General features: G+C 49.7%; 1 long non-coding RNA gene across 2 annotated transcripts; it reads right to left on the reverse strand.

Moving 5' to 3' along the window:
• Positions 1-24,906: 24,906 nt before the first annotated feature.
• LOC140428821 (uncharacterized) lies at positions 24,907-102,516 on the reverse strand. 2 transcript variants are annotated; one of them, XR_011948905.1, is made up of 3 exons: positions 102,392-102,516; positions 48,248-48,329; positions 24,907-25,316 (listed from the first exon to the last, which is right to left on the reverse strand). It is a non-coding gene; the product is annotated as an uncharacterized lncRNA (long non-coding RNA). The 2 variants fall into 2 exon arrangements; XR_011948906.1 differs by lacking the exon at positions 24,907-25,316 and adding an exon at positions 32,698-33,212.
• Between the last annotated feature and the right edge of the window lie 41,663 nt (positions 102,517-144,179).

Consider the following 144,179-nt stretch of genomic DNA (forward strand, 5'->3'; position numbering starts at 1 on the left):
ATCCCAGACATTTCGGCGCCACTCCCGGTACTCAGGAAGCATAAACAACAGGGTCAATGACTGTTTAGGACACACCCAGCCATCAAGGCACCCGCCCCTTTATTGGCTCAAATCGAACACAGTGATCAAGAACTGCCCAATTAGTGGGGTGCAAACCGAAGAACCGCCCAAAAGACCGCGAAACTCCCCAAGGATAAAGAGAGACACTGCCATGTGTTTGAGCTCTCTTGGACCTGGCGCTCCGGCAACGTCCACCTCCAATTGCAGCACCACCAGAAGCAAGTTCAAGTTCAATGCCCGCTACCAGACGGATGAGCCCAGCTGAGCAGCAGTTACTTCTCCAGACCCAGTAGATCCAGATTCGAACAAAGGCCACTGTTCCTCTGAGCCCGGTGCCTGAAGTTAAGTGCAGGTTGTCATAGTTGTTAGGTGTAGTTTAACTAGTAGTGTTTATGTTGCATGATTAATCTTGTGTGTAAATAAAGTACCCTTGATCTTGAACTAACTAACTGGTGTTTGGCTCTTTGATCGATATCCGGTTGAACCTTGTGGTGGTATCATTTGATACCTGGCGACTCTGACCAATATAATATCGATATCTAAAGAAAAAAGGGCAACCTCATTGAATGCCATATTTATAGCAGGTAAAAAAGGCAACACAGCACACGCTGGCGCTCTCGCGCATGCGCCAACTCGAGCCGGCCGGCGGAGGCCCTTTGGTGCCGGATGGCGCGGTGCCAACCCCGCCGGCCTATCCCCTGAAGGTGTGGAGGATTCTGCACTTTCCGGTCGGCCCAACACCGGAGTGGTTCACGCCACTTTCCGGCGCCGGTACGGCCCGTCCCGACAGGTAGGGGAGAATCCCCATGTTCTTTTTGCACCACTGCTATATTTTTTGAAACTGCAAGACAAACACATACACAATTGTTTTCTATTTTAAAATGAAAGCAGTTGATAGAATCCATACAGTGTAGAAGGAGTCCATTCAACCCGTCGAGCCTGTACCGACCCTACACTGGCCCATCCCCCAACCTATCCCTGCAATCCCACCTTGGGGCAATTAAGCACAGGCAATCACCTAACCTGCACATCTTTGGACTGTGGGAGGAAACCGGAGAACCTGGAGGAAACCCACGCAGACACGGGAAGACTGTGCAAACTCCACACAGTCACCCGAGGTCGGAATAGAACCCGGGTCTCTAGCACTGTACCACCATGCCGCTATATTTTACACATTTTGTGCAACGTAGGTTCAAAGTAATTTAAAGTCCTTTCTTCCCAGCTACCTGGTTTCAGGGTTATAAGTGTAGATTGAAGTAGGACAGAGGCCCATAACTTCCTGCTTGCGGCGGGAAGCCAATGGTCGCTGATTTTGACAGAGAAATCTGCACACTTATCTGGGCTCCAATGATGGGTTCAACCTTCCTTTATTTTCAGTACCCTGCAGTGTTTGTTTTAAAACAAGAGATAGTTTTAAAAGTGACAAAAAAAGTCCATTACTGCAGAGCTATGAACATTTTTTTTTTAAAGTGCCTGCCGCAACATCCTTAAAGTGGTCTGTTCAAAAAGGCCCTGCAGGGGTAACAAAGTTAATCCCTCAGAAAAGCAATGCTCTTACCCTGAAACTTTTAAGAAGTTTCAAAGAAATAGACAGCTACCATTGCTGGAGAGCCAGACAAATTCAAATGCACAAGAAAAACACAGAAACCCAGCCGGCAACTGTAGAGACAGCCAAGTGAAAAGAAAATGGTGACTGCACTGACAGTTCCTAAAGTGGTAACCCCATTTAAACCGGTAAATGCACAAAAAAGAAAACAGCCACCACGACAGAAGTAAAAAGAAAAAAAAGACTTTCTGATCATGTCATTATTCGGGAGGATCGATACGTATGATGCAAATGCGGAGAATTGGGGTCAGCATGTCGAGAGACTCAGTTTCCATTTCATTGTGAATCAAATTACTGACAAAGGTTAGCCTGCTGAGCATGTGTGGAAGTAAACCATACAATCTTATCAGGAACATGACTGCCCCGGATGGCACCCAGTATTAAGTCATACAATGAGTTGGGTTGAGATGGACTTGAGCTTCCTGTGGTGGTCATGCAGGGGGAGGGGCCCAACCTTTTGGGTTGAGATTGGCTGTTAAAAGATAAAACTAGACGGGTCAGAAGTATCCCATTTGAAGTTTGATGGACTCTCCGAGCACTTCAGGAAATATGACATTGGTGACCAAGTTCTGACGCCGGCGTGAAAAGCGGCGCGAGCCACTCCGGCGTCAATGGGCCTCCACGTCCAGGTATTCACCCCTTCCTAGGGGGCTAGTAGGGCGCCGGAGTGGTGTCTGCAGCTCCGGTGCTCAAAAGCCGGCGCGCCACGGCCGGCGTAAGTTCGCGCATACGTGCCACGGTCGACGCGCGTTCGCGCATGCGCGCCACAGCTGGCGTGATTCCGCGCATGCGCGTGGGTTCCTGTCTCTGCGCCAGCCCCCGGGCAATATGGCAGAGCCTTACAGGGGCCCAGCATGGAGGAACATAGACCCCCACGGAACTAGCCCACCTTCAAGGAAAGGCTTGCACCTTAGTCACTCAGAGAAAAAGTGGAAGCAGAGTTGCGTATAGGAAAACCTGAGAATAATTCAGCCTGTCCAGTTTTCTGAGTAGGCTGCACTCATTATCCCAGTTGTCAAGCGAGAGCAGACCGTCTATGCAGTGACTACAAACTGACATTCAAAGGAGCAGCAAAGTTCGAGCTTGTGAAGCCAAAACTGTCTGTAATTATGCAGCACTTCAGGTTTAACATAAACGATCATGATCCAGGAGAATCTATTGCTATCTTTGTGGCAAACCTGAAACAGCTCGTTGAGTGCTCTGAGTTTGGTGATGCCTTGAATGGTGTGCTGTGTGGCAGGCTGGTATGCGGGGTGAATGGCTTAGAGTGCTTTTGCTTGCTGAACCGGATATTGATTTCAAACATCCTCTGGAACTCTCTCTCACTATGGAGTGTGCTGTAAGAGATTACCAGGATTTGCAGCATGTAAACAATGGAGCACTGCACCATATTAGGCAGAGGTCTGCTGCTAAGTATAATGCAAGGAGTAGCACAGCAGATTTTCAGTGCGATTCCCTGACCACCAAATGACGTGTCAGTAAACCTACTCAGATGACAAGGTACATGTTTTGCTATATATGTGGGGAACTCAAGGCACAGATGTATGTAGATTTAGAGAGGCAGAGTGCAACTATTGCCACAAGATAAACAAATAATAGAACAGAGAACAAATCTAATTGAATCAACTAATGCCACTTCTGCATACTCACTGTATTATCATGTGTTTGCTTTCAAATCTGGCAGTGACAGTGCAGGTGAATGGCAAGCAACTGCATATCGAGGCGGACACAGGTGCTTCAGCTCGTGTTGTTGGGCAACACAGGTTCAAGAACCTCAGTGAAGAGAGCCATTGACATTGGAATGTATATCCACCCAACTGAGAACCTACACTGGATAGTCCATTCATGTTAAAGGCATTTCTGCTGTTCCCATCTGCTACAAACAGCAGATAATCCAGCTTCCTGTTATGGTTTTACAGGGGTGGGCAACTAAGAAATATTCCATTTGAAGTTCGATGGAATTCCGGAGCTCTTGAAGAATTGACACTGCTTTTCGAGATGAATTGTAAAAGACTGAAGAGCAAGCAAGCTAAAATACATATTGCTTCCCAGGCGACTCCATGTTTCTTCAAGACCACACTGATGCCTTACTCCCTCAGAGAATAAGGAGAAGCAGAGTTGTGTAGGTTAAAAAAACTGGGAATAATTCAGCCTGCCTGGTTTACTGAGTGGACTGCACCCATCATCCCAATTGTCAAGCCAGACCAGATCATACATCTGTGCAGTGACTACAAACTGACGGTCAACAGAGCCGCAAAGTTAGATATGTAATCCATTCCCCAAATCGATGACTTGTACACCATGTTAGCAGGAGGAAAGTCACTCACCAAGCTAGATATGAGTCATGCCAATCAGCAGTTGAAGTTAGACAGCACGTCAAGCGAGTATGTGACAATCAATGCTCACAGAGGACTCAACCAGTACACTCGGTTGCCATTTTTCAATGAATTATGGAGAGTCTCCTGCAGTGGCTTCCATGTGTGGTCGTGTAATTAGCAGATGTCCTCGTCACTGCACTGACTGAACCTGAACATTTAGCCAACCATGAGGAAATGCTGAAAAGAATTATGGAAGCAGGTGTGCATTTGAAACGAGAAAAATGCACATTCCAGACATCCAAGAAAATCTACCTGGGTCACAGAGTGGACGCTATGGGATTGCATCCTGTTCAAGAGAAGGTTCAAGTCATCACAAATGCACCATCACCCTGAAAAAATGACAGAGCTGAAGTCATTCCTCGGGATGATAAATTACTACAGTCATTTCTTACCTCATCTCTCCACCATGCTTGCACCACGCCACCTGTTGCTGAGAAAGAATAACCACTGGTCATGGGGTTCACAACAAGAAGAAAAAGCTTTTACAGCAGTGAAGAACCTTCAGTCATCATGCTTGGTGGTACATTATGACCCAAGTAGAGAGATAGTGCTGACTTGTGATGCTTCTCCATATGGCATAGGAGCCGTACTGTCACATCAAATGGAGGACAGGTCAGCAAAGCCCATCAGCAATGTTCCAAGAATACTTTCCCAGGCTGAAAAGGACTACTGCCAAATGGAGAAAAAAGGGCTGCCGATTGTGTTTGGTGTCAAGACGTTTCACCAATACCTGCATGGGTGACATGTTGCAGTGTCCGACCATAAGACATAGGTGGATTTGTTCAGCGAAGACAAAGTTATTGCACCTGTAGCTTCAGCGAGAACCCAGTTTTGGGACTTGCCAGTATCAGCTTATCAGTAAACATTCATATACTTCCCTGCCTCGCAAATAGCCAATGCAGACGCACTTAGTCATCTTCTGTTACAGTGTAGTCCTACCTACACACCTGATCCAGAAGAGGTAGTATTGTTATTAAATTTCTTGGATTCATCCCCTGTATGCATTAAACAGTTCAAGAATTGGACAAGCAGAGACCCAGTACTGTCAAAAGTTAAATATATTGTTTTACAAGGTTGACCAGGTACCTTTGCGTCTGATGATCTGTGCCCCTTTTATTCCAGAAGCACTGAACTGAGTTGCAAGGACAGGATCTTGCTGTGGGTTCCAGAGTCATGGCTCCTTCCCAGGGCAAGGAGGCACTCCACTGTGCACACCCAGGCATGTCAAGGATGAACATGTTGGCACGTAGTTATGTCTGGTGGACATGTTTAGACAATGACATTGAGAACATGGTTAAACACTGTTCCTTTTGCGAGCAACACCAGAAGCTACTTGCTTCAACTTCTCTTCATCCATGGGAATAGCCTGGCCGACCTTGGGTCAGACTGCATATTGACTATGTGGGACCGTTTCTGGGCACAGTCCTAGTACACATTGTTGCACATTTGAAGTGGCTTGATGACTGCGAGGTAAAGACGCCAGCTTCAGCTGCAGCTATTGAGAAGCTGTGTCACTCCATTAGTATACATGTTTTGCCTGAGATTATTGTGTCTGACAGTGGGACATCTTTCACCAGCCCAGAATTTCAGAGGTTTGCAGACCTGAACAGCATCTGACACATAAGGACTCCTCCTTCGTCCAATGGTCTCGCTGAAAGAGCTGTCCAGACCTTTAAAACTGGTATGGAGAAGTTGTCTGGAAGTAGAGGGAAGTTGAAGACATGAGATATTACAAATGTTTTAATACTTCATGGGTGAAATTCTCCGGGCCGACTGGCGGCAAAAACGGCGCAAATCAGTACGGCATCGCGCCACCCCAAAGGTGTGGAATCCTCCGCATCTTGAGCGGCCGAGCCCTAACCTTGAGGGGCTAGGCCCGCGCCGGACTGATTTCCGCCCCGCCAGCTGGCGCGGAAATGACATTGCTGGGCGGCGCATGCGCGGGAGCGTCAGCAGCCGCTCATGGCATGCCCGCGCATGCGCAGTGGAGGGGGTCTCTTCCGCCTCCGCCATAGTGGAGACCATGGCGAAGGCGGAAGGAAAAGAGTGCCCCCAAGGCACAGGCCCACCCGCGGATCGGTGGACCCCGATCGCGGGCCAGGCCTCCGTGGGGGCACCCCCTGGGGCCAGATCGCCCCGCGCCTCCCCCCCAGGACCCCGGAGCCCACCTGCGCCGCCTTGTCCCGCCATTAAGAGAGGTGGTTTAATCCACGCCGGCAGGACAGGCATTCCAGCAGCGGGACTTCGGCCCATCGGAGAATTCAGCAACCGGCGGGGGCGGGATTCACGCCAGCCCCCGGCGATTCTCCGACCCGGCGGGGGGTCGGAGAATCCCGCCCCATGTAGTTGAAAGATGGTGATGAGGTGTAAGCATCGCGATAGGTGTTCTCAATAAAAGCTGTGTTTATCTACTGTTATGGGCGAGCCGTTTTCAGAACTCCAAAATGTATCATGGAGTTCAACCAACCTCTCCCTTTAATGGATTTGCTTCTTTTCCGAGCCCGTGGCTTTTTCCCTCGGTGTGGAATTACAATTATGGACACGTGGGTTTTTAAACACAAAACACTGTTTATTCCATGAACTCATCTTTAATAAACATTGGATCTCTTAACACCCCTTACTTCAAAGATAACTCAGAAAATATTGCAACAGTAAATAACTCCTTAAAATGTTCCTTCAAACTTCCAAGGGACTTAACACCTTTAAACAGTATCACATCAGGTTAAAGGATATATATATTTTCTGTAGAATGGCAGAGATATATTAGCTTGGGTGACTTCAGCTCCAGCGCCTTGCTTTCTTCATGCAGCTCTCTGTAAACCCACAGACACACCCACGCTGCTTTCTCAAACCTGGCTTTCTCCCTTCTAAGCAGATCACAGCAAACCAGAACTTCTCAAGCTGCTGTCTCAAACTGGCTTTCTACTTTTAAACTGCTCTCAGCAAAACCAGCCAGGCATTTTTTAAACTGCAAAACCAAACTGCAAAATGGCTGAACTGAGCTGAGCTCCACCCACTCTATGACATCACTGTTTTCTTAAAGGTACATTGCTTAAACATCCATGTCTTAAAGGTACCCTCACATGATACTACACTAAACCTGCCCCTGCCTCAAGTTATTACAAATCTAAAACGATTTTTGTAATTTTGTTGTTTGGCAAAGAAGTTCAGGGTCACTCCTCCAGTTATCAGAAGGAAAGATAGGCATCCACCATCTTCTTGCTCTCCCCCACCCCCACCAATACCCCACCTCCATCAACAACTCCACTCCCACCAATGCTCCATCCCTACCAACACCTTAACCCACACTCCCACCAATACCACCACTTGCATTCCCACCAAAACCCTCAGGCCACCATTTCTGTGCTGTGTAAATTTCCACTGCTTCCCAGGAACACTGATTTACAAGGGTTTGACTCAGGGACAATGCAGGACCAGTGATTAATGTCCAAATGAGAATGGTATGTGACCTGGAGCAAAGTTAGAGGTAATGGTCTTCCTGTGCATTTTTCCCCAATGTCCTTCTTAAGGGTAGACATCTTGGGTTTGGAAAGCCTGGGCTTTTTAAGCACCAATTTTGTTAAATTATGAGCCAAAACAAATAATAACTGAATATTATTAAAAGGGAATCCTCATTCGTGTCTCTAGAAGACATCCAATCACAGTGAAGAAGAAAAAGGGTCTAAAAACTGATATATAATTAATGAAAAAAGACTAATGGGATGTTGATCTTTATTGTCATAGGGTTCAAATTTAAAAGTGAGGAAGGTATACTTCGGTTTACTAAGATACTGCATTGGCTTGGTCACTGAACCTCAGGAAAAATATATTGACCTGGACACGGGTACAGTGCAGACTCACAAGAATAACTTCAGATCTTAAAGGGTTAAATCATGAGAACAGGTTCAATGAAGTTGGCTTCTAATCACTTGAGTTTAATTGGCTGTTTTAGTTCATCCATCAAAATTAACCTTTTCCTCGAATGGATAAATGCAGAACAAGATAAAATTAGGGCTAAGCCATTTAGGAGTGAAATCAGGGAACACACATACACATACACAAATCTAAAATTTATTCCCACTCTAGTCTGGATGCTGGGTCAGTTGATGGATATTTGAAGAATCAGGAGCAGCACAGAAGTGCTGGCCCAGGGGTTTTGGTGGGAGTGAAGATGGGGTTGTTGGGGGTTACATTGGAGTATTGGTGGAGGTGTTGGTAGGGGTGCGGGTATTGGTGAGGGTGGAGTTGTTGATGGGGTGGGGGTGTTGGTGGGGATGGGGGTGTTGGTTGGGGTGGGGGAGAGCAAAGGCAGGTAAATGAAGTTGAGGTAAAGATCAACCATGATCTATTAATGGTGGAACAAGCTTGAAATATGAATGCACTATTCCTGGCCCTAAATATTTGTGCCCATTAGCAGTCAGCTGTTGAACTAGGTACACAATAGGTCAAAAGGATGGATGGCTGAAGAATGTAGCAGAGATATTGAAGGGTAAAGTCAAGGAGGGATATAAGGGGATGGGGTAGAATTGAAGATTTGAGGAATAAAGGCTGGGATTCTCCAAAATCCCGGCCAAGTGTTGATGCTGGCGTCAAATCCGGCACGAGTAACGCCGGCGTCAACGGGCCTCCAGGCCCAGTCATTCTCCCCTTCCTCGAGGGCTAGAACGGCGCCGGAGTGCTGTGCGCTGCTCCGCGCCGAAAGCCAGCCCTGCACGGGTGGCGCAGGTCCGCACATGCTCGCCAGGGCCGTCTCCGCGCCGGCCTGTGGGCAACATGGCGGAGCCCTACAGGGGCCCGGCGTGGAGGAACATAGACCACCCCCGGAATTAGCGTGCCGTCCGATCGGTTGCCCCCGAACACGGGGCTAGCCACCGTGAAGGAGCCCCCCCCCCGGAGTCGGCACACCCCGTTCCCCCCACCAGGATGGCCCCTGCAGCCAGAACGCTGAAGTCTCGTCGGGTAGGAACATACACGAACGACGCCGGTGGGCATTCGGCCCGTCGAGCGCACAGAAATGCCGCGAGGGCCGCTTTCAACAGCCCCGACCGGTGCTGTATCGACCGCGCCAGCGCGATTGCCGCCGATTCCCCGGCGTCGGAGCGGCGTGGCGGGATTCATGTGCCCCCCGCCTCCGGCGATTTTCTAACCCGGCGTGGGCTTGGAGAAAACCACCCATAGGGACCCATGAGTCACAGTAGCATGAACAAGAGCGATGAGTAAACCTTGTCCAGAATATTTTATGGGTAGAGGTTTAAGTGATCTACAATTTATGTTGAGGAAACAGAGGCTATCATGGATAGAAGTGGAGTAATCATGTATAGAGGTGGAAAAGGCATTGTAGAGCTCCACAATTGCCGCACGTCATGACGTCACGGCGTTCGTTGCGCCACTGCGCATGCGCAGTGCGATCTTGCGGTGGGCGCGCCTGCGCAGTGCGTCCCTCGTTGTGGCCGTTATTTTTGGCGCGCACCTGCGCGGGAGACCGCGAAAAGCGCGGGAAGCGGCCGCTGTCGTCCGGGCCGTGGGTCGGGAAGTAATCGACGGCCTGGATGCGTTCGACGTCGTGGGCGGCCTGGCTTGCCGATTCGACGGCTGGGGACCCCCTCCGTGCCAACTCGGACGCCTGAAATCGGGCAAAACGGCAGGTAGCATTTTCGTGGAGGACAGACGCTAAGGTGAGGCTTTTCATTTTAAGAAGCTGCTGGCGTAGGCCACTAGAGGCAACGCCAAAAACAATCTGGTCCCTGATCATGGACTCTGTGGTGGTGCCGTAACCGCAGGACTGCGCTAGAATCCGGAGGTGCGTCAAAAAGGGTTGAAAAAGCTCCTCCTTACCTTGCAGGCGTTGCTGAAAGAGGTATCTTTCAAAACTTTCATTTACTTCAACTTGAAAGTGCTAGTCCAGTTTGAGGATGACCGTGTCATATTTGGCTTGGCTTTCGCCTTCTTCGAACACCAGTGAGTTGAAGACGTCGGTTGCGTGCGGACCTGCGTAGAAGAGGAGCATTGCAATCTTCGAGTCATCCGAGACATTCTGTTTTTCGGTGGCACGGATGTACAGGTCAAATCGCTGCCTGTAGAGCTTCCAGTTGGTACCTAGGTTCCCCGTGACTTGCATCGGCTGCGGTTTGCCGGTGTGGTCCATGTCCAGAATGGCAGGTTAGTAGGCAGGTATCGATCCACTCCTGTACCATGTGGTGTTGGGTGTTCTGACACACAGATGAGCCAACACAGTTGCATATGGTACAACGCTTCTTTATTTAAACTTACTATTTACAGTTTGGTCTTTGCACTCTGCACGTGGGGGGTTCCCTGCTTGTGGTGTTTTAACAGCTCTTTCTTGTTCCCTTCTCCCCAGACCTACTGACCACCAGGTGTCGTGCTCGTGCTTTTTATATGGTTGGTGTTCTTGTCTGTGATTGGTTGTGGTGTTGTGTACTCTGATTTGCCTGTTAGTGTGTCCATCATGATGTGTGTGTTTGAATATCATGACAGATGATGCCACAAAGTAGCAGCATGCAGATAGGGCCAAGATTGCATCTGAGGGGGTGGGAACATAGGAACATAGGAATTAGGAGCAGAAGAAGCAAATTCAGCCCTTCGAGCCTGCTCCGCCATTCAATCAGATCTTGCTGATCTCTTCCTGGTCTCAAATTCACCTCCTTGCCTGTTGCCCGTATTCCTTAACCCATTTTTAAAATCAGAAATATATCTATTCGCTTCTTGAAACCATTTAATGATTCAGAGGAGCCATTGCCCGAGATGCTGTCAGCAGTGGCTGTGATTGGATGGGCAAAGGTTGAACCAAACAAAGGCAGTCCCTTAAGTCCAGGAAAAAAGGCAAAATTAGTTATAATGTGATGTAGGGCAGAATCACTCAGAGGATGTGATCAGTTATCGCTGATTAAACTGATAGTTCATATTACTAGAAGTCTTTAGGATAGTGAGTCTTGATTAAAGCAAAGAGTATTTGATTTCCTCATTTGTTTGGTCACTTTATGAACCCCAATTATTTGCATTTTGATAACGTATGTGTACGCTCTTGAGTATTGCCGTTGTACGTTATCTGGATAACGGCTTCCTTTGCTGGCAAATTGTGTAAAATTTAGTTTAAAACAAAGTTGTGACAAGATGTTGTCTTCAGATTAGATTGATCAGATTTTAATCTTAACTGGCACAAATAGAAAGTCAGTTACATGAGTACCACACCAACAGATCCCCTGGTCCACTCATCCTATGCTATAGAATTGAGGTGCCTTGTGCCTAACAATAGACTCTGCACCCCAACGCTGTGACCTTCTGAGAGAGGTAAGTAAACAGATAAAATTCAGGTCACTTTGGGGATAAAACATCTGGGAAATTCCTCCCTCCAGTTGATCCGAGTTAGTCCAGAAAATTGTTCTGACCAGCGGACATTTTTCATTTGTAAAAAGGTCAATAGAATCCAACCCTTCTTTTGTCATCTCACGGCGAAGGTTGCAAAGGGTAGTCCTGTTGGTCTTGCCCAGACGAACTTTGCAAAGGTGTTTGATAAAGCAAAATCAAAGCCCGCCCAATGCTGCAAAATTGTCTAAGTGACAAAATGCAGAGAGCTATGTAGATTAAAGGTTTAACATCACAAGCATGCACAATGCTGATGTAATAATTGTAGTATAAAGGTTAAGTACATACATGGTTAATGTGGGACTGAGTATATACGGCCCACACAGTGATGTAAGAGAACAAATGACCTGCACGTAGAAGTCAGCCTAGTGTTGGACAGAGCCTTTTACGCAAGCAAGCATGGAGACAGCTCCTACTTGAACTCTTCACTGTATATATGTACAAAGCTCTTGTGGTTAATAAATACACAGTTAATTTATTTAAGACTGAAGGCTTCATTAAGACATACCGAACAAAATCCAAAACCCTATAACAGGGTGGCAGGTCTTGGAACATTCTAGAACCTCAGAGAAGCTGGAGCAGAAATTGGAAAGCTGGGAAGTGTTGCCAATCGGCACCGGAGTCGCCAATAATGCTGTCAATTAATAATGATGCTCTTTAGAGTCGCCAGGTGTCAAATGATACCACCACAAGGCTTTACCAGATATCGATCAAAGGACCACACAACCAGTTAAGTTAGTCAGTTCAAGTTCAAAGATAGTTTATTTACACACAAGGATTACTTCGACATGCAACACAAAACACGACAAGTTAAACTACACCTAACAACCACAATAACCTATACTTAACTTCACGGCAACCGGCTCTATGCAAATGGACAAGGCCTTTGTCGGGATCTTGTGTGACTGGGTGGAAGAAGTGGCTCTGTTTCTGCTGGGCTCATCCGCCTGGTAGCGATCGTTGGTCTTGAACTTGTCTGTCTGATCGTTGTGCTGCACTTGGGTTGGCATAGGCCGGATCCAAGAGAGACCGAGCACATGGCTGTGTCTCTTCTTATCCCTCTGGGATTTTGCGCTCTTTGGGGCGGTCCTTAACTTGGACCCAATAATTCGACAGGTTTCAGTCACTGCCTTCGATTTTGGCCAATAAAGGGTCGGGTGCCTTGATGGCTGGGCATGTCCTCAGCAGTCATTCACCTTGGCTGTTTGGGCTCCCTGAGTAAAGAGAGTGGCGCCAATTAGTCTGTATCTGTATCGGTTACCTGAGTACAGTTCTTTTGTTCTGGGGAAATGGGCAACGAGCGGGGGTTTCGATCGCGTCTAGCTATCTGGGTTGCAAATACACACACAAGCTCTGAGTCTGTCTGAGTCCTGGGTTGGCCATAATTCCCATGGTCCTTTGCAGGTGGCCATCTGAGATGGCTGCATCCCGTCCTCTTGATCCTGAACGCTAAGCGTGGTGGATCACACTGTTGATCCCTTATCCATCCCTGGTGTGCCGGTTACCCTTGGTCAAGGACAGGTTCTACGCTACTCTGTCCTATGTTTTTGGAGCATTTACCTAACATTTTTATTAACACATCATACATTCATAATTTCTAACTGGTCACTTTAAAACATTTCAATGTCCTGCATAATTGAATATCTAACTAGCACTATTTTTTTTAAAAAATAATTTTTATTAAGGTTTTCATAAAATAATAATAACAAAATGAAAAAGGAACCCAACAGGGTTAAGTACAAAACATGGTCTAAAAAACAACAACCCTCCCTTCCCCCCTCCCCCCCTGTACATAAATAATAAATTGACATTAACACCCCGACTTAACACAACTGGTATATACACCCCCCTGGACCCTCCAGTGTAAATAACAGAAACAGAAATAAAGTAACCCTCCCCCCCCCCCCCCGAGTTGCTGCTGCCATTGACCAATGTCTACCGTTCTGCCAGGAAGTCTAAGAACGGTTGCCACCGCCTAAAGAACCCTTGCACCGACCCACTCAAGGCGAATTTCACCCTCTCAATTTAATGAACCCCGCCATGTCGTTGATCCAGGATTCCATGCTTGGGGGCCTTGCATCCTTCCACTGAAGAAGAATCCTTCGCCGGGCTACCAGGGACGCAAAGGCCAGAATACCGGCCTCTTTCGCCTCCTGCACTCCCGGCTCCTCTGCCACCCCAAATATTGCGAGCCCCCAGCCCGGTTTGACCCTGGATCCTACCACCCTCGACACTGTCCTCGCTACGCCCTTCCAAAATTCCTCCAGCGCTGGGCATGCCCAGAACATATGGGTGTGATTTGCTGGGCTCTCTGAGCACCTAACACACCTGTCCTCACCCCCAAAAAACCGACTCACCCTTGTCCCGGTCATGTGTGCCCTGTGCACCTTAAACTGTATGAGGCTGAGCCTCACGCATGATGAGGAAGAGTTCACCCTCCCTAGGGCATCTGCCCACGTCCCTTCCTCAATCTCCTCTCCCAACTCCACCTCCCACTTACCTTTCACCTCCACACCTCCACCACTGAGGCCTCCTCTTCCTCCTGCATCACCTGGTAAGTTTCCGAGATCTTCCCCCCCCCCCCCCCCCCCCCTGTCCTGTACTGTGTGTGGCAGTAGCTGCGGGAATTCCACCACCTGCCGCCTGGCAAATGCCCTTACCTGTAAGTACCTGAAGGTGTTCCCCGGAGGGAGCCCGTACTTCTCCTCCAGCTCACCCAGGCTCGCGAACTTCCCGTCCACAAACAGGTCCCCCAACTTTCGTATCCCTGCCCTGTGCCACCCCGAAAACCCTCCACCTGCTCTCCCTGGGGCGAACCGGTGGTTCCCCCGTATTGGGGTCCACACCGAGGCCCCAACTTCCCCCCTATGCCGCCGCTACTGCCCCCAGATTTTGAGGGCAGCCGCCACCACCAGGCTCGTGGTATACCTCCTTGGAGGGAGCGGCAGCGGCGCCATTGCCAGCGCCCTTAGACTCGTACCCACACAAGATGCCGTCTCCAGCCTCTTCCATGCAGCCCCCTCCCCTCCATCACCCACTTGTGCAACATCGTCGCATTGGCGGCCCAGTAGTACTCACAGAGGTTGGGCAATGCCAGCCCCCCCCTATCTCTACTCTGCTCCAGGAACACCTGCGCCCACACAAACCCCATTATACTCCTGTTAACCCACCTAAAAAAAGCCTTTGGGATGAACACAGGGAGGCACTGGAACAGGAACAAAAACCTTGGGAGCACCGTCATTTTGATTGACTGCACCCTACCCGCCAAGGACAGTGGCAACGCGTCCCACCTCTTGAACTCCTCCTCCATTTGCTCCACCAGCCTTGTGAAATTAAGCCTATGCAGGGCCCCCCAGCTCCTGGCCACATGGACCCCCAAATACCTGAAGCTCCTCTCCGCCCTTTTTAGTGGGAGCTCGCCAATCCCCCTCTCCTGGTCCCCTGGGTGGACCACGAACAGCTCGCTCTTCCCCATGTTGAGCTTGTACCCCGAAAAGTCCCCGAATTCCCTGAGGATCCTCATTACCTCCGGCATTCCCCCCACCGGGTCCGCCACATATAGCAGCAGATCGTCCGCATAGAGCGACACCCTATGCTCCTCCCCACCCCGCACCAACCCCCTCCAGTTCCTTGACTCACTCAGTGCCATAGCCAGGGGTTCAATCGCCAGTGCGAAGAGCAGGGGGCACAGGGGGGGGCCCTGCCTCGTCCCTCGGTGCAACCGAAAGTACTCGGACCTCCCCCTGTTTGTGGCCACACTCGCCATCGGGACCTCATACAACAGCCTAATCCACCTAACAAACCCCTCCCCAAACCCGAACCTCTTCAGCACCTCCCACAGGTACCCCCACTCTACCCTATCGAAGACTTTCTCAGCATCCATCGCCACCACTATCTCCGCCTCCCCCTCCCTCGCCGGCATCATGATAACGTTCAAAAGCCTCCGCACATTCGCGTTCAACTGCCTCCCCTTCACAAACCCCGTCTGGTCTTCATGGATGATCTGCGGCACACAATCCTCAATCCTCGTGGCTAAGACCTTCGCCAGCACCTTGGCATCTACATTTAGCAGCGATATCGGCCTGTAAGACCCACACTGCAGGGGATCCTTGTCCCGCATCAGGATCAAGGAGATCAGTGCCCGGGACATCGTCGGGCGCAAAGCCCCCCCCCCCCCCCCTTTGCCTCATTGAAGGTCCTGACTAGCAACGGGCCCAACAGGTCCATATATTTTTTATAGAATTCGACCGGGTAACCATCCGGCCCCGGTGTCTTCCCCGCCTGCATGCTTCCTATCCCTTTGGTCAGCTCCTCCAGCCCAATTGGGGCCCCCAATCCCGCCACCAGTCCCTCTTCCACCATTGGAAACCTCAATTGGTCCAGGAAGCGGCCCATCCCTCCCTCCTCCTGTGGGGGCTCGGATCGGTACAATTCCTCGTAAAAGTCCCTGAAGACCCCATTGATGTCAACCCCACTCCGCACCACACTCCCTCCCCTGTCCTTAACTCCCTGATCTCCCTAGCTGCGTCCCGCTTCCGAAGCTGATGCGGCAGCATCCGGCTTGCCTTTTCCCCATACTCGTAAATCGCACCCTGGGCCTTCCTCCACTGCACCTCCGCCTTCCTGGTCACCAGGTCGAATTCGGCCTGGAGGCTGCACCTCTTCCTCAACAATCCTTCCTCGGGCACCTCCGCATACCTCCTGTCTATCCTCACCATCTCCCCCACCAGCCTCTCCCTCTCTCCCCGCTCCCTCCGCTCCTTATGGGCCCTAATGGAGATCAGTTCTCCCCTCACCACCGCCTTCGGCGTCTCCCATACCATCCCCACTCGGACGTCCCCATTATCGTTGGTCTCCAAGTACCTCTCTATACTTCCTCGGACCCGCTCGCTCACCTCCTCGTCCGCCAACAGCCCCACCTCCAAGCGCCACAACGGGTGCTGGTCCCTCTCCTCCCCATCTCCAAGTCCACCCAATGCGGGGCGTGGTCTGAAATGGGTATTGCCGAATACTCAGTATCCTCTACTCTCACTATCAGCGCCCTACTCAAAATGAAAAAGACGATTCGGGAATAAGCCTTTTGGACATGTGAGAAGAATGAAAATTCCCGAGCCCCCGGCCTTGCAAACCTCCAAGGGTCCACCCCTCCCATCTGGTCCATAAGCCCCCTCAGCACTCTAGCCGCCGCTGGCTTCCTACACGCCCTAGACCTGGAGCGATCCAGTGCCAGATCCAGTGCCGTGTTAAAGTCTCCCCCCATTATCAGGCCCCCCACTTCCAAGTCTGGGATCCGACCCAACATACGCCGCATAAAACCCGCATCGTCCCAATTCGGGGCATACACATTGACCAGTACCACCCTCTCTCCCTGCAACTTACCACTTACCATTACGTACCTACCGCCATTACCTGCCACAATGCTCGACGCCTCGAATGACCTTTCCCACCAAGATCGCCACCCCTCGATTTTTGGCATCCAGCCCCGAGTGAAACACCTGACCTACCCACCCTTTCCTCAGTCTTACCTGGTCTACCACCTTCAGGTGTGTCTCCTGGAGCATAACCACATCCGCCTTCAGCCCCTTCAGGTGCGCGAACACCCGGGCCCGCTTAACCGGGCCATTCAGTCCCCTTACATTCCAGGTTATCTGCCGGATCAGGGGGCTACACGCCCCCCTCCCCCGCCGCCGACTAGCCATAACCCCTCCTCAGCCAGCCACTCACCCGCACCCCAAGCCCGGCCCGTTCCCACGGCGGCAGACCCCCGTCTCAACACCCCCCTACTCGCTCCAGCTCTCCCTTGATCATAGCAGCAGCAACTCGATTCCGCCCCCCCCCCCCCACACACCCTCCCCCTCTCCCTGGCTAGGACCCATCCTAGCTGATTTACTCCCCCCATTGCACTTCCGCAAGTCAGCTGACTCCTGCTGACCCCGGCCACACCCGCCTCTCCTTCGACTCCTCCCATTGTGTGGCACACCCTCCTCTCCCGTTCCCCATCCATAGGCTCTCCCCCTCCCCCTTCCATTCTAAGCGTGGGAAACAACCCTCGCTTCCCCACCCTGGCCCCGTCCCCTCCAGTCTTCAGCGTGGGAAAAAGCCCGCGCTTTCCACCTACCCGGCCCCGCCACCTCTGACGCAGCTCCTTTTACAGGCCCAGTCCCTTCACCCCCGACTCGGGCCTCCCCCTCCCTCGCGGGGCCCCATCTCACCGCCGGCCACCACCCCTGTTCCGTTTACCTACCCCTCTCCAAGAGCCCCCCCGACCAACCCAACCAAAACAGTGCCCAAAGCGCCCCAACCACCCTCACCAACCCGAAAGAGAAAAACACAGAGAAAAAGAAACCAGGAGCAAAGCAAAGGCCCCCCCCTCAAACAAATTTTTTTAAACATATCAACCGCAGTCCCCAGACACCCATCCCGACCCTCAATCTGTATCCAACTTCTCGGCCTGAACAAAGGCCCACGCCTCCTCTGGAGACTCAAAATAATGGTACCGGTCCTTGTAGGTGACCCACGGTCGCGCCGGCTGCAGCTGCCAAACTTCACCCACTTCCTGTGCAGCACCACCTTCGCTCGATTGTACCCAGCCTTCCTCTTCGCCACCTCCGCACTCCAGTCCTGGTATAATCAAACCTCTGCGTTCTCCCACCTGCTGCTCCTCTCCTTCTTGGCCCATCTGAGCACACACTCCCGATCGACGAACCGATGGAACCTCACCAGCACTGCCCATGGAGGCTCGTTAGCCTTGGGCCTCCTCGCCAGCACTCTATGGGCTCCTTCCAGCTCCAGGGGCCCCTGGAAGGACACCGCTCCCATCAGCGAGTTCAACATGGTGACCACATAGGCCCCTATGTCCGGCCCCTCCAGCCCCTCCAGGAGGCCCAGAATCTGCAGATTCTTCCGCCTCGACCGATTCTCAATCTCCTCGAACCACTCCTGCCATTTCTTGTGGAGCGCCATGCGCCTCCACCTTTACCGCCAGGCCTAAGATCTCGTTCTCATTGTCGGAGATCTTTTGTCGAGCCTCGCGGATCGCCACCCCCCTGGGACGCCTGAGTCTCCAGCAGCTTATCAATAGAATCATAGAATTTACAGTGCAGAAGGAGGCCATTCGGCCCATCGAGTCTGCACCGGCTCTTGGAAAGAGCACCCTACCCAAGGTCCACACCTCCACCCTATCCCCATAACCCAGTAACCCCACCCAACACTAAGGGCAATTTTGGACACTATGGGCAATTTAGCATGGCCAATCCACCTAACCCGCACATCTTTGGACTGTGGGAGGAAACCGGAGCACCCGGAGGAAACCCACACACACACGGGGAGGATGTGCAGACTCCGCACAGACAGTGACCCAAGCCGGAATCGAACCTGGGACCCTGGAGCTGTGAAGCATTTGTGCTATCCACAATGCTACCGTGCTGCCCTAGAAGCCTTCATCGGCTCTAGCAGGTCCGCTTTCATCTCTCTGAAGCAGCACTGAATAACCTCCTGCTGCTCCTCCGCCCACTGCATCCACGCTGTCTGGTCTCCGCCCGCCGCCATTTTGTTTTTCTTCCCTCGCACCTTCTTCAGGTCCACCACCACCTTTTTAGTCGCCCCGCTCCTGGTAGAAGCCATATACTATCGGGGAGCTGTTATAATCTTCTTCCCACACCGGGAAACGTCGAAAAAGTGCCATTGGGGGCCCTGAAAAGAGCCCAAAAGTCCGTTTTTGCGGGAGCTGCCGAATGTGCGACTTAGCTCCGCATAGCCGCAACCGGAAGTCCTAACTAGCACTATCTAAGCTACTCTCATGCTGCTGGAAAATATCAAAAAGAACTTATGTACAATACAAGGGGAATTCTCCGTAATCGGTGCGATGTCCGCCGACCGGCACCAAAAACGGCGCAAATCAGTCCGGCATCGCACCGCCCCAAAGGTGCGGAATCCTCCGCATCTTGAGCGGCCAAGCCCTAACCTTGAGGGGCTAGGCCCGTGCCGGACTGATTTCCGCCCCGCCAGCTGGCGCGGAAATGACATTGTCGGGCGGCGCATGCGCGGGAGCGTCAGCGGCCGCTGACAGTTTCCCGCGCATGCGCAGTGGAGGGGTGTGGTAGTATGTATTGGGGGTCATGTGGGACTGGAAGCCCTAATGTCATTGGCTGACAGATCCCGGGTCCTGGTTGGCCGTTGACCTCAAGCTCCGCCCTGAAGGCGAAGTTTAAGAAGCTGGTGTCTTCCCCCGCAGGCCAGTTTACTGTCGAGCTGCTGGGGAACAGACACGCTTAATAAAGCCTCATCGACTTCACTCTATTCGTCTCACGGAGTCTTTGTGCGCTACAATTTATTAAGCGTGCCTAAAAAGGACTATGGAGCTCAGGATCATTCCAGAATGCCTGAGGATCAGCCCCCACGCAGTGAATGCGGCAGCAGCCTTCAAACACTGGCAGACTTGCTTCGAGGCCTACATCAGAACGACCACCGGCCGAGTCTCAGACGAACAAAAACTGCAGGTCCTGCACTCGAGGGTGAGCACGGAGATTTTCACCCTCATTGAAGACACCGATGATTTCCAGACGGTGTTCACAGCTCTCAGAAGTCTCTACGTTCGCCCAGTTAACCAAATCTACGCTCGCTACCAGCTCGCAACAAGACGGCAAGCTCCCGGAGAATCGATGGACGAGTTCTACGCCGCGCTGCTGATTTTGGGACGAGCCTGCAGCTGCCCGTCAGTGAATGCAAACGAACACACGGACATGTTAATGCGCGACGCTTTTGTGGCAGGTAAGCAATCCTCCCAAATCCGCCAAAGACTTCTAGAAAAAGAGTCGCTAGGACTCTCAGAGGCTCGGGCCCTAGCAGCCTCCCTAGACGTGGCCGCGCGTAATACCCGCGCCTACGGCCCCGACCGCGCGGCAGGCCATTGGGCCCCGTACGTACCCGTCGCGCCAAACCCCCTACCCCCCCCCCCCCCGGACACCCCACAGGCTTGCGCAGTCCAAACGCCGAGTCGCACCGGGGGCGCCCGCTGTTATTTCTGCGACCAGGCGAAACACCCCCGACAACGCTGTCCGGCCCGCGCAGCCATCTGCAAAAGCTGCGGGAAAAAGGGCCATTATGCGGTGGTGTGCCGATCCCGCGAGGTCGCCGCCGTCCCGGGGCCACAGGGAGCCCTACAAGCAGTCTATGCGTCCCAACCCCCCCAGCACGCCATGTGCGACCCGCAGGCGCAGCCGCTCTGGGTCCCGGCCACCGCGGTCCCGGGAGAACTGGGAGCCCTGCACGCCGCCTACGCTCCCCAACCCCCCTCCCCGCAGTCCATGTACGACCCGCCGCCGGCGCTACCGCTTTGGGTCCCGGCCAACACTCTCCACGGAGAGGAGGGAGTTTTTTGCGTCCCTAACGCCACCCTCACCCCCGTCCCGCGCCCCACACCTGACCCGCCGGCGCCACCTACTTGGACCCCGACCACCGCTGTCCCCGGTGAGGGAGCTCCTCGCGGTCCTAGCGCTCGCGGTCCTAGCGCTCGCGGTGAGGGAGCTCCGCACGGTCCTAGCGCTCCCCAGACCCCCCAGCACACCATGTGCGACCCGCAGACGCCGCCATTTTGGGTCCCGACCACCACGAGGGGAGGAGGGGCGCCGCCATCTTGGACCGCCCCCGACCTGTACGACGCATGGGGGCGGCCATTTTGTCCACCCCCGCCGCCATCTTGTGACCCCCCAGCCACGTGCAATGTATGGGGGCGGCCATTTTGTCCATCTCCGACGCCATCTTGGACGGCAACAACGGACCCCACCCCACTACTACAACCTCGGCTCGCTTCGGTTACGCTCGATCAGGCTCGGCCCCGGACACTCCAGACGACGACGACAACGGTCCTAATTAACGGCCACGAGACGCCATGCCTAGTCGACGCCGGGAGCACGGAAAGTTTTATACACCCCGACACGGTAAGACGCTGTTCCTTAACTACCTACCCCAGCGCACAAAAGATTTGCCTAGCTGTAGGATCCCACTCCGTCCAGATCCAGGGATTCTGCATAGTCACCCTAACGGTACAGGGGAGGGAATTCAAAAACTACAAACTTAACGTCCTTCCCCAACTCTGTGCCCCCACCTTGCTGGGCTTAGACTTCCAATGTAACCTACAGAGCCTTACGTTTAAATTCGGCGGCCCCATACCCCCACTCACTATCTGCGGCCTCGCTACCCTCAAGGTGCAACCCCCGTCCTTGTTTGCGAACCTCACCCCGGATTGCAAACCCGTCGCCACTAGGAGCAGACGGTATAGCGCCCAGGACCGGACCTTCATTCGGTCCGAAGTCCAGCGGCTACTAAAGGAGGGCATAATCCAGGCCAGCAATAGTCCCTGGAGAGCGCAGGTGGTAGTAGTGAAGACAGGGGAGAAACAAAGGATGGTCATTGACTATAGCCAGACCATCAACAGGTACACACAACTAGACGCGTACCCTCTCCCCCGCATATCCGACATGGTCAATCGGATTGCCCAGTATAAAGTCTTCTCCACCGTGGACCTCAAGTCCGCCTACCATCAGCTCCCCATCCGCCCAAGTGACCGCAAGTACACAGCCTTCGAGGCAGACGGGCGATTTCCTACGGGTCCCTTTTGGCGTCACAAACGGGGTCTCGGTCTTCCAACGGGAGATGGACCGGATGGTTGATCAACATGGGTTACGGGCCACGTTCCCGTATCTCGACAATGGAACCATCTGCGGCCACGATCAGCAGGACCACGACGCCAACGTCCAAAAATTCCTCCAGACCGCCAAAGCCTTGAACCTCACGTACAACGAGGACAAGTGCGTTTTTAGCACCGACCGGCTAGCCATTCTGGGCTACATAGTATGCAATGGGATAATAGGCCCCGACCCCGAACGTGTGCGCGCACTCATGGAATTTCCCCTCCCGCACTGCCCAAAAGCCCTGAAACGCTGCCTGGGGTTCTTTTCGTACTACGCCCAGTGGGTCCCCCAGTACGCAGACAAGGCCCGCCCCCTAATACAGACCACGACCTTCCCTCTGTCGACAGAGGCTTGCCAGGCCTTCAGCCGCATCAAAGCGGACATCGCAAAGGCCACGATGCGCGCCATCGACGAGTCCCTCCCCTTCCAGGTCGAGAGCGACGCCTCTGACGTAGCTCTAGCGACCACCCTTAACCAAGCGGGCAGACCCGTGGCCTTTTTCTCCCGAACCCTCCACGCCTCAGAAATCCGCCACTCCTCAGTGGAAAAGGAAGCCCAAGCCATAGTGGAAGCTGTGCGACATTGGAGGCATTACCTGGCCGGCAGGAGATTCACTCTCCTCACTGACCAACGGTCGGTAGCTTTCATGTTCGATAATGCACAGCGGGGCAAAATTAAAAATGACAAGATCTTAAGGTGGAGGATCGAGCTCTCCACCTTCAACTATGAGATCTTGTACCGGCCCGGAAAGCTGAACGAGCCGTCCGATGCCCTATCCCGCGGCACATGTGCCAACGCACAAATTGACCGCCTCCAAACCCTCCACGAGGACCTCTGCCACCCGGGGGTCACTCGGTTTTACCACTTCATCAAGTCCCGCAACCTCCCATACTCTTTAGAGGAGGTCTGTACAGTCACAAGGGACTGCCACATCTGCGCGGAATGCAAGCCGCATTTTTTCAGGCCAGATGGAGCGCACCTGATTAAGGCTTCCCGCCCCTTTGAACGCCTCAGTCTCGATTTCAAAGGGCCCCTCCCCTCCACCGACCGAAACGCATATTTTCTTAATGTAGTGGACGAATACTCCCGCTTCCCTTTTGCCATTCCCTGCTCCGACATGACCGCGGCCACAGTCATTAAAGCCCTGAACAGCATCTTCACACTGTTCGGTTACCCCGCATACGTCCACAGCGACAGGGGGTCCTCTTTCATGAGTGACGAGCTGCGCCAGTTCCTGCTCAGCAAGGGCATAGCCTCAAGCAGGACGACCAGCTACAACCCCCGGGGGAACGGGCAAGTAGAAAGGGAGAACGGCACGGTCTGGAAGACCGTCCTACTGGCCCTACGGTCCAGGGATCTCCCAGTTTCACGGTGGCAGGAGGTCCTCCCGGACGCTCTCCATTCCATACGGTCGTTATTATGTACAAGCACTAATCAAACGCCTCACGAGCGTCTCCTTGTCTTCCCTAGGAGCTCCTCCTCTGGAACGTCGCTGCCGACCTGGCTGGCGGCCCCAGGACCCATCCTGCTCCGAAAGCACGTGCGGGCACATAAGGCGGACCCGTTGGTCGAAAGGGTTCACCTCCTCCACGCAAACCCCCAGTACGCCTACATGGAGTACCCCGACGGCCGACAGGACACGGTCTCCCTGCGGGATCTGGCGCCTGCCGGCACCACGCACACCCCCCCGACACCATCAACCCAACCGCCCCCCTTCCTGCCACCACCGCACCCCGCGACCGCCCCCTTCCCAGGAGGATCAGTCCCCCTCCCCTTTGCACCGACAGCTGAAACCGTATGGCTCCTGGAGGCGACAACACTGGTACAAGCACCACTACCACCGCCGGGGCCGAGGCGATCGACACGGACGACCAGACCGCCCGACCGACTCGTGGCGTCGATGTAAAACAAAGATGGACTGTTCAAAGAACATTTTGTTTTTTCCTATACCCTCTGTAAATAGTTGCAACAGGACAAAACTGTCCAATACTGTACTACCATGTGAATGTTCTATCCTCCCAGGACCAGCCCTGTAAACCCTTACCACCATACGAAGCATCACCCCGCCGGGTTCATTTTTGACAAGGGGTGAATGTGGTAGTATGTATTGGGGGTCATGTGGGACTGGAAGCCCTAATGTCATTGGCTGACAGATCCCGGGTCCTGGTTGGCCGTTGACCTCAAGCTCCTCCCTGAAGGCGAAGTATAAGAAGCCGGTGTCTTCCCCCGCAGGCCAGTTTACTGTCGAGCTGCTGGGGAACAGACACGTTTAATAAAGCCTCATCGACTTCACTCTATTTGTCTCACGGAGTCTTTGTGCGCTACAAGGGGGTCCTCTTCCGCCTCCACCATTGGAAGGAAAAGAGTGCCCCCACGGCACAGGCCCGCCCGCGGATCGGTGGGCCCCGATCGCAGGCCAGGCCACCATGGGGGCACCCCCCCCGGGCCAGATCGCCCCGTGCCCCGCCCAGGACCCTGGAGCCCACCCGCGCCGCCTTGTCCCGCCGGTAAGAGAGGTGGTTTAATCCACGCCGGCGGGACAGGCATTCCAGCAGCGGGACTTCGGCCCATCCGGGCCGGAGAATCGCCGGGGGGGGGCCCGCCAACCGGCGCGCCGTGATTCCCGCCCCCGCCGAATCTCCGGTGGCGGAGAATTCGGCAACCGGTGGGGGCGGGATTCACGCCAGCCCCCGGCGATTCTCCGACCCGGCGGGTGGACGGAGAATCCCGCCCAAGATTTCAAAACAGCAGCATCACATTTCTACTTAATCTATCAAAGTTACAGAGGTATACGGTCTTTATTTTTATCAGCGATTACAGTGTTTGTTGAGTTGGGTGAATTCCAAAGAAGGGGGCTCGGAGTGTATATATCGGGGAGCGGGAGGCTCTTTTTCGCCATTTGCGGAGTCTAAGTGTCTGGATGACACTGCAGATTATTGCAATAAACAGAAGGGCCTGTACTGTGTATGAAAGGGGGTACCGTTTGGCAATGTTTTCGCACCAAGTGGGTGTTTCAGTATCTATCTCTATGTGCGGTGTCGTGTCCGGGCTAGGGGTGTCATGTTGTGTGCTGGTGTTCGGGGCTGGTGTAGTACAGAGGCTTACAACGCGCGCAGTTGTAGAGTCCAGCGATGATCACAATGTCGGTCATCAGTCCTCTCTTCATCTTGTCTTCTGTCTTCCATTTTCCATATATTCCTGGGGTGCAAGCATGATATCTGTTATTATCTTCAGTTAATATCTTGTTTATTTGTCTTTCTCTCCTTAACTTCAATTACCCATTAGAATCGTCACCATGTGTGACTCCCTCATTTCTTTTTGAAATAACATTTTGAGAGACAGGACATTGCCAAAAAAATTTCTTTTTAAGTGCAAAGATACTCGCACTGGTGGTCGATGCGGGGAGTGGGCGGACACTTTCTCCATCCAGTCTTTCCTTTACTGCACCCAATGATGGCTGAGGCTCATCTTAACTAGCCAAATTTTAGGGCAGCCAGTTTTATAGAGTTTCGTCGTCCCAGGGTCCAGAGGGAGTTTGCGTGTAGCAGCATATGTGGCAACCAAGTGTGTCAAACATGTAAATAGCAGGTGGGGAACGACCAGAGGGTCGCGGAAGGTAAAGGGATGAGTGTACAGGCTGTGGCAAAGGGCGTTCTTTAAACCACAATAAAGAGCAGAGAAGGGAAAACTAAGACCTGCCAAAGACAGTGAAAAGTGTAAAGAACCATTCCAGAGTACGCGAAGGGACGAGAACATGAGATGAGTGTGGGCCGGCAGGGCAAGAATGGGTGGAATCCGCGGGTAGGGCGGTGGTCAGTGCCGTTGCTCCACTACCCAATCTTAACTGACCGGATGCATTTGGGGTCCTCAGGCACAGCGGGGATTATTGCCGTTATTCCCTGGGTGACCTAAACGAGCGGAATGAATTTGTAACACATGTGAGATCCAACAATTGTTCCTTTAACAACCATTGGTCAGTAAAATGGCGTCGGAAGAGTAACTATGACTGTATCAAGAAATTGGGTGTCAGGCCGACATTAATTAAAACCATGTAACAAGAAGAAAGAAAGAAGGAAAATAAAAAGGCGGGCAGGCTCCATCAGAAAGTAGGACACCATAATTCTTATGCAGCGTTTTTTTCTCATCATCTGGACACCTCAGGGTTCTGTACCAAACAGCGTTGTAAAAGGATTACCATAACCAGAGTCAGAATCTGAATCATCACCATCTCCCAGTTGCCAGACTCGTGTCTGCCGTTTTTGTGCCGTGGCCGCGTGGGCCACCGTGGAATCCGAATCGTCATGTCGAGCCAGTCTACAAGAGTTGTCACGATGCCAAAAAGGGGTTTGTTTGTCATGAGACGTAGGGGCGGTTGCAGTGAAGGGCAAGTTACTGTTGTCGGGCGGTGGCAGTGGCTCTGGCTCTGGCTGTGGAAGGGGGTATAGGGGGCCAAACATGTCTTGATCGTGGTACCGGGGGTTTGAGTGACTGCGGCCAGGGAGGTTGTACCAGTGGTCAGTGATCGTGGTCAATTCGGGGAGGCTGGCGCTGGTGTCGGAGTCAAGCTCAAGGTGGAAGGTCGTACCTGTGGGCGGAGACAAGGTCAGGTCTGTGGATGTGGACATGCTGTCAGGGCTGGGGGAGGGTTGGACTAGGTTGTCGATGGGTGGGGCAGAATCATCTGCGATTGCTAAGGAGATGTGGTGGGACCGGCTACATTGGGTTCCATAAACTTTGAGCGAGTTGATTTGGAACCAACTAGTTTTACCATTGGGGTGCATTATCTTGTACACAGAGGGGCTTACTTTGTCCAAAATGGAGTAGGGTCCTGCAAATTTGGGGGGGTGGAAAGAACTGGGATTGTAAAGGGAAATCATTACTTGCTGACCGACTGTGTACTCTATGGGGTGGATGGTTTTGTCAAAGCAGGCTTTACTCTGCTTCCTTCTAGCGCCTAGTCAGACAGCTGCAGCGAGCTGTGCTGCTTTAATATTGTCTGTGACTTGTTGGACTGCTTTTTCGTGGGTGAGGGTGGGGCTTGCCAAATCGAGACCTAATAAATATTCAATTCCTTTCAAGGGCCGTCCGGTCATGAGAGTGTGGGGGGTGAAACCTGTGGAACTGGATACTGTGTTCCGAATAATCATAAGGGCGAATGGGAGAACTGTGTCCCATGTGGTATTATTCTGTTGCACTAGTTTTCTAATGGTCGCTTTTAAAGTGCGATTCATTCTCTCAACAATGCCGCTGGATTGGGGGTGATATGCGATGTGAAATTTTTGTTTGATTCCAAAAATCGTTAGGACATTTTGCATGACTCTGCTGGTGAAATGGGAACCTTGGTCTGACTCACTGCTGCGGGGGAATCCCCAGCGTGTAAATATCTGTTGGGTCAAAATCTTAGCTTGGCCTTTGCAGTGTTTGTCCGTGAGGGAAATGCTTCTACCCATTTTGTAAAGGTGTCAATTACCACTAATACGTATTTGAAACCATTTCTGCAAGGGGGGAGGGGGCCAATGTAGTCGAGTTGCAAATTTGTCCAAGGGCCATTCACAGGTCGGGTGTGTCTCAATTGTCCCTTCTTGGAGTACCTTTCAGGATTATTCTGTGCACAGATTAAACAATTCTCAACATAATGTGTTATATCGGATTTTAAATCGGGCCACCAGCATAATGGTCTTAAATGGGCAATGGTATTGTCTATCCCCTGATGTCCGTGTCCGTCATGAAACTGGTAAATTATCTGGTTTCTGTCCTGGGTGGGGACCACATAAATTCCATTTTTCAAAACGATACCGTCCTTGAAATTGTCGTGGGGGGCTGGGAAGTTACCGTCTAAAACTTGCTTAAGAGTGTCGTCTGCATTTTGGACCTGGGCTAGATCTTCGATATTGGTCTGAGAAACCTGGACTGCGTGTATCGGTTCACTTTCGGGGGGCTGCCCAAAGTGTCCATGTCGTGACCCTGACTTAGCTGAGGCGTCTGCCTTTATGTTACCGGGTGGGGAGGAATGATGATGGCTTCTCACTTTGATTATGCCATATGTGTGGTTGTTTGCTGTTTTAAGGATATGCTTCAACAATGGGGCTGAGGGTAGGGGTTTACCATCAGCGGATACGAATCCTCGAGATTCCCATAGGGGCAGGAATTCTGTCAAACTATTGCAGACATATAAACTGTCCGAATGTATGTCCACTGGGGTCGGAAAGGAATCTGGTTGCTGCATTACATATGCTATAGCTGCTAATTCGGCTGCTTGTGATCCTAGGTGGTCGGGCAATTTTAAAGATATTTCTTCTAATGCGCGTCCCTGTGCGTCTTCCACATAAATTCCACAACCGGTTATTCTCTTTCCATTTTTTATCGTGGAGGAACCGTCGACATAAATCTTTAAAGCATTGTCTATGGTGTGTGGATTCTGCGTCTTACTGCCTGCTCATGTGTGCAGTGACTTCTGAATAAAGGGTCCTGTGTGGTTTTGGGCTGCTATGATCTGGCGCTCATGTGGGGTCCCTGCATACTGAAGGTTATCTGCTAGAAATGTGTGGTTCTTTGTACGTTTGACTGTAATGTCCCTTCCTTGTAACAACAATGTCCAGCGAGCTGCTCTGATCTGGCTGACTGAACCGTCCTTTAACCTACCATCTAACAATAGCTGCGTTGGGGTTGCTCGGTTAAAATCGTAACCGGGTTAAGGCCTGTGATGTATGCAAAATACTGTACTGCCCAAAAGACTGCAAGTAAGTGCCATTTTCAGGCTGTAAATTCTTGCTCTACGGGATCTAAAATTCGTGAGGCATAGACCACGAGTCCTAAGCGGGCATGTCTTTCCTGTAGGAGTACTGCTGATAGGGTTCGGTCGGTGGTTGCTACTTCTATGGCATAGGGAGAGTGTGGGTCTGGAACTTGCAAAGTGGGGGCTGTGCCTAGGGCGCATTTTAATTCATCGATGGCGTCTGTGTGCTGAGGAAGCCAGTCCCAGAGGGCGTTCTTTTTACGGAGCTCTGAGAGTAGGGCTGCTTTTGTGGCAAAACCATCTATATGGTTCCTACAATATCCCACTGATCCTAAGAATGATCGGAGTGCAGTGATATTGTGGGGCAGGGACAATTTAACTATTGACTCAATCCGCTTCTGTTCGATCTCTCTCTTCCCGTGGGTGATAATGGTGCATAAATAAAGGACCTTTTCTTTTAAGATCTGGGCTTTTTTTGGGTTGACCTTGCATCCAATGGATTGCAAAAGACTTAGTAATTCCGAAAGAAGCTTTACATGCTCTTCCTTTGTGTCCGTCTGTAGGAGTAAGTCGTCCACATACTGTATAAGGCATTCGGGGCGGGAAAATTTGGAAAGTCCGTTGGCCAATTGTCAGTGGAAATTGCAGGCAGTTGTGGAATCCTTGCGGGAGGTATGTCCACATATACTGCTGCCCTTAAAATGTGAACGCAAACTTATATTGACAGGTCTTGTCTAGCGGGATGGACCAAAAGCCATTACTGATGTCCAGCACTGTGAAGTACTTTGCCTGTACTCCCTGCTTGAGCTGGTCTCGGGACCCGTGGTAACGGTGGGGGCTGCTAAAGGGGTGACCTTGTTAAGTTCTCAGTAGTCGATTGTCAGTCGCCAAGAACCATCAGGATTTTTCACGGGCCAAATTGGGGCATTATTTGTTGAGGCTACCGGCCGAATTACTCCTTGATCTAATAAGCTATTGATGACTTTTGAAATCTCACCCTCGGCTTGCTGTGGGAAACCGTATTGCTTCTGTGGCTTAGGAATGGGACCTGAAATTGTGAGCATTCCTGGGATCGTCCCACAATCGTGTTTGTGTTGGGCGAAGGAAGCTTTATGTTTTCTGATGACCTCTCTAATTGTCTGGTCTGTACTAATTGTTTGCGGATCAAACCAATAGTCTACTACTGAGCAAATCCTATGTTCATAATCCCCTACTGTGAGCGTAGCGGGGGCTCTAGTTGCTTTGGCCATTCTCCATACACATTTATTCACTGGATCAAAGGAAAGGTTGTGGGAGCTCATAAAATCGATTCCTAGAATATGCTCGGCTGTTTAGGGCAAGTCGACTAAAACAACGGGGTGGCTGGTGCTTATGGTTCCTATCTGAATATCTATAGGGGCTGTGATGTATCCCTGCTGTACGTGTCTGGTAAATCCACTAAGGGTGATGGTGTCTGTGGTGGGCCATTTGTCACGCTGGAACATCGTGGAGGAGTTTAAAGTGGTGCGGGACCCTCCTGTGTCCCAAAGTAATTCTACTGGATGTCCCCGGACTGTGCCTGTGACTACTGGTCTGCCTGATTTGTCCCAGAGTGTGTCGCAGACCCAAGTTGGAGAGTCCGGACACCGTCAATCTGTGGTGTTGATTGCTGAAAGGGCGCTAACACTATGTATGGGCTTAACATTGGTCCTCGGTGGGGGGCCTGGTTGTTGGTGGTGTTGCTGGTTCGGGGGGTTTTGTCGGCATTCGCGGGCGTAATGTCCCATGTGTCCACAATTGTAGCAACCTCGTGGTGCCTGTGCTCTGGGGAGCTGTCCTTCATGTCTACCCTCATTTATCCATGCTGGGTCCTGGTTAGTCCTGACTGGGTGCACATTTGCTTCTATCTGTTCCTGATCTGCCTTCCTGTGTAGGGATTGTTCCCAAGCTCTGGAGAGTCTCTTTAATACCCAAACTTCATTGTGTGTGGAGTCTGCGGGGTTGTAATTCACACAAGCCTTTTGACCTGCTTCTGTGGCATGGGAGACTAAAGTGCGGAACCATTTAGTTGTGTTGTCCTCATTTAAGTGTGCGTGGTTCAAATCCCAAATACTGCCTTAAAATGGATCCAAGGGCGACCTGCAAATGCGGTCGGATGCTCTCCCTTCTTTTGCCTACAACGATTCAAACCTTCTACTGGGTCTCCCTTGTTGTACCCGATCGCATCTAAAATGGCCGTTTTCAGCTCCTGTAGGGTTCCTCCTCCTACATTCTGGGGTTCTGGTAAAGCTGAGCTGACGGACTGGTCAAGGCTCATTACTATAAGTTTAACTTCCTCCCTTTCGTCCAGACCGTACATAACCTTTTGCTGGCGTACTCTCTCAAAGAAATTATGCAGGTCTGCAGTGGGTTCGAATGGGTCAATTTTAGCGCAGGCATCTCTCAATTGGGTGATGGATAATGGGGTGGTGTAAACGCAATCGTGCTCCTCCCGATCCGATGACTTGCGCTGTGTGGTGACCGGATTCATGGGGGTGTGTGCTGCCGTGCAGTCAGTGGTGCGGGTGCTTTCCTTTTCGGGACATGGGAGGCTCGATTGTGATTTCCTGCGTTCTCCACATATCTCTGGGAGGTTTCATTTTGTTCTTGCCAATTGGGGGCAACTTCCTCATCTAAATTTTGTCCAAAGGTATCTCTAAATCCGTTTTGCACTGAAAGCAGTGACTGCAACTTCTCTATTTGTCATCTACATTTTGCGTGGTCTACTGTGCTCTGTCTTTGTTCTGTAGTGGAGCTATGGAGCACTCGTAAAGCTGCCTTTAAATCTGCGCATTGTCTTGTTAACTGTGCTACATGCTGGTCTGTCTCTTCTCGTACCAAGACTGCGCGCTGTGTATCTTGGTAGGCTTTATCGTACTGGGTCTGAAAGCTGCTAAGGTGAACTAAAGAAGATTGGTGTGCCTGTTTGACATCAGCCATCTCTTTATCTTTAGCTGCCAACTGATCCCGGAGTTGCTCAATAATCTTTTCACTTTCACTATTGTTTCCCTCATTCTTCTCTTCTTTCTCAACTAGCTGCCTGCGGAGTGTCCTCACGACCTCCTCTGTGCCTCGCAACTGTGCCAAACAGGACACTATTGCCATCGGCTTTCACAATTTCGCTGCATTTTTCTTATGCACCTCGGTTAGGTTGTCCCACCAGGTTTGTCCTATGCTTCCTGGACCTGACTCTTCATTTGAACAAAAATCGGACCAAGGGGGCCATCCTTTCCCCTTTAAATACTTCCTCAACTCTTCTTCCCATATGGGGCACTGCTCTGCTGCTGCGACCTCGGGTTCCTGTGGATTCATTAAACGTTTCATCGCTTTTGTGGCCATTGCTTCAAATCTCTCTTGCTCTACTTTTAATCTCTGCTTCCTACAATTAATCTCTGTTTCCTATCATTAATTTCTCTTGCACGACTTTGATTTCTCTTTCCCTACCTTTAATTTGGGACAGGGGGATGAGGCGGCGATTTGAACTGCGGGTATGGCCTAAGCTATTTTCCGGTTCACAATTCCCTAGATAGTTTTGACACAATCTAACGAGTCTACCTTATATCCCTGTTAGTACGCATGCAGGTTAGTACACACTTCCGAAATTCGGTGATTTGGTCGATATGAGCTTGCGCTTGTGGTTCTTTCTCTTTCACGCAATTGGATTTCAAAGTTTGTGGGTTCTCTCGGAGTGACAAAATCACTTCTAATTCGAGCCCCACCAGTGTCGCCAATAATGTTGCCAATCGGCACCGGAGTCACCAATAATGTTGCCAATTAATAATGATGCTCTTTAGAGTCGCCAGGTATCAAATGATGCCACCACAAGGCTTTACCGGGTATCGATCAAAGGACCACACAACCAGTTAGTCAGTTCAAGTTCAGAGATGGTTTATTTACGCACAAGGATTACTTCGACATGCAACACAAAACACTACAAGAAAAACTACACCTAACAACTACAATAACCTATACTTAACTTCAGGGCAACCGGCTCTATGCAGATGGACAAGGCCTTTGTCGGGATCTTGCGTGGCTGGGTGGAAGACGTGGCTCTGGTTCTGCTGGGCTCATCTGTTTAGTAGCGATCGTTGGTCTTGAACCTGTCTGTCTGGTCGTTATGCTGCACTTGGATTGGCATAGGCCGGATCCAAGAGAGACCGAGCACATGGCCGTGTCTCTTCTTATCCCTCTGAGATTTTGCGCTTTTTGGGTGGTCCTTAACTTGGACCCAATAATTCGACAGACTTCGATCACTGCCTTCGATTTTGGCCAATAAAGGGGCAGGTGCCTTGGTGGCTGGGCTTGTCCTTTCGGTCGTTCACCTTGGCTGTTTGGGCTCCCTGAGTAAAGGGAGTGACGCCGATTAGTCTGTATCTCTATCGATTACCTGAGTACAGTTCTTTTGTTCTGGGGAAATGGGCCATTAGAATGCAAACGAGCGGGGGTTTCGATCACGTCTAGCTATCGGGGTTGCAAATACACACACAAGCTCTGAGTCTGTCTGAGTCCTGGGTTGGCCATAATTCCCATGGTCCTTTGCAGGTGGCCATCTGAGATGGCTACAGAAGTTAAAGGAGCAGCATTCTGACCTGACTGAAAGCATCTGAGCTAAAGACACAGGGCACGATTTAACGGAAATGCTCCCAAGTGTGATTTTGGGCAGCTTTGGCTGGATGTTTCTCGCCGGCTTTGTTGTTGAGATCCACATCGCTATTTAACCACACTTAGGGGTTTTTCACAGTAACTTCATTGAAGCCTACTTGGGACAATAAGCCATTATTATTATTAGTCATTTGTTTTAACCTTGTTTCTCCCCTGAAATCACTGGGGAGCTGAACTCACTGGCCAGACTGGCTCCTCAGTAATGTCGCCAGCATTTTGAAACGTTGCCCCGATCTCTAAGTGAGCTTGAGGTTCCCCCACACACCCCCACCCAAGAGCACACACATAGGCATCACCCCACACCCCTAGGTCAGGAAACCCCATTTTAGGAACACTGAGAGGCCCCCCTTTTCTAGCCTCTCCACGATCCTTTTCAAACCTTTAGGTCCCCACCTTTCACCCTTCCCAACCTTCTCAATCGCCCTACAACCCCCCCCCCCTCCTCCACCCATTAGACATTCCCTCATCCCCCCTCTCATGGGCATAGTCCCCCTCAGGTCTGGCCATTGGCAGCACTACCCAGGCAACTTGGCACTACCGCCTTGGCACCATGGATGTTCCCCTGCCAGCCTGGCAGTGCCACCCAGGCATCTTGGCAGTGCCAGGGTGGCAGCTCCATGGTGGCAGCCTGGAAGTGCCAAGGTACCCGGGTGTCAAGGGGAGAGTCAGGGTGCCATCCTGTCCTGTTCCTGACCACCCTGGGGTCTTCAAAGGCCTGGGAGACCCCCCAGGTGCCGTTGCATCTGGTCCACATCTGTGTGTACCAGTACTATACAACGCCCGGCTGGGGTCTCGGGTTTTCCCGTTATATTTTTTAACTGATGAACAAAGAAAATGTGAGGAGCACGTCCCACGATATCATGCTGGTGGGGCAGGTTATGATTGAGCATGCGATGTAAAAGAATCAAAATTGAAACACGTCTCTCCCACCCCCAACCACGCAACCTTCCCCCACGGCAGAACTCCACCCTCTCCCTCCTCGGAGCCGTACTCACCTATGCACCTCCAGCGGGTTCTACCCGCCAGGTACATGTGGTGGGGAAGCTGTCGTGATTCAACACGGCATGCCCTTACACCAACGAGAATGGACAATTTAACGTGGGGGGACAATCAGGCTTAAAGGCTTGATAATTATGTTAAAATGTTTGCAAATTGGGATCCTGACTTTTAAAGTTGGCATTCCTGTTTTGCCATTGGATGGGGGAGGGGGCGGGAAGGAGCAGGGACAACCTTCACGGAAAGCCCACCAGCGTGAAAGCTGTTTTGAAGCTCTTGAGTGATTCTCCGCCCCTACGGGAGCAAAGTGTCCCCCCATTATCATCACATTATCCCCTACCCCCACCCCAACGCCCCCATTAGAAAGTCCATTCACGTCGGCATGAGGGCAGATCAGCGCAAAATCTGACTCGTCTTCGAAGGCGTGCAACTGGTGAGCAGATTTCCCAGAGTAACTCCGGTGAGTGTATCGCTCAGTGGGGAAAGGGTTATGCCTCTGCACTACCTTGGTAGTACCCGGGCACTTCCCTCAGCACAAACAGTCCTGTGGCTTGTGTCATAATTAGAGAGCTGTGCTCACAATGACTGTCCTTGTCCCAGCCCAGGGAGAGGGAGGACCTATCGGTTGTACCTAGCCTGGTGTGCATAGGGCATGGTCAGTGTCTCACACATGTTGGTCTTGGGAGTTTCTGGATTCATATCAGGCCGCAGATGGCACACTCGCAGTCTGGGGAGCGGCTGCAGCCTATAGATGGGACAGAGGTAATGTAAGGGTGGGCATTCTGTGGTCTCATGGTGCTGGAGTGGCATTGCAAAGGGACTAAGTGAGGATGTAATGGCTGGAATGAAAGTAACCCATTGGCTCCACAGTCACTCCATAGTGAGCGACAAGAAGATGACTTGTGGAGGCTTATGCTCCACCATGTTTCTGTCCAATATTCCTGCAGATGAGCATATAGGAAACATTCTCCAGGGGGAGTTGACGCCACGGGGACTTGGAAGCCTTCAATTGCCAGTGGCTCTCAAAATCTAATCTGAATGTCTGCATGTGTGGATCCTTCCAGTGCTCCACTGGGGACCTCGGAGGGATTTCTCGAGCATTGAGAAGTTTACATGAATACGGGAGGTTACTGACGCCTATTTAGCAAGGCTCACAATTTCATGCAGTTTTGTCTTGATGACACCAGCCAGGCTGCCAGAGCAATGGGCGTTGCTGCTATCTTCAGATTCCCTATGTGCAGGGTGCCATTGACTGTACTCATGGGGCTTTAAGAGCTCCTTGGAAGCAGCCGCTGCAATTTTTATTCGTGGGATGTGGGCATCGCGGGCTGGACCAGCACCTTTTGCCCATCCCTAATTGCCCTTCAACTGAGTGGTTTGCTAAACCATTCCAGAGGACATTTAAGAGTCAACCACATTGCTGTGGGTCTGGAGTCACATGTAGGCCAGACCAGGTAAGGACGGTCGATTTCCTTCCCTAAAGGACATCAGTGAACCGGGTGGGCTTTTCCACCAATTGACAATGGTTTCATGGTCATCATTGGACGTTTAATTCCAGATTTTTATTGAATTCAAATGTTACCATCTGCTGTGATGGGATTCGAATCTGGATCCCCCAAAATTACCCTAGGCCTCTGAATCACTAGTCCAGTGGCAATATGACTACACTACCGCCTCCTCAGAATCAACAACACCAAAAATCTTCATTCTCTCAATCACCACAAGCAGATCATGCAGGAATGGGTGATGTGTCTTGGAGGCTCCCACAACTTGTACATACTGAGTCACTTTCAGATGTCACAGATCTTCAAGGGTCCCCAATTCATCCAGGGTTAACTGCTCGGTGACAATGGTTACCTGCAAAATACATCATTGATGAGGTTTATTTGGCTATGTAGCCCTACATATGACCACGTCAGTGGGGTACAGGTAACTATAGCCCCTTGGTGGTGATAGATATGCCCGGGCTGTGTCATCTCACTGTCCCCAGCACCCTGGCAGTGCCAAACTGGCAGAGCAAACTTGGCAGTGCCAACCTAGTGGGACCAACACCAGAGTGGCAGTGCAAGGGGCAGGCTCTCTGGGGAGCCAAATTGGGGGCATTTCCCATGTGTGTGGTGGGTGGGGAAGTGCGCCCCGATGCTTTTTGGGGATGGGGGGGGTCTCTGTGTCCGCAGTGGGGAATTAATCTTATGTGAGTATTGGGGTGCCCTTCAATCTCCATGGAGCCGGCCTTGCTGGCCCTATCAGGTCCCACCCTCCCAGAGTGACGCACAGGGTGCCAGAGAATCCCGAAAGTTCAACTGTGCAGCTGGAGAGCTACACGTCAATTCTCAGTCTGAAACTGACACTGGCAAATTTTGGGACAATTCCACCCATCGTCCTTGAACTGAGCAGGTTTCTTAATGGAACGTACGTATGTTGACGTTTGCTGTTTATCTTGTCTGAAGAGTGTCGTTCCCATGGCTCTTGTTGCCTTGGTGACTGTTGTTCCATTACGGTTGTTGGTGACTTGTGGACTGCTGGGATTGACAGCTTCCAGATCATGTTGAGCTACTGCTTCACGTTGACTCTGGAAGATTTGCATTCTGTTGTGGAATCTTCAACTTTCTTAATGGGAACATTGCTCTCAACAGTATGACTGCAATGTACATCTGTTTCCTTGCTTGTAGGTCATGTCCAAATGATGGGCTGGATTCTCCCAAAATGGGGCTCTGTCCCCCCGCCAGCGTAAAAACCATAGCGTTGCACTCCCCAGTTTCCTGAAAATAAAAGTCGATTCACTTACCTTCTGGGGGCTAGCAGGGACCCGGGGAGCTTCACGCAGCTTTGGCTCCAGATACTGGCCCCCCATTTCCAGTTCCGAGTCTGCGCAATACCACAGCACATCTTTAGCCGTGAGCTTGCCTAATGGTTCACACTCAGCTGACAAATTAGGCTAGAATTTAGCCAGACAGTTCACGCGTCCAACAAATCTCTGCACTGCTTTCACAGCCACTACAGCCCTCACCTTATCTGGATTCGGGCGAAGAGGCTTTTGCTGTCAGTACATGACCCATGTACTTGACTTCAGGCATCTTCAGTTGCAAATTGGTGTTGTTCAGCTTCAGATTCATCTGTCGAGTCCTCTCTTGCAGTTGTATTAATTTTTGATCATGGTCAGCTTTGACTTCTATATTATTTCGCCACATACGTAGACCAACAGATCATCCATTAGGGCTTCCAGTCCAGGGATGTCTCTGACTATCTCTGTGTCGGTAGTCTTCTGGGGCTGCAGAAATGCCTAACAGCATCATGCAACCATCTGTATCTCCTGAATGACGTCCAGAATGTCATTAGAAATCTGCTGCTTCCATACACTTTCACTTGTCAATAACTTCTAAGGTAGTGAATATCTTTGCCTTGGCAAGTTGCAGTTGAGACCCCTCAACACAACAATCCATGGTGCCATTCTCACGTAAGGTCAGTTTCTTCTATCCTCATGCCTCTGTCCTGCACTAATACCACCTCGCTTCCCTTGTAGGTCAATCAAACGATCAGCTAGGAACATCCTCATGCCCTCTGGAAACCACAGACCCGAGCAGCTCCGAGGAGAACAGCTCAGAGTCAGCATCGAAGAGGTGTCACATCTGTCATCTGCACCCCACACCGGCACAGATACTCATACCTCAGTGGGAATAAGTAGTAGGCAGGCTTCTGGGTCACTCACTGGTGAGCACCTCACAGCTGAAAATCCACAGTAGGTGGAGACAGGAACATATCAGGGATCCAGTATTTGGAGGGATATCGGAGCCCGGGGCCACTGCTGAGCCCCTGGCTGAAGGCCTGCCCCTGGGTCTGGTCATCCCAAGCTTTGGAGCTGCAAAGGCAGATTCGCAAGCATTAGGAAGGGATGATAGCAAGGGATGACAGCATTCTTCCTTGGACTGCAAGGCCGACTGGAGGAGTCCCATCGCCTTCTGTCCGAGGAGATGGTGCCGTCACTCCAATGCAACAAGGCCAACACTGTGAGGGTGTCGTTCGTAGTGGAGACCTTGGTGCAGGCATGCACTCCATGGCGAGACTTGTCTGCTCCATGGTTCAGGCCATGCGCTCCACCTTGGAGGGTGTGAGCTACATGGTTCAGGGCTTCAACTACATGGGGCAGATACTTGTGGGAATTCACGAGTGTCATCGCCAGAGGATGGTGCGGCTTGTGGATCTCACTCCAGCTGTCCCTCTATCCCTAGGAGCAGCCCAGGGGATCCCAAGCACCCATAGGAAAGAGGATCATCAGGTGCACAACCCAGGGCCTTCCATTAAGGAGACCCTGGGAATGTCCAGCCTATCTGACTCCCGCACTCCCTGTGACCGACACACCTCATGCCCCACAAATCAAGGAGGGTGGCACTACAATGCCTATGCTACCCAAAAGCAGGCCGGACCCTCAAGGTCCAGGCCCTCCAGGACATCCTCTAAGGTCATCTCAGGCAAAAGGGTGTGACAGTCAGCAGGCCACCTGAACCTCAGCTGTGGATCCTGGGAATACATATGGACATAGCGGTAGGTGAGGAATTTTAAGAAAAGATAACCACAGCGTGGGCACGGGTGAAATTAGTCATGAGTAGAAATTATTCATCAGTGTTAACAACATTAAATGTATTAATTGTCATATTGTGCCCCCTTAAAATGCCTTCCCGCTCCCATTTCATTGAAACATGCTCAGCCAACCCTCACGCAACATCGGTACATCCTCCATCTGCTCTGCGAAGATGGCAACTCAATGGTTTTTCACCCCTCCTACTGTGACAGTATAGTCATGCTGATGTGACACTGGCAATGCCTCCCACCAACCCCACCAACTCAGGACAACACAGAGGCCACTCATCTGCTGCAGCATCATTTTAGCACAGCGAAGCCATCAGCAGAAAGCTTGTGAGAGTCTGTCCATCTGCTCAGTCGACACAGATCCATCCGGGATCCCTAAGCTCGGAGGAGGCAGTAACAGCTGAGATGTCTCATTCGGCACCTCATTGCGCCCCCAGATCACCATGTTCAGTGGCAGTTCCTGGTCAGGTTCTGTCAGGCAGGAGTCAGACATACGCAGGAGATATGTGGAGCATTGTTCTGTCCTCACGGGGCAGCACGGTAGTATAGTGGTTAGCACAATTGCTTCACAGCTCCAGGGTCCCAGGTTCGATTCCCGGCTTGGGTCACTGTCTGCGTGGAGTCTGCACGTTCTCCCTGTGTGTGCGTGGGTTTTCTCCGGGTGCTCCGGTTTCCTCCCACAGTCCAAAGATGTGCGGGTTAGGTGGCTGGGCCATGCCAAATTACCCTTAGTGTCCAAAAAGGTTAAGTGGGGTTACTGGGTTGCGGGGATAGGGTGGAGGTGTGGGTTTGAGTAGGGTGCTCTTTCCAAGAGCCGGTGCAGACTCGATGGGCCGAACAGCTTCCTTCAGCACTGTAAATTCTATGATTCTCCCTGAAAGTCATCATCATTCTCCTGCACCGCCTGATCATATCGCTTTCGCGCCCTAACCATGAAAGGACCGATCAACACAATGACTTCCCGTGGGAAGGACACAGTTAGTTGGGGGAAATGCCTGGTCACCCTAATCCTGGTCCTCCGACAGCAAGAGGCTATCAGGGCATCCCTAGCCCTGTGCCCCATTTGGGACCTGAATATCATCCAAGGTCTCTCCTCTGCCCTCTCCGGGGTTTCCCCTCACTGCCCTCCTCAACTTTCTCCTCATCTGAGGAGATGTGACACTCCTCTATCTCCTCCTCATCCAGTTTCTCGCCCCATTGAAGTGCCAGGTTGTGGAGTGCGCAGCACATCATGATGATCCGGAACACCCTCAGGGGCTGTACTAGAGGGCTCCCTCCGACCACTCCAGGCACCGGAACTGCATCTTTTGCAGGTCTAGCACCTGCTCCCCAGTGCACTTGATGAAGCATGAACCTCATTGCATCAGGTCTCAGCTTCTGTTTGGGGCCTCCGCACTGGGCGGCATCAGCCACCTCCTGAGGGGGTGCCCTTTGTTTGCGAGGAGCCATCCCTCCAGCCGCAGGTCTTCCTCGAAGGTGGTCGGGATCTGTGAGCGTCCGAGAATGTAGCTATCGTGGACAATTCCTGGTAAATGGGCATGCATCTGCATTATGCACACCACATTGTTGCAGATGATCTGAACGTTGAGGGAGTGTACCCCTTGCGATTAATAAAGGGCATCACTTGCCACCATGGGGCAGGCAGAGTCACTGGGCGTGCAGTTGATCAGACCCTGCACTTGGGGTAAGTCAGTCATGCGGACCAAGCCCATGGCCCTGACGTCCTAGCTCGCCTGGTCCCGGTCATAGTTGATGTACTGGTGAGCTCTTGCAAATAGCGCATCAGTCACCTTCCGCATGCACTTATGTGTGGCTTACTGGGAGATGCTGCACAGATCACCCACGCAGCCCTGAAATAAGCTGCTGGCATAGAAGTTCAGTGCGGTTGTACTTCTCAGGCCATGGGTAAAAGTGACCTCCCAGTCCATGTGTCACCAACTCCTGCATCAGCTGGCACAGATGATCCACCGGCCTCGGGACAGATGTCCCGGCAGTCGCCTCCGGCACTGGATCTCTGACATCTGGAGGCATGATGCTCTCCTCCAGTACACACATGGCCTGTAGTGACTCCTCTGAGCTACCTCCACAAACTGGAAGAACAGCACCTCATCTCCAGTCTTCCGGGTTTAACATTGAGTTCAACAACTTCAGACTGAACTCTTTCCTCCACCTTCACCCCATTTTTTATTTCTATAGATTAATTTTAATTTCTTCCACCGTCTGTTTTCCCCTCACCATTGCCCCTCCTCCCCCCACCCCACCCGTGCCATCTGTTCCCTGTTCCTAGTTGTCCTTACCTTTATTCTGCCATTGTTTATCTTTATTTTGCCATTCACACATTCTAATCTCTTAAGTGCCACTATCGGCACCCTCCTTAGCCTTGATCGCCTCCATTTACATTCCCTTTGTCTTAGGGCCTGTACTGCGCTGTAATGTTCTATGTTCTATGTTCTGTCCATGACATCTTTGTCAATCTCCATCTATCCAACCCCACTACTCCAAGCTCCTTCTCCCTCCTCATAGCAGTATAAATCTCACCCTATTTCCAGTTCTCTCCAGCTTTGACAAAGATTCATCCAGGCTCAAAACATTAATTACCTTATCTCTCCATAGTCACTGTCAGACCTGCTGAGATTGTCCAGTATTTTCTGTTTCTGGGATTTTTTCCTGTTTTTATTGGGTTTTATACATGAAATGTTTACAAATGTACACCCAGAGAAACAAAAAAAACCAGAGGATGTATATATAAAAAAAAAACAAAGTAACATTTCCTAACACATAGCAGTAAGGGGAGGCTTTCTCCATCCCTTCTTCTCTTTTTTTTAATACAAAATAAGCAAAACAAAACCGGGTGGAAGGGGCACGTGGGTGGTGCCCCTGATGTCACTTGCATCTCTTGATCATTTATTTTTTTGTCCATTTGCCTCTGCTTCCGCCGTCTGTCGTTCCTTCTTTCTCTTCTTTCTTTCTCTCTTTCGCCTTGCTGTGCTTGTTGCCTCCCCCCAGTTTGTGTTCCCTCCTCTTTCCTCAAAACCTACCCTCATGAGCAGGATGCTGCTTCTGTGCCAAACGGCACTTTAAACAACTCTTAAAATGCATGTGAAATCTGAACTGCGCTGCACTCGGCAACGCAAGCCTATCAGAAGGTGAGAAACAAGATCACAAGGTGGCAATTGGAATCCTAGTGAAACAGATCTGTACAACTGATGGAAATGCAAAGTGACTATAAGTGGGTTTCAGAAATTGTGATTGGAAACCAGTATCTGCATAGTCACAAGTGACGTCGTAGTAAATACTAAAATACGATTTGGTGCCATGTTGCACCAAATCTATTTTATTTCCAGCCCTGAAAATCTTTATCAGATGTAAATGCTGACCCCAGTACTAAGGGGCAGCACGGTGGCACAATGATTAGCACTGCTGTCTCGCACTGCCAGGGACCCGGGTTCAATTCCGGCCTTGGGTAACTGTCTATGTGGAGTTTGTTTTTTCTCCCCGTGTCTGCGTGGGTTTCCTTTGGGTGCTCCGGTTTCTTCCCTCAGTACAAAGATGTGCAGGTTAGATGGATTGGCCACGATCAATTGTCCTTTAGTCTCCAAAGGTTAGGTGGGGTTTTGTGGTTAGGCCGGGGGAATGAGACTAGGTAGGATGCTCTTTCAGAGGGTCGGTGTAGGCTCGATGGACTGAATGGCCTCCTGTAATGATTCAATGATTTCCCTATATGGTTCTAAGTTGTTTCTTGGCTTTACAGAGGAAACAGAATAGTCACCTTCAAGCTATCATACAAGTTTTCAACTTATTTGGATTTGGATTTTGTTTATTGTCACGTGTACCAAGGTACAGTGAAAAGTATTTTTCTGCGAGCAGCTCAACAGATCATTAAGTGCATGAAAAGAAAAGGAAATAAAAGAAAATACATAATAGGGCAACACAAGGTACACAATGTAACTACATAACACTGGCATCGGGTGAAGCATACAGGGGTGGATGTAGTGTTAATGAGGTCAGTCCATAAGAGGGTCATTTAGGAGTCTGGTAACAGCGGGGAAGAAGCTGTTTTTGAGTCTGTTTGTACGTGTTCTCAGACATTTGCATCTCCTGCCCGATGGAAGAAGTTGGAAGAGTGAGTAAGCCAGGTGGGAGGGGTCTTTGGTTATGCTGCCTGCTTTCCCCAGGCAGCGGGAGGTGTAGATGGAGTCAATGGATGGGAGGCAGGTTCGTGTGATGGACTGGGCTGTGTTCACGACTCTCTGAAGTTTCTTGCGGCCTTGGGCCGAGCAGTTGCCATACCAGGCTGTGATGCAGCCAGATAGGATGCTTTTTATGGTGCATCTGTAAAAGTTGGTAAGAGTTAATGTGGACATGCCGAATTTCCTTAGTTTCCTAGGAAGTATAGGCGCTGTAGTGCTTTCTTGGTGGTAGCGTCGACGTGGGTGGACCAGGAGAGATTTTTGGAGATGTGTACCCCTAGGAATTTGAAACGGCTAACCATCTCCACCTCAGCCCCGTTGATGCTGACAGGGGTGTGTACAGTACTTTGCTTTCTGAAGTCAATGACCATCTCTTTAGTTTTGCTGGCACTGAGGGAGAGATTGTTGTCGTTGAACCACTCCACTAGGTTCTCAATCTCCCTCCTGTATTCTGACTCGTCGTTATTCGAGATCCGGCCCACTATGGTCGTATCATCAACAAACTTGTAGATGGAGTTGGAACCAAATTTTGCCACGCAGTCATGTGTGTACAAGGAGTATAGTAGGGGGCTAAGTATGCAGCCTTGTGGGGCCCCGGCATTGAGTACTATTGTGGAGGAGGTGTTGTTGTTTATTCTTACTGCTTGTGGTCTGTGGGTTAGAAAGTCGAGGATCCAGTAGCAGAGTGAGGAGCCAAGTCCAAAGTTCTGGAGTTTTGATATGAGCTTCGATATTTAAGCTGACTAGTGATAATATCCCAAATTCTGTATAAGCCAAATTCCATTCAATGTCATCCAGACAAAGGCGAATTCTGACAGGTCTGCCTGCTGAATGAAAGATCCATCACACGTAGGAGCTAAATGAATTACAACAGTCCTTTGTACAAATAAGGAAATAGCTAGAAGCCATCATCACTGGTGAGACATTTTGCCAATCCCATGGAAATTTGGATACAATTGCCAGGCCAAAACTAACTCTTTAATGTAAACCCTTAGCTTGATGTTTCGTCTTTCAATTCTGACCACTAATAAACCTGTCTTTTATAGATGCAGTGACGTCTTTTTTGGAAGGTTGTTAGGATTTATTTGACAGAACTGCCTCAATCTGCAACAAAGGCTTTGTTTCCCTAGCTGCTATTACAGTCACTGGGAAAGCCTGTGCTGCATCAGAAGCAATATTGTAACATGGAACTGAAGAGAGACAAATGTGTTTTCAATTTATAATGGAGGATTGAAGAATAACCCAGGGAATAGTAGATCTACAAACGTGTAATGACTGAAATAACTGAAAGGATGCTGAAAGAGAGAATCATGAGGAATCCTGAGAAATACAATACAATAAGAAATAGTTAACATGGCTTTAAACTTGGTAGACTCTGCTTGATAAATATATTGGCATTCCATGAGGGTATAAGCACGTTACGTGACAAAAAAACTGAATGATTTAAATTGGCCGGACGGACTTCAATAAAATCTTTGACAGATTACTGCATAGATTATAATATAAGAAAACATAAAATAGAAGACCCATTTTTGCAGTGGGTAATTAAGTGGCTGTGTCAGAGGGCACAAAGGATATTGCTGGGTGAGCAGCAGCAACATGGAAAGAGGTAACGGGGCGGTATATAAGGATTGGTTCTAGGGTTATTGTTATTTACAACCTATACAACCTATACAACTCAGAAGAAGGAGCAATAACAATGCTGACCATGCTGTAAGCTGTAACTGTTGCCACTTGAGTGGGCTGTGAGGCAGGGGAAGGGGTGCCATAGAATTAGAATTGGATGCGTTAGGGTGGGATTCTAACATCGCGACAATCAGGCCTGCATTCTGCCAGTAACGGGAAACCTTCAAGACAGTGTGGCTGCTACAATGCAGCAGGAAGCCAATTGTGCTAATTCTGAAGGTAATTAGTGATAATTTAAGCATGATTAAATCCAATTTAATGCGGCATTCTAAAGTCACTGAGCAACACAGGGGGATCACAGTGAGGTGGGAGGCCTCCTGCCAAGGGCAGGAGCCAGTGGTTCTACTCTGAGATTTCAGATTGTAGTCATTGCCTTTCAGTCGGACAAGCAAAGGCTTAATGCAATAGGGTCCTTGGGGCCAGAAACCCAGGGGAACTGTCTTGCAAGGACAGCGCAATCAGGAGAGATTGCAGATATGGAACTCACCCATCCTGATCTCATGTGGTCGTGTGGAGGAGGAGCAGCATTAATGGAGGGATAACCAGGCTCCAGAAACAGCAGTGGAGCAGCAGCAACTACCAGCAATAGGGCCAGCCTCCGGCAGGCCAAACCACTGAAGGGCACTATGGACTGGCAGCAGGATCCTGTTCCAAGACGAAGCTACACCTCTGAATATTCCAACGCGCCTGGAGTACCCTCCAGATTTCACAGCATCATGCCAACAAAGACTGCAACTGTCAAAAGAGGCAGTGCGTGATGCTGCAGAACAAGCTGCAACCTAGTGGACTTGGAGGACAGCCAATGGCCAATGCCAGTGGCAATGCTGTTCACCATTGGTTTGAACTTCTATGCATCCGGTTCCTTTTAGGGATCCACTGGAGACATGTTCAGTGTCTCTGAGGTAACATTAAGTGCCCTTCAACACTGCATTAAGAAAGTTATCAATATTTTGTTCAAGAGGGCCAGAGAGTTTGTGTGCTATAAACTGACTGATAGTCAGGTAGAGAGGTCCATCAACTTCAGAGCCTTTGAAAGATTTTCTTTAGCGCAAGATCATCAAAGATAATCAATTGCATCAAAGCTTCCTCGCCCCAGCTAGCCACCTTCGCCAACAGGAAGGGACTCCAATCAATCACCATTCAACTGATCTTCGACCACCAAAAGTGTAACATGCAGGTATGCGTCATTTCCCTGGGAGCAATTGTTACGCATGTGTATTTTACGACTGCCAGGTGCCACACTGTTGCAGTCTCCCACATGTCTTCAGGGCTGGGTCCTCGGGGTTCCCACTCAAGACACGGCTGCCAACACCAATGAAGAACCCTGGAACACCAGTGGAGGACAATTACAATGCCTACCATGAGTTGACCCAAGCACCATCAAGCAGCCCATTGGTCCCCTAAAGAAGGGATTCCATTGCCTGGGATTAATCTGGTGGAGTATTGCAGCACACCTGAGGAGGATTTTCTGCATTGTCGTTGTGTGCTGGGCTGTGCACCATATTTCACTGCATGATAGAGTTTGGGGGGAGTGGGGAGGGGATGTTGCAGGAAAGGGATGTCTTGTACCCCCAGTTTTTGGATAAGCCTCAGTCCTCGTCTGATGAGGAGGATGTGGAAGTGAGCGTAAAGCAGGAAGAAAGGGATTGTGAGGTTCATGCACCAACGGCGAGGGACATTCAAGGGAGACAAGCAACAATCTAATTCACACCCACTTCCTGCTACCATGTTGCCCTTGAAATGTCTGCTGAATAAATGCTCCACCCTATATTGTCATAACATTGTATTGCTCATAATCGTCCATTTATTGCTTATGATCGTTACCACCCAGCTTAACCATGCCGATGATCCATCTGAGGAGACTTCACCTTCCCCCACACTCCTGTCTAGTCTTCGGGTTCTCAGTTTAAAGAAAACTAATGAGGAGTCTTATAGATGGACCTACGGAGGTGAAGGCGCTTCTTCCAGATGAATCAAGGGGATCTTCACCATGATGGCTCAGATGGGCCTGAAGATCAAGGGAACATGGAGTTCTGGTCCGGCATCCCTTTCATGATAGTGTCAACATCTGCCTTTCTGTCAGCTGATGGCGAGATTGGTGTCATGCTATCTGTGGACAATGTATGACTGACAGACCTTTTTATTCCGTTAAGTTAACTGGCTGACTGCCATGTAATCGTAGTCATCCTCACATCTCTTTTCAAATGGGAACGATGCCCGCTTCCAGGTTAGCTTCTGAGAGCCACACTGTGTGAATTAAATTCACCTCACATCTGCTGCTGTAATCAAATTGGAAGCTATGTTCGATGGTTGAGAACAAATGTACTAATTGCAGAGGGTTAAGGATAGATCAAACAATGGGGCCAAGAGGCGGGCGTTATCTAAATAAATGCAAAGTCTTGAAACTAGGGAAGGAAATCATTAAAAAAATTAATGTGAACAGATTATCTAATAAAAAGGCTGAGTATTGAAGGTCATTACTCCCTTTTTTCATTATGGTGTACATTGTAGTGTAATATATAGAGATTGTAATTTTCACTGGTGTATTGTTTGATATGCATTTACATTTTTGAAATCAGTTATGATCAGCTACGCACCAGATGAATAAGTTACATCACCAATTGAATTATTGCACTCTGCCTACAAACAACTGTTGAGTTGGCACATCAAAAATATTCATTAAAAGCCAGTGCTCAGAACCCCCAAATGTGTAATTCTTGTAAAGAATGTTTAAATGACAGTTGCCCTGGTGAGTTAATGCAACAGATGTCGAACTGCACAGTTAATGCAAGATCTGGAGCTGAAACCTAACACAGGCTACTTCAGACCACCAAGAGCTGGGCAGCAAAACATGTCTGACATTAAAATGGCCTATATTTAGATTATAACGTTAAACATTTTATTGTTCGATAGGATTTCACAAGGGCGTATTATGCTTCATTCATTTGGAGTTTACTTTTAGTGGGAGGGGTATTGCCTATGTGAGTTATTATTATAATTACTTACCTCCTTTGTGGATTATTACATATTGCCCATGTATATTTTAACTTGCACAGAGGTAGGGATTAGTAGTGAAAGGGTTAGAAACTAAAGATCAATGCCACTAAGTTTATATCATGTACCACAAGGTGCCCATTGCATCCCATTCTATCACCCCGGTGCAGTTTTACAAATGAATATATTTGAGATGGTTCAACTCAGTGTAAGTGTTTGGGACTTGGTCCATGTTGAAACGCAAGAGTACACTTTCTTACCCTGTCTATTGGCACAGATACTCAATTCAACATCTGGGATTGTTCAGCAGTACTGAAAAATCTGACATTTACTTTGGGCTTGCTGTAAGAAAAGAAAACACAAAAGTACAACAATTAACAAGCTAAAATTGTAATTCAACTGTTACGCTCCTGCTTAGAAACACGACATAATCATGATATCCATATATATTTATTATTTATATTTATATTTGTTTTAAAATATGACAACATGTCACTTAAAGTTCTAAACTGGAAAAGGGGGCTGGAAACTCATTTGGTTGTTCTGGCAGTGATCTGGTTTGCGGGTACTTTCTTGGGATAATATGCTGAGATTTTTGCCTGATTAAGTACCCTGGGAAGTTTTTACATGTTAAAGGTGCTATTTAAATGCAAGTTGTTTACAACTTGGAAGTGGATGGTCTAGCATGACTCGTCTAGATCACAGTTCACATGAAGTGATTCATATAATTCACAGCCAATGGTGAATCTGTTTGGATTGTCTACCAGTTAGTTATGTGCGTATGCACACTGCTGTACAGTCACATCAATGTCAGGCATAATGATATCATTATGCTCTTGTGTTCTGAACAAAGTCTGAGCAGTCAGGATGTGGTTAAAGTCCAATGAAGATTATTGCATTACATTAAAATAGAATGTGAAATCTGTTGAAGTGACAAATTACAGTCGCCCAGCTTTAACAGAGAGCTAGTGAAACAGAAAATGTAAAAAAGGGGGCCAGAAAAATTAATGTTCATTCTCCCCACTGAAATCTTGGACTGGAACACTTAGCGCCACCTGCAGCCTGGAGGAGTCTACAGCAGTTCAGATGATAGCATCAATATAATCAACAGTGTTTTTCAAACTTTTTTTCTGGCGACCCATTTTTACCAACCGGCCAACCTTCGTGACCCCCGCCGGCCGACTTTGCGACCCATGCCAGCCGACCTTCAGGACCCATGCCGGCCGACCTTCGCGATCCCCGCCAGCCGACCTTCGCGACCCACTATTTTCTCTTACCTTGTTTGCTGCTGACAAAATGGAGGAATCAAAATCATGCCCAAAGCACGTGACGACGACTTTGGGGGGGGGGGGGGGGGGGGGTGACCTGCTCTCTGTCTCCCTTCAGGCAGGAACATTACATTAAATTTAAAAAAAACATCTGCTGCGTCTCCGATTGCGCAAATTCACGCGCAACAGCCGGCTTTTAACAATGCCAGCTGTGAGTGGCCTTCAAAATGACGGCCGCAACCATATAAAAAAATGCGGATGCACTGCGCATGCGTGCCCGTCCATTGGTGCGGATTTGCAGAAACACAGTGGTGCAGCGGCTGTTGCGAGCAAATTTGCGCAATCGGGAGCGCTGCGACGGACCGCTCCGCGAACCTCCCGACACCCACCCGCGATCTGCCCGTGGGTCGCGACCCAGACTTTGAAAATGCCTGAATTAGCAAGACATGTGAAGCGGCAAAGACTGGGTACATATCAATCAGAGGCTCTAAAGATCTCTGGTTATCATTGGGTTACCTTCATTGCGAATATTTCATTCAAATTCTTTTTTTTTACTTGGAAGGGTTATTATTGCCCTTTATGGGGAGTGAAGCAGATCTGCATTATTTTTGTCATTATGTGCAATTCACAAAATAATATTTTCATTGCTGTTTTGCTGTAACTATGCGTGAGTTCATTGATTTTGTGTTAAGCTTAAAAATATTGATGACAGGGCTTACATCCAGCCCAAACGAAGAGGATTTTTTGGTTCACAGAGACAAAAAGTGAGAAGAGAGGAGGACAGGGCAAACATGAGAGAAACCAGCTCTTAGATGTCCCTGCCCCCCATGCTCCCCTTAAGGTTAGATTGCGATTACACACAAAAAGACAGGATTACGTATGCGTGATGCATATTCTGTCCAATTCTTGCCCAATTTGTCCAGAACAGTGGGCAGATTTGCATATTCAGGGGACCCAATGCCAGTTCCCGGCCTGCATCCTGGCCCCTCAGCAGTACCATGGGGGTCGAGTGCTGGAGATGACATGCAGAATTGGTCTCCCCGCAAGCATTTGCACCCAAAAGACCATTGGGGACTATTCTTTTCCTTGGTAAAGTGCCAATCTTGTCTGTACCGGCACTTTTATCTCAGGGCAAAGGTTTGTGGCTGCAAACTCCAATACGCAACCTTGAGCATAAAATTTATGAAGTCTTACAATATATTAACAGCACAGGAACAGCTCGCCAGGTCCACGCTTGTGTTGATGCTTCATGTGAACCTTCTTTTGCTTCATTTAATCTAATCCCGTCAACAGCTGACACTCCAGTGCAGTACTAGAAGAACATGAATGTGATGTTCTCTCTTTCAGATGAGGTTTTAAACCAAAATTTAATTTCATTTTCAGAGGTGGACATAAAAGATTCCAAGGCACTATTTATAAAAACATTGAGGAGTTCTGTTATCCCAGCTCGCATAATTATCCACGTTATTTGATTATTTAAAAAACATTTAGAGTATCCAATTCCTTTTGTTTCCAATTAAGGGGCAATTTAGCGTGGCCAATTCACCCACCCTGCACATCTTTTTGGGTTGTGGGGGTGAGACTCACGCAGACATGGGGAGAATATGCAAACTCCACAGGGATAGTGACCCGGGGCTGGGATCTAACCCGGGTCCTCGGCGCCGTGAGGCAGCAGTGCTAACCACTGCGCCACTGTGCCACCCTACACATTATTTGATTACATATCTACATGTGGAACCTTGCTCTGTGCATTGACTGCTGTGTTTCCCTGTATTGCAACAGGGACTGCTATTGAAAAATACTTTGTTGGGACATTCTATATATTGCAGATTTTTCTTTCTTCTCTGAAATATCTAATAAGTTATGAGAAGCTTTTGGTGCCTTTAAACGTATGGGGCAGGTATCACTACACCCTCACGCCGAAATTGTGGCCGGCGCAGAGACGGGCAATTAATGTTCCCGCAAGAAATCGGGACTGCCGCCGGTTCACCGATTCTGCGGGCCCCGAGTATGCCGCGCCACCTGGGACCTACCTGGGGCCATTGCCAGCGGCCCAGCAGCCATTCTCTGCCCCCGAGTGGCCGAAGTACCGATAACGTGGAACTAATGTGCTCCAGCCAATCAGGATACCTCTGTGGCGACTTTGGACTCAGTCCACAGCCACCCTGGTCAGGGGTGGAAGGATCGGAAGTCAGAAGGGCTCTTATAGAAGCCCGGGGAGTGCTTGTGCAGGGGTTGAGGGTCAGGTGCACGGCCGATCGGAGGGTATCCTTTGTGGGTCTAGCTCCGCGGTCCCAGTCCATCATGCAGCACGGCGCAGCTGCTGCAGGCCGCCGCCGTGCGCATGCGCAGCCTCCGACCCGGATGTGCCGGGGCCCGTATCTGCAGCTAAAGCTGCGAGATCTACTCCGGGTCCCTGCTAGCCCCGTGCAGGGCTTGGAATTTGAACCAACTTTTTCTGGCGTAAAACTCTACCGTTTTGACGCTGGCGTGGGGACATAGTCCCAATAATGGAGAATCCAGGCCACAGTATAAAAATAACTGGAAAATCTCACTCGACAATGATACGTAAGAAGAGAGCCTGGGAAATATAAAGAATGCGTGGGAATTATGTGACTTGGGCCACATTCCTCCTACGAATGAGACTGCACAGATACATTTGCCACATTAGAAAGTTACGGTTTGGGCATTTACTTCCTACCTAAATGAGTTCAAAGTCTCGCTTGACTACTTGCGATCAGAGGTGCTACCCTGCTTACGCGGTGGTGAAAGTTGGCCGGGGGGGCTTTGGGTTGATTATTTTTAGGCCACAGGAAGTAAATTTGTATATTCCTGATGGTGAACGGTGTATGTCAATGTTTTTTAAAACTTGGATTCATCTGGATCTTTAATGGTTTGAACTGTGTCAAACTGGGATTTTCTCTTTCATTCTCAATTGCACGCGATGCAATTTGGGGCCACACAATCCTGCTAATTTACGTTACTAGGACAAATGTATCATTTTCTTTAGTATGAATTTAGTGCTGCTGGCTGCTGAAATCGGCAGCTCCCTGATGTGCTTCACTGTACTCAAATAGTTGCTAGCTGCACCCGGACTCGACAAAGTCAGGTGAAGGTTTTGAAAGAAAATGTTATTTCACAATTTTAAGTCTCTCACCCCCCCCCCACCCCCCCCCCCCCCCCCCCCCCACACACACACACACTCCACTCCCCATTCACTCAGGGAAAGCTGGGAGAATTGTATCTTTAAACCAGGTAGTGGGAGCAGGAGTGGGGGGAGAGAGGGGGGGGATGGGCAGGAGGGGTGGAGGGGGGGGGGGGGATGGGCAGGGGCGGGGGGGTGGAGGGGGTGGTACCCAGCAGTGCTCAGCCGACTTTCGTATGGAATCATGGAAGGAAATAACAGTATCTCTCCCGACGCTGCACAGTCTACCAGGGTCAGTGGCGGAGTTGAATCTTTGACAGGCAACCCAATGATTAGGTTTCCGGGCCAGGATCTTGAATGTTAACTCTTGACAGCCTCTGTGAGCCAAGCATGCTCCCAAACGCTGCCAAGGGTCTCTCATCAGCATGCAGCCCACATGGGACTTGTCAGCACATCTTAATACTGAATTCCAACAACAACATCAAGTAAACCAAGACCAATTGAGATTTCACAAAGCATTTCATGTAGGAATTACACTCATTAATGTCCAAAATCATACTTATGATATGCTAAACATATGCAATCCTAATCTCCAATTGTCTTTATGAGCAGATAGCTCTGGAGGTATGTGTTTAAATGGAGGAGTTGATTTTGCAACAGGAAAAAATCCTTGATTTTCACAGGGTTTAAAGAGATAAGAGGACAGTGTTGTTAAGGACTTTCCACACATCACTTTTGTTTGGTAAATGTAAGAGTACGAACAATTAAATTATGAATTTTATTCTGCCAGCAGATGTTCACAGCCAGCAGTACTAAATTTGTACTAATGAAAATTATATATTTATACTGGTAAATAGAATTAGCAAGATTGCATGGCTCCAAATTGCATTATTTGCAATTTATCAATGAAAGAAAAAAAATATACCAGGCTGACACATTTCAAACTATATAGATTCAAATGTACCCAATTTTTAAAAAGAAAATTGGCGTGCTCATCTTTCGACCAGGAATCTTCAAATTTCCTTCCTGTGGCCTAAAAACAATCACCCCCGGGGTAATATCTCTGATCGCATGTAGTCAAGTGATGAAGTAGATGTCCAAATCATTTTTTAATGGGACAGATATATCTGCTTTTGTGAGGGCCACGAATAATCCATCACAAAATTGTACAGTCAAAGGGAAAGTAACCTTATTTACAACAGTATGTACAAAGTACCGGCAGTTCACTCCTGGTTCCCTCTCTAGCCAGTACCACACCGGCCAGCTCTCTGTATACAGCTGCACTGCTAATGATTGCCCCCACGCATTGGGGGAACTTATCTTCCCCAAGAATCATGGGGTAACCATGTCTATCCAGCGTCCATCGTTCTGACTCTTTTCACATGATTTGATGTTGATAAGTTTCTGTTCTTTGTGTTTTTGGGCAGTGCCCCTACTCTGAGTTAATTTCTGCTTTTCTATTAAGTTGATTGGACCCTAAAATATTTCATGGGGTAACCAATTGTCCCCAGTCAATAGGATCTGGACAGGTTATAATGGGCGGGATTCTCCGCGAACCGGCGGGACAGGCCACTCCGGCGCCGAGGAGTGGCGTGAATCACTCCGGCGTCGGGCCGCCCCGAAGGTGCGGATTCCTCTGCACCTTCAGGGGCTAGGCCGGCGCTGGAGTGGTTTGCGCTGCGCCAGCCGGCGCGGAAGGGGCTTGCGCCACGCCGACCAGCGCCGAAGGGCCTTAGCTGCCCGGCGCGAGTTGGCGCATGCGCTGAAGCACCAGCATGTGCTGGCGTCACCCCAGCATCTGCGCAGGGGGGTTCATCTCCGCGCCGGCCATCACGGTCTGTTACAGCGGCTGGCGCGGAGGAATAGAGTGCCCCCACTGCACAGGCCGCCCGTGGATTGGTGGGCCCCGATCATGGGCCAGGCCACCATGGGGGCACCCCCTGGGGCCAGATCCCCCCGCGCCCCCTCGATGACCCCGGAGGCTGCCCTCAGACCAGGTCCCGCCGGTAAGTACGTGTCGTAACATATGCCGGCGGGACCGGCTGAAAACGGGCGGCTACTTGGCCCATCGCGGGCCGGAGAACCGCCGGGGGGGGGGGGCTGCTGCTAGCGGTCGCCGACTGGCGCGGCGTGATTCTTGCCCCCGCCAAATCCCCGGTGCCGGAGAATTCGGTAGCTGGTGGGGGCGGGATTCACGCCACCTCCCGGCGATTCTCCAACCCGGCGGGGTGTCAGAGAATCCCGCCCAACATCTGTGCAGTCTAGGTATGTTGTCCAAGTCATATGATACTATAATAATCGACATTTTTACAGATGTATTCCTGTCTATAGTGTGTCCAATTGTGTCCACATCCTGGCAGCCTGCCATTCCCCCCCTTTCCAGACCCCACTATTGCTGTTCATTCCTTCAGCTACCTCGGTCCCTCACTCTGGAATTCACTTGCTATCCCCTTCCACCACCCCATATTCCTCTTGTCCTTTGGTCCTTAAGCTTGATGATGTATTTGTTTACCGTGACTCTGCAAAGCTATTCAAGATCTGTTTTTATATTGAAAGCACTTTATAAAATCAAGTTGTTTTAGTTCCGTATTTTCCTTCAGTGATGAAAAGAATATGAACAATAATGCTTCTTCCGCTGTTCACCTTCATGGTCATTCCGCCAGTAAAGAGAACCGTGGCTGGATTTTCCAATTTTGAGGCTATGTCCTGACGCTGGCGTGGGAACGGTGGCGTTTTACAACCGAAAATCTGGCGCAAAACAGCCAATGATGCTACGTTTGTCGGGGGCGGGGGGGGGGTGGCTAGCAGCTGAGAAGCGTAGAGCACCCGGCTCTAGCTGCCGTTATGGCCCAGGGAATTGCCGGGTCCGTGGCCACGCATGCGCATGACGGCGGCCTGCTGTGGCCGCACCGTGCAACATGGCGCCGGCCGTACGCAGACCCGGCCAGCAAAATAGTGCCCCCCCTTTGACCGGCTCACGATCCCCGGACCACCCCCCACCACATCCCCCGGCCCCTGACAAAGTCCCCCCTGCTCGCAGATTGGTCTTCCCCCGACTGTGGCGGCGCTGGACTGAGTCCGTAGCTGCCACGCCAAGTTCCCGAAAATAAATACTACACGCGACCGACGCCTTCGGGGACTCAGCCGGTTGGGGGCTGAGCATCGGGGTGTGGGCCTCAGGCAACGTCCTGAGGCCGTTGATACAGCGTGCAGCGTACTCCTAGAGTACGGTAGTTTGGAGGGGGAGGAGCATTGTGAAAGCGACGCCGCCCCTGATTTTGGCACGAACTTTGATTCTGCGGCAGATCGCCGAACACAATTTCGGCGTCGGCGACCGGAGAGTCCCGCCCCCAGTTTGGGGTTTAAGTTTTGTCACAGTCGTTGACTGCACCAGATTGATTGTAGGCACACTCCAGCATGGAGATGCAGCACTATTCACAATCCATCTGCAGCCCATCTGATAACAATTGTCTTCGCTGGTTGATAGTCATGTTGAGGGCGGCTGGGACATTTTGCCAGATATATTCTCTGGTACTTTCACACAGCATCCTGATTATTTCAAGAGGTTTTTAAGGTTGATAACTCACTGTCAGCTCAACATATCGAACATCATAATGTGTTCATCTCTCACACTGACCATCCTCCTTATGGTTCTTTTGACTATGGTCACTAATTTCTATTGATTTTTGGAGAGCTTTGTGCTGGGCGGCTGCATCCATAAAGAGTTGTGTTAAGATACTGATCAAACTTATTTCACGTCTAATCCCCTTACAACCAGCAATGAAAGAATATTGCTGTACCAACTGTCCAGACCCAGGTTTCTGACATCAAAAACCATCTTGTGATTTAACCTATCTCCCTTCATTGCAGTTTTAAACTCATGTAATACTAATTGTCTTTGATAGTTTGGGATCAACTTAACATCAGTGTTGTTGATGATGTTTGAGATTGCTGGGGAAGTTCCATCCAATAACATAAAGAATATATGTACATATGATGCACACTTGCTTATGAACTCGATTATGGCATAGATAAAGTAGATAATCAACATCTTTTCCCAAAGGTAAGGGAGTCTAAAACTAGAGGGCATAGGTTTAAGGTGAGGGGAGAGATACAAAAGGGTCCAGAGGGCCAATGTTTTCACACAGAGGGTGGTGAGTGGAACGAGTTGCCAGAGGCAGTAGTAGAGGCGGGTCCAATTTTGTCTTTTAAAAAGCATTTAGACAGTTACATAGGAAAGATGGGTATAGAGGGATATGGGCCAAATGCGGGCAATTGGGACTAGCTCAGTGGTAAACGTTGGGAGCTGCATGGACAGGTTGGGCCGAAGGGCCTGTTTTCATGCTGTAAACCTCTACCTTGTAGGTCATTCACAAATTGCCCTTGATTTATTTTTTATTCTTTCATGGGTGTCGCTGGCGAGGCCAGTATTTATTGCCCATCCCTAATTGCCCTCGAGAAGATGCTAGTGAATCACCTTCTTGAACAGCTGCAAGCCATGTGGTGCAGCGATGGAATGCTGATAGTGCTGTTAGAGAGGGAGTTCCAGGATTTTGACCCAGCGACAGTGAAGGAACAGTGTGTCGGTGGTGGAGGGAGTGGATGTTGAAGGTGGTAGATGGGCCCAATCAAGTGGGTTGCCTTGACTTGGATGATGTTGAACTGAATGTAGTTGGAGCTGCATTCAACCAGGCAAATGGAATGTATTCCATCACACTCCTGACTTGTGCCTTATAGATCATGGACAGGCTTTTGGGTGTCAGGAGGTGAGTTACTCACCACAAAATTCCCAGCCTCTGACATGCTCTTGTAGCCACATATTTGTATGGCTGGTCCAGTTTACTTTCTGCTGAATGGTAACCCCAGGATGTTGATACAGTGAGGAATTCAGCAATGATAATGCTGTTGAATGTCAAGGGGAGATTTTTGTGGAGCTTCCTCCTCCAGTTGGTTGTTCAATTGTCCACCACCATTTAGCACATGGCAAGACTGCCAAGGTTAGACTTGATCCATTGATTCTGGGATTGCTCAGCTCTGTCTGTCGCTGGCTGCTTTTGCTGTTTGACACGCGAGTAGTCCTGTGCTGTAGCTTCACCAGGCTGACACCTCATTTATGTGTGTGCTTGGTGTTTCTCCTGGCATGCCTGTCTGCACTCTTCCTTGAACCAGGGCTGATCATCTGACATGATGGTGATTGTAGAATGAAAGATATGCTGGGCCATGAAGTTACAGATTGTGGTTATATACAATTCTGCTGCTGATAGCCCACAGTGTCACGGATTCCCAGTTTTGAGTTGCTAGATCTGTTTGAGATCCATCCCATTTAGCACGGTGGTTGTGCCACACAATACAATGGAGGCTATCCGCAATGTGGAGATGTGACTTCCTATCTACAAGGACTGTGCAATGGCCACTTCTACTAATACTGTCATGGACAGATGCATCTGCAACAGGTAGATTCGCGAGGATGACCCCCTCAGGACCTATGACTCACAATAAATGTACACAGTGAATATTACATGCATCACAATTGTATAGAAGTGCAACTTGATCTACGTAGATAACTTAAATACATTTCCATCATTTGTAATGACCATTTTGAAATGTCTGTAATGTTTCTTTGACTGTATTGACGAACCTTGGACTTGAAGTAAAAAAACTCACCACTATTCTTAGAATTCACCCTATACCAAAAAGAGTAAATAAGACATTTGAAATGGTGAACAGGGATTCTCACTCCCTGACTCCTATGCAGGCTTAGGTGGGTACTATTCGGGTCAATCTATATTTTCAAGTTATCCCCTGGTATAACCCATATCTTCACTGAAGATTTCATCTACTTACCACTTAGTAGCCTGGGTCCCGCGTTGCTAAGTAAGTAAAGTAGACTTTGTAATACCCACTGTTTGAGGTTAAAACTTTGTTATTTTATTATTATTTTTTCTTTTAAAAGATGCAATCACTGTCTTTACAAAAAGTAAAAAGATCTTGTTTCTGGATTCTCGTGGTTGGTTGAAAAGACCTTCAGGTCTATCTTGACAATCTCTCTTCTTTATCTTTTGGTTTTCTCCTGATGGATTCGCTGTTCTGCTCAGTTTTCGTGTTCTATCCTTCCCATGACTGAGGGCAGCTATGAGAGCTGACTCTGCTGGCTTTTACCGATATAGGGTTTATATTTTCCTTCTAGCAGTTATTAAGTTTATATGAAATTATCGTAAAGTAACTTTGTTTTACTCTTGATTGTTCAATGTACCTTTGATCTTAATTACTTCTAATACGACTATGTATTCATGTTGAGCATGACTTTAGCTCATCAAACTCTGATTACATTTTTCCCCTTGTGATGTTCAAAAGTGCTTTTATCCCAGAGGGGTGTTACATCTGGTTCCTGTCACTTCTAAAGTTGCTTTATTACCAAATAGTGCCCTTAGCTTATCAGAACTCTGATTCCAATTTGGGGTTAACTTGTGCTCTCGTGGACACGTCATCTCCGGCTTCCCATATTCAACTGGTGTCAGCAAGATTTCACACCTAAACATTTGTCACCTAATTCAACTGAAGATCCTGGCAATTCTCTAATAACTGCTTACTAAAATAATTAACTTCAAAGAAGATGCAAAATATTGTTTCCCGTCATGTAACTAAAAGTTCAATCTGATTTAACTTGAAAGACAAGGGCAGCACGGTGGCGCAGTGGGTTAGCCCTGTAGTCTCACGGCGCCGACGTCCCAGGTTCAATCCCGGCTCTGGGTCACTGTCCGTGCGGAGTTTGCACATTCTCCCCGTGATTGCGTGGGTTTCGCCCCCACAACCCAAAAGATGTGCAGGCGAGGTGGATTGACCATGCTAAATTGCCCCTTAATTGGAAAAAATGAATTGGGTACACTAAATTTATTTTTTTTAAACTTGAAAGACATGCATCAGTTTTACAGCTTGAGCAGTCACAAGCTGTTTTCTTTACGCCTGTTTGCTAAACGCTATCTGCATTTCAAACCCTTCTTTTGCTGCTGCTGTTAACCCTTCGTGGGATTTTTCCCTATATTTTCTCATGTACCCTCAGGTCAGGTTTTGCCAGACTTCCATGTTTCAAATGACATATTTTCCCATTTTTACTTTACAGACTCCAACATTATGTTGGGGGGGGGGGGGGTAATCAGCACGAGGTTTCTTTGCCCATGATGTACCTGAGATTTCATGGGGTCCAGAGTGATGTTGCGATCTCCCAGGGCAACTCCCCGTGACCACTGTGCTGCCATTCTGTCAGTGGGACAGTCATATGTAGGTTAGGTAAGGACAGCAGGTTTCCATCCCTAATGGAAGTTAGTGAAGCAGATAGGTTTTAACGATCAACTACAATGGTTTCACGGTCACTATTGCCAAGAATATAGTGACCGTGGGCAGCAGGGTAGCACAGTGGTTAGCACAATGGCTTCACAGCACCAGGGTCCCAGATTCAATTCCCGGCTTGGGTCACTGTCTGTGCGGAGTCCGCATGCTCTCCCCGTGTCTGCGTGGGTTTCCTCCGGGTGTTCTGGTTTCCTCCCACAGTCCAAAGATGAGCAGGTTAGGTGGGTAGGCCATGTTAAATTGCCCTTAGGTTAGGTGGGGTTATTGGGTTACGGGTTAGGGTGGAGGTGTGGGCTTAAATACGATGCTCTTTCCAAGAGCTGGTGCAGAATCGATGGGATGATTAGTTTCCTTCTGTTCTGTAAATTCTATGACTCTATGACTAGCTTTTCAGTTTCAAATGTATTAACTTCACCAGCTGCCGTTGTGGGATTTGAACCAATGTCCCCCAGAGCATTAGCCTTTGCCTCCGAATTACTAGCTTGGTGACATCCACGAACAGGCGCCGGAATGTGCCGGCTAGGGGCTTTTCACAGTAACTTCATTTGAAGCCTACTTGTGACAATAAGCGATTTTCATTTCATTTACCACTACTTCCTCGTCACGACCTCATGAAGCCACCATGCTCTCTATAGATCTGGGGCGAGATTCTCCGACCCCCCGCCGGGTTGGAGAATCGCCGGGGGCTGGCATGAATCCCACCCCCGCCGGTTGCCGAATTCTCCGCCACCGGATATTCGGCGGGGGCGGGAATCGCGCAGCGCCGGTTGGCGCGCCCCCCCCTGCGATTCTCCGGCCCGGATGGGTCGAAGTCCCGCTGCTAAAATGCCTGTCCCGCCGGCGTAGATTAAACCACCTACCTTACCAGCGGGACAAGGCGGCGCAGGCGGGCTCCGGTGTCCTGGGGGGGGGGGGGGGGGCGCGGGGCGATCTGGCCCCGGGGGGTGCCCCCACGGTGGCCTGGCCCACAATCGGGGCCCACCGATCCGCGGGCGGGCCTGTGCCGTGGGGGCACTCTTTTACTTCCGCCTTCACCACGGTCTCCACCATGGCGGAGGCGGAAGAGACTCCCTCCACTGCGCATGCGCGGGAATGCCGTCAGCGGTCGCTAAAGCTCCCGCGCATGCGCCGCCCGGAGATGTCATTTCCGCGCCAGCTGGCGGGGCACCAAAGGCCTTTTCCACCAGCTGGCGGGGCGGAAATCCATCCGGCGCGGGCTTAGCCCCTTAAGGTTGGGGCTCGGCCCCCCCCAAGATGCAGAGCATTCCGCACCTTTGGGGCGGCGCGATGCCCGACTGATTTGCGCAGTTTTGGGCGCCAGTCGGCGGACATCGCGCCGATACCAGAGAATTTCGCCCATGATATCAAAACTCACTAATTTAAAATGAAACTACAACATTTTCGTTTCAAAATACTTCTTCTTTTGATGCTTCAAACTCACAAAATTAACACACATCTGTGTGTTTGCAAATGATTTGCATTTATTTTGTTCATTTCGATCCTAAATCTTACTTCCGACATTGAATTTCAAAATCAAAAGGCCAGGGACCTGGATGCTTGAAACTGACACATGGTGAAAGGCTTGCTTGCAACACACGTGAATGGAGATGCATTCCCAAGGTTACTGGGAAATAGACTCAGGCGAATCTACATACTTCCAGCAAGCTGTGAATGCCACTCGAACGACCCGACATATCTCACTGGCTAAGATGCTAAACAGGCCTCCAGGTAAGTTCTGGGAATGGGGGGGTGGGGGTTGAGTAAAAGGAAGGGGATGGGGAGCAAGTGTGGTCCCATGATTTTGCTGTGGAGCTAGGAGATTTTCTTTCAAATCATTCATGGGGTTGGGCATGATGGCAAGGCCAGCATTTATTGCTCATCCCTAATTGCCCTTGAGAAGGTCATGCAGACCTGCCTTCTTACCAATTGGGAAACTTGTTCTGGGCCATTTTAGAGTCTACAGCATTGCTGTGGGTCTGCCACATGGAGGCTAAACCAGGTAAGGACAGGTTTCCAAATGGCTTTAATGACAGTAATTCAGTGGTTTCATGGTGGTCATTACTGATTACAGATTTCGTTAATTAACTGAATTTATATTTCCTGGCTGCTGAGGTAGGATTTGAACCCGTGTTTGAATCATTAGTCCAGTCAATGTCTAGTGGCTTCTGCAAAGACCATTGATTGACTATTGTAAAGCCAAAGCTATCTGAATAGTGCACTCTCCACCTAGTTTTTGCTGAGATTAGCTTTTAGATCCTTAGGTTGGGTCCCTGATTAGCATATTCAAGAAGCCTAAAGCTCTGGAAACTCGATCATCATCTGCCAATTTGGCAGCTGGCATAAATCCAGATGAGTCAAGCACAGGAGATCACACCCAGAAATTGGTCCCCACAACTCCTATATTTTTGCCTAGAGTTAGTTGGATATGACAAGGCCAACGTTCACCAGTTGCTTCCTCGCAGACGGTAACAGGCCGGAACAAGCGGCTCGGTGCAAGTCTGGTGTTGGCAATTCTACCTCTAACTGGGGAAGCGTCTTCACTATACACCTAGGGATCTGCAGCAACCCACGCCGCTCCAGCTGCCGATCCCGGCGTCAACTGGGCACCGCAGATCTGGGCATGCCAGTGGGACTGGCGCGATTTCCGCGCATGCGCGTTGTCTCCCTTCCGCGCCGGTCCCTGTAGCCCTACGCCATGTTGCGTCGGGGCCGGCGCGGAACAAAGGAGACCTCCAGCCCGAGAGGCCGGCTCGCCGATCGGTAGACCCCGATTGCGGGCCAGGCCACAGTGGAGCGCCCCCCCCCCCCCCCCCCCTGGGTTGGACCCTCTCCCCCCCCCTCCCCCCAGGCCGCCCCCGGATCCATCCACGCCAAGGTCCCGATGGGTAAGACCAGGTTAGAACAGCGCCCGCGGGACTCGGGTTTTTATGTACGGCCGCTCGGCCCATCCCAGGCGGAGAATCGTCGGGGGGGCCCCCGTAGAGCGGCCCCCGACCGGCACCGTGCCAGCGCCAATGGCGCCAATTCTCCGCTCTCCGGAGAATCGCGTCCCGGCAGTGGGGCGACGTGGCGCGATTCGCATCGGTCGTGGCGATTCTCCGGCCTGGCTCCAGAATGAAAGAATCCCGCCCCAAATATTTCAGAACAGAGCAATGTCTATTCAGTAACAGAAACAGTAAATTTGAGAACTTGTGTAAAATCCCTTATCACATAGTGTACTTCCTGCACAACCCATTTATGATATTGATGTAACCACAGACAGTTTTAGTACATACTTTACACGATCTTAGGTCAGATGTGTGATTTAAAGGTAGATGAAAGCTCAGTTGAAACAATGAGGTAACTTTCCTCGCCCACTCCAAACTGCTTGGGCTGGATTCTACATTAGCTGTCGCCGAAATCGGGAAATGCGATTTGGCAGAGAATAGCTTCCGACGCCAAAATCGCGGCAGGCGCCAATTTGACGCCAAATCGCGGTTCTCCGTTACCTCGAAAATGGCGTTGATGCGTTTCACTCTGCACATACAGTCGACACTGTTTGCATAACATTAGTGGGCCCGACCCGGTACTCTTTAGAGCCTCCGCGATTCTCCGCTTCCGATGGGCCGGGTTCCCGATGGCGTGGTTTAAAAATTGGGAAACCGGCGTGGTGGATGCTGAGGGAGAGAGAGAAGGTACGGAAGGTGTCCAACATCACCATAGTGTGCTGACAGTTGTGTTGCTGGTCATGGGTCTTCTGCCAGGGCTGAGGAGAGTAATGGGGGGTGGCCAGGAGGTGGGCTGTGGGATCAGGGTGGAAGGACATGGAACACCGTTGCTGCAGCCGGCTAGGCAGCCATGCAGCTGCGCACACTGCTAACAGCCCACCTTGAACCTGATGCCACGGGTCACATAGGTGTCCCTCCATTGCACCCCCCCTCGGGTGCCCTCTGGCCCCAGATGACTCATCAGCTGTAAGGGCACGCTCGAGCATAAACAGTGCCATCTTTTTGGCTGGGTAAGTGTGTGTGGGGAGGGTATGTGCGGCTGCAGCTTGTCAGCCTCCCAGTGTCGATCATGGACCTGGCGAATCCCGCACCGATTTTCAGTGGAATCGAGTGCGTTCCACGCAGCACCGGTGTTAGTCCCTCAATGGTAGTGGACTTGGTCCTGGTGCGGCCCCGGTTTTTCTGTCATAAAAGTCCACGGATTCTCCGTTGGTGTCAACACTTAGTCTCAGAAACGGAGAATCCCGTCCCTTCTCTTTTATCCCCTCCTCTTCTAAGCGCGAGAATTGTTCAACAGAAAGTGCCAACCATCCCATACTTTGTCCAAGTACCCATCTATTCATCATGCATAGGCACACACTGCCAGTCACTGGCAGGTTTTTTCACTGGGTGATGGCGCTCACAATTAAATCCAATTCCAGCTTTATCTGTTATCCACAAAGATGTAGAAAACACTGGCTACTGTTCAGGAGTAGGAACAGTAATTCTCTAATCTTTACTAAATTAGATTAGTCATTTTCCTCGGGCTATCTGCTGTTGCTATCCCGACTAAAATCAATTCGGCGCAACATAGACCAGGGTGATATCTTCCCAGTTTTGTATGGCTCAGTACTATATATGTAATTGCATCAGCTCCACTTTTGATATCTTATTCCTCAATAAAACAAATACTCTCTCACCATAGCTGTTTCCCCGTTGTGTCAGCCTTCTCTGTCCCATTAAGTCCAAAGGTTGCAGCCTTGAAAGGCTATGCTAAACAACTGGATAATCCTGGAATGCAAACATACACTCTGGCTTTTCTCTACTGCAAACCATTTTTTTAACCCCTCACACCCTGTCGCCTCCATCCTCACCTCCAACAACTAGTGTGATTCAAGCAATCCAAACAGCTGCTCTGCCACATTCTTCCCTTACACTAACCCACTTCTGCCCTTGTCCCTGATTCACAGATTTCTCTAGTTTTTCTCCTATTTCATGTCATGCCCTTTTTGAGCTCATCTTGTCTATAAGACCCATCTCCTGTTTCTTCTTGCTCCTATTCCCAATAAACCACTGAACATGTAACCTCCCCTCATGGTCCATGTGTTAGCCAGTATTGTGAACAGTTCTCTCTCTTCAGGTGTTGTCCCTCTACTTTAAATCTACTCTCATCACCGCACTCCTCAAAACCCCTATCCTTGACCTGCACCATCCTTGCAAACTACCATCCCATCTCCAATCTCACTTCCATCTTCAAAATCCTCAAACCTGTTGTCACATCCCAAATCTGTTTCTCCCTTTACCAGAATTCCATGTTTGAATCCATCCAGCCAAATTTTCCCCCGACACAATACCAAAACAATTCTTCACAAAGTCACAAATAACTTTGTGACTCTGACAAAAGTAACCTTCCTCTCCTTGTCCTTCTTGACCTGGCTACAGCCTTTGACATGGTTGATCATACCATCCTCCTCCAATGCCTCTCCCTGTTGAACAGCTGGGTAAACTGCTGTTGCCTAGTTCCATTCCTATCTATCCAACCGTACTTAGGGAATCACTTGCAATGAATGCTCTTCCTACTCCCACACAGTTAACTGTGACGTCCTCCAAAGTACCATCCTTGACCTCCTCCTATTTCTTATCTACACTTTAGGCTGCGAATGCATTTTAAAAAAATACATGCTTCCTCTAGGATACATCATCTGAATACGCAGCATTAGTTTTCACATTATCATGCTCGAGATGTGTAAGATAAAAATATATATATTCGTCAACTGGACTATTTTATAGAGTCATTTTTGTGTGCTGTTAAAAATTGAAAATTGCTGAGCTAACAACATTGTCTCCAGCTGAGTAACATGGGACGGAATTCTCCGAGCCTGCGCCGGATCGGAGAATCGCCGGGGGAGGGGGCTCACGAATCCAGCCACGCCTCTCCGAGGCCGGGCCAGAGAATCGGCAGCAATCACGCCAGAGCGGTCGCCGTGCCGCAAGTTATTGGAAGCAGCCCCCTCGGCGATTCTCCCCGCTCAACGGGCCGAGTGACCGCCAAGTTCCGCTGGCGTCATTCGCGTATGGTCCTACCCGGTTGGACCCCGGCGTTCTGGCTGCGGGGGCTGTCCTGGTTTGGGGGGGGGGGGGAACCGACTCCATGGTGGCCAGGCTCGCGATCGGGGGCACCCTCCCCACATCTGATCTTCGCGCTCGCTCCTCAGAACCCACTGGCACCCACCAGCACAACCCCTTCATTTTCAGGTGTGGTGCCCACACATGCCACCTGCTGTAGACCCCCGACCCATTAAACATACGGCTCATGGTGCCCTCTCTTTGTCAAAACTGTGGGAGCTCATAATAAGCGGGAAAGTGCCAAGACGGGGTGGAGTACGAGATTTGAGTTCTCGCTCCCGATGAGGAAAGGGCCCTGGAGATCACAGGGTTGTCCAAGGAGAGAGCAGTCACTGACAGTAATGTTGGCCTGCGGCAGAGATGTGTGGATCCACTTCCCCTTCATCCAGATGACTTGTCTCAAGTGAGTTGTTCATGACAGACAAAATGATCCTTCCCTCTCATCTCCATTGTCTCGCATGGCCCAGTCACTGACAACCATTGCTGAGGGCATCGACACCATGATGCAGACAGTGGGGAGCCTTCAGGACTGGCAGAGCCAGATGACTCAGAGGCCACTGGAACTCACTCATGCTGCCTCTCCATCCCATGGAGACCACCAGAGCCATATGGGCACCAACAGGGAAGAGGAAGCGCTGGAGGCCAACCCAGGGCCTGCTACCAAGGAGACTACAGTTCTTCTGAATTTGGGGGGAAGGAGGGGAATGTGGGTCCTTCCCAGACTAGTCCTCCATCCTCTCGTGGTCCACCTCGGACGAGAACGCATTTCTCTCCACCTCCTTCGCCAGCATGTTGCCCCACTTCTGTGCCAGTTTGTGGAGGGCACAGCAGACCGGCGCAAAGAGAACAGTCCAGGCATTGGAACAGTATTTTAAGCACTCTGATGCACCACTCAATGACAGCACGGGTGGCAACATGGGCCTCGTTAAACCGGGTCTCCGCCTTGGTCTCTGACCTCTGCACTGGTGGCATCAGCCAGGATCTCAGCGGGTAACCCTTATCCCTCTAGAGCCAACCTGTTATCCTGGGGTGGTCCTTGAAGGTGTCAGGGACCTCCAAGTGATCTAGGGTTTAGATGTCATGCATATTCCCTGGGAAGGGTGCACATACGTGCATGATCCGGAGCACACGAGTTGAACATTAATGGTGCGGAACGTCTTCCTGTTAATGAAGATCACCTGATGCCCCGGTGTGTCCATGGCGACATGTGTGCCATTAATTACCCCCTGGACCTGGGCCATACCGGCGATGGCAGAGGATCCTGCAGCCCGGGTATCTAGGTGGGCCTGGTCCAGTGCAAAGTTGAGATAGTCAGATGCCCAGGAATGCAGGGTCTCCATGACCTCATGGATGAACTTGTGGGCTGTATCTGGGAAATGCTGCACAAGCCCCTACTCAAGCCCTGGAATGATCCAGTTACATAAAGGGTCAGGGCTGCGGTGACCTTCGCGGCCAACTAGAGTGGGCATCCTCCCCCTCCATAGGGCACAGGTGCCGCACTGTCGCTTTGTTGAGACGGAGTCTCCTGCGGCATATGCTCTCCGTCATCTCCTTGAAACACCAATGACGCATGTACACCTTGGGCCTGTCCCTGACATCCTCCTCTGGGCTCTTCCTTGGCCTGATGGACGGCTGGGTCTGCAAGGTGTGCGGAGGCTCATGCACATGGGATGCCGCCTCCAGCCTGCGTCGATGTTCCTGCCTTCTCCGGCTTGTGGCCACCTAGGCTACCACCAGCACTATGAGGGCAGCCTCTGTGGGGCCGATAGCTCCAGCCATATTGTCATATCTGTAAGGAACTGGAGAAGGAGAGAAACTGACAATCAATTAGGGCTTCCACCCCGGGACCCTCAAATCCCCGAAGCCTCCCCCACTCTTACGGGTTCATCTTCTCTCAGAGTGTCATCCACCAAGCCAGTTGTGCTGGAGAACCTCGCTCTGCACACTCAACCCAGGCATTATCAGGAACCCCTAGACCCCAGACTCCAGACTACTGCCAGGCACATTAGGGAGGCTGCGCTACAATGCCCTCCCCTGATCCATACACTCACCCTTTGGTTGCGAGAGTAGCCGCAGTGCTGAAGCCCAGCTCTTGCATGTTTGAGTTTTAGTTGCAGCCTCAAGCAGCAAACACAACCTGCAGTTGTGACGTGCTCTCACAACTAACAAGGCAAATCCCTCATTAGCAATAGCCTTCAGCAGTGAAGCTAGAGACTGCTCACAGGGCAAAGGAAGTTAAAGTGACCTTCAACATAGAACCAAGAACAGGGCTCTGTCCTGGAAGTGTTGGTATGACAGACGGGCAGCAACTGCATGGGTCCCCACAATATTCAAAGACAGCTTGAAGGCCTCCCAGATGAAAAAGCCCTCACCGTCACCCCCCCCCCCCCCCCCCCCCCCCCCCGCCCAGGGGCGAGCTCCCATCTTCCCATCTGCAATGCTTCAGCCCTCCGAATGAGCCCAACTCCATGTCGGACGCACCGCAGTGGCTGAATCGCACCCATCGTCTTTTGGAACTGAATTCCAGTAGTTACTGTTTGACCTCCAGCATGAACAGAACTCCAGGCAACAGCCTGTACTGTCTATCATCAAACCAGGGGCAGCAGAAAGAACTCTGGCCCTCATCAAACCTGCTAACTGCTGGAACTTTGGAACTCTATGTCTCCAGACTAATTCACCCTACGTGCCTTTCTCCTGTCGTGGAAGCCTTGCTCTGGAAAGATGCAGCATTCTACAATCAGCCAACCTCCCCTCAGAAGGAACATTCCACTGACTCATGATTCCAGCCCCTGGTCACATGTAAAACCAATATTTGTACTTTATTGTGATCGTGCCCTGAGTCCTCTTCCTTTCTCCTTATCCCTCATTTGTGTGAGTACAAAAGGGTGAACATTGTGAAAGCCCTCTCAGCTGAGTGTGTGTGTGAAAAGAAACCAACCCTTTTAATTTCATCTTACCTCGAGTTTGCTGTGCAAATTATTCATTGAGGGTTGGAACACTTCCAAATTTAAGGGTGAGGGAAAATACACCACCATTTTGTAAAGGGGGAAATCAGAATTTTAAAAAGTCACTCTTCTGTAGGATGCGTAGGGAGTGGGGAAATCAGGGCAGTTTAAATTGGCCCCCTTCCTGTCTGTGACAAAATGTACACTGATGGTACACAGCTCCACCTCACCAACTCCTCTCTCAACTCCTCCACTGTTGCTAAATTATCAATCTGCAAAAATAAAAGCAAATTACTGCGGATGCTGGAATCTGAAACAAAAGAGAAAATGCTGGAAAATCTCAGCAGGTCTGGCAGCATCTGTAGGGAGAGAAAAGAGCTAACGTTTTGAGTCCGATGACTCTTTGTCAAAGCTGATTTTATCAATCTGCTGAGATGTCTGCTTATTTGACATCTTGTACTGGGTGAGCAGAAATTTCCTCCAATTTAATACTGGGAACACTTGTCCCATTGTTTTCGGTACTCACTCCAAACTCCATAGCTACTGATTCCGTCCCTCTCTCTGGCAGCAGTCTAAGATTAAGCCAGCCTGTTTGCAACCATTGATCCCAAAATGAGCGTCCGACCTCATATTCATGCCATCTTTAAGACTGCTTATTTCCACCTCAGTAACATCGCTCAACTTCACTCCTGTCTCAGCGCATTTGCTGCTGGATTGTAATCCATGCCTTAATTAGCCCTAGATTTCACTATTCCAAAGCACTTCCAGCTGCTCTTCCACATCCATCCTTCTATAAACCTGAAGCATCCAAAACTTTGTTCCCCGTGTTTTAACTCGTAGTAAGTCCCATTCCCCATTGTCCCAGACCTATGTTGACTCCCGTTCAAGCAATATATCGATTTTAAAATTCTCATCCTTGTTTTCAAATCCTTTCCGGGCTTTGTCCCTCCCTATCGCTGTATTCTCTGCCAGCCCCACAACCCTCCAAGGTGTCTGTGCTCCTGTAATTCTCTTTTTAAAAAATAAATTTAGAGTATCCAATTCATTTTTCCAATTAAGGGGCAATTTAGCATGGCCAATCCACTTAGCCTGCACATCTTTGGGTTGTGGGGGCGAAACCCACGCAAACACGGGGAGAATGTGCAAACTACACACTGACAGTGACCCAGAGCCGGGATCGAACCTGGGACCTCGGCACCTCGGCGCCGTGAGGCAGCAGGGCTAACCCACTGCGCCACCGTGCTGCCCTGTGTTCCTTTAATTCTGGCCCCTTGTGCATCCCTCATTTGAATTGCTGGGGCAGCACGGTAGCATTGTGGATAGCACAATTGCTTCACAGCTCCAGGGTCCCAGGTTCAATTCCAGCTTGGGTCACTGTCTGTGCGGAGTCTGCACATCCTCCCCGTGTGTGCGTGGGTTTCCTCCGGGTGCTCCGGTTTCCTCCCACAGTCCAAAGATGTGCAGGTTAGGTGGATTGGCCATGATAAATTGCCCTTAGTGTCCAAAATTGCCCTTAGTGTTGGGTGGGGTTATTGGGTTATGGGGTTACTGGGTTATGGGGTTACTGGGTTATGGGGATAGGGTGGCGGTGTTGACCTTGGGTAGGGTGCTCTTTCTAAGAGCCGGTGCAGACTCGATGGGCCGAATGGCCTCCTTCTGCACTGTAAATTCTATGAATATTAATATCATGTCTTTAGTTGCCTAGGCCTCAAGCTCTGAATACCCTCCCTATGCCTCTCCACTTCATATTTCTCCTTTAAGACATGCTTTAAACATTTCTCTGCTAGCTGCAGAGAGTGAAAGTCTGGAATTGAATTAAATGTGGGAGTCTAGTGAAGTTGGGCAGGGAGGTTTTGTTGTACCTGTTTCCCTTATTACGTCCACAGGTAAGTGGGAACTGGAGCAGACCAAGGCCAGAGAGCTGGAAAATAAGTTGCAGCAGTCCTACAACATGGAGTGAACACGCCCGTGTGATATTACAGCTAGGTGTTTGGCTGGCGAACATTTCTCTCATCTACCTTTTCCGACTTACTTTGAGATTGAAGGCTAGTTAGAAAAAAGTTAGTGTGAAAAATAAATATCAGTAGCAAAATCAAAGACAAATTGAAAATCTAATTGAACAAAATAGGGTTTTCTGTATAGATGGATGGGCGGCTCGATGGCACAATAGTTAGCACTGCTACCTCACAATACCAGGGATCTTGGGTGACTGTGCGGAGTTTGCATGTTCTCCCCATATCCCCGTGGGTTTGCTCCTGGTGCTCTGGTTTCTTCCCACAGTCAAAAGATGTGCAGGTTAGGTGGATTGGCCATGGTAAAATTGCCCCATGGTGTACAAAGATGTGCAGGACAGGTGTGGTTGTGATGGGACGGGGGAGTGGGGTGCTCTTTCAAAGGGTCAGTACAGACTCGATGGGCCAAATGGCCAACTTCTGCACCAGAGATTCTATGGATCTATGGATGTATTGGGTGCATGTGGGAGCTGGTGGACCCCATTGTGGTTCACAGCGACAACATCTGTAGTAAATGTTAGTTGCTTGAGGAATTTCGGGCTCAGAGTTAATGAGCTGGAGTCTGAGCTTCAGGCATTGTGACACACCTGGGAGTGGGAGAGTTACCCGGACTCTGTGTTTCAGGAGGCAGTCACACCCCTGAGATGAACTATCTTAAATTCGGTCAGTGGTCAGGTACAGTGTGTGTGTGTGACTACAAGTGAGGCAAGTAGAAGGATCCAAGAGTTAGCACTGCAAGTTTCTCAGCCCCTGTCCTTGTCCAACAGGTTTGAGGTCCTTGCTCCCTGTGTGGACTGTAGGGATGATGAGCAAACATAGCACCATGATTATGGGGATCCATTCAAATGGGAGGAAGAAAAGAGAAATGTATTCATAGTCAGGGATAGTATAGTTAGGGAAATAGATACTGTTCTCTGTAGTTAGGATCAAGAGCCCTGAAGGATGTGTTACCTGCCCGATGCTAGGGTTCGGGACATCTGCTCAGGGCTGGAGAAGAACGTGCAGTGGGAGGGAGAGGTAGAATGAGGAACGAGGTTCTGCATAGGGAGTTTGAGGAGCTAGGCACTAAATTAAACAACAAAACCTCCAAGGTTATAATCTCTGGATTATTACCTGAGCCACGTACAAATTGGCGTAGGGTACTTAAAATTAGAGAGATGAATATGTGGCTCAAGAACTGGTGTCGAGAAGTGGGTTTTTGTTTGTGGGGTACTGGTATCAGTACTGGGGAAAGGGGAGCTGTGCCATTGGGACGGTCTACATCTGAACTGTGCTGAGATGAGCGTTCTTGCAAACTGCATAACTAGGGAAGTAGAGAGGGCTTTAAACTAAGGAGCGTGTCCGGTTCTGAAGAGGGGATATGTAGGCTTACAAAACAAAAGGGTATGACAGCATTAGAAGGCAGCTATTTAGGCCATGATACCCAGAATATGACAGGTGTTATAATCTGCCTACTTACGATTGGCTGGGGACTAATGACTATCCCACAATCCTGTGGGAGTATGAGCTTCCCCAATGAGGGGGGCGGAGAAACCACTAGTAAACTCCTAGTATAAATAAAGCTGGCCAGTTCAGAACCAGCAGGAAGGAGTATGTAGCAAGGGAAGTTACTGCTACTGTTATGTATATATGTTATAGGCGCCGACCCCGTCGCGGACGGCGGTCCTGGGGGCGCCAGAGGCGCCGTCGTTCCGCCGTGGGACCAGCCCAGGGGCCGTAACTGGGACCAGCCCAGAGGCCGTACCTTCCATGTGGATGAACCTGCGGCGACTACTCCTGAGGACGTGGAGACGGAGGATGACTGCCTGCAGCTGCATTGTGTGGTAGCTCCCCGTGTGGCCCCCATTAAGGTGACAGTACGGGTCAATGGCCACCCGCTTGAGATGGAGTTGGATACTGGCGCAGCGGTCTCCGTGATCGCCCAGAGGACATTCGACCGCATCAAGCAGGGTATACAGACCCTTACATTAACCGACTCACAGGCCAGGTTGGCCACCTACACGGGGGAACCACTGGACATTGCAGGAACTACAATGACCCCTGTTGTCTATGGACGCCAGGAGGGGCATTTCCCACCTATCGTGGTGCGCGGCCATGGGCCCAGCCTGTTGGGTCGGGACTGGGTGCGCCATTTGCGGTTGCAATGGCAGCACCTCCTCCAAACAGTTTCTGAAGGGTTGACTGAGGTGCTAGGACGATACCCAGATGTATTCCAGCCTGGTTTGGGGAAAATAAAAGGGGCCGTAGCCCGTATCCAAGTTGAACCAGGAGCCACACCGCGCTATTTCCGGGCGTGTCCAGTGCCTTACGCCTTGCTCGAGAAGGTAGAAGGGGAGCTCACTCGTTTGGAGAGTTTGGGTATTATCAGGCCTGTCCGTTTTGCTGACTGGGCAGCACCAATTGTACCTGTAATGAAGCCAGATGCCACAGTTCGCTTGTGTGGCAACTATAAACTTACAGTGAATACGGTTTCCCGACTCGACCGATATCCAATGCCTCGCATAGAAGTTCTCTACGCGAAACTTGCCGGCGGACTCTCATTCACAAAATTAGATGTGAGTCACGCCTACCTGCAGTTGGAGCTGGACCCTGCCTCCCGACCATATGTAACGATTAATACACACCGGGGCCTGTATGAATATACACGGCTGCCCTTTGGAGTATCCTCTGCCTGCGCAATTTTTCAGCGTGTTATGGAGGGCATTTTGAGAGGTTTACCACGTGTGGCTGTCTACCTAGATGACGTTTTGATTACAGGGACGTCGGAGCAGGAACATATGGAAAATCTGGAGGCTGTTCTTAGACGCCTTTCGGAGGCTGGAGTCCGTTTACGTCGCACAAAGTGCGTATTTCAGGCAAAGGAAGTAGTCTACCTAGGTTATCGGGTGGACCGCGAAGGTCTGCACCCCGTCGCAGAGAAGGTGCGTGCAATTCAACATGCCCCCGCCCCGACTGACACTTCGCATCTTCGTTCTTTTCTCAGTCTCGTAAACTATTACGGGAAGTTCCTCCCCAATCTGGCAACTACGCTGGCCCCTTTGCACCTTCTGCGAAAGAAAAATCACACCTGGGTTTGGGGTCAGCCGCAAGAAACCGCTTTCCGGCAGGTAAAGCAACAATTGTCGTCGTCTGGGTTACTAACCCACTATGATCCTGGAAAGCCTTTGCTCGTCACATGTGATGCATCCCCGTATGGTATTGGGGCCGTCCTGTCCCACAAGATGGAGAACGGGGCCGAACGACCGATAGCTTTCGCCTCCCGCACATTGACTGCAGCGGAGAAAAAGTACGCGCAGATTGAGAAGGAGGGCCTGGCAGTGGTTTTTGCGGTGAAACGCTTCCACCAGTACGTGTACGGCCGCCATTTCACTATCGTGACTGATCATACGCCCCTGCTGGGACTTTTCAGAGAGGATAAGCCAATACCGCCCATTGCTTCTGCACGGATCCAGCGCTGGGCTTTGTTGCTTGCTGCATACGAGTATTCTCTGGAGCACAAACCAGGTACGCAGATAGCAAATGCCGACGCAATGAGCTGATTGCCTTTATCGACCGGCCCCATGTCGACCCCCACGACCGGTGAGGTGGTTGCAACCCTAAATTTTATGGACACCTTGCCTGTCACGGCATCACAGATCCGTGAGTGGACCCAGACGGAGCCAGTCCTGTCAAAGGTTCGGCACATAGTCCTGTATGGTGGGCAGCATAGACAGTTCCCAGGCGAGTTGCGGGTATTTTCCTCCAAGCTGTCAGAATTCAGCGTGCAAGACGGCATCCTCTTGTGGGGGACGCGTGTGATTGTCCCGGAAAAAGGCCAGGAGCTGATACTAACAGACTTGCACAATGGGCATCCAGGCGTGACCAAAATGAAAATGTTGGCCCGGAGTTATGTCTGGTGGCCAGGCCTCGACACTGACATTGAGAAGGTGGCCCAAAGCTGCTCCATTTGCCAGGAGCATCAGAAGCTTCCGCCGGCCGCGCCCCTACATCACTGGGAATGGCCAGGGCGGCCTTGGGCACGCTTGCATGCAGATTTCGCAGGCCCTTTTCAAGGATCCATGTTCCTTCTACTAATTGACACCCAGTCCAAATGGCTAGAGATGCATAAGATGCAGGGGACGCCGTCCTGCGCAACAATTGAAAAGATGCGTTTATCGTTTAGTACGCATGGCCTCCCCGAGGTGCTGGTCACGGATAACGGCACTCCATTCACGAGTGAGGGGTTTGCGAGGTTCACGAAGATGAACGGCATCCGCCATATCTGCACTGCCCCTTACCACCCGCCTTCAAATGGGTTGGCAGAGCGCGCAGTGCAGACATTCAAAAGAGGCCTAAAGAAGCAGTCTTCCGGATCAATGGACACGAGACTGGCTCGCTTTTTGTTTACGTACAGGACCACCCCCCCATGCAGTGACTGGGGTAGCTCTCACAGAACTCCTAAGGCACCCGCCTTAGTATGGTTTTCCCGGACATTGGCGCAAAAGTACGCTGCACACAAGAACGGCAGGATTTTCTCGGCATCGGCCGAATCGGCAGTTTGCGCCCGGTGACCCAGTGTTCGTTCGGAATTTTGCTGGTGGTGCCCAATGGGTTCCTGGTGTAACCTTTCGCCAAACGGGCCCTATATCTTACCAAGTGCAAGCCCAGGGTCGTCTCCAGTGAAAACATGTAGACCACGTTCGGTCCAGAAGACCATTCCCTCAAAAGATTCCCCGCCCCCGGAGCTCATTTCAACAGCCGCAGAGACCAGAGACAAGGGAAGGTAGTCCTCACAATCTTCCACTGGTGCCTCACTCGAAGCCTGCGCAGGTCGTTACGGGACCGAATGGAGATAGAGGCGCTGACATGACGGAGGCAGCAGACTCTGACTCCGAGATGGAGACACAGGATGCATCAGAGGGGGAATCCTCGGGTCCACAGGCCGTGGATGTACAACCATTGCGCCGTTCATCACGGAAGCGCCGGTCTCCGTCTCGTTACACGCCACCTGATCCAGCGCCGCGTGCAAATGGTGTCCAGCCCCCCAAACGAGTCCGACGCCCTCCTTCGCCAGGGTCTTCGGTGGATTCCTTGGACTTTGGGGGGGGAGGGATGTTATAACCTGCCTACTTACCATTGGCTGGGGACTAATGACTATCCCACAATCCTGTGGGAGTATGAGCTTCCCCAATGAGGGGGGCGGAGAAACCACTAGTAAACTCCTAGTATAAATAAAGCTGGCCAGTTCAGGAACCAGCAGGAAGGAGTATGTAGCAAGGAAGTTACTGCTACTGTTATGTATATATGTTCTAGTAAATAAATGTTATTACTTTGTATCCTTAAAGCTCGTGCTGGATTCTTCGTGGCCCTTACAAAAACAGGAAGGGACGAAGTGTTAAAAAAACAACAAATAGGGTCAGAAGGGAGAAAACTGGTAGCAAGGCAAAATTAATGGTTCTTTTCTTAAATGCACTTATCATTCAATACAAAATAAATGAATTAATGGCACAAATTGAGGTTAATGGGTTTATCTTATAGCCACTACAGAGACTTAGTTACAAGGCGATCAACATTGGGAAATAAATGTTCAGGGGTGCGTGGCTTTTCACAAGGACAGGCAGGAAGTAAAGAGTGGTGGGGTAGCTTTGTTAGTACGAGATGGAGCAAGTACAATAGCAAGAGATTATTTTGGATCCGAAGATGACTTTACTATCTCTGTTCCTGCTACTCATAGAATTTACAGTGCAGAAGGAGGCCATTCGGCCCATCGAGTCTGCACCGGCTCTTGGAAAGAGCACCCTACCCAAGGTCAACACGTCCACCCTATCCCCATAACCCAGTAACCCCACCCAACACTAAGGGCAATTTTGGACACTAAGGGCAATTTATCATGGCCAATCCACCTAACCTGCACATCTTTGGACTGTGGGAGGAAACCGGAGCACCCGGAGGAAACCCACGCACACACGGGGAGGATGTGCAGACTCCGCACAGACAGTGACCCAAGCCAGAATCGAACCTGGGACCCTGGAGCTGTGAAGCAATTGTGCTATCCACAATGCTACCGTGCTGCCCGTAGAATTCATATGGGTGGAGGTAAGAAATAACAAGAGGAAGAAAACACTGGTGGGTGTAGTTATAGGCCTCCAAACAGTAGCCATAATGTAGGACGGAGAATAAATCAGGAGATAATAAAGGCATGTAAAAAGTGCAGTATTTTAATAATGGGTAGCTTTAATCTTCATGTAGATTGGGAAAATCAAATTGGCCGAGGTAACCATGAGGAAATATTCACAGAATATATTTGGGACAGTTTCCTGGAACAATATGTTATGGATCCAACCAGGGATCAGGCTATTTTGGATCTATAGGTTTAATAAACAGTCTCAGAGCAAAGATCCCCGAGGAAGCAGTGACCATAACATGGTAGAATTTAACATTCAATTTGAGAGTGAGAAGCTTTGGTCAGAAACAACTGTGCTCCACTTATATGAGGATAATTATAAAGGAATGAGGGCGGAGTTGGCTGGAGTGGACTGGAAAAGTAGTTTAGCAGGAAAGATGGTTGATTAACAATGGCAGACGTTTCTGAAAATAGTTCATGACTCACAACAAAAATATATCCCAGGGAAGAAGGATTCTAGGAAGGGAATAAATCAACTATGGTTAACCAAGGGTGAAGGATAGTATTAAACTGAAAGAAAAAACATATAGGGCGCGATTCTCCGAAATGGAGACAGGGTGTTCGCGCCGTTGTGAACACCGTCGCGTTTCACGACGGTGCGAAATGGGTGCGGGGAACACCGATTCTGGCCCCCACATGGCGCTGGAGCGGTTCACACCGCACCAGCCTCCCTTCCCGGCACCAAATGGGCGCCACGCGAACCCGAGCCTGCGTGGGTGACTTCTTCAGTGCGCCAGCCCCGACGCAACATGGCATGGGGGTCAGGGGCCGGCCGCGCAACAAAGTAGGCCCGGGGGAGGGGGTGAGGAAAGGCCATCCGGGCCGAAGAATCGGCAGCCCGGCCTCGTACAGCGGCCCGTGACCTGCGTCGCGCCAAATGCGCTGGCGCAAATGGTGCCGATTCTCCGCACCTCGAAGAATCACCGCCGGCGTCAGAACGCGTGGTGTGGTTGCAGCAATTCTCCGGACCGGCGCGGGGCTCGGAGAATCGCGCACATAATATGGCAAAGATTAGTGATAAACCAGAGGATTGGGACAGTTTTACAAACCATCAAACGATTGGGGCTAAAGTCCGAAGAAATAATAAAGAGGCAGAAGATAAGCTATGAGGGTAAACTAACAATAATATTAAAATGGACACTAAGAGCTTTTTTATATATATAAAAAGGAAGAGAGAGACCAAAATGAACGTAGGCCCCGAAGAGAATGAGACCGGGGAAACAATGGGCGGGATTCTCACATCGGGTGGCTAACTGCCGATGCCGGAGTAAAAACGGGAGTGTTTTACTCCGGCGTTGGCGTTCGTTTCGTGACCCCGTTCTGCAGCCCACAGGGGGCGAGGACAGCGCTGGAGCGGCCTACGCCACCACAGCAGCCGATCCCGGCATGGGCCTGGCGGCGCGGGGTCCGCGCATGCGCAGTTGGGCCGGCACCAACTAGCGCATGCGCAGTGGCCTTCTTCCCCACGCCGCCCCCAACACCAAATGGCGCAGGGCTACAGGAGCCGGAGCGGAGGAAAGGAGGCCAGGGGGGCAGAAAGGCCAGCCCACCGATCGGTGGGCCCTGATCGCGGGCCAGGCCATTGCGGAGGCCCCCCCCCCCCCCGGGGTCGGACCCCCTTCCCCCCCCACAGGCCGTCTCCGGACCCTTCAACGCCGAGGTCCGGCTCAGAGGATGTTAGAACGGCGCCGCGGGACACGGTTTTTGATGACGGCCGCTCGGCCCATCCGGGCCGGAGAATCGGTGCGCTGACCCGTGCCAGAGAGTCGCCACATACCCCGACCGGCGCCGTGCTGACCACGCCGGCACCATCTGCGGAGAATTGAGTCCCGTCGTCAGGGCGACGTGGCGCGATTCGCACGGCGCCACGCCGATTCTCTGACCCGGTGGGGGCTCGGAGAATTCCGCCCCTGAATGCGGAACCAGGAAATGGCAAAGGAGTTCAATAAACTTTGCATCAGTCTTCATGGTGGAAGACACTAATAACATTCCAAAATTCAAAATAATCACGGGGCAGAAGGAGGAGGGAGGAAATAAATACAATAAATCATAGAATCATAGACGTTTACAGCATGGAAACAGGCCCTTCGGCCCAACCAGTCCATGCCGCCCAGTTTTTACCATTAAGCTAGTCCCAGTTGCCTGCACTTGGCCCATAACCCTCTATACCCATCTTACCCATGTAACTATCTAAATGCTTTTTAAAAGACACAATTGTACCCGCCTCTACTACTACCTCTGGCAGCCCATTCCAGACACTCACTACCCTCTGAGTGAAGAAATTGCCCCTCTGGGCCCTTCTGAATCTCTCCCCTCTCACCTTAAACCTATGCCCTCTAGTTTTAGACTCCCCTACCTTTGGGAAAAGATGTTGACTATCTACCTTATCTATGCCCCTCATTATTTTATAGACCTCTATAAGATCACCCCTAAGCCTCCTACGCTCCAGGGAAAAAAGTCCCAGTCTATCCAGCCTCTCCTTATAACTCAAACCATCAAGTTCCGGCAACATCCTAGTAAATCTTTTCTGCACTCTTTCTAGTTTAATAATATCCTTTCTATAATAGGGTGACCAGAACTGCACACAGTATTCCAAGTGTGGCCGTACCAATGTCTTGTACAACTTCAACAAGACGTCCCAACTCCTGTATTCAATGTTCTGCCCAATGAAACCAAGCATGCTGAATGCCTTCTTCACCACCCTGTCCACCTGCGACTCCACCTTCAAGGAGCTATGAACCTGTACTCCTAGATCTCTTTGTTCTATAACTCTCCCCAACGCCATACCATTAACTGAGTAGGTCCTGGCCTGATTCGATCTGCCAAAATGCATCACCTCACATTTATCTAAATTAAACTCCATCTGCCATTCGTCGGCCCACTGGCCTAATTGATCAAGATCCCGTTGCAATCCTAGATAACCTTCTTCACTATCCACTGTGCCACCAATCTTGGTGTCATCTGCAAACTTACTAACCATGCCTCCTAAATTCTCATCCAAATCATTAATATAAATCACAAATAACAGTGGACCCAGCACCGATCCCTGAGGCACACCACTGGTTACAGGCCTCCAGTTTGAAAAACAACCCTCTACAACCACTTCTGTCGTCCAGCCAATTTTGAATCCAATTGGCAACCTCACCCTGGATCCCGTGAGCTTTAACCTTCTGCAACAACCTACCATGCGGTACCTTGTCAAAGGCTTTGCTAAAGTCCATGTAGACAACGTCTACTGGACTGCCCTCATCTACCTTCTTGGTCACTCCCTCAAAAAACTCAATCAAATTTGTGAGACATGATTTTCCACGCACAAAGCCATGCTGACTGCCCCGAATCAGTCCTTGCCTCTCTAAATGCTTGTAGATCCTGTCTCTCAGAATACCTTCTAGCAACTTACCTACTACAGACGTTAGGCTGTCACGAGGGAAAATGTACGAGGGAAACTATTGGGGCTAAAGGCTGATAAGTCTCCTGGACCTGTTTAGTTACATCCCAGGATATTAAAGGAGGTAGCTACAAAGATAGTGGATGCACTGGTAGTAATCCTCCAAGAATTCTTAACTCCTGGAAAAGTCCCAGAGGATTGGAAAATTGCCAATGTAATACCTTTATTCAAAAAAGGGAGGAGACAAAAAACAAAAAACAATAGGCCAATTGGCTTAACTTCTGTCATTGGGAAAATGTTATAGTCCATTATAAAGGGTGTAATAGCAGAGCATTTAGAATGCATAATATAATCATGCAGAGTGACCATGGGTTCATGAAGGGGAAATCACGCCTGACTAATTTATTGGAATTCTTTAGGTGGTAACAAGCAGGGTAGATGAAGGTGAATCAGTAGATGTAATATACTTGGATTTCTAAAAAAATATTCGATAAGGTACCACACAAAAGGCGACTTAATTAGATAAGAGCCCACGGTGTTAGGTATAGCATATTAGCATGATAGAGGATTGGGTATCTAATAGAAGACAGGGAGTTGGGATAAGATGGGCATTTTCAGGATGGCAATCTGAAACTAGTGGAGTGCCACAGGGATCTGTGGACGAGGGAAGTGAATGCACTATTGGCAAGTTTGCGTATTACACAAAAACAGGTGGGAAGACAAGTTGTGACGATGACCCAAAAAGTCTACAGAGGGACTAACAGGTTAGGTGAGTGGACAAAAACTTGGCAGATGGAATACAATGTAGGAACTTGTGAGTTTGTGCACTTTGGTAGGAAGAATAAAAGAGCCGAATATTATTTAAATGGAGAAAGATGGCAGAAAGCTGCAGGACAGAGGGATGAAGGGGTCCTTGTGCAAAAATCACAAAAAGCTAGCATGCAAGTTCAGCAGGTAATTGGGAATCTGCAAATTTGGAGATACTACATTTAGTTCCCTCGTCCAAATCATAATATACAATGTTAACAGTTGGGGCCCTCGCACAGATCCCTGTGGTACCCCACTAGTCACTGCCTGCTAATCAGAATAAGACCCATTTATTGCAACATTTTGCTTCTTGTTTGCTAACCAGCTTTCTATCCATCTCAAGAAACTGCCTGTAATTCCATGCGCTTTAATTTTACATAGTAATCTGCAAAGTGAGACCTAGGGCGTGATTCTCCGACCTCGTTGCGCTCTCGCTTGAGGGGGATGGGGAGGAAGGTGCTGCGGGGGGCAACTGGCAGGCAACCGCGCATGGCACCACCATGTCAACCACTGGATCATGTGTATCCATTCCGGGGGGAACCTTAGCCCCTGCCCGTCTGCCCCACCGACCACCCATAACCCATATCGACTGCTGAGGCCTCTGATCATGCGGGTGAAGACTATTGCTAATAGGGAATTGACAATCGTGGTTAAGTGAGCATTTCACACAACCCAAGTGTATTCCCGTGGGTGGGTGGGCCATGCAGCACGTGGGAGTCATTGCTTAGCATCTCAATCACACCTTAATGCCAGAAGGTGGGTGAGAGCTCAAGGGATGGGGTGGTGCCTGGTAAGATGGGCCAAGGGTTCGGATGTCGGGCAGTGTTGCAGAAGAAAGTGACAGAGGCGTCATACTGGTTGTAGTCAAGAGTGTTTATTGTCTTTTACAATTCCCCACTCTCCCGATGGTACCGCCCCGTCCCCCCTCTCCTCCGGTGCCCTCAGTGATTCTCAATGTGCTTTGCTTTCCTAGCTCTACCGTTACTTCTAGGTGTCTCCCCAGGATGGACATCAGAGGTAGAGGCAGCCAGCTGCTTACCTTGTCCCGTGGCCTTTGATGCCCCTGGCGGGCGTCCTCTGGGGCTCTGGGACCAGAGGGCCCCGGCTCACTTGTCACCGGCACAGGTACAGCCGTGCCACCCTTTTCCTGTGTGCTGGCCTCGAGACGCAGCCTTATCAGAGGGGTGGAACCCGAGGGAGCTGGTGGTCACCATCCTCAGTCCATGAGATGGGTCCGGTTTGGCACTCAGCGCCCCCTCCTCCCGGTCGGTGCCCATAGAGTCCTTTGGTTCACCTTGGGACGGAGGGGCAACTCGTTTGGGCCCCGGCTGCCCCTGCTCTGCCAGCCATGGTGGCTCCCCGATGCCTGCACCATTGTGTCAACGCTCTCGGCGATGGTCCTCAGTGACTGGGCCAGGCTCTGCAGCGCCTCGGCAATGTCCACCTTCGACTGGGACAAGCTCCGCAGCGCCTCGGTTGTTCCCATCTGAGAGCAGGCACATCCCGCAGCACCTCATCAAGGTCAGCCTGTACTGGATAACATCCCCCAGTGAGTCGGACATTTTGCCGAGGCCTTCAACCATGGCCGTCACTGACTGCACGACGCCTTGGACACTTTCATGCACAGTGCCAATGTCATGCACCACACTCTCCACTGCAGTCGCCACCCTAGCAGTGTTGGCCTCAGTGCCACACATTGCCGGTGACATCTCCTGCTCCCGCAGCCTCTGGGACTCCTCAAATCGGCTAATCATCTGCTGGAGTGACACGGACATCTACCTCTGAATGACCTGACCGCATCCTAACGTCTTGATCAGCTCCGGGTATACCCTCTTCCATATGCTCAGCATCATCCAGCAGCCCTGCGACTGCTGTCTCGCCTGGGGGTTCCTGCTTCCACCTGATGTGCATCACCAGCTGTGTGGTGCTCACCAGATTGTGCCCCAGAAGCCTGATCACTAACATTTCCCACCGAGGTGCGTGTATCTGCGCTGGTGGACGGTGGGGATGGCAGCTGTGACAACTTGATTGTGTCTTCCTCAGTGTTCCCTTCCGAGGTGTTCTCCTGGGAGGCTGGAAAAGGGGCCACGCCGGATGGGCCGCCACCATTGGCTGGAGAATCTGTGGGAGAATGGACATGTGGTCAGTGGGAGGGAGTAGTCAGTCTGTAAGGCAATAACTCACGTTTGACAGGTTGTATGGGTGAAGCCTGGTGGTTCTTCACCTCTCAGCCACCAACCAACCTCTGCGTGGGTGACGGCCCTGTTCACGGCCACCCCTGTTAACTCCAGGGCCTGCTTCTTGATGGAGGTGAGGATTCTTAAGTCCGGCACTCCACCGCCAGTTTGGGCCCTCTCCCAGCAATTGTGGGAGAGCTTTTTCCTGAGGAGATACACAGGGGGCATCGTTAGCCACATGTATGGTTCATAGTGATGGGAGGGGGGGGTGAAGGAAGGGTTCGGTGGGTTGAGGGGAGAGGGGTGGTGAAGGAATGCTTGTGGGTTGCATGGAGAGTTGGGGGTGTGGATGTTCGCGTGGGGGTGGAAAGGACTCGGGAGGGAGGGGCGTTGGTGTCTACACACTCGTGATGCCCGGTGTAGGTCGTTCACCTTTTTTTCGGTACTGGAGGCCAGTCCTCCTGGTGACATTCCTGGCACTCACAGCTGCCTCCACCTTGTCCCAGGCAGCACTGGTTACCCTATGGTTGACCCTCCTGGACCTTTGAGGAACAGGACATCTCTCCTGGCCTCCACTGCGTCTAGGAGCCTGGCCAGGTCTGCATCCCCAAATCTTGGGGCTGGTCTCCTGGGTGCCATTGTTGCGAGGTGACTGGGGTTGGCTGCGCAAATGCTGCTTAAGTGCTGCTCAACCTTGTTAGCGGGGAGGGTGGGGAGGGGGTTGGCGAATCGGCTGGCGAGCCTTCATTTGCAGCGAGAAGCCTGTGGGGCCTCGTTAACAATAATAATAAGTGGACCAATTAACATTGAATAGTGTTGCCGGCCAAGCTGGGTCGAGCACCGGGAAACCCTCGGCAGTTCCCACTCACTACCACACTTAGAAATCTTTCTGGAGAAACGAAATCTTTCCGGCCCCTTATCGAAAGTCTTCTGGAAGTTGAAATAAACCACATCCACCGGCTCTCCCTGGTCAATTCTACTAGTTACATCTTCAAAGAATTCTCGTAGATTTGTCAAGCATGATTTTCCTTTTGGAAATCCATGCTGACTTTGTCTGATTACGCCACTGGTTTCCACATGCTATGCTATGAAATCCTTGAAATTCTAGCAACTTCCCTAGTTCCGATGTTAGGCTCACTGTTTTATAGTTCCCTGTTTTCTCTCTATCACCCTTTTTGAATATTAGCTACCCTCCAATCTGTAGGAACTATTTCAGAGTCTAAAGAATTTTGGTAAATGACCACCAATGAATCTACTATTTCTAGGGCCACTTTCTTAAGTACTCTGGGATGAAGATTATCAAGCCCTGGAGATTTGTCTGCCTTCAATCCCCTTAATATCCCCCAAACCATTCCTTTAATAATACTAATTTTCCTCACTAAAGCTTGTGTTTCTCAGAACTTCCAGTACATTATTCATGTCTTCCTTTGTGAAGATAGAAGCAAAGTACAAATTTAGTTCCTCAGCCATTTCTTTGTTCCCTGTTATGAATTCCCCTGACTGTAAGGGGCCTACATTAGTTTTTATCAATATTTTTCTCTTTACATATCCATAAAAACTTTTACAGTCAGTTTTTCTGTTCCCCACAAGCTTATTTTCAATTAGATTTTCCCATTCTTAATCAATCCCTTGGTTCGCCTTTGCTGAATTTTAAACTGTTCCCAGTGCTCAGGTCTATTGCTTTTTCGTGCTGACTTGCTAACTTGTGTTCCTCTTCTTTGAATCTCTTTTTTGAATCATGCTATATCTAATTACCCTTGTAACCCATGGTTTGGCCACTCTTGTGCAAAATAGGAATATCCTTTGGAGTTCACCCATTGGCTCCTTGAATGCCTGCCATTGCCTGTCCACTGTCCTTCCTTTCAGTAATGTTTCCCAGTCCGTCATAGCCACCTCATGCCTCATAATATCATAGTTACCTTTATTGAGGTTCAGAACTCTGGTCTCAGAATCAACTAACTCACTATCCACCTCGATAAAGAATTCAACCATATTATGGTCACTCTTCCCCGAGGGTTCTCTCGACTAGATTGCCAACTATTCCTTTCTCATTGCACAACATCCAGTCCACAATGGCCTGTCCCCTTGTTGGTTCCTCAACATATTGGTCCAGAAAATCATCCCGTATACACTCCAGAAATTCCTCCTCTATAGTACTGTGACTAATTTGAGTCACTCAATCTATATGTAGATTAACGTCACCCATAATCACAGATATCCCTTTATCACATGCATCTCTGATTTCCTGTCTAATGTTATTCCCAACATTCCCACTGAAGTTTAGTGGCATGTATACCACCCCTACGAATGTTTTTTGCCCCTTGACGTTTCTTAACCCGACCCAGACAGATTCAACATCATCTTGTAGCCACCTGAGTTGGCCACTTCCCGACTTAAAATGGAGAACCACAAAGGCTGAAGGAAAATTCAGCCAACACAGGCAAAAACTAGCAGGTGCAAGTTTACTGTGTATTAGACTCTGCAGAAACTCAGACAGCATCGATACAAGCAGCCATCTGCATAGTAATGTAGCACCCATCTACATAGTAATGAGCGATCCCGGGAACAATCGAAACATTTTAAGGTAAACAAAGCCAAGCCAGACTCCTCGGCGCCAGCAGGAGCCAACACAAAAGAGGTTAACGGACACTTAAAGACTGCCCAACGATCAGGGAACCACTCCAGCATTGGAGAAATCGAACCAAGTGATTGGAACAAAGTCCAATCACTTGAAACCAGGTACGGGGTCCACCTCGAAGGGCGGGAAGCCCCTGGGGACTATAAAGTAAAGCCCCAAGTTCAAATCGTCCTTCTTGACAGGGTCACTCAGCAACGCGAAGCAACCCCTGAGAGTTAACTGTCCAGCGGCCTCCAAGCAAGTAAGTTTCAAGTCAACACTCGCTACGAGATAGGCACTCCTAGCTACCAGTCCATACCAGTTTTGAATCCCGCAGACTCAGGACCTGAACGAAAGGCCATTTGTTCCCCTGACCTGGTGGGCCAGTCCGAAGCTAAGTATAGGCCTGTTAGTGATAGAAATAGCCTAGAAAGTAGAGTTTATGCATGAATAGTGATTTACCGTGTATAATAAATGTGCTTTGATTTGAATCTTATTAATTGGTGTGTTGAGTTATTGATCATTACTTGAACTTGAACCTCGTGGCGGTATCATAAAGATACCTGACGACTCTAGAGCAAAGGTTATAAAATAGAGCCAATTGAACCAACCAAAAGTTAGCAATAATCTGTATTAATATCTTTCCTCAATATTGTACCAACGAAAAGAGAGGGTGGGGCTTTTTGGAAAGAGCACCCTACCCAAGGTCCACACATCCACCCTATCCCCATAAACTAGTAACCCCACCGAATACTAAGGGCAATATTGGACACTAAGGGCAATTTCGCATGGCCAATCCACCAAACCCGCACATCTTTGGACTGTGGGAGGAAACCGGAGCACCCGGAGGAAACCCACGCACACACGGTGAGAATGTGCAGACTCTGCACAGACAGTGACCCAAGCCGGGAATCGAACCTGGGACCCTGGAGCTGTGAAGCAATTGTGCTATCCACAATGCTACCGTGCTGTACAAATTTGCTTATGTTTATTTTTGTTGTGTTGTGTATAAAAAGAAAAAACTCTAATAAAAACATGTTTTTTTAAAATTGTTTCAATATCTTCTTTAATCAACAATGCAGCTCCACCATCTTTTCCTTTCTGTCTGTCCTTCCTAAAAACTGATAGCCCTGAATGTTTAGTTCCCATCCTTGGTCACCTTGGAGCCATGTCTCCGTAATCTCAACTGTATCATATCCCTTTACATCTATCTGCGCTAGTAATTCATCTATTTTATTTTGACTGCTCCGCGCTTTCAGGTACAAAACCTTAAGGCTAGTCCTTTGAACAATCCTTGTCCCAACCCTACTATTTTTTTACTGTGTCATTATCAGATACGTGTCCTTCATTTCTCTGCCTATCACTTTTCTTATTTTCCTTGCTGTCATTTTCTCTTGTTCTTGATTTCCCCTGCTCTGAATTCTTACATAGATTCCCATTCCCCTGCCATATTAGGTTAAACCATCCCCAACCGCTCTAGCAAGCACCCCCCTCCCCACCCCCCCGCCCTGCAAGGACATCAGTCCCGGTCCTGCTCACCTGTAACCACTCCAGTTTAGACAGATCCCACCTCCCCCCAGAGCCAGTCCCAATGCCCCAGGAATATGAAACCCTCCCCCTCACGCCATCTCTTCAGTCATGTATTCATTCGATACATCCTACTATCTCTACTCTGACCAGCATATGGCACTGGTAGTAATCCTGAAGAATGATGCTGACCGTATTGAGACATATAGGATTCTCAGGGAGCTTGACAGGATAGATGCTGAGAGGATGTTTCCTCTCGTGAGAGAGGCAAGGACCAGAGGGCATAATCTCAGAGTAAGGGGTCGTCCATTTAAGACCGAAATGAGGAGGAATTTCTTCTCTCTGAGGGTATTGCTGTGTGGAATTATTTAGTGCAGAGGGCTGTAGAGGTTGGGTTGTTAAGTATGTTCGCAGTTCCAGGGTCCCAGGTTCGATTCCCGGCTTGGGTCACTGTCTGTGCGGAATCTGTACATTCTCCCCGTGTGTGCGTGGGTTTCCTCCGGGTGCTCCGGTTTCCACCCACAGTCCAAAGATATGCAGGTTAGGTGGATTGGCTATTCTAAATTGCCCCTTAGTGTCCAAAAACGTTAGGTGGGGTTATTGGGTTACGGGGATAAAGGGGGATAGGGTGGAGGTGTGGGGCTTAAGTAGTGTGCTCTTTCCAAGGGCTGGTGCAGACTTGATGGGCTGAATGGCCTCCTCCTGCACTGCAAATTCTATGATTCTATGATTTTATATTATGAATGGGGAGGGGGGGTAAGATACACAAAAGGATGCCCCTGATGCACAAATGGAACCCCCAAAGGAAGTTACCCCCTGTCTTCCTGCCCACTCTTGCCTGCCTTTCCCTGCCAACTGCATTATGTCTTGGGCAGTGTAATATTTGGGTCAATTGGCTTGTTAAGATGCTTGATTGACTGTTATGGAGGTTTTGATTAAATGGTGGCCGGCTGCCAAATGTAGCACCTGCCCAGCTACCACATTATTGGAAACTGGCATGTTGACGTCAGGATTGTGAGCCAACATTGTCACGCTCCCGGATTTTATGCATATGTGGGACAGCAGCAGTCACGATTTCCACATGTAAGATCCTGGCCTTGGAGGATAAACTACAGGATATTTTTGTAATGTTATGGAACTAGCCTAGCACATGTTGGCATTTATTACAGCCTGTCTTTATATAACCATACTAACTTTAGCAATTTTTTTGCTCTTGTAGAGACATTTGCAAAATGATAAAACTAATGGCACTTTCTATTTAATCCTTCCACTCACATTAGAACAGTTTTGCTTCTGCTTGTTGCAACATATTGCACTCAAATGTTAACTTCCTGTTCTTCCACATTAGGACAGTTGCTACATCACTTCTAGCCTGCTTTCTGGTTGGGCAGCTCTGGGGCCCTGCGTTAGAGGAAGAGTAGACAGTCGCAGGGAGTGCTGTATCACGCCAAGCTGTGTACAATTTAGGTCAAATTACGGGAACTTCTGGGAAGCGGCACTTATTCCAGGAAAGGTCATTAAAGTTCAGCAAACAGTACAGCCATTGCAGAACAGCACCTGAGTCTTCATTGCAAACAAAAAGAGAATCATTGACAGTTCTTTAGACTCAGAGTGTTGCTGTGTAAGCAAGAAATCTCATTGCATTCAATTTGAAGCTAGGGGGAGGGAAAAATACTTAGCTTTCAAAGGAACACTTAACAAACGTTTTCACTGTTCATAAAAGGAATGATGGTTCTAATATCCTAATGTTTATTTTTGGCTCAGCCTCGCATCTACTATCATTTTACATGTGCTATGTTCAATTTTCGATTTGATTATGACTTTTAGGTGACTATTCCGTGATAAAGAGGGACCCATGATTTTAAGGCACTCGTCTAGTTAGCTTCTGAGAGGGATTCTATGATTTGTATTTGCATATCCAAAGAGGAAAACCATCCAATGGCACACGGGCGCTTTGGTCACCCAGGGTAGGCCGCTTGGTGCCTTCCTCTTCACCAGATTACTGTCCCTTATTTTGAGATTGTGGTGGCGTGGCTCCTTTATTTTTTTAATAATCTTTATTATTGTCCCAAGTAGGCTGACATTAACACTGCAATGAAGTTACTGTGAAAAGCTCCTGGTCGCCACACTCCGGCGTCTGTTTGGGTACACAGACAGAGAATTGAGAATGTCCAATTCACCGAACAGCACGTCTTTCGGGACTTGTGAGAGGAAACGGAGCACCCGGAGGAAACCCACGCAGACATGGGGTGAATGTGCAGACTCCGCACAGGCAGTGACCCAAGCCAGGAATTGAACCCGGGACCCTGGTGCTGTGAAGCAACAGTGCTAACCACTGTGCTACCGTGCTGCCCCAAAGGGCAATCCTTTGAAGGCCACATGACAGGCCCGCTGGGAGCCTATGGGGACATAGCGATCATTCACCTTTTAAAAAAATATTTGTATTCATAGCTTTTTACATATGTACATAAAAATATCAGCAGACCAAAACAGCAACATGAACAGAAACTACAAGCCCCCAACTGCCCCTGATACCGACCCCCTGACACACCTCCTTCCTGTCATGATATACATCAGCATATCATGGTGCAATCACACACACACTGACACACTGATGGACATAAAGTAGGACCAACCAGCATACACAACATCGCAGCCAATCACCAATGAGAGCACACGCACTATAAAGACAGAGGACACCAGAGTTCCCGGGAGATTCTAGCGGCAGCCAGCTCAGAGCACAGAGCTCACAGCCTGCCTCACAGACATTCACCATGTGCTGAGTGCCTCACCTAGATAGTGAGAGGACAGGGTCCACAGATAAGCTGGTAATGCACGTACCCAAGCTTACAGTATGTTATTGCAGTTGAGTTGTTAATAAAATAGAGTTACACCATCTCCAGCCGAGTTGACCTGTTTGTAGACCAGAACACCCAACACGACATGGTACCAGGCGTGGGGTACGAACCCACGCGGACGAACATCCAACGTGACACTTCCTATTTTATCCCCTGATCTCCCCCCCCCCCCCCCCCCCCACTGGCCTCTCAATTCACCTTGAAGAAATCGATGAATGGTTTCTACCTCCGGGTGAATCCCTCCTCCGACCCCCACAAAACAAACTTGACCTTCCCCAAACCCAGAAATTCTGCCAGGCCACTCACCCATACCCCCACCTTTGGCATCACTGAGTCCCGCCAGCACAAAATCCGTCTCCGGGCTATCAGGGAGGCAAAAGCTTCTCTCCCCACCTGGCTTTCCGGATCGTCCGACACACCAAATATCACCACTTCCGGACTCGGGGCCACTCCCACCCAGAACCTCGGACATAACATCTGAGAACTCCTGTCAGAACTCCCTCAGCCTTGGACATGCCCACACCTATCCTTCACCCCTGCAATGAACTGGCTCATCCTCGCAACCGTCATGCGGGCCCTATGCACCACCTTAAACTGGATGAAGCTGAAACTTGCACACGACAAGGACGCGTTCACCCTCGCAGGGCTTCTTTCCATGTCCATGCCTGCATCTCCCCACCCAACTCCTCCCATTTACACTTAATCTCCTCCAGTGGAATGCTCTCCTTCTCCATCAACTCACTGTAGATATCCGACACCGTCCCCTCCCAATCTCATCCTCCAACAACAACTTATCCTGCAACACTGGAACCGGCTGCCCCGGGAAGGACGGCACCTCTCTCCTCACGAAATCTCTCACCTGCAGGCACCTAAAAACATTCCCTTTTGGAAACTCATACTCTACTCCAACTCCTCCAGTCCCGCAAACTTACCCCCCATACACAAGTCCCTAAAGTACACTATCCCCACCTGCCTCCACCTCCGGGACCTCACATCCAGTCCCGCCAGCACAAACCTATGATTAACACATATCGGCACCCAAAACAACATGCCTTCTAACTCAAAATGTTGCTGGCTCCACACCTACCATGCTGAAACCATCACAGGATGCACAAAGTATCTGACCAGCAAGAAAGGAAGGGGCACCAACAACAGTGCCCTCAAACTCATCCCCCTGCACGACGCCGCCTCCATCCGCCCCTACACCACCCTCCCCTCCACTGCCCATTTCCTCATGATTGTGATGTTTGCCACCCAATACTAATCCATGATGTGGAGATGCCAGCGTTGGACTGGGGTGAGCACAGTAAGAAGTCTTACAACACCAGGTTAAAGTCCAACAGGCTTGTTTGGAATCACTAGCTTTCAGAGTGCAGCACCTTCATCTGGACTTTACCCAAGACTTCTTACAATAATAATTCATCAAACTTGGCAATGCCAGCCCCATCCCTTGCCCCCGCTCCAAGAACACTTTCCTCACCCGCAGGGTCTTCCACGTCCACAGTCTTCCCTGCCCACACAAACCCTGAACTTATCCAGTTCACCTTCCTGAAAAAGGACTCGGGAACATAGATAGGGATGTTCTGGAACACGAACAAGAACCTGGGCTGCCCCATCCTGGCACTGCCATCTGGCTGCTATACTGGCACTGCCAAGAAGCCCAGGTAGTGCTGGCAGGGGCACTGCCAGGGTAATAGGTTGCCACTGCCAGGGTAATAGGTTGCACGCGCGATCAGGCCGGGGTTGCACGCGGTGGGTGTTGGGGTTGTGGGGGGAGGGGGGGGGCTGGCTTTCCCATGTTGCTTTCGGACTGGGGGAAGTTGTGGATTTTTTGGTGGGCCTCGGAGATCGGAATGTCATTTTTGGGCAGCACGGTAGCACAGTGCATAGCTCTGTTGCTTCACAGTGCCAGAGTCCCAGGTTCAATTCCCTGCGTGGGTCACTGTCTGTGAGGAGTCTGCATGTTCTCCCCGTGTCTGCCTGGGTTTCCTCCGAGTGCACCGGTTTCCTCCCACAAGTCCCGAAAGACGTGCTTGTTCGGTAATTTGGACATTCTGAAATCACCCTCTGTGTACCCGAACAGGCACCGGAATGTGGCGACCAGGGATTTTTCACAGTAACTTCATTGCAGTGTTAATGTAAGTCTACTTGTGACAATAAAGATTATTATTAATAATAAAAATGGCATCCCGATCTCTAGCTACAACGGGGAGTTCCGATGAGTGGAGTTACCCGTTGTAAAAACATGGCTATGTGTGGCCTCGACCGCGTGATCCCCATTTAGGCCCCTTATTGAATGTGAGTCGCTTTGAGTAGCCACGTGTTTCTCGGCACTGCGAGTGTCGGGAAACACGCGGCTAAACGCGTTCGCTCGGGGACTTTGTTCCCTTTTGGGAAGATCGCAGCCTCTGTGTTGTCAAGAGTTAAAAGAATGGTCTTCGCGCTGGCATTTTTAGAAGTCCGAATAGATTAGGCCCTATATGCAAGGTAGGGATGAAATCAAGGTAGGGACGGAATTTTCCTCTGGGGTTGCAGAGGGACAGTCCCACCCCTGGAGCAGCAGCTTCTTCTCCAAGTATTACACAACGGTCATCCTGGTCAGTCCAAGATGAAGATGCTGGCCAGGAGTTACGTTTGGTGGGCAAGGATTGTCAGGGAGATTGAAAGTATTGTCAACCGTTGTGAACAGCGTCAGACACAGCAGACCCTTCCACCTGCAATAGGTTTGCACCCTTGGGAGTGACCGGGGCTTCCATGGACGAGTCTCCACATTGACTTTGTGGGTCTCTTTTTGGATATGATGATTTTGATTGTGGTAGATGGCCACTCAAAGTGGCTGGATGTCCAGCTCATGCGTTCCTGCAGCGGCCTCCATGGACAAACTGCACCAGATCTTTGTCATTAACGGTCTACTCGAGGTGATTGTCTCAGAAAACGATGCTTCAACCTTCACAGCTGAAGAGTTTCAACTCTTTGTTAAGTCTAATGGGATCCTGCACCCAGCCCCATACACCCTGCATCAAACAGGTTGGCTGAATGAATGGTCCAAATGTTCAAAGTGTCAATGGAAAAACAAGCTAATTGGCCATTATTGCTTCATGTAGTGGACTTCTTGGTCTCATACAATTCAACCCCACATACCAAGACATGGGGCCACCGCAGCTGAGTTAATGATGGGCAGGCGCCTCAGGACCCAGCTTGACCTCATTTTTCCGAATTTGTAGGGGAGGTAGAGGCTAGTCAAGCCTCACAGAAAGGCCACCATGATACAGTTAAGAAGGATGGCACATTCCAAACAGATGATTTAGTGTACATGGTGGAGAATTGTTGCCAGGACTGGGCCTATATCCTATGTCGTATACCTACAGGGCTGTGAAGTGAGAAAACATGTTGATCGCTTGAGAAGCAGGAAGCAATTCACCGGCTGCATTGCTCTCTCCCTTGAGTGCAGTGCGGCTGGTGAATGCGGGGAGAGTCCTCTCGTGGGCTTACAACAGCCTGTGCGCTTCGCGAGATTCACCCAAGACCTGCGAGGCATCGGAATCTCAAACATGGCCACAAATGGTGTGACCAAACGGCGTGTGCCAAAGCTGGTTTTAAACCGGCTTAGGAGAACTTACCTGGTATCTACCGGCAACGCTGGATCCACCGGCCTACCCAGCAAGGCTGCAGCTGGGCGTAATTCAGCACTGGTCCACACAAACGTGAACCAGGTGGAACGGCATTCAGGGGGGCTCTTGGGCTATGAAAGACTGCTGTGTGGTTGGGGTCAGTGCAGGGTGGCCTCCGGCCCTCTTCCTGGAACGCAGCCAACCTGGCACTGCCAAGATGCTCATGTGGCACTGCCAAGTTGGCAGGAGCATTGCCCAGGATGGCAGTGCAAGGGTGCTCAAGTGCCAGGGTGGCCCTGCCAAGGGCCAGGTGGTGAGGGGGGCCATGCCCACGAAAGGAGAGTGGAGGGGTTGAACAGTGGGGGGGTGCGGGGCACATACGTAGGGGCCTCTGAAAGGTTGGAGGGGTGAAGGATGGCAGTCCTAGAAGGGAGGGGGTGCTTTAAGGGAGCTTGAGAGGGGCCTGAAGAGATGAGACCCCCCGGGACCCCAAAGCGGGTGTCCTCACTTGGGGAGTGTGGGGTAGTGTCCATATGAGTGGGGGGTGACATTGCCCATGGGTGAGGGGTATGGGGATCCACAAACTCACTAGAAATTGGGGCACCCTTTCAAAATGGCGGCCGATCTCTGTGTTGAGCTCCCCAGTGCTAAAAATATGTCAAGTGTGGGCTAAACTGATGAGAAACTCCCCAGGGCCCAAAAAAGTGACTAAGTGTCATTGAATAGCAGTGGGGAACTCGCCGGCAGAACTGGTGAGAATCTCCCTGAAAAACCTGCCACAAATTAACTTAGAAATTTTGGGGGAGAATCACGCCCAGAGAGAAACTGTCACCCCCGCAAATGGGCGGGTAGACCCAATCCCAGCTACCAGTATACCGCTTGCCAAGTCTGTGATGTTAGAACAGAGATTTTCTCAAGGGGCAGCATTCGCGGCCCCAGACGGAGTTGAAGAGGTAGTCAGTACTGCCCCTACTTCGGAATCTCCCAATTTATCTGCCCTTGCTGTAGACTTGTAGGCCTCCAATCTGGAAAAGCCAGTTGCCAAGTTGAGACCTTCGGCAAGAGTTAGGAAATCACCTGATAGACGTACCGTATGAACTTTGCTTGGCAATCTATTACTGTAATTCTCTTTGTCTATACAGAAGTGTAAGTAAGAGTTTTTCTGTGTTTGTATTTCAGGGATCTGTAAGGGAACTTAAGCGTGGGCGGGGCGAGGAATGTGGTAGCATGGCCCCTTTAAGGGGCGATCCTTCATGGGCCAAGCGACATACCGGGAGCCTATGGAGATGAAGCACGGGTAGGTTAGCCTATCAAGTGTTTGGGCACGGACCGGGCTGTTGGAGTTTGGTCAGAGTTAGCTTGGGAGTCGAGGGAGTTAGACCTGTGCAGTAGTTGTACTGTTGTGTATGCAAAGTTTGAAATTAAATAAACCACCGTTGTAATGTAACACTGCCTTGTTGCTTGCCTCGGAATACAACAGGGACCATTATAACTTCATAAATGCCAGATGATAGAAGTGAATGATATTAAACTTTGTTCTGTTATTAACAATCACTAATAGAGACCTTGTAACCTTCTGCAGGAATATCAACTGCCTGTACACAATCAAAAATCAGCTATTTAAAGATAGGAAAATAGTGTTTCAGATATGCATTCTGATGGCTGAGGCTCACTTTCAAAATAACATGGAATTGGAAATTTGGACTTAACTATAAATCCAAGTCAAAAACCGGCCTGAGATTTACAGATTCACTTGTGTCATGATATAGGCTGTAATCAGTTCAAATTTTTTTGATTATTGAATATCTGAGGTCATTATGAAGATACTAAAACTAAAAGTAGAAGTGAATACTCAGGTTATGAGTTTTTACTTTAGGTTTAGAATCTCTTGTGTTTGGGTCATTGCAAAGTTTAAAGATGACTAAGGGATATCTTCTCTTGTAGAACAGCATACATCAGGCACGTATTGATGCCAGACTGCAACTGATTAAATGCACATAGTTAATACACTGATGAGCAATTTAAAGCAGTTTCAAAACAGTCCCCTGATAGCCCAGTGGATAAAGGCACCCCATAGTGTGGTGGTGAGTCATGGAATTCAGGAAAATCATACTTTCGGTTCCTGCTGTGCGTTGAGATGATTGCTCTTTCAATGGGATTACAACAGGCCTCAGAACTTCTGGATCAGGGAGAAAGAGAATATAATTAGCCAGTTGACATTCATGATAGTTAGCCAGTTAACCCTTGCTCCAATGGGGAATTTTAACTGTCAGCGGGGTTCCTGTGGGTAAACTGTTGGTTTCCATTAGTTTTGTGCTCACCCGCAGCAGTGTGCGACCATGGTGATTTTAAAGCTATCACGACATGCCATTGATACTCTTCTGGTCTTCCCATAGATGGGAAGTGGCTGCTGATCTTCAGAAGGCCAAATGGACCCTGAACACCCCCAGGCACTCCAATAAGTGGAGTCCAGGGATCTTGCTTTAGCAAAGTGGAGGTTGGGATTGTCTAGAGTCGGGGAAGCTTAACCTTTCCGTGAGTGTCCCAGAGGACCAGTTATACTGTCCTTGGATTGATTCTTCAGCATTCCAATCCTCTGTTGGCCTTGACCTGTATTTTCTGTTCTGGTCGAGTCATCATAAGGCAATGAGCATTGATGGATGGATAAGTAACCCAGAGCATTTTAACTGTCCAGTAGATGGATAGTCTTAAACTCCCAACCCGATCTCCCTCAAATGGATGATACACAATGTGGAATGATAGTTCGTCCATACTGAAACTATAGAAAGCAAACATGCTGCCTGTCCTAGTGCAACAATGTCCTCCCACTATTTCATAGCATGTTGAAACTCACAAGACTAATATTGCTACTTAATGGCAGAAGATTAAGAGAAGAAAGCAAATTAAAAACAAGTGCACTGTTACGTAGCAGGTTGTTTCAACATAACAGGCAGCTGCATTCACAATCTATCAATGCAATCCTTTATGTGTCATGGATTGTAGAAGACTGGTCATCTAAAGCTGACAGATTATTTTACTACTTGTCCTCTTCTTTAGTTACTGAGACTTTAATGTAAGGTTGGGTTTGAACACCTATGTCCCCGAACAGGCGCCGGAATGTGGCGACTAGGGGCTTTTCACAGTAACTTCATTGAAGCCTACTTGTGACAATAAGCGATTTTCATTTTCATATCATACAGGCAGAAAAATAGTTATTTCAGTTTGAGTTAACAGCGATACAAACTTTAAATTTGATGGAGCTGAATTTATTTCATTTGGACCTTATTTTCGAAAGATGGTGAGTATTTGATTTGGAATGGCAGTGCCTGTTGTTTGGCTGCTATGGGTGTCATTTGGTGGGTCGGTGCAGACCCAATGGGCCGAATGGCCTCCTTCTGCATTGTATGTTCTATGTTCTTGTCTCAGTCCTGCCCGAGGTTGGTGAAAACAGCTTTGCTTCACTATTTTCACCAAGGTGACCCATTATTTGATATGGAGGTGGGCTCGCTGCACAATTGGAGGTCGGGAGGGGGTTGCGGAAACAGAGCTGGGTTAGAGGTGCTGGAAGTCTGCACTAAAAAAGAAAAAAAAAGATGTTGCTATTTGTATGCACATTATTGATCTGGACGAGAATGTGGGAGGTATGATCAGTAAATTTGCAGATGTCACAAAAATTGGTGGTGCGGTAAATAACAAGGAAAAAGGTCTTAGATGACAGGGCAATATAGATGGGTTGGTCAGATAGGCAGAACAGTGCGAAATGGAATTTAACCCTGAAAAATGTAAGATTATGCATTTGGCTGGACTAACAAGGCAAGGGAATACACAATAAATGGCAGGACGCTAGGAAGTACAGAGGGATCTTACGGTGCATGTCCTAAGAACCCTGAAGGTAGCAGTACAGGTAGATAAGCTGGTTAAAAGGCATATGGGATACTTGCCTTTATTCGCCAAGGCATAGAATATAAGAGGGAAGTTATGATGGAGCTTTATAAAACAGCTAGAGTACTGGGTGAGGTTCTGCTGGCCCAACTACAGGAAGGAAATGATTGCAGTAGAGAGGGTGTCGAGGAGATTTACCAGGATGTTGCCTGGGCTGCAGCGTTTCAGCTATAAAGAGAGGCTGGTGAGACTGTTGTTTTCCTTAGAGAAGGATGAGGAGGGACCTGCTAGAGGTGTATAAGATTATGAGGGGCATAAATAGGGTGGATGGGAAGGAACCTTTCCCCTTAGTGGAGTGACTGCAGGATAAATGGGGTGGGATTCTCCGACCCCCTGCCGGGTCAGAGAATCCTCGGGGGCCGGCGTGAATCCCGCTCCGCCGCTGGCTTCTGTATTCCCCGGCGCCGGTTTTCGGACGGGGCGGGGATAACACCGCGCCGGTCGGGGGCCATTGGCAGCGGCCCCCCTGGCAATTCTCCGGGCCCCGATGGGCCGAGTGGCCACCTGTTTTTGGCCAGTCCCACCGGCGTGAAATGGACATGGTCCATAACGGCGGGACCTAGCTTGTTGGCCATAGGGTCACCGAGGGGGCACGAGGGGATCTGGTCCCGGGGGGGGAGGATGTCCCCCACGGTGGCCTGGTCCGCGATCGGGGCCCACTGATCTGCGGGTGGGCCTGTGCCGTGGGTGCACTCTTTCCCTCCGCGCCAGACCCTGTAGGGCTCCGCCATGGCCGGTGCGGAGATGAACCCCCCCTGCGCATGCGCAGGACCATGGCAGCCCTTCGCCGCCGGTTGGCGTAGTGCCAACCCTTCCGGCGCCGGCCTAGCCCCCTGAAGTGCGGCGGATTCCGCAACATCCGGGTGGCCGGACACCGGAGTGGTTTGTGCCGTTCTTGGTTCCGGCGCGGGCCATCCCGCCGATTGCGGGAGAATCCCGCCTGTGATGTGCTGCAGTTTGAAAGATGTTCACTAAGATCTGTAGCTGATCTTTGAAACGACCCAAGTGAAGAAGTGAAAGGTCACGGAGACTTTGATGGCTGCTGCCAGGGCAGTGCAACAAGTGTGAGGCCTTTGACGAAGAGGACAGGGATCACTGACTATCTGCCTGGAGAATCACTGTGTCCCCTGGCACTAAGTCTTGGCCATCGTCAGATTGTTCCTTCTTTGCAGGTAGTTCTGTGTCGAGGGTATGGCTTCTATTGCCTTCCTTCTTTTCCCATGCCCTCCAGTTGCACAGAGTTCTGCCTTTCCTTCAGAGGGTGTTGCTCCCTCATTGGCACTGGGCCCAAAACCAGACAGTCATTTCTCCAATCCTCATTACATCCTTTCTTTCTATGGATAGAATCATTCTTGTAAACCTCTTCTGCACTCTCTCCAAAGCATTCACATCCTTCCTAAATTGCAACCTCCTGAACTGGACACAGCATCCCAACTGCAGTCTATCTAGTGTCATATACAACATAACCCTTCAACAAGCAGGTTCACTATAACCTCCTTGCTCTTGTATGGCATGCTTACTAATAAAGCCTAGGATATTATATGCTTTATTAACTGCTGTCTCAATCTGTCATACAACCTTTAATGATTTATGCACATACGTAGAATCCTTTGCTCTTTCACTGCCTTTAGAACTATAACCTTTATTTTATATTGTTTCTCCATGTACCTCCTAAAATGTATCACCTCACATTTCACCATATTGAATTTCAGCTGCCATCTCTCTGCCCACTCCACCAACTTGTCAATGTCATTTTGAAGTTCTACACTGTCCTTCTTACAGTTTACAATGTTTCCAAGTTTTGTATCATTTGCAAATGTTGAGATTGTTCCCTGTACACCTGTGCATGAAGGTCTCGATTATTAATACAGAACAGGAAAAGCAAGTGTCCTAATACTGATCTCTGGATAACTCCACTACAAACCTTCCTCCAGCCCAAAAATGCATCTCTTAGCCATTAATTTATGTTTCCTTTAACACAGCTAATTTTGTATCCACGTTGCTTCTGTCCTTTTTATCCAGGAGCTACAACATTTCTCACAAGTTTGTGCCACTGCCTTTTGGAAGTCCATGTACACAAAACAGTTTTGTCCTCACCAACACTCGCTGCTAAGCAAAGAACAAAGAAAAGTACAGCACAGGAACAGGCCCTTCAGCCCTCCAAGCCCATGCCGACCATGCTGCCCGACTAAACTACAATCTTCTACACTTCCTGGGTCCGTATCCCTCTATTCCCATCCAATTCATGTATTTTTCAAGGTGCCCCTTAAATGTCACTATCGTCCCTGCTTCCACCACCTCCTCCGGTAGCGAGTTCCAGGCACCCACTACCCTCTGTGTAAAAAACTTGCCTCGTACATCTACGCTAAACCTTGCCTCTCGCACCTTAAACCTATGCCCCCCTAGTAATTGACCCCTCTACCCTGGGGAAAAGCCTCTGACTATCGACTCTGTCTATGCCCCTCATAATTTTGTAGACCTCTATCAGGTCGCCCCTCAGCCTCCGTCGTTCCAGTGAGAACAAACCGAGTTTATTCAACCGCTCCTCATAGCTAATGCCCTCCATACCAGGCAACATTCTGGTAAATCTCTTCTGCACCCTCTCTAAAGCCTCCACATCCTTCTGGTAGTGTAGCGACCAGAATTGAACACTATACTCCAAGTGTGGCCTAACTAAGGTTCTATACAGCTGCGACATGACTTGCCAATTCTTATACTCAATGCCCCGGCCAATGAAGGCAAGCATGCCATATGCCTTCTTGACTACCTTCTCCACCTGTGTTGCCCCTTTCAATGACCTGTGGACCTGTACACCTAGATCTCTCTAACTTTCAATACTCTTGCGGGTTCTACCATCCACTGTATTTTCCCTACGTGCATTAGACCTTCCAAAATGCATTACCTCACATTTGTACGGATTAAACTCCATCTGCCATCTCTCCGCCCAAGTCTCCAAACAATCTAAATCCTGCTATATCCTCTGACAGTCCTCATCGCTATCCGCAATTCCACCAATCCTTGTGTCGTCTGCAAACTTACTAATCAGACCAGTTACATTTTCCTCCAAGTCATTTATATATACTACAAACAGCAAAGGTCCCAGCACTGATCCCTGCGGAACACCACTAGTCACAGCCCTCCAATTAGAAAAGCATCCTTCCATTGCTATTCTCTGCCTTCTATGACCTAGCCAGTTCTGTATCCACCTTGCCAGCTCAGCCCTGATCCCGTGTGACTTCACCTTTTGTACTAGTCTGCCATGAGCGACCTTGTCAAAGGCCTTACTGAAGTCCATATAGTCAACATCCACTGCCCTACCTGCATCAATCATCTTTGTGACCTCTTCGAAAAACTAGTTAGTGAGACACAACCTCCCCTTCACAAAACCATGCTGCCTCTCACTAATACGTCCATTTGCTTCCAAATGGGAGTAGATCCTGTCTCGAAGAATTCTCTCCTGTAATTTTCCCACCACTGACGTAAGGCTCACCGGCCTGTAGTTCCCTGGATTATCCTTGCTACCCTTCTTTTTGAAAAACTCCGAAAGTTAGTTAAACATGATTTTTCCTTAAGAAATCCATGATGACTCTGCTTAGTTAACCCACATTTGTACATGTGATTCTTTATTCTGTCCCAAATTATAGTTTTGAGACGTTTCCCCACCACCAAAGTCGAACTGACTGATCTGTAGTTGCTGGCCTTATCTTTACACCCTTTTTTGAACCAGGGTATATTGTGTGCCATTCTCCAGTCCTCTGGCACCAACCCTGAATCTAAGGAAGACTGAAAAATTATGGCCAGTGCCTCTGCAATTTCCACTCACTTTCCTTCAATGCATCTCATCCTGTCCTGGTGCCTTGTCCACAATAAGTACAGACAGCCTGTCTAAAACCTCCTCCTGATTAATTTTAAACCCTCCTACTATATGAATTACTTCCTCTTTCACCATGGCCTGTGTAGCAATGTTTCCTTGGTAAAGACAGATGCAAAGTGTTCATTTAATATCTTACCATGCTCCTGGTCTTCATGAGTAAATTCCCTTTTAGGTCCTTAATTGGTCCCAATCCGCCTTTTACCCCCTCCCCACTACCTTTTTTTTCACTATTTATAAGATGTATGTTAGCTGCCAGTCTCTTTTCTTTTTCTCTTATTAGCATTTTCACATTATTGAGCATCCCATTATTGAGCATTTACAGGGTATCAGAATATGCAAGTGTTCCGGTTCACCTTTGGTTAGCTGCTACTGCCTTCTAGCAGTGACTTCCACTATTACCTGCTCCCAATGCTTTCCAATCAAATGTCTGTAGGAGATCACCTCTCCTCTGCACAACTTCCACCAAAGCTTTCAGTGCAGCAACTGCAACCTTGGAGCCCATTCTCTTTCATGATGTGGCAGAGGCTCAGGCCACAAAAGTAGCTTCACTTTAAAATATGCAGGCTAACTTTATTCATGTTACCCAGCTTTAAGCTGTGCAAGCTTGCTTTAACTGGTGTTAGTCACTTACGAGATTGGCTTTTTGCTTGAGTGTTGTAATATTTCCCGTTCACCAGTTTGGTAAATAACAACTGCAATGTTTATTTACATATAACTACAATGCAGAGACTTACAACCTCGTGGCTGCAAGTCAGTTTCCAGGATAGAACTGATGCAGAAGCCCTCGCTTGCTGGGATGACGTCCTCCAGCCTGGTCCCTCATTGGTTACCCAGGCCACGTGACCCTCTCGGCAGATAGCCCCTTAAAGGGGACAAACACTACAGGTGTCCAGCCAATCATCATTGCGGTTAGCACTGGCTGGATAATGGGGTCAAGTTAAACAGCAACAACGCCAAGCTAGTTTGCTGCCTGTGTTGCAGTCAATGGACATGTTTTAATGAAACATTGCAGTTCCTGTGCCTACTTTTGATGGCTATCACATTCAGTGCTCATGGTTGGTATAATGAGTTATTAAGTTGTTTCATTATGTTTCTATTTTCAGTTGCAGAATGCCATAAGTAACACAAAGCTACATAACCCTAATTCCTGTGTTCCAGTGACTCCCTAAAACTTTTACATGTAGTTTGGTGACAAATAAAAAAAAGTTGTGAAATTAACTTTGAGGAACAACATAATTAAACCAGGAATAAATGTGTAATGAAGGGAACAAAAATAATGGTGCAGTGTGCAGCAGCTACTGTTGAAGGTAAAATGGAACAGGAAGTGTCTGCTTTCTGTCCTGACATGTGACAGTGAATATGAGTTATTCAGACCACTGATATTTGGCTGACAAAAGTCATGCGTGAGATGCACAATTTAAAAACTCTTTGTTTGTCATAGTGCAAGTTCACATTAACAAAATATGCTGCAGCAGCTATTTTATTTTTGGTAGAGACTTAAGATCATTTTTAGTTTCAAACTTTTGATTTTATCTCACTGCATACTTCCTGGAACATAAATATGTCTGAATTCAAATGGAGAGCATTAAGAAAAGATTTAGAAGAAAATGTATACTTCTGACCTAATTAAAATGTTCACCATTGTATCTGTCTAAGATTACTTCTTACAGCCTAATTGACTGTGTCAGGTCATAGACCTGACCGTCTTAAATACGTCTACTCGCTTGCGTAAAATTGTTGGAAATGTTTTCTCTTTTAATTTACCAAAAACCCGAATGCAATGATACCACTTACACTATACAAGTGGCATGGTGTCATAGGAATGCCTATCAATATTGTGTAACAACACGTGATAGTTAGCCCTGTTAGCTTTTATCCCTCAGCAAACTGCAATAATCGCCTCTACTTCAAACATAACTAATTAATATGTTATGCGGTGCCGTTTGTGTTTAATTTTAAAATAATTTTAAATTTTGAGGCATTCCTTTAAATAAATAAAAATTAATCCAAGCAGGCTATTGGTGACTATTTTTAGCCCGGGATATTGAATTTCATTATTTTATACCTCTGTGTCAACCCAGCAGGAGCACCGTTCCCCATCCAAACACTTGTGTCTTCTACAGTGCAGCTAATGCAAGTCATGAGACTGCCTGTTGTTCCTGGACACCCAACCAACTGAGCTCACATTACAGTTATGTCATGGGTATATTTATATGCTTGATTTTGATGTTCAATGATTATGTTGCTTTGGTCAAAGGTTATAGATATTTACACAAATGATTCTCTGGCTCTAGGTTACACGCCAGAAAATATTAGAGGCAACTAGCAGGATCTAGTAATGAGTGTGTTCATATACCGAACCCAAAGTGAAACCAGAGAATATAACTGCACTTACAGGCATGTTGCACATAAATACATAAACACAGAAGTCTGTATCTTTCTGATATATTTTCTCTGAACTGTAAATAGAGGTAGAGCTGCTCGTAGCCCATTAGCTTGTGTAGACTTTCTACCATTTTCAAATGAGGTAAGAAGGATCTTCCATTACTGTAAAATGGTTTGTTTCTAACATGTCAAGGACAATGAATGGGTGGTCCAAATAGTTTTCTCAAGGGGCGGCACGGTGGTGTAGTGGTTAGCACTGCTGCCTCATGGCACTGAGAACCCGGGTTCAATCCTGGCTTCGGGTCACTATCCATGTGGAGCTTGCACATTCTCCCCATGTCTGCATGGGTCTCACCCCCACAACCCAAAGATGCGCAGGGTAGGTGAATTGGCCACGCTAAATTGCCCCTTAATTGGAAAAAAAGAATTGGGTACTCTTAAATTTATTTTTTAAAAACAAATAGAAACAAACCAACAAAACGGATGGTACATCTTGCATATCCTCCATGGACATCGAGGGAGTGATTCAGCAGACTTCAAACTAAGTCCGCTGTCAGGCATATTTAGTGGGGCTCTGCAGCAGCCAAGAAACACCACTAATTAATGGCGCTGAAACTCACCAGCAGGAAAGGCTGTTCGCAGATTAAGGTGCCATTTTATCCAGCAGCCCTGATCTTCACCCCTCCTTTAAGGCCTCCCCCCCACTTTATTGACTCCCCCTTACCTTCACCAACCTTGGGGAAGCCCCTTGAGGTTGAGTCATTTTTGCACCGTTGGCAGTGTATTACTTCTTTGCCTGGCGGCTTTGTACTTGTCTGCTGCGACCTTTCTCGCTTCTCCGGCCTGGGTCCCAGCAAATTACCATCACTGGAGAAGGGGCAGGGTGGTCTCTCTCCTTCCTCCATTGTGTCTCTTGTTAGCGTGACCTTTTCCAGTGATCTGTGCTGCTCGCTCTCACGCATGCATACTCTAACAAGCATGCACGCACAGCCATTCACGTCTACACTCTGTATGGCCTCTAGTTTACTGAGGGTAGAATGCAAGAAACCAGTCAGGAGTGCATTGGAATAATCAAGTCTAGAGATAACAAAGACATGGATGAGGGTTTCAGCAGCAGATGTGTTGAGACAGGAGAAATGTCAAGCGATGTTACGGAGATGGATGTAGCCAGTCTTAGTGGTGGTGTGAGGTCATAAGATCATCATCCCAGAATCAAATGTGACAACAAATTTACAAACAGGCTGACTTAATCTCAGACTATTGCCAAGGAGAAGGATGGAACCAATAGCTGGGGACAGAGTTTGAGTAGGTACGAAATCTTCACAAACATAATATCTCCTTATGTAGTTTGGTATCAAATTTTGGTTGACAATGCCCATGTCAAACACCTTGGGACATTTTATTACATTAAAGTGCAGTATAAATGTGAATTGTGGCTTTATTAACACTGCCAGTGCATTGAGTTCAACATACATTGTATTGGGACAGTGATACAACATCATGCATTATTGCTGTGGTGTATCGCTGTATTTTAAGTCAACTCATGAGGCTTTACACCACACTGATATCTCACTAGTCTCAAACACTTTCAGGGAATGTAATTAAACCTGATTCCAGTGCAAGAACAAGTATCTATATCAGCTGTAACTGAAAATAAGTTTCACTTCAACTTAATATACTTTTGGGGTAGGAGGGTGTGTAGTGGATTTATGTTCCGGCAACGTTCTTGATGTTGCTGATTTTGAATACATCAATTTTTGAAATTTCTCATTAGCTCACAATGAAATATCAAACCCCTGATTTTTTTTTCTCTCAATTCCATTGTTTTATGTTCCCTCAGTAGCTGGGTAGAAAGCTTCTTCATCCCGCACAGCTAGCACATTTGGAAATACATACATATGTATAAGCCTGTACATATGGATAAACCCACTAACTGCACCAGTTAACTTACTCAAAAGTAGTTGGAACCTCAATAGCCAGCAAAATGGTGTGACTTCAATGTCGAGCATTCCATGATTAGCAAATGTTTGGATGAATACTTTTACGCACTTTGGTTTCCTCTACACGTATAATGAGATGCTCAGATATGGTTTGACCGTTGATGCCCAATGTACCCAAATAAAGGTTTTCACCATTCATATGCCCACATGGATCAGCAATGCATTTTTCTGTGAGCCAATTGGAATTCAAGTCTAAAAGAACACAATTTAATTTACATCATGAATTCTTCTGTAATAATATCCTGTGTAGAAAGACTTAATTTCCCCTAAACCATTTGGAGCAGATGAAACCACAAAGTTCCTGTACTGCCAGAACCCAGAGTCCGCTGCGAGATAGAAATGAATACAATGCATATCCTAGTAGGGTTTGGTGTTGCACAGCGCGACTATCAGTTTATTGTCTCGCGTTGAATAAAGGGAGCCTGATATTGTATTTCACGCCTGGCATAATGTGAAAAGCCTTTTAGTGGAGGAGTAAAAGACCAACATTTCACAAGTTAGAGAGCGGCATTCATCACAAACCAATTTCATTTTGGTTAAGGACCAAGTATGAACCTTTCTTCCTTGTGCACCGGTGTTCCTCTGAATTTTGCCTTCCTTACTGCCAAAGTGTAATTTTCCATTATGAGTCACCCACTTATCCTTTGTTTCTTTCGTGGTTGAATTAAACTGGGCAGCTAAAAAGAACTGACTTCTCAACTCTGGACTAAACTGGTGTCATATGGAAAACAGTGGGTGGACTTTTTAAAACTGTGATCAGTCATCAGCATTACACCCTGCAATTAGTTTGTCTGAAACTCAAAGTGCTTCCTCGTTCCCTTCAGCTCTCTTGTCAAGAGATTATTTTGATTTGATTAAATGTACCTAACATTGACTTTCAAGTTGCACTTACCGTTTGTAAAAAGTTAAGTGCAACTTTGGCGCTACAGGGCAATTGACAGTTGATACGAGTATAAGGCAATGCTTAACTGACGTCAAATTTCACCTCATAAAACAATGCGTTAGTGTGCTTCTCTGTTACACAATGCTTTGTGTTCAGTGCAGAAGCCTTGGCTTATAAATTCAGAACATGCTTGGGCAGTTGCATGACAGGAAACATTTTTAAAAATACAGTTATAAGGAAACCACTTTTGTGTTGTAGAATACCTAATCTCACCAATAACACATACTGTGGGACAATATGTGGCCTGCACTGGAAGGGAGCTAAATAGAAAAGGAAGAACTTGCATTTATATTGTGCTGTTCAGTACCTTGGGACATCTCAAATAACTTCACAGCTCAAAAAGCACAATAATATGCAATGGTTTGCAGTCTAATGTTACATAATTTAAGTCATGCTCAGAAAACCTCTGAATTTTTTCTATTATTTTGAGGTTAAACCTCAATAGGTAGAGCTTCTGCTTTGGGTGCAAGTAGGAAATTATATCGATAAATGGCTTGAAATTGTGTTAGTTAGGCTAGAGTTGAAGTATTCAATAGCATTTATTTGCATAATCACAAACGTAAGCTCTATCCCATCAGGTAACGTAATAGAAATAATTCTTCTTGTTTGGTTATAAAGTATTCCTTGATGTTCTTAAATTTGATAACCTGACGCAGTTTTATTAACACAGTTGAAAATGGCTTCATCACCAAGAAAAAACATTTTTAATATGAGTGTCCAGTCCAACTGTAAGTAATTTGATTTTAAATCCATTGAAGACTGCTTAAAAAAAAACAATTATACAGAATCATTTACTGGTTCCGTTGGTGTACAGTTGTCAGTTTTTAAAATTAAATATGCTTTGATATAAAAACCTTGCCTGCCGTGGCCTGTGTGTCAAGAAACTGAGCTCAAATTGAGGTCCCTTCCCTATCCAATACAATCGGCAGTACCTTGATTTGGGGCCATGGTAAAGTCCATGGGTGGGGCCAGATCCAGGTCTTTAAATCTTGAACCAAAGTTCACAGAAAACACAAACATTAGTATTTTGGGGACTAATTCGCTTGAGTTCAAAAATATTTTGCACCAGCTTTGCTCTGGTGACACTCATCATAAGATCATGTTATTGGGTTCCATATGATGTGGAAAGAAATCCAGAACTTTATATTTCTTTTGCCATTTAAAAGAAAATTTCTGTTAACCAAAAGGATGGCTGCTACAAGTCGCATGATGACATGGTTGGCCCTTTGTTCTGCGAGCAACCACCAGGAGTTACAAGTACAAAATAACTATTTTCCCAGCTGTTAGAATCTCCCAGCTCATTGCACAGACCCCTTGCAATCATGAAAACCAAGAGCAAATGTATCATCCACATATTGGATATATGTCAGGGGTAGGCAGTTAGGTATCAATCAAAGGCACATAATAATTTGATTTCATACCTTAATTAGTTCCATCCTGCGCTCAAATTCACTTTTGAAATGCAGCGGTCTCTCTCCTTGACGTTCTAGTTCAGAAATCTGCCATGTGAGGGCAGCACAATGGCACATGTGGTTAGCACGTTTGCCTCACGGCGCCATGGTCCCAGGTTCGCCTCCTGCGGCCACGCCGTACTCCATGGTGGACCAGGACCGCGAAGGTAGACCCACAACAAAGATCCCCTGATCGGCCACGCGCCCGACCCTCAAACCCCGCACATTAATTCCCCGGCCGCCTACGAGACCCCCCCCCCCCCGCCCCGGCCTCCGATCCACCCAACGCCGACCAGGGCTGCTGCGGTCTCAGTCTGCAACTGCCACGCGAGTATCCCGACCGGCAATAGCAGATTAGTTCCACGCCGTCGGGAACTTGGCCGGTTGGGGGCGGAGGATTGCTGTGCGGGCCTCTGGCAATGGCCCCCGGTGACGCCGATTTTCGATGCCCGGAGAATCACCGAACCGGCGTCGGCCGCGATTTCGGCGTTGTGGTGTGGAGAATCCAGCCCAAGATATGTTTAAAATTTGAGCCACTGCTGAAGCTACCTGTTTCACACTGCTACTATACAGTAGCAACACAAATGGTATTCACCATTAACAGGATGCTGCCATCAAGATGTTCTACCTATCACACAAATAAGTAATGTGGTATATGAATTTCATTGCCAGTGTGATGATCGGGATGTAGGCTGCATGTTTCAAATATTGGCGGATAGTATCAAACAGTATGTCCCCTCTGGCTGTTCGCAACAGGCAAGGTACAGACCATACGCAACCAGCCTGTGCTTGTAAAACTCAAAAAATCAAAACAAGACCGGAATTCTCTGGCCATCAAATCTCTTTTCCCACTGGCAGCACACTCCAGCCCATGGGTTTCCCGGCGGCCTGGGGTGGATTCAATGGAAAATCCCATTGACAAACGTCGGGAAGATAGAATCCCGCTGCCAGTGAATGGTGCGTCACCAAGAAACAAGCTGCTGGAGGACTGGAGAATCCCGCCCACAGTGTCCAATATTAAGTGTGATTCTGTGATTGCACAACATCTGCTAACTTATTTTTTAATCCTTGTGTGCTAAAAATTACACTGACAACTAATTTAAGATGGTCAGTTGGACGAAGACAACCTTCAGCCCATCATGGCTGTACTGGCCATCAAGCACTTATCCATTCTAATCCCATTTTACAGCACTCGGTCCGTAGCTTTGAATGTCATGGCATTTCAAGTGCTCATCTAAATGCTTCTTAAATGTTGTGAGGGTTCCTGCCTCCACCACCCTTTCAGGCAGTGAGTCCCAGATTCCCACCACCCTCTGGGTGAAAATGTTTTTCCTCACATTCCCTCTAAATCTCCTGCCACTTATCTCTATGCCTCCTAGTTATTGACCCCTCGACGAAGAGGACAAGCTTTTTCCTATGCATGCAGCCTATAAGATTGGCCAATAGCTCTCCAGTCCATCTAGGCACAGTGCTACAGTGGCCGGAAGAGGTACTGCAGCACTGTGCCTGAGACTAAGTGCGGGGAGCTGGTGTCAAGCTAAGTGGCGGGGTGCCGGGAAGCAGGGGATGGAGGAGCGTGATGCCCTGGGAGATTGCAAGGGAGGAAATCTCAGTGTCAGGGGATAGGCCTGCAAAGGGGGGGTGGGAGAGTTCCGGAGGTCCTGGGTCCAAGAGGGGATGACACTCCAAGTCAGAAGGGGCCTTTCTATGAAGATGCCCACTCCATTCCCAGCCTGAGATTCAGGATAAGAACTTTCTCTATGTGCCAATGTTTGAACATTAGGGTTTTATCAGTTGCAAGTATGCCTGATAGACTTAGCAATGAAATTTGACCGGCTATACCAGGAAGGTCACCTTTGGCTGCATCATGTAGTTATCCTTGTGCAGCTATTTTCCTGGCGTGGATCCAGGTGTACAACCAGTCCAATCACAGGGTTATTGTGGAGTGCATGTGGAGGATGAGCTACAGCTGCATTGTGGCACATTTTACAATTGAACCTAGCACAGTGCCGTACTAGTGATTTTATGAATCCCATATTAATGATTTGAAGTAGGTTATTTTTGGTCACTTTAAGCACCCTTGAACTCTAAGACATCTGAAAGACTCTGAAGTTTTCCTGCCTGGTATAAAGGAATTCAATTGCTTAATTAGAAAATAAAAATTGTGAAGCACTTTTTGCACTTTCTATTACTGGAGACCTTTTGAACTTGTATTTTCTGCTGCTTGCCCTCCTCTTCCTGGCTGCATCACTAATTCTTGCTGCCATTTTACCCGTTTCAGCATGACTGTTCTGCACTGGTCAACAGTTCAGACAGTTGGAGTGGAGTGATACAGTTTTGACACATATGCAACCCTCCTTTTTAGAAAGGTTTGTGCATGATTTTTTTTTTAAAGTACCAAGTCACACACAAGCTGATTCAAAAGATTAATTAAATAAATTTTGACTATTGAAATCAGACTGGAGGAGTCATTTTTTAACTTAACCATAATGCCTCCCTTCCTCTTCCCCACCCCCAACACCACCCCCCTCCCCCCTTGAGAAATCTCACCAAATGCCACCTCAGAGCATGAATTTGCACATTGCAACACTTAAATCGACGGTCAAAAGAGATGTGTCCTGAATTTGGAGCAAAGTTCAAATATTGCTCTTTAAAACTGTGTACAAAGTAAATAACCTGCGTGAAATTTATTTTTATACTTCAGTTATTGAATGCGAATTGATTACAAACCTTTTCCAGTTAAGTCAAATGAGGCATGTGTTTTTTGTTCTCTTTGCCTGCTCTTTGTAATTACCCAGAAGATATACTGTCCCAAGCCGGCTAAGTGACCAGTTAACTCGTCAACAGGCTTCTGATTGTAACTTCAAGAGCTGCATGAGCAGAACAGAGCGGAGCCATTCTCCCGATGATTTCCTTTGCCTCTTTACAGAAAAGCAATATAGTCCAAATCTGCCTTCGATGACACAGCTGAGCTTGTTAATTATCTTTCTTGCCTGGAGCTCTCCAGATTCTCAAATCGGATAGCACACTGTTTTGGAATTCTCTTGCCTTCTCTTTTTGCTGAAATTCTCAGTCTGGCCTTCGTTCTTCTGGGTGAATTTTGGTGAAGTTGCTGTAACCTGGTCTGTTTAAGGTTTGGTATCTTCTACCTGTTCCCAATCACGATTGAGGCCGAAATGCTCAGATAGCATCTTTAGTATCTCGGATCACTGTCCTTCATTACATAAATTACATTTTACCTGGTGTGTTTTTATAATGATATTAAGGCACCAATACTCATAATGGGTTGGATAAATACATTGTGGGTTAATGTATTAAGACTAGGCACATGAGAACAGCTATACAAAGGTATAAAGCTTGAAGGCTCAAGCAGCAGAGCTCTGCTTAAAAGCAAAAATGAAACTAAAACTGGATTGCGATGTCTGCTTCCCTGACTGTATCCTACTAAACTTTTTTTAGAAACTGTGGAGGAAAGTTACTGAACAATTTCACAGGAGACTGCTGATGAGTATGGGGAGAAGACGAGTTGTATGTTGACCCACCAGTTGTGGCGTCAGGCAGCACCCAGGGAAATGTTGCTGGTGAGGGCACAGAAAGGGGGGTGGTTTCGGAGCAGGAGAGGATAAATGAAATGTTTAAGGGTTTCTATGAGGTGTTGTATAGGACTGAGTCAGTGAGGGAGGCGGAGGATATGGGGCGGTTTCTGGATAGGTTGGAGTTCCCAGAGTTGGAGCAGAATAAGAGGCAGGCATAGGAGGAGCCATTGGGGTTAAGGGAGGTGATGGAGTGTATTAGTAGGATAAAGTCAGGGAAGGCCCCGAGGCCGGACAGCTTTCCAGTGGAGTTTTACAAGTAGTTTGCGATGGTGTTGACCCCACCTAATGGGAATGCTTAGTGAGTCCTGATGAAGGAGTAGTGCTCTGAAAGCTAGTGATTCCAAAGAAACCTGTTGGACCTTAACCTGGTGTTGTAAGACTTCTTACTGATCCCAGAGACACTCACCTCAGTTGGGCACTTTAGTGAAGAGGCTCCTGGGACACTATCTGGTGCGCACCACACAGCTGATCCGGTACAGCAGGTGAGGGTAGGAACACCTGAGGGGGCAGACGGTCGGAGGGGGGGCAGACCCCAGGGACTAGTTCCCGTCCATGCAGGTTTCAGGCTTCTAGAACGGGCAGTCCCATCAATTGTGGAGATGCAGTAGCAGAACCAGGGACTACATGAGGGGTTGTTGGTGAGCATCCAACACCTGCAGGCACAGGCGGAGAAGTCCAACCATGTGCAGGAGCAGGAGGTGGTGCCGTCCATGCGTGCCACCCAGGCCAACACCGCACTGGTGGCGTCAGCGGTGGAGGCTCTGGATCAGCATATCCAAGGCCTGGGGCAATCTGTGCAGGCACTGGCTGAGGCCGAAGGTTGCCATCACACAGGCAGCCTTGTGTCAGAGCCACCTGGAAATTGCAGCAGTGCTTCTGAGTGTGGCCCAGTCACAGCAGGCATGGCTGGGAACATCAGTGGCATTGCTCAGGCACTGGCTGACATGGCACAGACACAGAGGTAGGTGGCCCAGTCCCAGAGGGAGATGGTGCAGTCACTGGCTGATGTGACACAAACCCAGAAGGTGGTGGCACAGTCAATGGGTAATTTGGTGCAGTCCCAGATGGAGATGGTCCACTCCCTGTGCTCCATGGCTGTGAGCATGCAGACCCTGATCGAGACTAGAGCGGGCCTCGAGGACTGGCAGAGCCAGATGGCGGGGGAGCCTCAGTGGATTGCTTCGCTCTCACCCCCATCCCATGGAGTAGCCCAGGGGCCTTCTGACAACCTGAGTGAGGAGGAGGTGATGGGGGCCCCTGCCGGTGACTCCCGCAGGGGAGGTGCCGGAACATCGCAGCAGCTCGGATTCAACTCCACCCCTGACCCCATGTTCCTGGTGCATCTGATGGGCAGGGGCAGCACAGGATGACACCAAGTCACCTGGGACAGTTGAGCAGCAGCCGGGCCTATCCAGGCCCGGGTGCCCCAGAAGACGGAGGCCAACAGGGGCCCAGGTCGCAGGGCAGGAATCACAGCAGGCCGCCTCCATTCCTGTTGTACCATCTGGAGATCCACCAAGATGTAGCGTTAGGGCCCGTAAGGCCAGAAGGTTAGAGACTCGTTAAGTTGGCACGGGTGCAGGGTACAGTTTAGTTATAGGGGCTAGGGCACAAATCTGTGTATATGTTGTCACATTAAACACTTGTTCACACTGTTACAATGTGCCTCGGCACTCTGTTAGATGAGTGTGAGGGGTGGGCTGGGCTGGCCAGAGAGTGAGGGCGGGGGGGGGGGGGGGGAATGGGCGGACGTTGTGGGTGGCCTGTGCTCCTCCCCTCCCCCGGATTCGATGGCACTGTGTGATGGAATGGCCAGCTCGCATGCAGGGACCACACAGGCATACGGTGAAAGGTGCTATCGTGGGCAAGACTCAGACGTTGTCAAACGATGTGGAGCACCAGAGCTCACTGTAGAGCGGGTTGTCATCATCCTCCAGCCCGTGAATCAGACCCGTGCTGTTACTGCCAACCCAGGACTCATACCCTGTATTGCGACAGGTATGTATCACAGAGGGGTTTGCAGGTGAGGGGTGGGGTCGAGTGGGGATGGGGGGGCGGTGAGGGGGAGGAAGTAGGTGGGTGGGGTGCAGTGTCCCGTGCCCCTGGCTAACCCCCCCCCCCCCCAGTTGATGAACTTGGAGACAATCAAAGCATCTCGTGCACGTTGGTCCTGGCGCACACACCGTGTGCCCTCCCTTGCCTGCCTGGGCTCAGTGTCCTGTCCATCCTCCTCCTCCGGATCCTCCTCGTCGGAAGAGGCCTGGTGTTCCTCCTCCTCTTCCAGTATATCGCCCTCTGCTGTGCGATGTTTGGAGGACGCAACAGGCCACCATGATGGGGACGACCATTTCAGCATCATACGAGAGGGTCCCTCCGGACTGGTCCAGGCACCTGTACCACATCTTCAGGAGGCCGAAGCACCACTCAATCATGCTCCTGATTGCTGTATGGGCTTCATTGTAGCGTCTCCGCGTCAGTCTGTGGCCTCCGGATAGGTGGGCCTACCGCAGTGGATGAACCCTGACACTCAGGAGTCAACTCCCCAGCTGGGGCCTCTCAAACATGTCAGAATTAGCGCATGTGCCAGGATGAAGGTGTTGTGCACACTGCCCGGGTTTCGGGCACAGTTTTGTATGATGCGCAGTTGATGGTCACATATCTGCTGCACGTTCATCGAGTGGAGCCCCTTTCGGTTTGTGAAGAGTGGCATGTCTTCAGCAAGTGCTTGTAGGGGACATGTATCCTCTCAATGGCAGAGAACCCTGCTGCCTGGGCATCCTGGTGGACTTGGTCCACGCTGAAATGGATGTATTGAGCCGCCTGGGCATATAGGGCATCTCTGTACCTAGGTCTGAGATTCCAGTCAGGTCCTCACTCGGGGCTTGGAAGGAGCCCATCCAACCAAACAAAAGAATAACCACGACCTCCCCAACTCCCCCCCCCCCCCCCGAACAATCAACGGTAACCAACTCCCGAGTGCATGATGAACAAAACCCAACAATTGTAGAATCCCCCCCCCCCACCCCATCCTCAGCTTAAACTTCATTTTCTGCAGGATTAAAAACCCCAGCAGGTTCCTCCGCCACGCTGAGGCACATGTTAGAGAAGCTGACCTCCACCCCAAAAAGACCCGCCTATGAGCGATCAGCGAGGCAAAGGCTAAAGCATCTGCCTCCGCGCACGGCTGCAGCTCAGACCGGTCCGACACCCTGAATATGGCTTCTTGGGGACCGGGCTCCACATCCACATGCAAGACCACTGAGATTGTACTGAACACGGTCCTCCAAAATATTTCCAGCTTCGGGCAGGACCAAAACATATGAAACATATGAACATGATTCGCGGGGCACCTCACACATCGCTCACAAACATCCTCCACCCTTTCGAACAGCCGGCTCATCCTTGATTGTGTGTGGAGCGCCCGATACACTACCTTCAGCTGTATCAGCCCCAACCTTGCACGTGAAGTCGAGGCATTCACCCTCCGCAGCACTTCACACCACAGTCCCTCTTCCAATGCCCCCCACAGCTCCTCCTCCCACTTCGCCTTAATCTCCTTCATGGACATCCTATCCTTCTCCAGGTTCCTCCCATCGATCGGCAAAACGACCCCCCTCTCCAACACCCCCGCTGACAGCACCACCTCCAGCAATGAGGAGGCCACCAACACTATCGGGAAGGTCGGGAAACCCTTCCTTGCAAAGTCCAACACCTGCATGTCCCTAAACCCTTCCCCCTAAGCAAACCCATACCTCTCCCAGTTCCTCTAACCTTGTGACTCGCCCCCCCCCCCCCATGGAACAAATCCTTCATTTCCTTAACCCCCCCCTCTCGTCCCATCACGGAAACCTTCCATCCATCCTTCTACTCACTTTTCCCTAGATTCAATTTATGCCCCGAGAATGTCCCGAATCTCTGAAGCAGCTCCATCATACTTCCCACCGAGATGCTCGGTTCCGAAATATACAGCAGCAGATCATCGGTGTATCGGGACACCCCCCCTCACTATCCCCTTCCACAACCCCAAACTCCTTATTGCAATGGCTAAGGGCTCTATAGCCAATGTAAACAATAGGGGGGACATAGTGCACTCCTGCCTCGTACCCCAGTGCAGTGCAAATTCATGCTGTTAGTGCGAGCAATAGGCATTGGTTCATTATACAGCAGCTGCACCCATGCCACAAATATTGGCTCAATTCCAATTCGCTCTAGTACCGCCATCAAATAGTCCCAACCCTACCTCATCAAACGCTTTCTCTCCATCCAGTGCCACCACCACTCCTGTCTCGTCCCCTCCGCCGGAGAAAGGACAACATTCAGCAACCTACTCACATTCGAGAACAACTGCTTTCCCTTCACGAACCTGTTCAGTCCTCCCAATCAACTTTGGGAGACACCTTTCCAAACTTGATGCCAACACCTTTGCCAATATCCTGGCATCTACATTCAGCAGAGATATGGGCTGAAACAACCTACACGCCACCTGTTCCTTGCCCTTCTATATTGCAAGGAGAAGGGGCTGGTTTAGCACAGTGGGCTAAACACCTGGTTTGTAAAGCAGAACAAGGCCAGCATTGCAGGTTCAATTCCCGTACCAGCCTCCCCGAACAGGCGCTGGAATGTGGCAACTAGGGGCTTTTCACAGTGACTTCATTTGAAGCCTACTTGTGACAATAAGCGATTTTCATTTCATTTCATTCAGATGAAAGCCTGCCCCATCGTTTGCAGCAAGACACCCCTACCTATCACATCCTCAAACATTCCCACCATCAACGGTGTCCTTAAATTTCTTATAAAATTCAGCTGGTATCCCATCAGGCCCCACCGCCTTCCCCACCTGCATCTTCCCAATCTCCTCCTTCACCTCCTGCTTCTCCCACCAGCTCCTCCTACCTGCCCTATCCTCCTCTCCCAACCTCAGATACCTCAGCTGTCCAAAAATTCCCTCATCTCCCACTCCTCCTCCAATGGCTCAGTCCTATTCAGGTCCCTATAAAATTCCTCAAATACTTTATCAATCTGCTCCGGAGCAACCACCAACTTCCCCTATCCCGTACCTGAACTATCGCCCTCGCCGCTGCCTCTCTCCGAAGTTGGCTGGCCAGCATATGCCCTGCTTTCTCCCCACAGCCGTAGATAGCCTCCATTCACTTTTCTGAACAGACGCCCCGCTTTCCCCGTGGTCAATTGGTCGAACCTCACCTGTAACTCCTTCCTCTTGGCTAGGAGACAGGGATCGGGTCTAACCCCTCCTCCCCCTCCCAGAATTCCCCATCTACGTCCTCTTGCAAACACCCCTCCCAATATCGATACCATCCCACACCTTTCACACCACCCACGCCCATTGAAACCTGCTCGACCAGATTCCAATGACTGCAGCCCCTCCCCCCCATCACACTCCCGTTCACTAGCCAACCTTTGCTTGCTAGTTTGGAGGCCCCTGACCAGGCCCCCCTCCTCCTAATCCCCTTCTCATAACCCAGTCCCAGAAAAACAAACAAAACCAGTGCAATACCTCACACCAGAAAACTTCCATAACCCCAAAGCCCAATATACTTGTAGCCAACTAGAAACAAAGATAAGCTACCCTCCCTGTTCAACCAACCCAAAACCCAGACCTTCCACCATCAAATACACCACAAGAAACAACAAAAAGAGAGATAAAGACAAAGCACAGTCCCTATTCCCTCAGTCCAAATCCCAATCCCAGTCCCATCTCCCATTTGAGTCCTAATCCTTCAGCTTTCATGAACGCCTCCACTGCCTCCACCATCCCGAAGTGAACTGGTCACTGTGCTGCGACAGCGCCTCCTCCACCCCCTTTAACTTCTCTCCTTGCTCCCCTAGCTCGGCTGATGTTTTCGACACTGCCGTCTTTACCGTGGCAATCGCCTCCTCCACCCACTCCTTCATCACAGCCATCATCTCCCTCCGCAACAGCGTTTAGTGAACTGTCTCTCAAATTCTCCAGTCATCACCTCAGTCAGAATTTCCACTATGAAAATGAAAATCGCTTATTGTCACAAGTAGGTTTCAAATGAAGTTACTGTGAAAAGCCCGTAGTCGCCACATTCCGGCGCCTGTTCGGGGAGGCTGGTACGGGATTTGAACCGTGCTGCTGGCCTGCCTTGGTCTGCTTTCAAAGCCAACGAATTAGCCCTGTGTTAAACCAGCCCCTATGAGGGGAGCGATCCACCCATTCACTCGACGACAGACTTTTGCTCACCCCCTTCTTTCCATTGCTCTTCTTCTGGGTCTTCGACATCTCCCACCTTCCTTATACCTTCCTGCACCAGCTCAATCAAAAACTATCCTGTAAACCGGGCATTAAAGTCCAAAAATCAGAGCCTCGAGCAGGAGCCACCTAACATGTGACCGCCACCTACATGCTATCACCGGAAGTCCATTAACTTGTGATTTTAATACATTTTGGTTTGCCTCCACTGTACCAATAACTAATAATTATTACTGAGCAATATTCTGTCTGGCATGTGCCCCACCCATGCTCATAGGTTTCTTAAAATTATTAATTCATGGGATGTGGGTGTTGCTGACAAGGCCTGCATTTATTGCCGTTCCTAATTGCCCTTGAGAAGGTGGTGATGAGCTTCTTTCTAAATCGCTGGAGTCCATGTGGTGTAGGTACACACAGAGTGCTGCTAGCTTGGAAGTTCTAGGATTGTGATGAAGTTTCAATGAAGCAGTGCTAATACATTTCATAGTCCGGGTGATGTGCGACTTCCAGCAATCCTCTAGCTGTTGGCGTTCCCATGTACTTGCTGCCCTTGTCCTTCCTCAGAAGTGGGGATTGGAGAGTTGGGGCTGAGTGAGATGGGAGGGCATAAGTGAGTGGGTCATGGGGAGGTGGGTTCAGAAAAGGGATATGTTTGGTGGGGGGGAAGAGGAGCTGATTACATGTGAGTGTCGGGGGTAGAGCAATAGACTGAGTCTTCTATCACCGTGGAATATGGCAAGTTTGGCTGAAAAAATACATTTTTTGAAAGTACTTTAAAAATACAGGTTTTCATGTTTATGCAGTGGAATTCATCATGGGTGGGATTCTCCGGACCGCCGGCAACACGCCCACGCCAGTGGCTTTCCCGAGGGCATGGGGTGGCCACAAGGGAAACCCCATTCGCCAGCTGTGGGAACAAAGAATCCCGCTGCTGGCGGGGTAATGCTGCGCAGGAAAACCCAGCTGCCGAACCGGAGAATCCAGATGCATGATATGTCGATTAAAGTGTAAACTTTAATAACGTAACATAGGTTCCTGCATAAAATTGTATGGATGGAATTTTCCCTAGGATCCCGCCTGACCCAGTCACAATTTCACTGTTGGACAAGCAGGGTCTTCATGGGAAACCCGCCCTTTTGCCTATTAAGTCCCTTGAAAGGAGTGAATGTTTAAAATGGTGACTGGGGTTCGAATCAAGTAAACTGCTTTGTCCTGGATGGTGGTAAGATTCACGAGAGCTGTGAAGTTGCACTGGTGCAGGCAAATGGAAAGTATTCCATCACACTCATGATTTGTGCCTTGTAGATGATAAAAATCCATTGGGGAGCCAGGAAGTGAGGCAATCGCCAGGGGGACATACTCTTGCAACCGCAGTGGGGTGAATTCTCCGCCTCCCCAGCCACGTGCTTCTCAGCGGCGCACCATCGCTGGCAGTGGGATTCTCCAATCCCGCTGTTGGCCAATGGGATTTCCCATTGCAGGAATCCCACACCGCCATTCTTTAAATGCCTGAACAATTCCCAGCTAAAGGCTGTCTTGAGTTCTGCAGAGAACACCCTCTTAATCAAACACTCAATATACAAATTTACTGCCTGTATTCAGACTTTCAAACATTGTAAGTCTTTCATGATGTCACTGTGGTTGGTGTACTATGTCCCTTCTTGGATTATCCCAGTATCTTTTGTCAAATCTGATAGGGTGCCCGGAGGTGGAATGAAATATCAATAAATTGTTTTCCTTATGTATTGAGTTAGACTGATCTTCAATATTAATTAAATAATTGGTTGAAGCTGCTTCCATGTGATGCTTAACAGTGGAGGAACTCACAAAATGTGGGGGTGGTGAGGGAGGGAAGGAATTGTCTTTGTAATATTGCTTTTGTCTCTTAGCCTCTGCAAGAATAACAACAGTTGAAAGAAAGGATCAGTAAGTTTTTCCTGATTATTCAAAGCTTCACAGGTTCTATTTGGCACAGTGATTTTATTCAATACGCAACCGAACTGTGTGGACCAGGTTCGACTCTCAGGCAAGAATGTTCCTGTCTCCTGGCAGGTTGGAGGCAGAACAGCAAACAGAATAACCACCCACTGGCAGAGACATTGACCTTGCCTCCATTTCCACCGTCATCATTTTCCAGTGGGCAATGAGGGAGTGGGCCCATTAATAAGGCAATTTAGATTTTTGTGGTTTCATCAAGAGCCCTTCCCCAGTAATTTTTCCAATTTTCAGTGAGGTGGCAGGAGCTCAGCAGTTGTCGGGCATCAGACCAGCTCAGTGGAGGGAGGGACAAAGTCAGCTGTAAGCTTATGTGAGAAAATACAGTTTCAAGTGGCTCTGAAGAGGCTGAGCATGGCTGAGGGGAATCTACACCAGCCTGTCATGGGTTCCAAGCCTCCCCGTGCATTCCGAAAAGTAGGGCACTTGACATTTGGCAACCTTTCTTCGAAACCATTCTTTTGCACTTGGCAGCCACAGCAATGGCTGCCGATTTACACCAGACCATGGCCTACTTCATTGGTGTCCTGCCTCCATCCCCGCCCTGTTCTCTGGCTACTGATTGGGTGGTAGACCCATCCCTAGGTCATTAAGGCCTCGACCACTGGAAAATTCCTCTTCCCAAAATACTGGCAACGGAAGGGGAATCGAGACTGAGAATAGAATCCATCTCAAAATTCCTACCCCCAAGGGAAAAACCTACCCCCTCCCTCGGTCTCTGTTGAATTAGCCAACCTCAACTGAGGCAATAGCAGGATGCTATCATAGGCTGAAACATCAAGGAAAAGAATTATCAGCAAGTTTCTGTTTAGTGATTTCTGATTGGAGAGTGCATGCACTGGACTTTGGCCTAGGACAAACTTTGATGCGATCCCTTCAATAATCAAATAGACTATCAATACGCTTTAGAAATATCAGTAAGGGGTTAATGCTTTTAGGAGGGAAAGAGAGAAAATGAATGACAAAAAGATAAGCAAAATGTTTTCAAAGTTTATGATTGGATCTATTATATGAGAATAATCCCAAGTGCAAAGGTTTACAGGCTTGATGCTGACAAGTCCGTTGGGAGACAGGGCAAAGGATCTGTTCATTTACTTCTGAGACTCCAACTCAATTTCACTTCATTAGTGGCATGAGTGTGTCTCTGTTTGGGTGGAAATGACACAGAATAATCAGCTGAGAAGCATGTTATTCATCAGTTCCTTCGCTGTGTTATTTTTAAACTTATGTAGTGTAATTGTGCTTTGATAATCAAGGCCATAGGGAGGCACAAAATTGAACTCAACAATATACTACTAGTGTTGGCCAGTCCTCATTTTAAGGCCAGACTGCCAATAATGTTAGAAAATAACCTGGCAGACCTATTGTACAAATCTCCTCACTGAAACTGCTGAGTTCTTCCAGCATTTTCTGTTCATTTTTCAGATCCCCAGCATCTGCAGTATTTTGTTTGCTGTAAACATCATGTTGGGTTGTTTTTTTCCCTGGGAGTCTACCACTTAATCAGTGCGATTCATCGGCTTTGTTGCGTTCTCGCTCGAGTGAAACGAGGCCTGTAATAGCGGGAGAGGCCAAAAACGAGAACCGCATCTGGTGCCTAACAGTTTGCAATGCAACCAGCCCGCTCCCATAGGGGAAATCAGGATCTTGCCATAGCATGGCGAGAAACCAATTATCACCACTTAAGCCCTATTTCCATACAATTAACGGGAGCCACTCCATATCCAGCGGCCTCCCGTTATTCAGCGGCCTCCCCAGCAAGTGCTCACGCTGGCGCCGATTAGTACTCCTTTTGAAAAACGTGAACCTGGCGGAAGGGCTTCTGTGGGGAGCTAAGGAGGGGAGTAGCCATCTTTGCCCACAGGCAAAAATCCCAGAGGCGCTGGGCTTGCCACCCTAATGCTCGGCGGAGGGTGGGGGGACCCTCGGCTGGGGGTGGGGGACCCTCCGCAGTGGTGGGCCGCCGTGGGAAAGTGGGGGGGAGGCAACGGGGATGGGCAACCACATGTGGCACCACCATGCTGACCCCTGGATCATAGGCACCAATTCTGGCTCAACCCCTGCCCGTCTGTCCCACCGACCACCCACAACTCCCACCGACTGCCGAGGCCTCTGGCCTTGTGGCTGAAGGCTATTGCTGATCGGGAATTGGCCATCATGGTTAAGTGAGCACCTAACACAACCCAAGTGGCTTTCCGTGGGTAGACGGGCCATGTAGCATGTGGGAGTCATTGCCTAGCATCCCAATCCCACCTAGATGCCTGGACACTGTGCCTGAACACTGCAGGAGGCAACACCACACACGCAGCAGCCAACATCCGAACACCCGGTGGATGGGACACAGCCCTGGGAAAATGTCCTCAGTGGAAGATGGGTGGGTGCCACAGGGAGGGGGAGATATCCTGAGAGATGGGCCAAGGGTTCGGAAGTCGGCCCGCATTGCAGAAGAAAGTGACAGAGGCATCATACTGGTTGTACACAAGGGTGTTTATTGGGTGTGACTATTCCTCACTCTCTGATGGCGCCGCGCCCTCCCTCCCACACCATCTCACCCCTTACCATCCCCCCAACCCCTCCCCCCCTTCCCCCATGCCCTCAATGATCCTCGATGTGCGTTGTCTTCCTAGCTCTACCGTTATATCTAGGTGTGTCCCCAGGATGGACAGCTGACGTGGAGGCAGCCAGCTATCCCGAGGCTATCCCGTTGACTTTAATGCCGTTGGCGGGCATTTTCTGGGGACTCTGGGGCTGGATCACCCCGGCTCACTTGACGGTGGCACATGCACAGCTGTGTGCTGACTGTGAGACGTGGCCTTACCAGAGGGGTAGAACTCAGGGGAGCTGGTGGCCACCATCGCCACTCCATGGGACAGGTCTGGGTTGGTATCCAGCGCCCCCTCCACCCGGTCAATGCACATAGGGCCCTGGGGTTCACCTTGGAATGGAGGGGCAGCTGGTTCGAGCCCCGGCTACCTCTGTATCATCTGGCTCAGCCAGCCCCCGTGGTTCCCGATGATCTGCACAATCGTGTCAACACCCTTGACAAGGCTCCTCAGTGGCTGGGACATGCTCTGCAGCATGTTGGCAACAGCCACTGCAACTGGGACAAGCTCAGCAGTGCCTTGGCCTTTCCCATCTGAGAGCAGAGATGCCCCACAACAACTCATCAAGGTCAGCCTGGTACTGGGTCACATCCCCCAGCGAGTCGGACATTCTGCCGAGACCCTCAGCCATGGCCATCACCGACTGCGCAACGCCTTGGATACCTTCACTCATAGTGCCGACGTTGTGCACCAGGCTCTCCACTGCGGTCGCCACCCTAGCAGTGTTGGTTTCCGTGCCACACATTACCGGCGCCATCTCCTACGCCCGCAGCTCTGGGGCTCCTCCAATCGGCTATGGACTTGTTGGAGTGATGCTGAGATCTCCCTCTGAATGACCTGACTGCATCCTAACATCTCCATTAGCTCTCGGAAAGCCTCTTCCGCAGGCTCAGCATCAGCCTGGGACCCTCCGACTGCTGTCTCGCCTGGGGCTTCCTGCCTCCACCTGATGTGAATCAGCAGTTGTGTGGTGCTCACCAGTTTGTGCCCCAGAAACCTGACCACTAATATTTCCCACCGAGTTGCGTGTATCTGCGTTGGTGGAAGGTGGGGATGACAGCTGTGATACCTCGATTGTGTCTTCCTTGAAGCTCTGCTCTGAGCTGTTCTCCTGGGAGGCTGGAGAGCGGGCCACCCAGGATGGGCCTGTGCCATTGGCTGGAGCACCTGTGTGAGAATGAACATGTGGTCAGTTGGAGGGATGGGTCAGTCAGTAAGGCAATAACAACTCACGTTTGGCAGGTCCTTTGACTGGGGCCCGGTGGCCTCTGCGGCGTCCACCAGCCTCCGCGTTGGCAACCGCCCTGTCCTTGGCCACCCCAGTCACCTCCAAGGCAAGTTCCTCGAAGGTGAGGATTCTTATGTCCGGCACCCCAACGCCAGTCTGGGCCCTCTCCCGGCAATTGTGGGAGAGGCTTTCCTGAGGAGATACAGAAAGGGCATCATTAGCCACGTGCATGGTTCACAGTGGTGGGAGGGTGTGTGTGAAGGAAGGGTTGGGGATGGGTTGAAAGGAGAGGGGGATGGAGGGAGGGTTGGAATCGCGTGGGGAGGGAAAAGTCTCAGGGGTGGGGGTGGTGGACTTGGCGGCTACTCACTCATGCTGCCCGGTATAGATGGTTGACCTTTTTCCGGCACTGGAGGCCAGTCCTCCTGGTCACACTCCCGGCGCTCACAGCCTCCGTCATCTTGTCCCAGGCAGCACTGGCTGCCCTGTGACTGACCCTCCAGGATGCTCGGGGGAACAGGACAACCCTCCTGCATCTAGGAGCCTGGCCAGAACTGCATCCCCAAATCTCCTGGTCTCCTGGACTCCATTGTTGCGAACTGGCTGGGGTTGGCTGAGCAGGAGCTGTTTAAGTGCTGCTCAACCTTGTTAGCGGGAGGCTGGCAAGGGCAGTGCGGGGAATTGGCTAGCTGAGGCACGATCAATTTGGCTGGAGACGAAGTTGAATTCAAACTGAGGCTTTATTAGTATCTGAAGTGTGGCCTCCTACAGCAGCTGACGAAATGGCTGCTAGCTGAAGGCCACACATATTTATAACCCGGCTGCTGGGTGGAGCTAGCATGCAGGGGCCTACCGTACAACCTCTAATATCAGAACACAGTGGTTTACCACATTCACCCCCTGTTAAAATTGAGTCCGGCGAGGGTGGTGGATAACTATATACAATTCGCAATCTTTAATATTTACAGAACAGTGAAAAAAAAAATGTCTCTGGTCATCCGGTGGGCCGGTCAGATGTTCAGCCGATCTGGCGCCTTGATCGTCCTCTGGGATCGACAAAGTGGAGCCGGCGATGTTGGTGCTGTCGTGGTCGAAGTTAACTCCGGGAGCATGCCAAAATCCTCTTCATCAACGGGGGTGGGCAGCCGGAGGGCGGATGGTCCTAGGGGGGGTGATGGGGTGGCGGGGGAGGGGAGGATGGCGCCGGGGGCGACGGGGGTGGTGTGGGGGCGGAACCTGCTGGTGCCAGGTCCCTGAGGGATACGGTATCCTGGCGGCCGTCAGAGAATGCCACGTAAGCGTACTGTGGGTTTGCGTGGAGCAGGTGCACCCTTTCCACCAACGGGTCAACCTTGTGGAGCCACACATGTTTCCGGAGAAGCACGGTTCCCGGAGCTGTGAGCCAAGTTGGGAGTGATACTCCGGATGTGGACTTCCTGGGGAAGGCAAAAAGGCATTCATGCGGTGTACTGTTAGTAGCAGTGCAAAGTAATGAGTGAATGGAATGTAGTGCATCAGGGAAGACCTCTTGCCAGCGGGAGGCCGGGAGATTTCTGGACCGTAGGGCCAGCTGGACGGCCCTCCATCCCGTCCCATTCTCCCTTTCTACCTGTCTGTTTCCCCAGGGGTTGTAGCTCGTTCTGCTGGAGGCGTTACCCATGCTGAGCAGGAACTGGCGGAGCTCATCACTCATGAATGAGGATCCCCTGTCACTGTGGATGTAGGCGGGGAAGCCGAACAGAGTGAAGATGGAATTAAGGGCTTTAATGATGGTGGCAGACGTCATGTCAGGGCATGGGATGGCGAAGGGAAAACGGGAGTATTCATCGATCACACTGAGGAAATACGTGTGTTGGTCGGAGGCGGGGAGGGAGCCTTTGAAATCCACGCTGAGGCATTCAAAGGGGCGGGAGGCCTTCACCAGGTGCGCGCGGTCCGGCCGGTAGAAGTGTGGTTTGCACTCCGCACAGACCTGGCAGTCCTTGGTGATCGTCCTTACTTCTTCAATGGAGTAGGGCAAATTTTGTGCCTTAATGAAGTGGTACAACCGAGTGATCCCTGGGTGACAAAGGCTGTCGTGCAGGGTCCGGAGTCGGTCTACCTGTGCGCTGGCAGCCTTACCTCGGGATAGGACGTCTGGGGGCTCGTTGAGTTTGCCAGGGCGATACTTAATCTCGTAGTTATAGGTGGAGAGCTCGATTCTCCACCGCAAGATTTTATCATTTTTGATCTTGCCCCGCTGTGTGTTGTTGAACATGAAGGCTACCGACCGCTGGTCAGTGAGGAGAGTGAATCTCCTGCCGGCCAGGTAATGCCTCCAATGTCGCACAGCCTCAATGATAGCCTGGGCCTCCTTTTCGACGGATGAGTGCTGAATTTCGGAGGCATGGAGGGTGCGGGAAAAGAATGCCACGGGCCTGCCTGCCTGATTGAGGGTGGCGGCAAGGGCGACGTCCGATGCGTCGCTTTCTACTTGGAAAGGAAGTGTTTCGTCTACAGCGTGTATTGTGGCCTTGGCAATATCAGCTCTGATACGGGCGAAGGCCTGTTTGGCCTCTGCCGTCAGGGGGAAATGAGTGGACTATATGAGTGGGTGGGCCTTGTCCGCGTAGTTTGGGACCCACTGAGCGTAATACGAGAAGAACCCCAGGCAGCGTTTGAGGGCCTTGGGCAGTGGGGGAGGGGAAGCTCCATGAGGGGGCGCATATGGTCGGGATCGGGCCCCAGAACTCCATTCTGGACCACGTAGCCGAGGATGGCTAAGCGGTTTGTACGGAACACACACTTCTCCTTGTTGTACGTGAGGTTGAGGAGAGTGGCGGTGCAGAGAAATTTAGCGAGGTTGGCGTCGTGGTCCTGCTGATCATGGCCGCAGATGATCACATTGTCTAGGTACGGAAACGTGGCCCGCAAGCCGTACTGGTCGACCATTCGGTCCATCTCCCTTTGGAAGACCGAAACCCCATTGGTGATGCCGAAGCGGACCCTAAGGAAGTGATATAGCCGGCCGTCTGCCTCGAAGGCGGCGTATGACCGGTCCGATTTACGGATGGGGAGCTGGTGGTAAGCGGATTTCAGGTCCACCGTTGAGAAGACCCGGTACTGTGCAATCTGGTTAACCATGTCAGATATGCGTGGGAGGGGGTACGCGTCGAGCTGCGTGTACCTGTTGATGGTCTGGCTGTAGTCCATGACCATTCGATTTTTCTCCCCAGACTTAACCACTACCACTTGAGCTCTCCAGGGGTTATTGCTGGCCTCGATGACTCCCACCTGAAGCAACCGCTGGACATCGGACCTGATGAAGGCCTTATCCTGGGTGCTGTACCATCTGCTCCTGGTGGCGATTGGTTTGCAATCTGGAGTTAGATTGACAAAGAGGGAAGGAGGATCGACCTTTAGGGTCGCGAGGCCGCACACAGTGAGGGGTGGTAAAGGTCCGCCGAATTTAAGGGTCAGGCTCTGGAGGTTGCACTGAAAATCCAGGCAGAGGTTAGGGAGGACGTAGAGGCGAAAACCGTGGAACTCTACGCCTTGGACTGTGAGCGTGACCGTGCAGTGCCCCCGGCTCGCTACGCGATGGGATCCGGAGGCCAGGGAGATACTTTGATTGGTAGGGTGTACCTTAAGGGAGCAGCGCCTTACCCTATTTGCATGTACAAAGCTCTCGGTGCTCCCGGAGTCCAGTAGGCAGGAGGTCACGTGGTCGTTGACTTTCACACTGGTGGATGCGTTGGTCAGAGTGTGTGGTCTGATCTGGTCGATTACCATGGACGTGAGTCGTGGTTGATTGTCTGTAGTGAGGCAGCCGCTGTCGGGGTCCTGAAACGCCGTTGGTCTCCGTGTGCTGCGGGTGGGCCAGATGGCGGCGCCCGGAGGTCCTGGGGGTCACAGAATGGCGGCGCCCATGGAACGCACGTTGCGGGGGAGGAGCAAGATGGCGGCGCCCATGAAACACACGTGTTGTGCGGGGGAGAAGATGGTGGCACCCATTGCTCGCACATGGCCTGGGGAGGAGGGGAGGATAGCGGCGCCCATTGTCCGTGACCGGAGGGAGTGGGGGCGACTGTTGCTGCTGAGCGGGCCTGGTGCGGGGGAGAAGATGGCGGTGCCCATTGCTCGCACATGGCCTGGGAGGAGGGGAGGATAGCGGCGCCCATTGTCCGTGACTCGGGGGGGTGGGGGCGACCGCTGCCACTGAGCAGGCCTGGTACACCGCTGCATAGTGGTCCTTCTTCCCGCAGGCCTCACAAAGGGCAGCGCGGGCCGGGCAGCATTGGCGGGCGTGTCTTTGTTGGCCGCAAAAATAGCATCAGGGCCCCCCGGAGATCACCGGCTGGTGTGTAGCGCAGGCGTACTGGGTGGGTAGCGCCCCCGCTGGGGCGGCTGCCTGTGGGGCCCATGAAGTGTAGGAGGAGTGGGCCGCGCGGTTGGGGGCGTAGGACTGTACATTGCGCAGGGCGACCGTCATGGGAAACGCTAGTGTTTTAGTCTCTGCGTGGTCGCGCGTGGCCCCTTCTAGGAGCCGCTGCCTGATAACATTGGACCCAATCCCAGTTACAAAAGCGTCCCGCATAAGGAGATCTGAGTGCTCCTTAGCTGTAATGTCCTGGCAGTCACAGTCCCGAACTAGTGGGATCAGGGCCATCCAGAAGTCCTCGATAGACTCACCAGGTAGTTGAGTACGCGTTGCGAGCGCGTGTCTGGCGAAGAGCGTGTTCGTCTTCTGCTCATAACTCTCTTTGAGTCGAGTCATAGCGTCAGCGTAATTGGGCGCAGCCTGGATCAGCGGGAAGATTTTAGAGTTGAGTCTGGAGTACAAGATTTGAATCTTCTGAGCCTCGGGAACAGGGGTCGGCGCTGCGTTGATATACGCTTCAAAACAAGCTAGCCAGTGCTGAAAGTCCTTTCTGGCGTCGCTTGCGTGTGGATCCAGCTGCAGTCGATCTGGTTTAATCCGGAGGTCCATCTTCTGAATCAGGGGCGAGATTCTCCAACCCCCCGCCAGGTCGGAGAATCGCCGGGGCCTGGCGTGAATCCCGCCCCAGCCGGTTGCCTAATTCTCCACCACCGGGTATTCGGCAGGGGCGGGAATCGCGCCGCGCTGGGTGGCGGGCCACCCCCCGCGATTCTCCGGCCCGAATGGGCCGAAGTCCCGCCGCTAAAATGACTGTCCCGCCGGCGTAGATTAAACCACCTACCTTACTGGCGGGACAAGGCGGCGCGGGCGAGCTCCGGGGTCCTGGGGGGGGGCGCGGGGCGATCTGGCCCTGTGGGGTGCCCCCACGGTGGCTTGGCCCGCGATCGGGGCCCACCGATCCGCGGGCGGGCCTGTGCCGTGGGGGCACTCTTTCCCTTCCGCCTTTGCCACGGTCTCCACCATGGCGGAGGCGGAAGAGACTCCCTCCACTGTGCATGCACGGGAATGCCGTCAGCGGCCGCCCGGAGATGTCATTTCCGCGCCAGCTGGCGGGCACCAAAGGCCTTTTCCGCCAACTGTCGGGGCGGAAATTCGTCCGGCGCCGACCTAGCCCCTCAAGGTTGGGGCTCAGCCCCCAAAGATGGGGAGCATTCCGCACCTTTGGGGCGATGCGATGCCCGACTGATTTGTGCCGTTTTGGGCGCCAGTCGGCGGACATCACTCCGTTTCCGGAGAATTCTGCCACAGATACTAATAAATTGAGGCACGATCAATTTGGCTGGAGACGAAGTTGAATTCAAACTGAGGCTTTATTAGTCTCTGAAGTGTGGCCTCCCACAGCAGCTGACGAAATGGCTGCGAGCTGTAGGCCACGCATATTTATAACCCGGCTCCTGGGCGGAGCTAGCATGCAGGGGCCCAGGTGAACCTGTAGTGCAGGTTCTACCGTACAACCCTTAATATAGGAACACAGTGGTTTACCACACTAGCGAGTCTTCATTTGCAGCGAGAAGCCCGTGAGGCCTCGTTAAGTGGACCAATTAACATTGAATAGCGTTGCCGGCCTCGCTGGGCCGAGCGCCGGCCAGAGAATTGCGCCCAATATTTTTTCATAAATCCTTTTGTGTGTTATTCTAATGTTGCTGATTGTCTCTTTCTTTTAAATGTGATAGCGAGTGTGCTAGCACACAAAGGGGCTTTTACATGAGCACATTCAGCAGCGGACTACCAGAAGACATTAAAGTCCAACGCAATTCCGTACAATTCCGTACACAGCTCTCAACAGGTTATGGTGGTGCAGTCACAGCAGCTCCAAGGAAATTCCGAGCTATTTGTCTTGAAACAGTGAAAACAGTGTTGGGAAAATATCTATGATAAAGCCTTCTGTGTTGGGCAACTCTGTACAATATATTCATTTTGACAGCTCGCTGACAAACTATTCAGCTCCTGGGCGATGATGATGAAATTTAGCACTCACTGACAGCATTAACAGTAAATGTATTTAAGACTCCGGTCATGCTCTGATCTTATACAAACATGAATAGACCGCCTCAGATGAGGGGAAATCCCCTGAAAAGTCCAATTTGACGTTTGGCACACAGCAGACAGGGCTGGGTTTTAGATTTTAGTACTTCCTTCCTGCTGCTCATCAACCAGAATCACAAAGAAAAAGTCAACATCGTGTGTTGAATTTTGTTAATGCACCAATGCTATAGTGACCCGAGTTGATTCCCGCTCACCAGTGTTATGAAATGAGAGGACTTTTACAGAAAGATTTACCTTTAATTCACTGAGTATTACAGATGTTTCTTTTCAGGAAAGAGGCCTTAAAGGCATTTCGCTAATGTGAAATTCTGAATCACTAAAAGTTCTGAAAGTTATGATCACAAAATGTTCAGACAGTACATAATTTGGAATTTGAAATATTTCAGACGGGTTACGGAACAATGCATTAGGGAGGAATTTGGCTCCAATGGGCCCAGATATTCTGAGGGGGGGGAGTTTTAGGAGTGCAGATCTGAAGTTGGCTTGGAGCTTACAATGGATGTGACCTTACCCTATTGCAAAACCCTGATCCTGCGGCGTTTTGAATACGGCTGGAATACACCTATGCCATTTGTGACACTGAGCGCCTACATCAGGTGAGGAGAGTGGGATATTCACTGTGTTACCTTGCTGCAGTGTGAGCAGGCCCCGAACACAGAAGGAGCTGAATTCATATATTTGAAAATTTATTGGAAGCCGGACCTTAAAGGAATTGAGTTTGAGCGATTGATTACTTTGAGAACCTGAGGTCCTGTCGCAGCGGGGCCGGGGGGGGGGGGGGGGGGGGGGAGGTGGCGGCGGCCTGTAAAATGCGGTGAACCGTTCAAAGCTCCACTGACTTCAGCAGGACTGGAAAATCCTGCCGGTGAGAGGCAGTGGAAAATTCCACTCCTGTTCTTTAAACTTTACATCAGTCCCTCCACAATGTATATGCTGGAATGTAGAGGTCATGTGTTCAGCATCACAAGGATGAAAATGATAGGACATATGTGATGCGCAATCAATTACTCTCGAGACAAGGTGAGTCATAACTAATAGGCTTTAATCAGCTAGAACTGTTCCCAGCAGCTTTGATACAGTTATGGCTGCTGGGATGGCATTGGTTCTTATACTCCGCCTCTCATGGCGGTGGTTCTTATACTCCGCCTCTCAGGGCGGAGCTATGTACATTAACCAATGGTAGACTCCTGGGTCTAGCCAATGGTCATCCACTTCTCAGGTACTGCAATACCTGGTATTACCACATTCACCCCCTGTTAAAAATAACCCGGCAGGGTGATGGCCAGCGTTAATGTCGCCCTTCGCATGGTAGGACCAGGTATGGAGGTACCGTGATGTCGAGGGTAACAGAAAAGTGTTCATGGTGCAGCAATCAGTCGATCGGGTGGCCTGGTCGTCCTTCTGGAGAGTCTGAGCTTCGGCGATGATCCTGGTGGGGGCCCCGGCGGTTGCGACTCCAGGAACATGGTGTCTTCCTCCCAGGCAGCTTTGTCACCCCTAGGCGGCGCTGTTGGGGCGAAAAGTGGGCAGGGGGAGGGGCGCCTGTAGGGGGTGTCGGTGCTTGTTCGGTGCTGGGTAGGGGCGGCGGCAGTACTGACCCTCCGGTCAGGTGCTGCGGGGAGGGTGAGGGTGGGGGCAATGGTGCGGGTGCGTGTGGGGCTCCGGCGGGCGCCAGGTCCCGAAGGGAGACCGTGTCTTGGCTGCCATCGGGGAACGCTACGTAGGCGTACGGGGGGTTGGCATGCAGCAGGTGGACCCTCTCGACCAACGGGTCCGACTTGTGCGCCCTCGCATGTTTCCGCAGCAGGACGGGTCCGGGTGTCGCTAGCCAGGTTGGGAGCGAGGTCCCGGAGGAGGATTTCCTGGGGAAAACAAGGAGACGTTCGTGAGGTGCCTGGTTTGTGGTAGTACAGAGCAGCGACCGGATGGAGTGAAGGGCCACCGGGAGGACTTCTTGCCAGCGGGAGACTGGGAGATTCCTGGACCGTAGGGCCGGCAGGACGGTCTTCCAGACCGTTCCGTTCTCCCTTTCTACCTGCCCGTTTCCCCGGGGGTTGTAACTGGTCGTCCTACTGGAGGCGATGCCTTTGCTGAGCAGGAATTGACGCAGTTTGTCGCTCATAAAGGAGGACCCCCTATCACTGTGAATGTATGTGGGGAAACCGAACAGTGTAAAGATCCCCTGGAAGGCCTTGATGACGGTGATTGTGGTCATGTCTGGGCAGGGGATGGCGAATGGGAAACGGGAGTATTCGTCAATCACGTTCAGGAAGTACGTGTTGCGGTCGGTGGAGGGGAGGGGGCCTTTGAAATCCATGCTGAGGCGTTCAAAGGGGCGGGAAGCCTTTATTAGGTGCGCCCTCTCTGGCCGGTAGAAGTGCGGCTTGCACTCCGCGCAGATTTGGCAGTCCCTGGTGACTGTCCTGACCTCCTCAATGGAGTACGGCAGGTTGCGGGTCTTGATGAAGTGAAAGAAACGAGTGACCCCCGGGTGGCAGAGGTCCTCGTGGAGGGCTCGGAGGCGGTCCACTTGTGCGGTGGCACAAGTGCCGTGGGACAGGGCATCAGGAGGCTCGTTCAGCTTCCCGGGACGGCACAAGATCTCGTAATTGTAGGTGGAGAGTTCTATCTTCCACCGCAAGATCTTGTCGTTCTTAATCTTGCCCCGCTGTGCATTATCGAACATGAAGGCAACCGACCATTGGTCCGTGAGGAGAGTGAATCTCCTGCCGGCCAGGCAATGCCTCCAGTGTCGCACTGCTTCTACTATGGCCTGGGCCTCCTTTTCGACCGAGGAGTGGCGGATTTCGGAAGCGTGGAGGGTGCGGGAGAAGAAAGCCACGGGCCTGCCCGCTTGGTTTAGGGTGGCCGCCAGAGCTACATCGGACGCATCGCTCTCGACCTGGAAGGGGAGGGACTCGTCGATGGCGCGCATCATGGCTTTTGCGATGTCCGCTTTGATGCGGCAGAAGGCCTGGCGGGCCTCCGTCGACAGGAGGAAGGTTGTGGACTGGATCAGTGGTCGAGCTTTGTCTGATTAATTGGGGACCCATTGTGCATAATAGCTGAAGAAGCCGAGGCAGCGCTTTAGGGCCTTGGGGCAGTGAGGGAGGGGGAATTCCATGAGGGGGCGCATGCGTTCAGGGTCGGGGCCTATGACTCCACTTCGCACTACGTAGCCTAGGATGGCTAGACGGTCGGTGCTAAACACGCATTTATCCTTATTGTAGGTCAGATTAAGGATATTTGAGGTCTGGAGAAATTTTCGGAGGTTGGTGTCGTGGTCCTGCTGGTCATGGCCGCAGATGGTGACGTTATCAAGATACGGGAACGTTGCTCGTAAGCCGTATCGGTCAACCATTTGGTCCATCTCACGTTGGAAGACCGAGACCCCGTTCGTGACACCGAAGGGAACCCTTAAAAAGTGATGGAGCCGCCCATCTGCTCCGAAGGCAGTGTACTGGCGGTCACCATTACGGAGGGGTAGCTGGTGGTAGGCAGACTTGAGATCCACCGTGGAGAAAACCTTGTATTGCGCAATCCTGTTTACCAGGTCGGCTATACGGGGGAGAGGGTACGCGTCCAGCTGCGTAAACCTGTTGATGGTCTGGCTATAGTCGATGACCATCCTATGTTTCTCCCTGGTCTTTACCACCACTACTTGAGCCCTCCAGGGGCTGTTGCTCGCTTCGATGACCCCTTCCTTCAGCAGCCTTTGGACCTCTGACCTGATAAAGGTCCGGTCCTGGGCACTGTACCGTCTGCGCCTTGTGGCGAGGGGTTTGCAATCCGGGGTGAGGTTCGCAAACAGGGAAGGCGGGTCGACCTTAAGGGTCGCTAGGCCGCAGACAGTAAGGGAGGGTATAGGGCCTCCGAATTTAAAGGTCAGGCTTTGCAGGTGGCACTGGAAATCCAGCCCAAGGAGGGTAGCTGCGCAGAGGTGCGGCAGAACGTACAGGCGGAAATTGCAGAATTCCCTGCCTTGGACAGTGAGGTTCGCCAGGCAGAACCCCTTTATCTCCACCGCGTGTGACCCGGAGGCCAGGGAGATCCTTTGGTTTACGGGATGGGTGACAAGAGAACAGCGCCTTACCGTGTCCCGGAGGCGATCAGGCACGACATCACGTGGCCGTTGATGGCGATCGTTGTAGTGGCTTTTGCGAGCGTCAGGGGCCGACTCTGGTCCAGAGTTACGGAGGCCAGCTGCAGTAAAGGAGAGTTCTGGTCAGGCAGCGTGTAGTTGGCTGTGCTGGGGGCCTGAGGCCCCATCCAAGATGGCGTCAGCCACGGGTCACACATGGAGTCCTGAGATGCCGATGATGGCGGCGGCGAGAGACAAAATGGCGGCACCCACCCATCCAGCGTGGTGGCCGGGGGGCAAAATGACCGTGGCCGTGGGTCGCACGCAGCCTGGGGATAGGAGGGCGGCAGTGGGCCTTGGATGGCCGGGACCTGAAAGAAAGGCTGCCGATAGTCGCTGGAGACCGCGGCCACGGCGCGGGCCTTACTGACCCCGACATAGTGGCCTTTCTTGCCGCACCCTTTGCAGGTGACGGTGCGGGCCGGGCAGCGCGAGCGAGGATGATTCGCCTGCCCGCAGAAGAAGCAGCGTTGGCCGGCGGTGATAGCGGGCCATCTCACCGCGCAGGCTTGCGGGGTTAGCGGAAAAGTCTGGGGGCTGCCGCGACGGGGTGCCACGCAGCCCAGGGGGGCGGCGCGCATCCGGGAGCAAAAGCCAGAGCATTTTTATATGCAACATCCATGGACCCCGCCAGGGCCCGTTCCTCAGTGAGTCCCAGTGTGTCCATTTCAAGGAGCCTTCGGCGGATGTCGGGGGAAGTCATACCTGCCACGAAAGCATCCCTAATTAACAGTTCCATGTGCTCGTTCCCCAAAACTGGTGGGCAGCCACAGTTTCGGCCCAGCACTAGCCGTGCCCGATAGAAGTCTTCCAGTGTTTCTTCAGGGCTTTGCCTTCTAGTTGCCAGCAAGTGACGGGCGTAGACCTGGTTCACAGGACGGATGTAATGTCCTTCTAGCAGCTCGATAGCTGCAGCATAGTTCGCCGCCTCCTCGATCAGAGGGTAGATCCCAGGTCTGACCCGCAAGCGTAGAAGGTGCATTTTCTGCCTTTCCGTGCGGGTGTCGGCGGCCGTGTCGAGGTAGCCCTTAAAACACGCCAGCCAATGCTTGAAGATAGCAGCGGAGTTGTCTGCATGGGGGCTGAGCTGAAGGCACTCCGGCTTGATGCGGAGATCCATCCTTTCAACTGAAGTAATAGCTGATTAAATTGATGCGCAATCAATTACTCTCGAGACAAGGTGAGTCATAACTAATAGGCTTTAATCAGCTAGAACTGTACCCAGCAGCTTCGATACAGAAAGTGAAGGTTGCTGGGACAGCATTGGTTCTTATACCCTGCCTCTCAGGGCGGAGCTATGTACATTAGCCAATAGTAGACTCCTGGGTCTAGCTGATGGTCATCCACCTCTCAGGTACTGCAATACCTGGTATTACCACAATATGTTGCATGGTGTCTTGTCCTCATTTGCATCGTGAAATATTTGTGATCTATCCGGAGTCATTTTACCTATTCCACATATTTATTGTTTTAGCTACAGACCTGTGGAACTTATGCTTAGAATCTTTGTATCTTATTTTTTTTAAATGCCCCAATGACTATCGATTTGTAGGAACCTGAAAAGACATTTTGCGAACACCAATGAAATGAATGACAAGTTTTGGTGGTGCTTCTGGAGGGAGATATGTTGGCCAGGATACCTGAAAAAAATCCCTCCTCTTTAAGGAATGTTAATGGAGTATTAGCATTCAGTTGAACCAATAGAACAGCCAGTCGGGACCTCAGTTTAACGTCATATCTGATACACTACTCCATGAGCACTCCTGGAGCATCAGTCTGGGTTGCAGGATATATCTTACCATACTTAACACTGGGTCTAGCTCATTAGTTGTACCAGAATTAATTCTGAAGCTAGGTATGTCAGCCCAAAGCATTTTATATTTTGTGGCAAAGCCACAGGGGGCTTTTGCAGAGATTGTGCTGCTGGTCCAATAAAGCCTCAATGGAGGGTTGAAAATTATGTTTGTTATTACACAGAATTACATTTAATTTTACAGCACAGAAACAGACCATTTAGCCCAATCGATTTTGTTGTTTATTATGCTCCACATCGGCCTCTTCCCACCTCACTTCATCTCACTCCAACACACATCCTTCTATTCCTTTCCATCTCAACTGCTTATGTTGTCCCTTAAATCATAGAATCCCTACCGTGCAGAAGGAGGCCATTCGGCCCATCAAGTCTACACCTACACTCTGAAAGAGCACCCCACTTATTCCCCATTCCCCTGCCCTGTCCCTGTAACCCCATAACTCCACCTAACCTTTAGACACGAAGGGACAATTCAGAATTGGCAATACACCTAACCTAACCTTTTAGACTGTGGGAGGAAACCAGAGCACCCGAGGAAACCCACGCAAACACAGGAAAAATATGTAAACTCGACATAGACAGTCACCCAAAGTTGGAATTGTATCTGGCCCCTGGCGCTGTGAGGCAGCAGTGCTAACCGCTGTGCCACCATGACACTCCCAAATATGCCATTTGGTTCAACAATCCCATGTGTTAGTGAACTCCGCATTCTCACCACTTTTTAATTTAATAATCTTTATTGTCACAAGTAGGCGTACATTAAAACCGCAATGAAGTTACTGTGAAAAGTCCCTAGTCGCCACATTCTGGCGCCTGTTCGGGTACACAGAGGGAGAATTCAGAATGTCCAAATTACCTAACAGCACGTCTTTTAAGACTTTATATGGCAATATTATAGTTTCTATTGATTTGGTACCAATGGCATAATAGATTAAAATTGAAAATACAATTTAAAATCTGCTCTTTGTGATCTATACTGACTCATTTATTTTAGTTCAGGATATAATGGGACAAATCAAGGATTAGCATCCTTGAAAAAGCGAGGATATACAATCAATCCAAGTTCTTCCCCTTAATCGTTAGTGACTCATTGGGCTGATCAATTGTTGATACAGATTTGGAGCAAAATGTGAAGAAAGGCAGGTCTGCTTGCATCATCTAACATTTACCTCAAAGTGGTCAAGAACCAAGTATTTAGATCCAGATCTATCCTCCAGGCCATGTCATCATCTACACTTCATGGAGGCCATTTGTAACATCTACTATCAGGCAAGCTGCAGAATCAGCATGTTTGTTGACAAAGGTTATCATACCATTGAAATTTTGTGATCTGGTCCTTTAAAGATAACTAGTAATACAAGATTAGTCAATCCACAATCTATTGATACACCAAATGGATGAGAGAAGCCATACTTGGAGGGACATTCCTCCATTTCCCTATGGGAAATTAGCAACAGAACAATTGGGCCTATAGCACTATTGTGGAAGGCTTCTCAAAAGTCCCAGATCGATTCAGTAATCCCGGCGAAGTGTCACTGGACCCGTTGTTTATGCTTTGTGCATTCGCCATGTTGAATGGATAATATGTTCAGCATAAGCTCTTTGCACTACTTGAAGTTTATTCAGGAAGCTGTGGAACTGCTGAACCTGGCTAGCATGCAGCCTTTTAAGAGCTGGAAAACAGGAGGTCAGGTATGGGGACAGAGGCTTTTTGAATCTTTATAAAAGCTCCAATTTGATTATAAATATTTGTCAGCTTTTCTGAGAGGAGAAGTGAAGGGTGAAGAGAAAGGATGGGGATCCTATTATGGAGGAGCAAAACAAGGTCTTTTGGCCTGGCCGGCACGGTAGCACAGTGGTTAGCACTGTTGCTTCACAGTGCTAGGACCTGGATTCGATTCCCAGCTTGGGTCACTGTCTGTGTGGAATCTGCACGTTCTCCCTGTGTCTGCGTGGGTTTCCTCCGGGTGCACCAGTTTCCTCCCACAAGTCCCGAAAGACGTGCTTGTTAGATGAATTGAACGTTCTGAATTCTCCCTCAGTGTACCCAAACAGGTGCCGGAATGTGGCGACTAGTGGATTTTCACAGTAGCTTCACTGCAGTTTTAATGTAAGCCTACTTGTGACACTAATAAAGATAATTATTATTATTCTTTGTTTTTGACAAAGTGGACAAGTTAATGCACAAGGTGAAAGTGAAAGGGTTACCCTATGTGGCATGCTAGGGCATCCTCCCCTCAGGATAGCAGTGTAGCATGTTGGGCAGGAGGCCTTCTGAATCTAACCAACAATTAGCAACAGCTTGTACATACATAGCACCTTTTAATGTGACAAGACATCCCAAAGTACTTCACAGGACTGTTATCAAACAAAATTGGAAGAACCAAAGAAGGCGACATTAGGGCAGATTGCCCAAAGTTTGGTACAGGTTTTAAGGAGCACCTTAAAGAATAAAGAGATTGGTCTCAAGGTGATACCACATCTGCTCACCACAGCCGTATCCTTCAAAGGACTTACAAAGTGTGTGTTAGTGTGTGGAGCAGGCAGACAACAAAGTATGAGACCAACACATTGGCCGGAATTCTCCAGCTGTTCAATGGCGGCATGATTCCCTGGTCCCACCGACCGTGGGTTTCCAAGCGGCATGGGGTGGCATCAATAGGTAATCCCATTGACAAGCATCGGGAGTAGAGAATCCTGCCACCAGCGAACGACACTCTAAACTTCCTGTCCTCGCTTGCAGTGGTAGAAGGGCAGGTTCGCAACAGAGAATCCCAGATATTGGGCATTTGATGACCTGTCAAAATGACTTATCAAGCCATATCTAAGTAGACCCACAGTCTGCCACCAATCCTCATATCTTTTAAAAAATAAATTTAGAGTACCCAATTATTTTATTTTTTCCAATTAAGGGGCAATTTAGCATGGCCAATCCACCTAACCTGCACATCTTTGGGTTTTGGGGGACATGGGCAGACATGGGGCGAATGTGCAAACTCCACACGGACAGTGACCCAGGGCCGGGATTCGAACCCGGGTCCTCAGCACCGCAGTCCCATCAACTGCACCACATGCACCCTGCAATCCTCAGATCTACACATACCAGCAACAGTAGATAAAGTTTGAGATGACAAACAAACTATGATCGTATCAAGGGGAAGCTGTGGTGACCCTGATGGCCACGCACATTGTCATTTACATCAAAGATTTGCGGAGAATTTCTTTGAGGGGGATCATATCTGCTATTGGATTTAAAGGAGATGGGCCAAGAGTGAACCTGGTTTAGAACCCCATAAATATTCTGACAGAAACAAAGGGCCAGGAGAGCTGCCAACTGTATCCTGGGTGCTTCGAAGCTACCAAGCATTCTTTTGTATGATGAGGCTTTTACATACTGGCTCCAGCTAGATTTTAGTAGAGTGAATTTTATTTGGTTTATGTCAATCATAGGATTGATGCAAGAAACATGATGGAACCATTTACAATTCCCTGCATTACTGGAAATCCTACCATTTGATACAGGTTGTATGAGCTGATGCCTCCTTTTCAGAAGGAAAGTGATTACTGTGTTTTCATGCAAACAATGATCCTGTCACAGAAGACTGATGGATTTAAATGATGTTAGTGGTAGTCTCAAAGGTTTCAGTAACATAAGAATTTAAAGGACACACCACAGGTATGTTTGAGGAGCTTGAGGAAGGGTGTTTCTTGGTGACTTCTACCTCTGTAAAGCATTGTCAAGATCTGTTCAGACACAGCCAAGTACTAGGTTATCTGTACTGGATTCCTGGCTTGAGGGTAATTAAATGTCAAATCGCCATTAAAGACAATGGATAGAGGCACAAATCAGCCACTCACCTGAGTTTGCAATTTGCAGTCAATATGGTAAGCCTCAGGCTGGGAGGGTTAGAAATGGACATTTTCTATTGTTTAAAGATCAGTACAAAACCAAATGTTCCTGACGTAATTCCAGTAATCTACAATTTATTTGAATTGAGTTCCTTAAGTTCATTGTCGGTCAACATAAGACCAAGGACAGAATTCTCCCATGTCCCTGTTGGCAGGTTCAATGGCAGGTGGGGAGGGGGGGTGCAGGGGGGCATGTGTTAGGGGAATTCAGTGGGAGGCCCGAAAATCGATCTCACACCGGCGTGAATTTCCCACGGTATCTTTCATTGGTGCCCGCTATGAAAGATGGGCAATCCGCTGGAAGGCAGTGTGAAACTGGTTTGCATCCCGTTAATGGGATGCAAATGAAAGCCTGACCAGAATCTTACACCCACACCCGATTCTACATGGTGCCAGTGGGAACACAAGCTGGTGCAAAACATGTCTGGAGCAACATAGCGTGCAGATGATAGGACTCTCCTCAACAACGTCTGGGACTGCCTCCAGAGTTTGGAATGGCGGCCGCAACCAACCCTGGACTCTGGAACACCACAGCAGTGGGTGGTGGGAGCATCAAAAGGTGGACCTTTCAGATTCAGTGTCCTGGGGGGTGATCCACATTCCAGCCTTAGAATGCTCCTGGATATCCATCTTCGTTTTCAGGAGGTCCATCTTCTTTCTTCATTAGTGGGTCAGTGATGTTGAACATCTTTTAAATATAGCACCTGGATACGACAGCAGACTATGCACCATCAGGCCTAATCCACCACAGAATATGACACAAAATGCGCGGTTGCATAATTAATGGGGTCAGGGCCGGAAGATGTGCCATGGTTTTCTGTTGGCCTCCTTAGCAGGAAACACTCCACATTCCCACCTCTGCCATGGGACTTAATCCCAGGATGGGAGAATTTCACCTTGAGTTTCTATAATTATTACAACCCAAGAGAAGGAGAGTTGCAAAATACAGTTCAGAAATTGTATTTAGCTCAAATATAGATAATTAGGTGTGTTGAAAGTGATGGCATGGATTGCAAACTACAAACTCAAAGTAAACACTGGTACTTGGTGCATCTCAATTCCCTTGACCCATTGCAGTGATGGGCCAGTTATTTTTTCAAGAAAAAAACTTGGAAGTAATTCCGCCTTTTTGTTTATCTTTGTGAAAACAAAATCCCAAATTGCCTTAAGTTAGAAAAACAAGTGGTGCTGATGTAAGCAGTCTGTAGTAGAGTACTACACATAACATGGTCCGAAGGCTGCTTATCATTGGTGACTCTCAGCAGATTTGCTGCTTTGGGCTCCCATTCACTTGAACAGCTGTGAAATATTAACAATGCTTTTTCCTTCCCTTTACTTTCTCTTCAGTGGATTAATAAAGGTGATTCTCTTTGATGGTATAGCTGTCCCAGTGTTTATACAGTAAATAAAAGGTTGGTGTTAAATTCATGGTCTATGGCTCATTTTCTGATGATGCCTCGGAGGAGTTTTAATGAAGACAACAAGCAGAATTTTCCCACCCCACCCAGGAGCGGAGAATCTAACAGCAGACAAAAAGTCGGAAACCCACTGGCGGAAAAACAGTTTCCAATTCTCCCGATGACGAGTCAGTTATCCCACTGCCTAGTGACACAAACAGACTTTGCATTCACAAACATCTCCCGAATGCTCATTTAAATAACTACTCACCAGAATCTCCTCACACCTTCCAATTTCTCATCACGCCAGTGGGAAATTATGCCGGCCGAAAAACCCATTCAGAAAACAGTGGCATGCACAAGTCGGGCCTCATTGCATTCGTAACTTCAAGGTGAGTGCATCATGCATAGCCTACCTGCTGTAGTGTTGTACTGTTACTGTTGCAATGAATATTACACTGCCTGAGCAGTAGATTTGGTTTCTTCCCGCTCTTTTCCATTATTGGACATCACTGTGCTGTGGTACTCATGTAGGCCCCCACTTTCAGACATTGACCAGTACAATGGATGGGGTTGGGGAGTGCCCATGATATTTTAATTGCTGAAGGGTTCCAGGAAGAGTAAAGTTAAGTGAGGGCGTATAGCCACTCCTCCCCTTAACCCTCAATGCCATTTCCTTTCATCTCAGGTGATGTCCAAGCACTTGCAACGAGAATGAGTACTACATCCACACTTGCCCATTCTGGCCTCATGAATTGCCAGGCCATGATCTCTGCTTTGGTCCACCGTGCCCTGTAAATGAGCTCACTCTAGAAACTGAGAGTCCACCGAGGAACAAGAGTGATGCAAGCGAAGACTTGCACCTTTCGCCACCAACTAATGATGTAAAAACTTCTGTGACTGAGATATGTAGTGATCTCCTCCTGTGCATGTCTGGGCCTCTGCTACTACCACTGAGGAGACACAAATGCTGCTAGAATGTCAATGCTGATGAACTGCACTCACTCAATGGTGTTCCTTGAGAGGTTACAAATGCTTATATCACACACTTCAAATAAATATTGAAGCACATCTTCCTGACATCACATTAGGATATGAAGACTAGTTCAACTGAAGCTGATATCACATGAATGTTAATTTCACAGAGGGGGCTACCACTGAGTGAGAAGATGATTAAACATTGACATAAGAGGATTCCAATGCATGTATTCACAATGCCTTCAGTTCAGTCACAAAACCATCAAAAATGTTTTTATTTGTCCATGGGATGTGGGTATCGCTGGCTGGGTCAGCATTTATTGCCCATCGCTGAGGGATCTGGAGTCACATGTAGGCCAGACCAGGTAAGGACGACAGATTTCCTTCCCTGAAGAACATTAGTGAACCAGTTGGGTTTATACAAAAATCAACAAAGTGATAGCACACCCATATGATCCAAAAGTGACATCAACGCTTCCATATTTTCTTTGCCCCAATAGCACAAGTGGAGGCAGCCTGCTGACTGTTGGGCCCTGATGTCAGTGATGATCTTGGTAGACGTCCTCTGGTGAACCGAGGCCTGGAAGGTGTCCACCTGATAAGGGTTTCCTGCTTACGGACAGAAGCCCCTCAGCAGCATGAGCAGCTGGAATGGATATTGGGATAGGCAGAGAGGATTGTGCACACTCTTTGAGTGTTCTTAGAGCAGGCCTCTGGTTGACACTCATCCTCCCTGTGGGTGCCTGAAGACCTCGACTTAACTCCTATAGGAGATGGTGCACCTAGAGGGAGGTCAAGGTGACTCATCCCCATCTCTGCCAAATCTCTGCCTGATATTCCATCACCTGGTGTTGCATCTCCAGCATTGAATTGGCAGTTGCCTGCAGAGGCTCATCATCTGACTCTAACTGAGTGGCTGGCTGATCTCCAGCAGCCCTCCGAGTGCCGGTGACCTGAGCTGCCCCTGCCTTCGACTGCTGTGGGTGAGGTGTTCTCCAGAATGTGACCCCAGGCCTAATCTAGAGCTGTACCCCAATGAGATGTTTGTTTCTGTAACTGGTGAAAGGTGTGTGAGTACAATGACTTTTCCTTCAGAGATTTGTCTTCGGATGTGGTCTGGGTGCTCAAACTGATTCCCAGCTGCCTTGTGGGCTTAGATCTGCTGATGCCTAGAAAATGGAGAATTGCTGATGAGCTATAGCGATGGAGGTTGCTGGTAACGACCGATTCCCCCTTCCCCACAGGAGCAATCCCTGTCCTCCCCAGCCAGCTCAGCTGC

Source organism: Scyliorhinus torazame, chromosome 8 (assembly GCF_047496885.1).
Source record: "Scyliorhinus torazame isolate Kashiwa2021f chromosome 8, sScyTor2.1, whole genome shotgun sequence".
In the NCBI taxonomy this organism is placed as follows: domain Eukaryota; kingdom Metazoa; phylum Chordata; class Chondrichthyes; order Carcharhiniformes; family Scyliorhinidae; genus Scyliorhinus; species Scyliorhinus torazame.